This window comes from Ixodes scapularis, unplaced genomic scaffold (genome assembly GCF_016920785.2).
Source record: "Ixodes scapularis isolate PalLabHiFi unplaced genomic scaffold, ASM1692078v2 PGA_scaffold2__306_contigs__length_199485367, whole genome shotgun sequence".
NCBI classification, from domain to species: Eukaryota; Metazoa; Arthropoda; class Arachnida; order Ixodida; family Ixodidae; genus Ixodes; species Ixodes scapularis.
This window is the reverse complement of record NW_024609857.1, coordinates 157,421,465-157,564,345: the sequence shown is the minus strand read 5'-3', so window position 1 is coordinate 157,564,345 and position 142,881 is coordinate 157,421,465. Positions and strand designations below refer to the sequence as shown.

General features: G+C 46.6%; 7 protein-coding genes, 2 long non-coding RNA genes, 1 other non-coding gene and 5 pseudogenes across 11 annotated transcripts; 13 read left to right on the top strand and 2 right to left on the bottom strand.

Moving 5' to 3' along the window:
* Nucleotides 1–21,182: 21,182 nt before the first annotated feature.
* On the top strand, nucleotides 21,183–22,934 carry LOC120844469 (piggyBac transposable element-derived protein 4-like). Its single transcript, XM_040216263.3, has one exon. It carries the CDS (start codon nucleotides 21,183–21,185, stop codon nucleotides 22,503–22,505), a length of 1,323 nt encoding a protein of 440 aa, XP_040072197.1. The 3' UTR covers nucleotides 22,506–22,934.
* A 9,196-nt stretch (nucleotides 22,935–32,130) lies between these two features.
* On the top strand, nucleotides 32,131–35,525 carry LOC121836637 (putative nuclease HARBI1). The gene is made up of 3 exons (XM_042291599.1): nucleotides 32,131–32,160; nucleotides 33,168–33,308; nucleotides 34,785–35,525. Exons 1-3 carry the CDS (start codon nucleotides 32,131–32,133, stop codon nucleotides 35,433–35,435), a joined length of 822 nt encoding a protein of 273 aa, XP_042147533.1. The 3' UTR covers nucleotides 35,436–35,525.
* A 6,920-nt stretch (nucleotides 35,526–42,445) lies between these two features.
* LOC120844468 lies at nucleotides 42,446–43,578 on the top strand. The gene has a single exon (XM_040503075.2). It carries the CDS (start codon nucleotides 42,458–42,460, stop codon nucleotides 43,571–43,573), a length of 1,116 nt encoding a protein of 371 aa, XP_040359009.2. The 5' UTR covers nucleotides 42,446–42,457; the 3' UTR covers nucleotides 43,574–43,578.
* Nucleotides 43,579–43,618: 40 nt separating this feature from the next.
* On the top strand, nucleotides 43,619–44,838 carry LOC120844467 (annotated as a pseudogene).
* Nucleotides 44,839–48,023: 3,185 nt separating this feature from the next.
* LOC121836405 lies at nucleotides 48,024–49,787 on the bottom strand. The gene is made up of 2 exons (XR_006077917.1): nucleotides 49,644–49,787; nucleotides 48,024–48,161 (listed from the first exon to the last, which is right to left on the bottom strand). It is a non-coding gene; the product is annotated as an uncharacterized LOC121836405 (long non-coding RNA).
* Nucleotides 49,788–67,392: 17,605 nt separating this feature from the next.
* Nucleotides 67,393–69,040, top strand: LOC120844481 (tigger transposable element-derived protein 6-like). Its single transcript, XM_040216272.2, has one exon. It carries the CDS (start codon nucleotides 67,485–67,487, stop codon nucleotides 69,018–69,020), a length of 1,536 nt encoding a protein of 511 aa, XP_040072206.2. The 5' UTR covers nucleotides 67,393–67,484; the 3' UTR covers nucleotides 69,021–69,040.
* A 5,600-nt stretch (nucleotides 69,041–74,640) lies between these two features.
* On the top strand, nucleotides 74,641–75,978 carry LOC120839387 (annotated as a pseudogene).
* Nucleotides 75,979–80,292: 4,314 nt separating this feature from the next.
* Nucleotides 80,293–83,528, top strand: LOC120844466 (annotated as a pseudogene).
* LOC120844480 lies at nucleotides 82,319–83,003 on the top strand. The gene has a single exon (XM_040216271.3). It carries the CDS (start codon nucleotides 82,334–82,336, stop codon nucleotides 82,871–82,873), a length of 540 nt encoding a protein of 179 aa, XP_040072205.1. The 5' UTR covers nucleotides 82,319–82,333; the 3' UTR covers nucleotides 82,874–83,003.
* Nucleotides 83,218–84,462, top strand: LOC120847543. The gene has a single exon (XM_042292082.1). The coding sequence runs from the start codon at nucleotides 83,553–83,555 to the stop codon at nucleotides 84,105–84,107; it is 555 nt and encodes a 184-aa protein (XP_042148016.1). The 5' UTR covers nucleotides 83,218–83,552; the 3' UTR covers nucleotides 84,108–84,462.
* Nucleotides 84,463–87,306: 2,844 nt separating this feature from the next.
* Nucleotides 87,307–89,213, top strand: LOC120844477 (annotated as a pseudogene).
* A 749-nt stretch (nucleotides 89,214–89,962) lies between these two features.
* On the top strand, nucleotides 89,963–91,672 carry LOC121836828. Its single transcript, XR_006078017.1, has 3 exons — nucleotides 89,963–90,036; nucleotides 91,244–91,328; nucleotides 91,617–91,672. It is a non-coding gene; the product is annotated as an uncharacterized LOC121836828 (long non-coding RNA).
* A 2,533-nt stretch (nucleotides 91,673–94,205) lies between these two features.
* Nucleotides 94,206–109,087, top strand: LOC120847544. Of its 2 annotated transcripts, XM_042292080.1 has the most exons (4): nucleotides 94,206–95,664; nucleotides 96,153–96,724; nucleotides 105,791–105,864; nucleotides 107,354–109,087. In XM_042292080.1, exons 3-4 carry the CDS (start codon nucleotides 105,802–105,804, stop codon nucleotides 108,314–108,316), a joined length of 1,026 nt encoding a protein of 341 aa, XP_042148014.1. In that variant the 5' UTR covers nucleotides 94,206–95,664; nucleotides 96,153–96,724; nucleotides 105,791–105,801; the 3' UTR covers nucleotides 108,317–109,087. The 2 variants fall into 2 exon arrangements, with proteins under 2 accessions (XP_042148014.1, XP_042148015.1); XM_042292081.1 differs by lacking the exons at nucleotides 105,791–105,864; nucleotides 107,354–109,087 and having other exon boundaries at nucleotides 96,153–96,216; nucleotides 96,306–96,921.
* Nucleotides 109,088–124,847: 15,760 nt separating this feature from the next.
* Nucleotides 124,848–126,383, bottom strand: LOC115320754. The gene has a single exon (XR_005716403.3). It is a non-coding gene; the product is annotated as an uncharacterized LOC115320754 (transcript).
* An 8,479-nt stretch (nucleotides 126,384–134,862) lies between these two features.
* Nucleotides 134,863–136,547, top strand: LOC120844464 (annotated as a pseudogene).
* The last annotated feature ends 6,334 nt before the right edge of the window (nucleotides 136,548–142,881 follow it).

The following is a 142,881-nucleotide window of genomic DNA, read 5'->3' as shown; positions in this document are numbered from 1 at the left end:
TGCATGTACAGTTAGGTTATTGCATATTTCGATATACTATACTGTACCTTCTTTTCACCAAAACGGACAACGCTAAAATTTTAATAAGATAGAAAGTGCTATACAGTTCTTTCTTTTAATTGCTATGCCAGCTCGCATATTAAAACCGGTAAGATGAAAAGTCACAGGTCTCTGCAAAACCGGTCATTCCCAGCGCCAAATTTCGTCTGCGACAGGCGTTGGCAGGGAAACAGTAGTATCGTGATCAACAGCGTGTAGGCGATGCTTCTAGCGGAACACGAGCCCCGGCGACGCCAAATGAGGGAGACCTACTCATCATAGCAGCCATTTGTGACGACCCGTTCCTCACAGTTCAAGAGCTCAAAAACACACTAAACGCTTCGAGAAGCACGATTGAACGGTGCCTACACGAGACAGGACTCTACTGCACAATCGCTGCCCAAAAGCCACGTTTATAAGAGCGACACCGCCAAGCCTGCCTTGTATTCGATCAGACCAGGGATGGGCAAAATACATGCAAATATGTATCGAAATACAAATACAAAATACTTCGTCAAAATCGGACTTGAAAAGTTCTTTCGCTGAGAAAACTCTGTATGCACTGAAGCATGCGGCCCCGCACAACACAGTCGTACGAGTCACGAAGTATTCCGTACCTCCATGTGGTATCATATGCTTTGTGTAAATAAAAAAAAAACACTCAGACACAATGCTGCCGGTGTACAAATGCCTCACGTATAGCCGTCTCTAGACGAACCAAATGATCGGTGGTCGCTCGTCCCTCCCGAAAGCCGCACTGGTTTACATAAAAAAAATTCTCAGTCTCTAAGAAATGGACAAGACGACGATCCACAAGCCGCTCATAAGTGTTCCCTGAGCAACTTGTGAGTGCGATGGGACGATAGCTTGTAGGAATGGAACGGTCTTTCCCTGGTTTCAAAAAAGGGATTATGTGGGCATGTTTCCAGCAACGAGAAAAGGCAGCAGCTTGCCATAGATGATTAAAAAAAGTTAACAGACCGTTCATAGATTCAGGGGACAGTTTCCTCAACATTTCATAATGGAGACTGTATGGCCCTGGTGCAGACTGCTTCTTTGCACCGAGAGCAACCTTGAGTTCGCACATTGTGAATGGTCTATTGTAAAAATATGAACCACCCTCCGACATCGAGATGGGCTGCTTTTCAACAGTCGACTGAAACTTCTTGAATTTTTCGCTAAAATTAGAGGAGCTACTAATAAGCTGAAAATGCTCCGCGAGAACATTTGCATGATCTTGCAGCGATACAGAGGGGGAAGAAAACTGAGGAGGTCGGAAAGGTTGGTAATTTCCTCGAACTTTCCGCAGGCCAGGGGCGGATCCAGAGGATCCCCCAAGGGGGGGCCCCAGCATAAAAAGAAAGGGGGGGGAGGGAGGGGAGGGAACACTTACTGCACACCACATTGTGTGTTCAATCTTTGTCTAAACACGCGTATAAATAGTAGAGAGAGGTCTTTCCTCCTCAGCGACACTTCGTGTCGCTGAGGAGGAAAGACCTTTCTCTACTATTTATACTAATATTCCCAACCTCTCGTTTTTTTTTCTTGTTGGTACGGGGATGTTTTTCGATTATTTGGGTCACGCGAATGTTCCGCGGTGATTTGAGGAATCACATGCCACATTTTCTTCAACATAACCTCAGATAAACCCCGTTTTCTCGTCCAACACCAAAAGTTGTCACCAAAAAACACAGAATCTGCGGAATAATGTAAAGTGAAGTAAAGTAAAAAATTTGTGCCTCGGCTATTATGTGACGAAACACTTGCCAAAAAGCTCTAGACCAGAATGCGTGCTACAGTCGAAATAAGTTAGGATGTTTTTATCAATTTATGTCATCAATACAGTTTTAGCCTGACTTGGTTGTTTTAACATATAATCAGAGCAACGAGCACTAAATAAGTTAAGGGCAATATAAAAATGCGTACCATTTTCGCGGCGCTGCATGTGATGTATCCGATAAGGTCGAAACGGGCAAGCAAGACATGATTGGCTCAGGCACCATACAGAAACAAACTCTCATCACAAATTACGAAAATAAAATTCAATTGCTCGTTGCCATTCAGTGTGGCCATAGGGCGTAGGCTTTATCACCTTCGTCTAGGCCAAACCTTATTTAAATGTCCCTACGCGGAGACCTGAAGAGATTGGAGTGATTATAATGCAATTAATGCAATAATGCAAGAGATTGGAGTGACAGCCAATAACGTTGAGATTGTGCACAATAACGTTAGCTCTTCTCTTTTCGCTTCTATGAATGAATTCCTGGAAATGGCAACCAAAGGTTTTTGAAGTTGGTAATCCGTAGTCTTTACCACTGGGAACTGCTAATGGTAGCTCGAAGGCAGCTCGCCTGGAAAGGGTGCTGGAAAGGGTCCGCCCTTCTCCCGCCACCTACCAGGGTCTCCGAGCTCGAGGTCGGGCGAAATGATCTCCCACTCGCACCAAGCTACCCAAGCAAAACATAAAACAAATAAAACAGCTCATTGCCTCCTCCCTTTCAGGAAGGAGGCAATGAGCTGCCTGGCGGCCTTGTCCTAGCGGCAGAGACCCGGGCACCTCCAAAGATAATCTGATAAGTGGAAGCGGGAATCGACAGGGATGGATTCCAAAGAGTTCCATATGGAGGTTTTAGTGAGAAAGAAAAACGCGCGCTGAACAGAGACACAACCAAAATAAAGCAACAAAAAAATACTGAAATTTGTGACAGAAGGTCGCTACTCTCAAAAGCCCATTGTCAAATGGAAACAGGCTCGTTGCTTTTCTTTTTTTCTACTCCGCGTTGTCACGAGGGTGTAGGTGCGCCGGTGCGCTTTGACGCTCGGGGCCTCAGCTTATTACCTTAATTAACTTGCAAGTCACAGGAAACGACATTTCGAATTGCCGGTACTCGGATACAAACGTTCCGAATCCGTCAAAGTTTCGAGCCAGGTTCTGGTCTGCGCAGTCCGCGTAGCATCGCGGGCCGGGGGGGGGGGGGGGGGGGGAGGGGGAGGGGAGGATGATATCTTTCGGGGGGGGGGCCCGGGCCCCCTGGGCCACCCCCCTGAATCCGCCAGTGCCGCAGGCGATCCCACATTCTTTAGCTGGAACAAAGCTATTTAGAGAAGATATATATTTTTTCCATGATGTCCTCTTCGCCTGTTTCCGTGTCCAACGTGCCTTGGCCCTACATTTTTTTTTAAAATTCAATCAGGTTAAAAGCAGTGGGATAACGGCGAAATATACCCCATGCCTGGTTCCGTTTCCTGCGAGTGACTGTGCAGTCTGTCTATGCTAGATCGCAAACTCAACGATGAAGTTAACTCAATCGGTCGCTGATTGGCTGCCCTTTTGGTCACGTGATGTGACGTTGCGATTGAGTTTTTCCCTACGGATTCCGATGGAGTTCGAGCTATGCTGGTGAAATAATGAAGTTCGCGGTGACGTCAAAATGTCGTCACGATTGAGTTTGGCGATGGAGATAACTTTGTAGTAGTCGGGCAGCAAAAGTTGCCAAAGTCAATGAAGATGGCGACGTTCAAGCTCGCGGACGGGGCGGACCAAAGCGGACTATCGCTACGTTTTTATGTGTTCGCCGTTCAAGGTTCGTCAGGGACGTAATCGGGGAATACTGCCCGACACTCGCTGGTGCTCTGACATTTGCCGTTGAAGCTTTGGCGGCGTCGCGAGGGGCCCCATATGGTGACCGCCGTGCAGCAAATGCTCTCTTTGAGCGTTGCTGGCGGCACATTTTGCTGCGACGAAGACGTCACCGTGTGTCGGTGTGCTGCGAGTCGCATTCTTTGGATGCTACAGAGGCGATAATCGATAACCCGGGGCTGAAGGTGGGTGGGCTTCGCGCGCCAAGTGAAGACGGAAAGACGATGACCAAGAAGTTCAGCGATGCGAATTCAGTGGTGTTGTCGGTAAGTGCTCAATACACATTTTCTCAATGCGCTTGCACGAGAGCTCTCGGTAGAAAACGGGTGCTTCGTTCACCGTGATGAGTGTCGTGTGAGATAGTCGCACGGATTCAAGCTTACTCGTGATTGCATGTGTATCATCCAAATGTCTCGGGCCTCGTGATTGCATGTGTATCATCCAAATGTCTTGGGCCTCAACATCTGGAAATTGTTCTGCTGCAGCACGTTGTGTACGTTTTCATTTTACGATTGCAGGTTCAAACTGGTACAGTATCTTGTTCTTTGCTTGTGTTGTCTGAAACGTTTCTGCTTTCTGCCACACCGGGTAGGGCGCCTCGCAGCTTGACGTTTGACATTATATGTCCCATCTCCCACCTTTGTATGTAAAGGAAAATAAAGAGATTATTAACTCAATTGACACCTCTTTGCTCTGAAGGCATAATTTTGGGTATTGTGCAAGACAAGTGGAATATCTCCACTTTTTTTTTCAACTTTTTTATTATTACATTTTCAGCCTTTTTGGGATGCTATGCAACTACTATCTCCAAGTAGAGGCTGCATTAGCATATAGAATTTCTATCTAGTCTTGATGTGCTTTTGGACAACTGAAAAGGTTATGGAACATTCATGTCAGATACCGCCTCACTGTTGTGTGCAGGTGACAGCGACAAAACCCTGAAGCCATGCTTGCACACCAATTCCTCGCAACCCCAATGGATGCTCTGCTGTTCTGAGGCCAAGCTTAACAAAAAGCATTGCTTAGGATTCTGTCGTAGAGCAGTGAATAGGATGCTGAAAAGCAGGTTCCGGTGGTTGTAAAGGTGCTAGGCACAGCAACATGATTTGACTTTCTGCACAATGCGGGCATGTATAGCTCTATTTTGGGGCCTCTCCCTTGAGCCCCAAGAGTCCGACCACGAGGACGGTGTAAGCTTTGACAGCAGAGGACACGCTGTGCAGTGCTGAAAATCTGAGAGGTGGCCACCTCTGCAAGTATGTGCTGCCTACCAGGGTCTCCCTGCGCAAACTTGAAGCCTGGCAGCTGTTGAGGCTATTACGAGCTTTGTCTCTCGTCACATCTGCGAAATATACTTGTGTGTATCTGCTTGCAATGTTTTGTCATACTTTGTAACTTGCCAAAACAAGTAGACACGGTAAGTCCCTTTGGGCTGCAGGGTGGTCTACCTAAAAGACAGTTCAAGCAGAGTTTTGGTATGGCACCTAAAAATGGAAGTTTGTAATAAGTTGATGTTTCTGAAAAAGCTTTTTAACACAATGTTCTTGGCAGGGTAACCTTGCAAAAATGCAAACCGCATAAGCGAAACATCGAGGCATTAGAATAGAGAATAAAAGAGGGCCTCCTCATGGGTGGCATCTTGTTTCCCATTGACTGCATAAGCATTCTGGCTCTAACAGTATATTGTTCCAAGCATAGAAAAAGAAAAGGTGAAGAATTAACTGTGGTTGCTGGTATCTGGACGATTGAACTTGCACCGCCGTGTCACCGTTAATTGTGAAATTTCTGGTTCCCTGTATATGAAATATACGACATCTGAAGTCGAGATATGAGTCCCGGCACATAAACAATTGCACAGAGATTTCCTGACCCAAAATTTGTATTGGATGTATGACAATTTTGTCGGGTGTGACCAAGGTAGTGCTGCAAACCTTTTTTTCCATGCTATACTGAAATCATGACAGACGCAAAATGGTGCCTAGGGAGCATGTTTTATTGCGCATGGAAATTCTGCACCCCCACGAGGGGCAGCACGAGTATGGTCAGTGAAGACGACTGCTGGCTATCTGCAGCTGCTTGTCCCTCCACAGCCTGCAAACAAAGTACACGAAAAGGGTGAATGTTTATAAAAACAAGCATTTTTAAAGACTATGTTACAGAAATTGCATAGAACAAGAGAATCCCAGGGGTGTGGTGAGCAGTAGTGTATGGCATACCACTGCTTTTATCTTCTTTTAGAACTCTTATGCAGTGCTGGAAATATCAAGAATGCGAGACTCCTGAAAGACATTTTGTTTATGGGGGCACCTTCCTAACCAAGGAACTGCTCAGACCAGCAAGCTCATGCTGTGGGTCTTCCAGTACAACACGCAACCTATGAAGCAAGCAGCCTTGAGCGACGTGCACCTAGCATGATCCAATTACTTTGCAGCAGACAGGCCTGCTCTGTCCATCACATCAAAAATGGAAAGCGAAAAGTTGGAAATCACTCACTTCGAAACACAACACAAGGTCCGAAAATGAAAAGGAGCGAAAACAGAAGAGTCCTGCATTCACTTTCTTTTATGCTATAACTGTCTGTCATAACTGATTCCCAACGACAAGTTAACTATTGTTCTCGTCAATGTTTTTGGTGCTGTGGAAGTCCAGCTCTTCCGCATTGCACTGTGAGCCCAAGCTGCTCTGGGTGTAACTCAATAAAGCAAGGACGGAGAAACTTGGCCTGGAAAAATTCATTAGTGCCATATGACACAGGTTTTCTTTCGACGGTTCTCCAAACAATGCTTGCCAGCCAATTTTAGACCTTGACTGCATTTCTCTACATCTAGGGCACTCGTGCTGTAATGTTGGGTGCCCAGCAGCATGTGCAATGCAACCAGCTGCTCCCGCTGAGTGGGCGAGAGGTCCTAAACAGTGCAGCTGGGGGCAGTTCAGGCCCTCACCATCCAGGGTGGCAGTGTACAACTGCAGCTGAAAAAGATTAGCACAAGTGACCAATGACCGGAGTAGCAAAATTGCGACAGGCAGCGCTATTGTTCCCGAGCGCGCCGATAGCAAGTGCCAGTCATGTTCCATGTCTCAACGTTGGTGGCTGCCAGAAAATTGAGGGATAAGATAGCTTTCGGAATGCAAGCTTTAGGATGGGCTGCTTTGTGCCGGCCACCGCCGTGTGTCGCGATTTTGCTGCTCCGGTCGTTGGTCGCTTCAGCTTATCTTTTTCCGCTGCAGCTCTACCTGATGACTGGTGCACAGCTGACACGACACAGTTTCAGTAGCATGCATACATGGTTTGCAGGTAATGTCATATCAGTATAAAAGACAAGACCTTTGAGTACTTCCAAGGGCACCGTGTTGGTGACCACCACTTGGTACATGTCAGATGTGGTTAATGGCAGAGGCTGCTCATATTGCCATGCACGTCTCCGAGCAAGCTTGCCCGTGGCCGAATGGTTATTGTGCTTAGCTTGCACACAAAGGGCTGAGGTATGATGCCTGGCCGCACATGCACCTTTTTGTTATTTCTGTAAATGTTGCATTCTGGTTTAATTCAAGAATCCCATTGCTTGTTCAAAGTCAGAATGTTCTACGCACCAAACTTTCCATGCCGATTGTTCCAGAAGTCCATGCATATACATGAGGGGTACTGCGTGGCGATACAGAGAGTCTCGCTCTTGCGCTCAATCGTGCTACTCCGCCGACCTTCGATGCCTGTGATGCTACCTCTTTGTATTTTTGTTTTCGGTACAAGTTTGCCAAATTAAACGTTTAGTTTCTGTTCATTCGTCACCTGACCATCTGTCATTCACGAAATTTTGGTGGATGTGCGGGACATTAACAAAAAGGTGCATGCGCGGCCAGAAATCAAACCTTGGCCCTTTGTGTGGGAACCAAGTACGAGAACCATTCGGCCATGGGCGCGCTTGCTCGGAGACGTACGGGGAAATATGTGCTAGTGCAGGCACTTGGGCTAAGCCTAGGCAGAAGTTTAATCCGTCAAGTGATGATGACAAAGTTTGTCCAGTTCAGTACGCAGAAAATATTGCTCTGTGTGGTGGCGAGAACCATCTGCTACTTACTCTCAACTGTGACAGATTGTGATATCTAGCCAGAGGTGGAGGACGTGAATACCCGAGTGCAAAAAATGAAGAGAAGTATACAAAACTGCACGCCGATGATTTTGCCGAGTTCGACAGGCAATGCCCAGCCAGGTGCGTCCTGCTTCCACAGCCCTTTGCAGCAAATACTTTTAGAAGTGGACTTTTTATATAAATAGCAGACACCGGTTTTGGAATTGGTGAGCCAGTTTTGTCTTAGTGTCATTCCCTTGTCAATTTCAGGGCAGTGGGTAGATGTGGTGCTGCTGGGAATGTTCGGTGGAAGCAGGTTGCTGTTGGGAAACAGGACCGGAGGCACCGTCTTTTTCCTGACAGTCTCATTAATTGGATCTGTGTCTTGACCGACACAAAACTCAAGTAACCATGTGTGGATTGTCTCTGCACCATGTGTACACTTAAGTTTTTGCAAGTCTTGCTGAGGTGTCACCTTGCTAGAAACATCACGGTTGGACCTACAGTTGCCTTGAGAGCTACCGACCAGGCACAATATGTTAATGACAGCATCTTCTACATAGTTATGCACAGTGCAGGTCATGTTCACATTTTTGTGCAATTGCTGAGATGGGTACAAAAGCTGTCACTTTGGGCCACTGGAGCCAGCGCAGTTCACCATGATCACAGTGTAGCAAAGCTGCAACCCCACAACATCAATGGCCACCAGCATGAGGCTACCGACGGCACTCATGCATAATACATGTCCTGACACAGGCGCAAACCACGTATTATGGAGATGAATCGAGACTGTTTTTTATACCTACCATTTGGTGGTGGTGGAGCTGCCATCTGTGCAGGGTCCTCACTAGCACCTTTAGCCACAGCAGATGAGTCCTGCATCATCCAATCAAACACAAGTTAACGCACAAATTGGCAGCCTTTCTGGTTCCGCGTTGATGTAATGCCCAATTGCCTACACTTTAGAATTCAGGTATCGGAGTGCCTCATGCACAGATCTAGAGAAATTAACTCGTCAGCTTGAGCGCTACGATCCGAGCTTTCAAAGAAACATCACGAGGCAGCACACTCGTGCAAAGTCAATAAGACCAAAAACAACACAGTGTCTGTTTACTACAAGTAGCAAGTTTTAGGAGACCGTTACCGTGTTCTGCGGTGGCCACGGTACGGCTGGTAAGGCTTTAAGCGCGCTGAAAAGCATGCCTCAAAGTTACAGCGCGAGCTCCCAGTAGCAATTTCGCTGCGCACGGCAACGGTACGCTAAAACCGCCCATTGAGATGCCATGCACTTACTTACCGACACTGCAGCCGAGATGCCGAGTGGCGACGGACGAGGCGCGTCCGCCCTCGAAATCATGCGCCTTCTTCCGTGTCTTAGCGAGGAACCTTTCTCATATGGGCCAAGATTCTGTCCTACTCCTCGAGTTCAGCGAGGACACTTGGTTCACGTCCCCACCAGACTGCCGAGTGGTAATCGCGACGTGAAAAAGCCCGACTTGACAGCAAAAATTCCAGAAGTGAGGCAAATCTTCGTACAGACACACGAGCACTTTTCGTGCGACATCCACCGTCGGCCATGACGATTCATCACGATCGCGATGCAGCTCACGCATTGCAATCATCTAAATTGTTTCACCTACGTAAAAAGACATGATTCATGCGACCTGGACTTGACACCGGTAATTATATTTAGATTGTACTGCATTATACATTTTCAGAAGTTAAAAATGTTGCTTTTACAAGACCCTTCGATGCGGCCTTGCGCATTTCCCTCTAGGGACATATTTTGGGGACAAATCCCGATGAAGTTTCAACTCAATCGCCACTTTCCGTCGACGTCATCAACGCGCCGCGATGAAGTTCCCTGCCAGTTGAGTTCGCCGCCGATTGAGATTAGGCTCCTCCCACCGGCGACGTCATGATGAAGTTTCTTCATCGCTTTTTCCAGCATAGACAGACAGTGTGCAGTCCTCATTCCACCAGGGTTTGCATCTCCGGGGTAGGACACCGGATGTTTGTGGAATAGAAGATGCAGCAGCATTAATTAGACATTCAGTGACAAACACCGTCGCTTCCTCGGGGGACGTACTGCGAAAGAGCGATGGATTCAGTACGGCATTTAAACCAAAAAGAGCCCAGTCAGCCTTCTCTAACTTCCGCTTTGGAAGGCGGGTCGCAAGCGAAGGAAGGGGTATTGATTTTCTAAAATTATGGGGGAAATGATCGCTGCCAAATGGATTGCCTAAAACCTTCCATGAAAAGCACGGAAGTAAAGCTGGTGATGATATGGAAAGGTCTATTGATGTAAAGGTGTTATGAGCAGCACTAAAAGACGTTGGCTCCTTTTTATTCAGAAGAGAGAGCCCGGAGGATAATAAAAGTCGTTCTATAACTCCACCACGGGAATCCTGACGAACACTACCCCACAAAGGGTGGTGGGTGCTAAAATCACCTAATATTAAAAAAAAGGCTTAGGCAGCTGATCTACGAGTCCTTGTAGCTCGTGGAGCTGCAGTGGAACGTTGGGTGGCAGGTAGAGAGAGACGAGGGTGATGAGTCGGTCAAGGAGAAAGCGAACTGCCACTGCCTCGAGTGGTGTTTGTAGAGGAACCTGAGCACACACAACCCCGCCCTGCACTACTACTGCGACACCACCAGAAGGGTTAGGAGAAAAGCGGTCCTTCCTAAAAACCTGGTGACGGCGTAAGACCTGTGTGTGTTTGTCGGTCAGATAGGTTTCCTGTAAACAGAGTGCCACAGGGTGAAGCTCATCGAGAAAAAAATTAACGTCATCAATATTACGAAGAAGGCCGCGGCAGTTCCATTGCATGATCCCCAATTGTTTACTCATAGCAGTGCTAAAATTAAAATAAACTTTAACTTATAAACTGCAAGAATGGGTAAAAACGGGTTACTAAGGTTTAAAATCGATTTTTATGCGCGGAGCGTTTTTCTTTTTCGCGCAATTATCCTGCTTCCCACTAGAGGTAGTGGGAGCAGCGAGGGAGGACTCCGATCCCGAGAGGATAACCTCGTCGTCGGATCTGAGCCCACACTCTTCCATGGGCTCTTCCGCTGGTGTCGTCAGTTGAGCCTTAGTTGACCCTGGGTTTGGAACGTGGTGCCGTTGGCACCGTTCCCATGGGTTTGGACGGGGACTCTGCCGGGACCCGCAGATCGTCTGGAGACGTCTGGGTTCCCAGCGATGCCATTACTGGCCGTGCAGGTCCCCTACGCACGACCTCAGCATATCCGCCTTTTGCCAAGAAAGAAAACCGTTTTTTTTGCTTCATGGTAGGGAATATTTTCTTTTGCCTTTAGAGTAAGGACTTCTTTCTCTTGATTCGACAATGAACAGGAGCGGGAGTATGCCGGGTGCGGACCGTCACAGTTCGCGCATTTTGGATTGTTCACACAAGTGTCATCAACATGCTCTCTGCTGGAGCACTTGGCGCAAGTGTCGGCTCCCCTACAGCTCCGTGACCCATGGCCGAACCGTTGGCACTTAAAGCACCTCTGAGGGTTCGGTACATAGGGCGGTACACGGCACCGTAAGTAGCCAGCATTCAGAGTTTCTGGTAGTGTGGTCGAATCAAAGGTCAGGATGACGTGTTTCGTTTTCCTTTCAACATCGCCTCGGCGGATGGTGATGCGGCGCGCAGCTACCACCCCTTGGCCAGAGAGGCCCTCAACGATCTCTGCCTCAGATGTTTCAAGTAAGTCATCCTCAGAGATGACACCCTGTACGGTGTTTTGCTTGCGATGAGGTGTTACACTGACTTTGTAATCTGCGACGGAGTTCAAAGCTGGGGGAGCTCCATTGTTGTTTTGTATTAGTTTCGACAAGAAGGTCACCCGATGCCATCCTTTTGGCATTAAAATTCATTCCAATAATACATTCAAGCACCTTTGATACGAGAAAGGGGGATAATTTTGCAAGTGGCTTTTATTCCTCTGAGTGAAGTACTAAAAGCTTTGGGAATTTTATAAATTCAATAGACTGTGCAGGATGGTCTTTTGTTTCGGTGCGGACCCTTTTCAGGGCCCGATCCGTGTTTTTTTGCTTGAAACCCATATAGATGGGAAGGGAAGTTCAGTGCCCGGATGCACCGCCCACCACGGAGCCCAACAGGGGGTAGGTAATGCGCCATAGCAAGAAGGGCTTGGCTGACACAATTACACTACCAGTGCTGCCCGGGGTTGCAGGGACAGTACCTGTTTCCACTCAAAGTTGCACCTTGCCGCCTAGGAAGGTGAAAAAGGAAGAGAGTGTAGAAGAAAAGAGAAAGAGGTGGAAGGAAAAGTGAAAGAAGGAAGAAGAGGGTAGAACAGGCGGCTGACTGAATCATCCTGGTCGGACCAAGCCAGGACACCCGTCTACGAGAAGCAGGGGTCGAAGCGGTGTATTGCCTCACCCGGGGGGCCCCGAAGGGTTCAAACATACCCCGGGCTCAGCTCAACCACCAGGGTCCCCTTTTCCCCGGACACGGGTTAAGCCACGCCAGCCAGACGTGGGTGGGCGAACCCACATGGCTCGGGGTTCGTAGTGACGCCACTCACCAAGCACCTACTAAAGTAGGTGCCCCCTGCATGCGGGTATGGTGGCCCACGTGGCTGGGGTCCGTGGTGACGCTACTCACCAAGCAACTAGCACCTAAGGTGCAGGCGCCCCCTGCGGTGCTCGGTGTCCGTGGAGACGCCATTCTCCAAACACCTGCTTTCACAGGTGCCCCCTGCGGGGTGTTGTTCAAAGTGTGGACAAACTATCAAAATGTGAAGAATACTTAATGGTTCAGAACAAAAGTCACAGGTCGGTCCAGTTTCCCTACGCAAGAGATAGCCATGAGAAAGGTGGGTATGTCCTATTCTCAACCGGCACAAAACTCTCATAAAAACACTCTCGGTGTCTGGCACTGCGCCACTCACTCACGATGGGCTTAATTAAATGGAGTTTATTTTGTAGATGGGAATCCCATTCCCTCTGCCAGGCATATTTCATTTGCCTTTTTAGTGGTACTCGGTAATCAGTAGCAGGGATGCTGTCATAGTCAATTGTCCTATCTGCACATGCAGAAGCTGCACGGTCAGCTAGCTCGTTGCCTTCAATGCCAATATGGCTAGGGACCCAGCAGAATTCTGTCTGCATTTTCTTTACCAGCGCTTCTGTCAGTGCATTACAAAGTTGCACAAGCAGAGGGTGCTTCCAATAAGTTGGGTTGAGTGTGTGGCGACGTCGGTGTAGTCGTAGCCACATGCCAAGGCGGTTTCTCAGACGAGAAGAAGCCGACACGAAATGGAAGCGGCAAGCACTATCGGGAATCAGATATCTCTCCCCGGCCTGCCTCCCTTTGAGAAACAAAGAGAGCCGCCGGGACGGAGAGACGCGTTGCGAGGAGGACCGAAAAGGAGGATATCGTCGGGGAAGAGAAAGAAGAAAGGAACCCCGACGAGTCGATCCCAGATGCTGTCCGTCCGGCACAGGTGTGGAGACCACGATCGGTCCTCCAGTTCAAGTTGCAAATAAAATATAGTTAGAGTTTACAAGCACATTCTCCTCGTCCTTTCTCTCCGCTTTGGGACGACCTGAACTCTACAGTGGTGACCCGGACGTGAACTCTACAATGGTGACCCGGACAAAGAATGTGCGACCTTCTATGAAGTGCCTGAAGTGTCGTAAAGACAGGTAAACACCGAGTAGTTCGCGACCGAAGGTGCTGTACCGCCGTTCAGTGGGTGTTAACTTCCGGGAGAAAAAGGAGAGCGGTTGCCACTGTCCGTTGACTTTCTGCTGAAGCACTGCACCGACGGCGTTGTCCGAAGCGTCGGTGACTACGGAAAGTGGGGCGGCTTCCTTGGGGTGCGTAAGCATGGTGCTGGTGGCGAGGAGCTGTCGGGCGCGGTCGAATGCCGATGTAGTGCACTCGTCCCAAGTTACCTCTGCAGTGGAGCTACTCGCGCCCGAGAGCATCCGGTGCAGCGGCTGCAGCTTTTCGGCACAGCCCGGGAGAAATCGGCGATAAAAGTTTATCATGCCAAGGAACTCTCGGAGTTGTTTCTTTGTTGTCGGTTTTGGGAACTCTTGGATGGCCTGGACCTTGCTGTTGAGTGGGCGGATTCCGAAAGAGTTCACCGTGTGTCCCAGGAAGTCGAGTTCCGGCCTGCCAAACACGCACTTGCCCACATTGACGACAATTCCGTACTCGGCGAGGCGAGTAAAGAGGGTTCGGAGGTGTCCGAGGTGTTCGTCGGCAGATTGGCTTGCCACAAGGATGTCGTCAATGTAGGCGTAACAGTATGGGAGGCCCCGCAACACCTGATCTATGAAGCGCTGGAACGTCTGTGCGGCGTTTTTTAGTCCGAACGGCATACGCACGAACTCGAAGAGACCGAAGGGCGTTGTTACTGCCGTCTTCGAAATGTCCGAGGGCTCGACCGGTATTTGGTGGTATGCACGTACCAGGTCGATCTTGGAGAAGATGGTACTGCCGTCGAGCGATGCTGTAAAATCATGAATATGCGGGATCGGGTACCGGTCTCCGGATGTAATCCGGTTGAGGGCTCTGTAGTCTCCACACGGGCGCCAGTCCCCGGGTGTGGACTTGGGGACCATGTGGAGGGGCGAGGACCAGGAGCTCTCCGACTGGCGGACGATTCCCAGCTCCAGCATGTGCTCGAACTGTTGCTTGGCGGCACGTAGCTTGTCCGGTGGCAGTCGGCGTGGACCGCGTGAAACCGGCCTATCTTGATAGCGCCCCATCTGCCACGCCGGCTCCTGTTACACCCCCGCCGGAAAGAACATCGCCCTCATCAGACGCTCTCCCTCCTGCCGACAGCTCGTGCGCTGGCGCTCCGCAGGTAAGGCCAGACAGCCGAACACGTTCCGGCCGCCGCGTCCGCTGGCCAGCACGACTTCGCATCACAGACCATTCGACACCGAACGCTCCCCTCCTCCGTTCACCCCACAAGACGCCCCACGGGCCCTAACGGCACTCAAACACTCGCCCGCTCACTGGGGGGGGGAGTACTGTGGCGACGTTGGTGTAGTCGTAGCCACATGCCAAGGCGGTTTCTCAGACGAGAAGAAGCCGACACGAGATGGAAGCGGCAAGCACTATCGGGAATCAGATATCTCTCCCCGGCCTGCCTCCCTTTGAGAAACAAAGAGAGCCGCGGGGACGGAGAGACGCGTTGCGAGGAGGACCGGAAAGGAGGATATCGTCGGGGAAGAGAAAGAAGAAAGGAACCCCGACGAGTCGATCCCAGATGCTGTCCGTCCGGCACAGGTGTGGGGACCACGATCGGTCCTCCAGTTCAAGTTGCAAATAAAATATAGTTAGAGTTTACAAGCACATTCTCCTCGTCCTTTCTCTCCGCTTTGGGACGACCTGAACTCTACAAGTGCTTCGAGTGAGCTCAAAGAGTCAGCGAAAATAAGATTTTCTAGATCGATGTTTGACAATATGGTCAACTGGAGTTATCAGATCATACAGCTCGTCAGTAAAAATTGAAGCATTTTCGTTTAGCCTTTTTACAGATTTGTAGCCCTCGCCGATAGAAGCGCAGCCAATACAGTCTGGTTTTTTATCCATAGGTATAGACGTGCTTGTAGCCATTGTAGGAGATATAAAGCTCTAGGAATTCTTGCCTGAGAACACTAGGGTCTACTGCATTTTTTCTGTGCTTGGTCAGAGAAAAATTACAACGGGTATGGGCAACTTTCCAGGGTGTAAGGTCTTTGTTGAGTTTCAAGGACAGGGCAAAGAGCATCAAAATTGTATTGTTCTGTGGCAATTCTTACACGTAGCGCAAAGGGAGGGGTTACAGATGGTTTGTGCCGAAATAGGCACTCATAGTTTGTTTTTAATTATTTCAAAAGCAGGATTTTGCGGAAACGAATGGAGCCTTAGAAAGTACTGAACAGCGAGAAAAACTCTACGCCTCTCGAGTGAGCACTCATGCCATTCAGCATACAGGCTAAGTACCGGTGAACCATTCTCTTGAATGAAAGATGACGAAAGTGTTCTTCCCAATTGCACCTGAAAGGTGCTATCCTGCAGAAAATATGCGATGCAGTTAAACATATTCCCGCCTATCTTCATTTTGATAAGGCTTTGGAGGATCCCATACCACCAAGTGGTATCGTAAGCCTTTTCAAGGTCAAAAAATACTGAAAGGCAAAACTGCTTGTTTATAAAGGCCTCTCGGATGGCTGTTTCCAATCGTACGAGGTGGTCGGCAGTTGACCTGGCAGCACGAAAGCCACACTGTAAATTGCTTAAGAAAAGACACTGCCCAGAAAAAATTTTTTTTTTGCAAAAATAGTTTTTGAAAAATGACATCTTTGTACATCCACCAACATCTAGAGAATCCCAAAAAGTTTAATTAATTTGCACTGCATAGTTAATTTTCTGTAAATTATTTTCTGCCCATCAAAGCTAAAGAAAAGGTAGGGTTTGGAGCATTTTGAACCCACTTTTCTCCGTTCCACTTTTTGGTATAAATTCCATTTTAGTCAATCTATCGTTTGATAATGGCAAAACAGGGAAGGCTCGTTCTTCCCTTGTACAGAGAGAAATTTAATAAGAAATGCGGCTACGGAACTTTTTTGTCACTTTACGAATGTCTTTTATAAAAAATGTTGACATTTTGTAGAAGACACAGAAGGCCAAAAAGTTGACCAATTTCGCAGAAGAGAAAATTTATAGAAATAAATGACTTTACAAAAAAACGTTCCATAGCCACACCCTCCGGCATTTTCTGCTTCATATCTACCAAATAAAAATCTGGAATATGGTGATAGTTTTCTCACGATAGATTAACTAAACAATGTAGGCGTGTTGCTGATAAAATCCCAGGCGAAAATTTTCAACTGGGACCAATTGGTCCCAGTTGCAACTGGTTTATGGAACAATTCTCAGTTGAAACTGGTCCCAGTTCGAGTTGGTCCCAGATAGAATTGGTCCTAGTTACAACTGGTCCCAGTTGGAGTTGGTCCCAGTTACCGCTGGTACCAACTCCAGCAACAATGAAACACGGCACAAAATGGAAGGTTGACAAGACTTTATTGTCAAAAACTTGGAAAATGAAACTAAATAATAGGTTTGTTGACGTAGTACACACTCCGGGTTTAGCCACTGGCTTGCGACGATTGAATCGCTTTTTCAGAGGTAGTATTCTTGAGATGAAGGAAGATCGGCCGCTGGCGTGTTAGTGAAGACGTCCTCGACTTCTCTCCCCATCGCGTGAAGAAAGGTGCTCACCCCTGATCCCGCGTTGTGCAGGTGAAGTCCTGATAGGATGCGGTAGCGCTCCCACCTTGCAATCTCTGTCACAACAGTCGAACATTTTCGAGCTAGACCTAGCGCCATTTTCTTCCGCCCGGTCGATGTGCGTCCGGTCTTTCCTGGGTGCCCTCCGATCGCTGAACTGAATCTTTCCGTCCTCGAAGTTCACCGCCGCCACCATGGTGTGTTTACAGTTAGGTCCAAAGAAGCGCAGCTGTAGTTTTGATATTTTCATAACGACGCCAACTTGGGCCACTTGGGCGATAGCGACCCTTCTCTACCGCGTCCGTCCGACTCTGGCGTCCGCATAGGCAGCGCCATCTGGCGACAGCGCGAAAGACTATTCCGCACCCACGTGCCACGGCGGCCGGCTAGCTCTGATTGGCCAAAATATAATTTTATTTATTAAAAGAAAAAAGAAAACAAAATATTGTAGGTGTTTAAATAAATGTTTTAATATATTTTAATAATGCACTAAATGGTCATTTAGGTGAACACATTTTGTCACTAATTATATTTTCCAATTAAAAAATTATTTAGTTAATTAACATGTTTATATAATTTTTATAAATATATAAATTTACCCAGTAATTAAAGATTTCCCTATTTGTATAAATCTAAAAATTTAAGTGTTTTTAGTTTTCTTCATTAGCACCCCGCAGGGGGCACCTGTGAAAGCAGCTGCACGCAGGGGGCTGATGTATGCAGATGATATAGTGCTAATGGCCGACAACAAAGAAGATTTGCAGAAATTAATGGATATCTGTGGTACAGAGGGAGATAAACTAGGTCTTAAATTTAGTCAAGAAAAATCGGTAGTGATGATTTTTAATGATAAAGATGGTGGCGAGCATAGGATACAAGAGGTCATGTTGGAGGTAGTGGATAAGTACAGGTATCTTGGGGTATGGATAAATAATGGTGTTGAGTATCTAACGGAGCATGAAAAACATGTAGCGATGAAAGGTAGCAGGAATGCAGCCGTCATGAAACATAGGGCTCTGTGGAATTACAGTAGGTATGAAGTGGTGAGGGGGATTTGGAAAGGGGTCATGGTTCCCGGCCTGACCTTCGGCAATGTGGTCCTGTGCATGAGACCAGATATTCAAGCAAAGTTAGAAATTAAACAGCGGGCCGTAGGTAGGCTTGCTTTGGGAGCTCATGGAAATACGCCGAATCAGGAGGTACAAGGCGACATGGGATGGACGTCATTCGAGGGCAGGGAAGCTAGCAGCAAGATAGAATTTGAGGAGCGTTTGAGGGAAATGGAGGAAGAGCAGTGGGCTAGGAAAGTTTTCAGTTATTTGTACATGAGGAATGTAGATACCAAATGGAGAAAGCGAACTAGAAAATTATCAAGCAAATATTTGGGCGGCAGTGGGGGCGCCAACCAGGAATTACGGGTTAAGAAAAGGATAAAAGAAACAGAGAAGGGTCTGTGGGAAACGGGTATGCAGACAAAACCAGCACTGGAGACGTACAGAATGTTCAAACAGGAAATTTGCAAAGAAAATATCTACGATAATTCTAGGGGAAGCTCTTTGTTGTTTGAGGCCAGGACAGGAGTATTGCGGACTAAGACGTACCGGGTTAAGTACCAGGAGATGGACACTTTATGTAGTGTGTGTGGGGAGCAGGAGGAAACGGCTGAACACTTAATACTTTTCTGTAAAGGGCTTCACCCAACAGTTAACAGTGACCGGGCGGATTTAATCAAAGCATTGGGTTTTAAAGACAGTGAAGGAAAAATAGACTTTACACGGGTAGAAATAACCAAGCGGAGGTTATCAGACTGGTGGCTAAAATCGAGGCAGGGGTGAGATTTAATCTTGGAATTCAAAACATATAATTAGATTTATAATGTTGGCTAGGTGGTGCAAGCCACCGCCCGATTCACAGGGTTGAGCCAGATCCATCCATCCATCGTTTGGAGAGTGGCGTCTCCACGGACCCCGAGCCCCGCAGGGGGCGCCTGCACCTTAGGTGCTTGGTGAGTAGCATCACCACGGACCCCAGCCACGTGGGCCACTATACCTGCACGCAGGGGGCACCTACTTTAGTAGGTGCTGGTGAGTGGCGTCACTACGAACCCCGAGCCATGTGGGTTCGCCCACCCATGTCTGGCTGTGCGTGGCGTACCCGTGTCCGGGGAAAAGGGGACCCTGGTGGTTGAGCTGAGCCCGGGGTATGTTTGGACCCTTCGGGGCCCCCCGGGTGAGGCAATACACCGCTTCGACCCCTGCTTCTCGTAGACGGGTGTCCTGGCTTGGCCCGACCAGGATGATTCAGTCAGTCGCCTTTTCTACACTCTTCCTTTTTTCACTTCTCCTTCCACCTCTTTCTCTTTTCTTCTGCACTCTCTTCCTTCCTTTTTCACCTTCTTAGGCGGCAAGGGCTAACCTTGAGTGGAAACAGGTCCTGTCCCTGCAACCACACTAGGGTATAGTGCCCGGGCAGCACTGGTACAGTAATTCTGTCAGCCAAGCCTTTCTTGTTATGGCACATTACCTACCCCCTCGTTGGGCTCCGTGGTGGACGGTGGACCCGGGCACTGAAATTCCTTCCCATCTTTATGGGTTCCAAAACTAAACCAACTGATCGGGCCCTGAAAAGGACCAGCACCGAAGTCATTGACATTTCCACTAAGACCCCTGATCTTTTCAAATTTCCTAAGTTTCTTGTTCTGCACTCTGAGGACGAAAAGCCACTGGCTAAACTTTCTCCTTTTTTAGTTTCCAAAGCGCCTGAAGGTGTTATCGGTGCAAACTTTAGCGCCAAAAAGATGGCATCAGGCGACCTCCTTGTGGAGGTAAATACAAAAAAAACAAAGTGACTCACATATAGCCCTGAACGCTGTCTCAGACTACAAGGTCAGTGTGACCCCTCATCGAAAGTTCAACATTGTCCAAGGGGTCATCTCTGAAGATAACTTGCTCGATTTGACAGATACAGAGCTAGTTGAGGGTCTCTCAGGACAGGGAGTGGTTGCAGCACGACGCATCACCATCATCATCACCATCACAGTTGACACAATTCGGTTCACTCTCGCAACTGTCAGCAACATGCTCCTTACTGGAGCACTTCGCGCAAGTGTCACTTCCCCGGCAGCTCCGTGACCCATGGCCGAACCTTTGGCACTTAAAGCACCGCTGGGGATTCGGCACATAGGGGCGAACACGGCACCGAAGGTAGCCTGCCTTTATGGCCTCTGGGAGAGTGGTGGTGTCGAAGGTCAGTATAATGTGTCTCGTTTTACGTTCTACACCCTCACGACGAAGGGTGATGCGACGAGCGGCAACAACTCCTTGGTCTGAAAGGCCTTCAACAAGTTCTTCCTCAGACGAGTCCATTAGGTCGTCCTCCGAGATAACTCCTTGAACTGTATTAAGTCTGCGGTGTGGAGTAACGTTTACTTTGTATTCAGACACAGCAAGCAGGGGCCGAAGTGGTGTATTGCCTCACCCGGGGGGCCCCGAAGGGTCCAAACCTACCCCGGGTTCGGCTCAACCACCAGGATGCCCTTTTCCCTGGACACGGGAAAGCCACACACAGCCATACGTGGGCGGGCGAACCCGCATGGCTCGGGGTCGGTGGAGACGCCACTCTCCAAACACCTGCTTTCACGGGTACCCCCTGCGGGGTCAACAAGCCCTTACAGATAGACTCGAAAACATGGTGCAACGGCGCAGCACTTTAGCGCGGGACCAACTGAGTCACATAGACAACCGGGCCCCCAGTCTGAGTCCCCTATGGGACAGTCCGGTTATTCAAATGAGACAACAGGCAATACCGTTTCGAGAACAAGGGGCCCTTCAAATTCGTATTGCCAATCAGCACCAACAGTGCAAACAAGATCAGATGGTCATCTACACAGACACCAGTTTTAACCCTTTGCGGTCATGTGTCGGGTCACGCCCGATATCGAAGAAACGCGCTTCCAATCCGGTGTCGGGCGTCGCCCAACACGCATTCCCGCGCCCTTTTAAACGTGCTCCTTCGCTCATTTTTGCTGGATGGTGGCGCCATCTCTTGGAACATTTATACACTTCACTTTTGGAAGGGTTTGAGTTTTTTCTAATAGAGGGCAGAACTAATCCTAAACAGTCTAAACAACGGAGGAGCGCGCAAATTTCAACTTCACTGCAACGAGGGATGACCACGTTCCAGCCACGCTCATTTTATGGTAACTCTTCGCGTGATGCAGTGGAAAGTGACGACAATTTCAGTGAAGAGGACAACTATATCCCTCCGTCAGATGATGAAGAGACGTCCTCTGCTGATTTGAGCGAAAGTGGTGATGAAGATGAAACGAGTGCTCAAGACAACCGCGGAGCCGCTCAGCCACAAGCATTGTCCTGGAGTTTGTACACAAACAATCTCCCGGACTTTCCTGTGCTTACCTTCAGTGCGAGTAATCCCGGATCACAAATTGGGCCCTCAAATCTTCAATCTGAACTCCAGTTTTTTCAATTATTTTTCACGGATCAACTGATTGGAGAAATCGTTCACGAAACAAACCGGTATGCGTGCGAGAAGATTTCGTCTGCGGAACCTCTTGCAAAACATTCCATTTGGAAAAGCTGGGAGGACGTCGCTGTCGATGAGTTCAAAGCATTTCTCGCAGTCCTTATGAACATGGTTCTGAATCCCAAGCCAGACATCAAAGAGTACTTCAGCAAAGAAATTCTGGAGATGCCTTTTTTTCGACTGGTGTTCACCCGAACAAGATTTCTGCAAATTTTCTGGATGCTGCACGTTTCTCCTCCTCCGCAAGGTCCATCAGGACAGCCGACACGTGGCAGCAAGGTGAGAAACGTTGTCAGCTACACTGATCCAAAGTGCAGAGAGCATTTCAAGCCCGGTCCGAAGATTTGCGTAGATGAGAGCACCGTGGGCTTCAAGGGGCGAGTCTCCTTCAAGTGTTACAACCCACAAAAGCCGACAAAGTGGGGCCTTCGGGTGTACATACTCGCGGACTGCGCAATTGGGTATGTTTCTGCATTCGAGCCATACTACGGCAGCACTACTACGGAGAGCCTCCCTCGGCCAGACCTTCCTTTCACTTGCCGAATCGTCCTTCACCTTCTCGACAAAGTGCAGTGCGCTTCGCCTGGAAGGGGGTACCACCTGTACACAGATAGGTTTTATACGTCGCCAACACTCGCCGATGAGTTGCTTTCGCAGGACATCAAGCTGACGGGGACTGTGATGACCAACAGAAAAAATATGCCGCAGCATCTGAAGAAAAAGATGAAGAAGGGTGACGTAGTTGCTTACCGACAAGGGAACTCGTTCATGACCCTTGCTTGGCAAGATAAGCGCCAAGTAACTATGCTGAGCTCAGCTCACAACCCCTCGATGAAGGCTGTGACGAGAACTCAAGCTCATGGTCAAACTGTGACGCTCCAGAAGCCCGTCGTCATTTGCGACTATACTGAAAACATGGGGGCAGTGGACCGAGCCGACCATTACTGAGCAAGCTATGCCTTCTCTCGGAAATCTCTCAAGTGGTGGAGGAAACTTTTTCTGGATGCTTGAGGTTTCCATTGTCAACAGCTATCTACTGATGAAAATGCAGATGGACGCAAAGGGACTGAAAGGGCAGAAACACCTGCAGTACCGTCGCAAGCTCATTGAGCAGCTTGTCGGGGACCTCCGAGTGCGGCCTAAGGAAAGAGGTCCGGCATCCCAATCCGGCTGTGAAGAGCGGCTAGATGGAAGGCAGCACTTTATCTACAAGCTGCCAGAACGCAGCAGCAAGGACTGCGCAGTGTGCAGTGACCAAAAAACTAAAGGGGGCAGGAGAGAGACAGTTTTCTTCTGCAACACCTGCAGCAAGCATCCCGGCCTCCACCCTGGAGAATGCTTCGAGAAGTACCATACACTGACGAAGTTCCGCTAGAAAACGCGAGAAAGTAGGAGCTCTGCAAAAATAAATATTTCATGTTACCTTTGTACGCCGAAATAATTTTATGTTTCCGTGGCCCGTGCATTCAAAATAGTTTCTGACCGGAACAACCATTAAGTTGGTCAGAGTATCTGACCGCAAAGGGTTAATGACGGCAAGGGGGGCATGGCCTGGTACTGCCCCACACGACCGGAACTAAATGGCGCCCATAGCTGTCACCTCCTCTATGGGGACGCCCGGCAGGCTGAACTCCTGGCAATATGGGGAGCCCTTTCCTCAATCCCCGGCCCCCTACTGCAACACGACTTCATAAGAATACTCACGAACGCCAAGGAAGCGCTCGAAGATATTGATATTAACACGGATGACGCCACGACACAGGCCATAAGGAAACGAGTGCACGACTTGCAAGAAGTGGGCCTTGACCTACGCATTCAGTGGACACCAGTACACACCCGACTGACAGGAGGGAACGCAGTGGCACATAACACAGCCACGGCAGCTCGAGGGAGTATTGACTCAGTCGCCCCTTACCCTACTCTCAAACCGCCACTTAATCCCTACGCATGGATCAGACTCATCGAGAACGTCATATGGATGGTACCTCTTTTTTTATCAGAGCCAAACGCCGCAGGGAACGTAAACAATTCCTTACAACAATAAAGCGCCGTTTACACATATGCAACCGAGAGAGACCGCAGACCGGTTTTTAAGCCTCTTGAGACGTCTTAGGATCGGATGCGCTGCAGCGGAGCTGGTTCTAAGACGTCGTAAGAGGCTTAAAAACCGGTCTTGTCTTTCTCGGTCGTACTCGGTTGCAAGAGTGTGAACGGGCCCCAACACCTCCGCCCCAAGTCGATCTGCAACTACGACTCTCGCACGCCCAAGAAGTATTCTTAAACAAAGTATTTGCAGACGCAGCCTTCACACCGCGTATCATCAGGAAATGGTACCCCCCAGCCGCGGACACACCAGTTTGCTGCAGTCACTGCGGATCAAAGTGCAGAGCTAATCTCTTGCACCTTATCTGGGACTGCCCCCCGCTTCTCCACCGGCAGGACAGATATTCAGGATATACCAGATGCCAATCATGACACATTATTTGCACACCTCCGAACATACCCCCCTAGCCAAAACACGCTAGTCCAATACCTAGTTGAAAATTCCCATTAGATTCCAACTGGAAATTTTTTTCCAATTGGTGAGACCCATTGGCCAGTGTGCTTCCAATTGGAACCCACTAAAACCAATTGGTTCCAATTGAAACCAGTTAGAATTTCAATTGGATCTAATGGGAATTTTCAGCTGGGCATGGTAGTAAGAGTGGCTTTGCGAGAGAAGTGCGAGGTGACTCCCAGTACTTAACCAGCAGATTCTCATACCGGCAGCAAGATCGAGAAACAGAACGACCACCAAGATGCCTTCTGCACGCCAGAGATTGTCAAGCGTGCACAACTCCTCGCGGATACCTTCTATCCCCCTCCTCAAACCCTGATCCCCACACCACGGCTTTAGCCATGGTGTTAACAAGTTTCATTTCTAGTACAGCCGGCCCTTTTAAGCATCACCCCTTGAGCCCTGATGTTTTGGTCATCTCAATAGCCATCTGCGTATGTCAAGCCAGGAGTTTTGGGTATTGTCTACGAGTACACGTGTTGCCTCCGCAGGTCAAGGCCCTATTCGAAGGCTTTACACCATCCGTAGGACATGGAAAAAGAGGAGAAAGTTTAGCCATCCCCTTCCCATGTGGTCCAATAAATAAATTAATAGGAATTTTCAATTTTTGTATAGAATTCCCCTTCCTGACCAACGTCTTCAAATTAACGAATGCCAGCTCCGATTCAACTGCTTATGTTTTACTCATTGTGTTCGTGTGGGGGCCCGAACAGCAGGGTTTAACCAGTCCCGGTGTCAGAGGGGTCCGACTCTTCATATTCCATGCCGTGGTCCGGTTCGTTTGTAGCAAGAGCCAAGCTCTTTCGGCTGCCCTTTTTTGTTGCTTCATGTCCACTATTAGCAGCAGCACCAAACTGTGTGAGCTCTCCCCTCTGATATGATTCAGGGTTCATTCTACGTCCTTGAGGCTACATCATGTGAGGCAGCGGGAATTAAGAAAACGGAAACTCTGGAATTTTTCAAGTTCCCACATAATGAATCTAAAAAAAAACAAAACGGGCAGACAAACTCCTGTGAGACAGCACGGCATTGACATCACCCAAACGTCACATGCAGTGTAGCACATTGATAAGGATGACTACGGAATTACATTGCTCCACATACATTTATTGCAAAAAAAACCCAGACATTTTCAGTATTTTGCAAGGTAACTTGAGTTAAGGGGTGTCCTGTTTGGACACCCCTTCAGTCAGGGGCCAGCAGCACAGAAACGAAGGGAAGCCACCGGCAGTGCCAGCAGAGCTTGTCTTGGGAGACTCTGGAGGGTCCAGCATGCCCACCGTACTCATCTGATCAAGCTATTAAGCTAGCACTCAGGTGCGACGCACCCATTTGGTTCTCAGTGGCATGATGTCCAACAGAAACAACCACAAAGCACAAATGATGTTAACCTCACGACTTTTATTTAACTTGCACAGTCAAAGGCGAGCAGCACATGAATGAAAGAGGAGCCATCGGCTTCTCTTTCATTCATGGGAAACAAAACGTTTTATTAAATAGTTTGTCTTGTTATGTAAAGTCGGCGCAGTTTCTTTCATCATCGGCTCTTGACGGTCGCTTGGTTTCACCGGCCATAACCTCCATGAACAAAGCAATGTTAGATACTAGCTGCGCTTTGGAACTTATTACTTCACGATGCCAGCGTGCGTCATGCACTGCAGAAGAGGTTGCCTGGCTCACCGCCATATTGAAAAACTTCCATTGTAAAACCATGATTTCAGTAATGTCACGGAAAGTAAAAGAAGCGATTGACTGGCAGAGTGATATATATCCCTTTAGGGGCATTTTCCCCTGCATTCTTAGCCTGTAACTCGTGGTATAGATGCCTGAACACTATGACAAGCAGCCTATGCTGCCAAACAGAATTAATGTGGTTCCAATATGTTGCACCATTTCCCCGTCGATCCAGAACCACAGAGTCCGTGTCTGTTAAATATAACAAACAAGACGTAGTGTCAAAAAGGCTCATCTGCTCACAGTACTCTTGTGCAGCTGGATCTTCCCAGCCAATGCTTAGGCTGGGGCAGCAGCCAAAGTGCAAGTACAATGCAGCTTATGCCTTAAACAAAGCCATTTCATGTCACCTGTACCTCTGGTTTAATCGATACATGTCTCTTCGGGGAATAATTGGCATGCAACACAAGGTGTCGAGAGAGTGCACTGCCCATATTGAAGCATCAAGAATGCACAGTCCGATCATCGCTGGAGCTTCTCTCTCACATTGTTTCTTTAATTAGCATCAGTGCATTAGTGTGAATGGTTGAATGCTTGGATAATTTATAGTGGATGGAAAAGCGAACACATCATCGATGAGCCGCTTGAGCTGATATACTCCAGCTCTCAGTAGCTATTGTTTTATGCTCTCTGAAAAAAGTAAGGTGCAGTGAACGCCACGGTTTCAGTAATATTTTATTATGATAAAGAAATTTAATGTGACCAAATCTTGAGTTTCTGGCAGACACTCTTCTCCAAGTAATAGAAGTCAAAGAGGAACTAGGAGCTATGTAGATCAGTTAAAAAAAAGGTGAAGCTGCTAGAAGACACAGCACACCTTCTTTTGTTGTGAAATGTGTGCACCCTTTGTTTCTGTTTTGTTTTTCTCCTTTTCAGCGTAAGTTGTTTGTTGGTGTTTTATGGCGCAAGGGCAACACGAGGGCCAAATAGCGCCAAGATCCTGTTTAGCTGATTTAATATGTAGTATCCCAAGCAAAAATCAGTCCACTTCCGGCTGGATTATGGAACTGGAAATGAGGAGGTCCAGCTGGATTCCAGCTGGACACAGCTGAAATTCAGCTGGACCGCCTCATTTCCAGTTCCATAATCCAGCTGGAAGTGGACCGATTTTCACCTGGGATGTTAGTGCTTATGGATAAAACTAATGTGCTATGTTTAGCTAATATACAAATGGGTAATAAGGCCTATAGAAAGTAAAGGGCTCCAAAAATTCATGTATACTAGAGAAGTGACTTGAGGCCACTTTTTTGAAGGAACGTGAATAAGTCTTTGAGTGGAATCTGAGGTTCAGGACCTAACATCAAACACGGATGAAATGGAATGTTTAATCTTCTTAGTGGTGCTAAAAGTGGTTTAAGGAAAGGTTCCAGCTTCCTGCAAACAAACAGATGCATTACTGTAAGGTCTGAGTCACATATTTCGCAGGTAGGAGGTTCATTGCCCATTAAGAGGTGTGAGTGTGTTAAGCGTGTATGTCCAATGCGCAGTCGTGTTAACAATACACTGTCATGACGCGAGAGGTGACGATGGTCCTGAAATTTATCTGTAGTAGGGTGAAGGGTATGAAGCTTGTTACCTTCACATTTCTTCCATTGTTGCAACCATTTTGTTGCGACGCTCTTGGACATCTCACGACGAATGTCACTTAAAGGGGCAGTCAAGTGGTTTTTGAGTTCGTGTTTTGATAATGACAGCTGAATTTAGACGCCTTAAGTATCCCTAAAAACCAAAAAGTATAGTCATACGGTGATTACTTTTTTAATAAAAATGTAATTGAAGGCCGCCAAACCTCGGATCCATCCGAAAACGAAACCACTCTCATTGGTCGTCGCACGCTTATCAAAAGGATCTCGGGCCAATGGCGTTGGACGACGTTCCGTCGCGCAGTGATCCCGAGGTAGCCGCATCGGCCGAACCTCTTTGTCATTCGAGCTTCGATCATGGCGGAGTTCTCTACGCTCGAGGACCTGACACCGTTAGAGGTTGAAGTTCTTCGGCGGACAGCCGACCTGGGGATGATTTCTATGACGCCACTCCGACGTGCGATGTGGACGATAGCAGCGCTTCGGAGTCATGTTCGGGTTCCGAGGACGACGAAACGCAGACCTTTTCGGGCGTTCTTCGATTTGCGGTTGGGACAAGTCGTAACCAAACCAACGTTTGACATCGCAGCGTTACCTCTGGTACGTGATGTCAAACGATGTCGCCACGTTGACTTTTGCCTCGGGAGAACGGGGGGAAGGCTGGTTCAGACATGTGCAACGAGCGCGTACCTACGATTGCGTCCGTTGCAACCGGAACGACCGCACTGCGCCGCGCGTACACACACCTGTAACCACTACAACAAGCGCAGCGGGTCGTCAGCACGGCGACCGCTTCTGTACGCCACCATCAGCTGTGTCAGCGGCCCCTCTAAAAAAGGGGACGCACTGCTACTCAATGCCGTAACAGAATATAGACAGACAGTTTTCTAGTCTAAAGCTTTATTATTTTTTCTTGATAGGCTTGCAGGGTACAGCGAATGAAAAAAATAAAATAAAAAGATGCAGCGCCGTCTTGGACGATCACGACTCTAATACACGACATAGCAATAGTACAAATATCGCCACACGCCTTTTCTACGATCATAAAAGACAATGTAATCTTAGCAGCGATATAGCAACGTAGAAATATGATTTCGTGATCAGATAGACGTTGCGAGCGTTCAGGATTGCTAACACTAATCACTTTTCTCCGGTGATGAAAAAGCGTGAAAATTCGTATCCTTTATACGGTACGCGCCAGTAATACCTTGAACTTGAGCACACGCATGAAATGCGCCAAATCAGAAATTCGGGCGATGTTCGAGGACACAAATGCTTAGGAAGCACCACTGTAGTCGAAGTAAACAAACACGACGGCACGGGCGTTTCTGCTGTCTTGAGAGTGCCGCCACGACATCGCCGCACGAGTAGGTGGATGTTCCCTTCTAGTACGTGCTGGGTTATCATAGCGAAACACGACGAAAATTCACACTCAAGGATAGCGCTTTTACGCGGAACGATGAGCTTTCACCAGGCCGTCCATTCCGACGATCAACACCGACGCCACGTTTGCGGATAAAAGGAGCCGGCCGGCCCGCGACCGGCACGACCGGCCTGCAAGGCGCGGAGATACGTGCGCTTCCGCGCATCCCTGGGGAACGGGAAATTCACCCCCCGCGGAGGAAGGCAAATAGAAAACGTAGTCCCTTGTTTGTGAAACGATAATTGCGCTATCGCGTATTTTAAACTAGAAATATTTTACGTCTTGTGAAATTATCTTGCACAACATATTTAAATGAACTGAAAATTGTTTTTTCAGCGAAACTTTAAAAAGACCGCCAAAATTTTCAAACATACGATAATTTCATTGGTCCTCGCAAGTACAGAAAAGAGTCCGCACGTATTTTATTCCTGCGTGATTAATAGGCGTTTCTGCCTTCTAAAACTGAAGATACTCATTCACTGACACTTCCTTAACACCATCGCACCAAAAAGTAGCTTCTCCAAAAACCGCTTGAGTGTCCCTTTAAGGGCAAAGGCTACTGTGTTCTGTCTTCGAACGGCCCTTGTCGGGCAGTTTTGTCGGCAAGCTCATTTCCAGTGATGCCACTATGCCCTGGAACCCAGAGGAACCGAACGTGTCCGCCTATTGACTGGATTTCTCGTAACAGCGTATGAATATCTACAATAAACGGGTGTTTCTTAGGCTTTATAGCACAGATGGACATAAGTGCACTTAAAGAGTCCGAGCATATCAGTGATTTCTTGATCCGGGACTTTCTGATGTGCTTAAGCGAAGCAATAATTGCATATAATTCAGATGTGAAGACAGATGCTATTGGAGACAACTGGAAAGCATTTCTGGTGGTCCCAGAAACAAAGGCCGCTCCAACAGCATCGCCCATTTTAGAACCATCAGTGTAAAATACCCGGTAGCCCTTGAACTCTTTAAGAATTTCTAAAAAACGCTGTTGGTACACCAGAGGCGCAGTACATGGCTTTTGGAACTTAGTTAACCGCAGATCACAGGAAATGCTTGGGTCATACCAAGGGGGGAGTGGTGGACGAAAAGTTGAAACCTTGCTTATTGAAAACCTAGTGTCCGACAAAACTTGCTGCACACGAATTCCAAATGGTTGGGCGACTGATGGGCGTCGAGCAAACAGCTCAGTGAAAGATGGGGCTAGGACATGAGTGTAGGCTGGATTGTCCTTGTACATTGAAATTCTACCTGCATAAAATAGACCTAGCAATTCTCTCCTAAGACATAGGGGCTGTTCATGGGCTGTTATGTATAGGCTCTCCACTGGTGATGTTCGAAAAGCTCCCGTGCACAAACGAATTGCCTGGTGATGAACAGGATCAAGCTGTCGAATTGTGTTTTGTCTAGCCGATCCATAAACAAAGCTACCATAATCCAGTTTTGAACGCACTGTAGCCCGGTAAATATGCAGAAGAGACTCCACGTGTCCTCCCCAGGATGTGTGTGCAAGCACTTTAAGAATATTTAGTTTTTTTAGGCAGTTTTTGCGAAGATAGGCAATATGCTCTCCAAATGTCAGTTTTCGGTCAAAAATGACTCCAAGAAATTTTTGAGAGTCCTTACAAGTAAGTTGTGTACCATTTAGTGACAGTTCGGGATTGGGGTACAGTCCACGTTTCCGCGTGAAATGTACAATGGCACTTTTTTCTGCCGAGAACTGAAATCCGTTTCGAAAACACCACTTGCCCAGTTTGTTTATGCAGAGCTGGAGTTGCCGCTCGGCAACTCGCAGAGATGAAGTCCTGATAGAAATTTTAAGGTCATCGGCATATAAAGAGTGTTCGATGGGGCGAGAAATTTCACGGGAGAGTGAATTTATCTGAACCAAAAATAATGTGACACTTAAAATGCAGCCCTGGGGAACGCCCGTTTCCTGCATAAACTCGTCAGAAAGAACAGCTCCCCGGCGCACCTGAACAGTGCGATCTGTTAAGAAGTTCTTAATGAACACCATCATGTTACCATTAAAACCCATTGACACTAGGTTGCTAAGAATACCATGCCTCCATGTTGTATCATATGCCTTAGCAAGATCGAAGAAAACTGCCACCAGATGTTCACGCCTCACAAAGGCCGAGCGAACCTCCATCTCCAGAGACACAAGATGATCGAGGGTGGAGCGGTTTTTGCGGAAACCACACTGAGCTCGTGATAGTAAGTTTTTTGCCTCTAGGCAAAAAACAAGCCTTGAATTTATCATACGTTCCAGCACCTTGCAGAGGCAGCTGGTGAGAGCTATTGGTCTGTAGTTCTGAGGATTTGTGTGATCTTTGCCTGGCTTTGGAATGGCTATAACGACTGCTTTCCTCCAGGATGTTGGGAACACCCCCGTTTCCCATATTCTGTTATAGAACTTCAGAAGAGCAAGTTTGGAATCGTGGGATAAGTTAGCAATTATTTTATAGTATATGTTGTCTAAGCCAACTGCAGAATTCCGGCAATGCAGGGTCGATAGCTCCAGCTCTCGAAAAGATAAAGGTTTGTTGTAAGGTTTCTCGCTACTGAGTTTTATTGGCAGTGGTTTTCTTTCTACTTGCGTGCAATAAGCTAGAAAAGGTTTTTGGTATGAAGACTTGCTGGATACTACTGAAAAAGTATGTCCCAGCAGATTTGCCTGGTCTATGGGAGAGCACACTTGAACTGTTCCATCTTTGAGAATAGAGAGTCGGGTATCATTATATAAGCCCTCCATCTTCCAGACTTTGTCCCAGATTTCTTTTGTTGATGTGTCCTGGGTAACCTCCGAGGTGTACTTGCACCAGGAGTTTTTCTTCTGGCTTCTGATTATGCGGCGGAGCTCAGCTTTGCTTCTTTTAAGGGCGATCAACCACTCAGAAGTGGGATACCTCTTGAACTTTCCCCAATACTTATTTTTATTTTTCTTGACTTCTGTGCATTCTGGAGACCACCAGGGTTTTGGGTATTTTGGAGACCGTGATGATGTTTTTGGAATTGAAACTGTTGCTGCGTCAATTATGACAGTTGCCAAAGCAGACGTAGCCTCATCGATATTAAGTGCGGTGAAACCATCCTCGGGAATCTGGGCCTGTTCACTGAATTTCGTCCAGTCTGCCTTCTCAATGACCCACCGAGGCACTCTTTTCGTAACACAAGGAGTAGCGCACGAGTGTTGGATGACAATGGGAAAGTGATCACTGTTATATGGATTGTGGTGAACACGCCAGGACAATTTCGTAAAAAGAGAAGCTGAACAAAATGATAAGTCTATGGCAGAGTATTTTACAGGTAAGCTTAGGGTAATATGCGTAGGAGACTTGTTATTTAAAAGATTCAGTGAATTTTTGAGCAAAAAATTCTCCACCACTTTGCCTCTAGAGTCATCCAATTGACTTCCCCATAGTCTATTGTGAGCATTAAAGTCTCCAAGAAGCAGGTAAGCGCTTGGGAGTTCATTTACAAGCTGTTCTAGCTCTGTCAACGTGATCTGTTCATTAGGTGGAAGATAAAGAGAGCATACAGTTACCGTGATACCGATGTAAATACGCGCAGCAACTGCTTCCAAGTTTGAGGTTAAAGGAATCTGCTCTGAAGGACACGATGGCTGCACAATGAGAGCCACTCCGCCACCTCTCACATCCGGAGGACGGTCTTTACGATATACTGCGCATCTGCCAAATCTGAACGAGGCCGACTCGGAAAGGAAGGTTTCGTGAAGACAGGTCACCTCTGGGTCTAGGGCCTGCATCAGATCCTTTAAATCTTCAATGTTTGAGCGTGCTCCTCTGCAGTTCCACTGCACAATATTCACTGGCATTATGCTAGGGCGGTCCTGTTATGCGAGGGCTCTGTTTCTTTTTTGGTTGCTTGTCAACTTCCATAGGGGTAGCCTGATCTGCAGGATCAGTGCAGGATTCAGCCATCCCTCCTTGTACACCAGGGGCTTCATGATGCGAGCAGGATGCACCACGATTACACTCGGATGCATCCAGAGCATTTGATTGAGGTGTACTATGTTGTTTTTCATGTAGTATGGGAAGGTTGAACACAACCTTTTGGGAGCGTCCAAATGAAGGTGACTTGTTAGATTTCACCTTCTCCTGAACCTTGGCGTTGGGAGTGGCCGATGTGCTGGCAGCGCTCCCAGAGTGATGAGAAGAGGAGGATGGGGAGCCCCGAGGTGCCTCCTCTGCACGCCGTCGGGGTTGCGAGAGACCACTGAGATGCACCGACGTGTCGGTTGTTTGCGTCATGGGAGTCTGTAAGGGTGTGTTATCCACCCTTGGTTTTGCAAGGAAAGGGGGGCTAAATGGGGCCACAATATCCTGAGCGGAGTATTGTGTACCCACAGAGGTCTTTGGCGGAGCAGCCCCCCTGGCTGCCGCCTCAGCATACGTGCCTCCTTGCAGGAAGGAGAGACGTTTACGTGCTTCCTGGTAAGTCAAGTTTTCCTTTGTCTTTAGAGTTATTATTTCTTTTTCCAGTTTGAATTTAGGGCACGAACGAGAGTATGCCGGGTGAGGTCCTCGGCAATTCAAGCAGGTGTGTGAGTCACTAGAACAGTTGTCTGTGGGGTGATCGTTGCTTGCACATTTGGCACATGTCGTTTTTCCTCTGCACGTGGTTGACCCATTGCCAAAACGTTGGCAGCGGAAGCAACGTCTAGGATTGGGGATGTAGGGCCTCCCTTTGCAGTTAAGGTAGCCAGCCTTGACTGCGGAGGGGAGACTTGTTGAGTTGAACGTTAAAACTATGTTTAGTGTCCCTTTCCTGGCCATCACGACGAAGAGTGATCCGTCGAACAGCGATGACTCCCTGATCTTTAAGACCTTCAAGGATCTCTTCGTTCGGGCTTCCAAGTAGATCATCCTCGGAGATGACGCCCTGCGTGCTATTGAGAGAGCGGTGAATGGTAACAGAAACGGCATAGTCTTGAATTTCGTTGAGGGCAAGTAATGCAGTACTCTGCTCTGCAGTATGGACCTCAACAAGGAGGTCACCAGAAAAAAGCTTCTTTGCTTTGAAATTTTTTCCAACTACCATCTCCAAAGTCTTTGCGACTAGGAAAGAAGAAAGTTTTGCCAGCGGTTTGTCCTCGTTGTCTGAGTGCATACCCAAAAATTTTGGAAAAGTTTCCGGTGCCGTGGTACGATTTTTAAGTTTGTCCTCGGTGCGGGCCCTTTTCAGAGCCCGATCAGAGTTTTTGTTTAGCTTGGAACCCATAAAGATAGGAAAGGGAGTTCAGTGCCCGGGTGCACCGCCCACCACGGAGCCCAACAAGAGGGTAGGTAATGTGCCATAGCAAGAAGGGCTTGGCTGACACAATTACTCTACCAGTGCTGCCCGGGCACTATACCCTAGTGTGGTTGCAGGGACAGGACCTGTTTCCACCCAAGGTTAGCCCTTGCCGCCAAAGAGGGGTGAAAAGGGAGTAAGAGAAATGAGAGAGAAGAAAAAGAAACAGGAAAGGTAAAAGTGAAAGATCGGAGGGGATAGTAGAAGGAAAGGCGACTAGACTGAATCATCCTGGCCGGGCCTTACCAGGACTCCCGTCTACGAGAAGCGGGGGCCAAAGTGGTGTGTTGCCTCACTCGGGGGGCCCCGAAGGGTCCAAACCTACCCCGGGTTCGGCTCAACCACTAGGATGCCCTTTTCCCCGGACACGGGCTCGCCACGCACAGCGAGACGTGGGTGGGTTTTAGCCACTTTTTACTCAGGGTCTGTGGTGTAGCCAATGTGGCTGGGGTCCGTGGTGACGCTACTCACCAAGCACCTAATGTGCAGGCGCCCCCTGCGGAACTCGGGGTCCGTGGAGACGCCACTCTCCAAACACCTGCTTTCACAGGTGCCCCCTGCGGGGTTCAGCGTAAGTGTTGGTTCATAACAACTAGTGCTCTTATTTTTCCTGGAAGGTTTCTGGAATCCCCGGCGTCATCGGATGCATCGACGGAACATACATCAATTTTCGTTGTCCAGACGAGAAGATCCCCGTAACGTATGTGAACCGGCACGAGGCCCTGTCATTAACCTTGCAAAGGGTATGTGATGACAAGCACCGGTTCATTGATGCTTTTACGGGGGTTTCCAGTCGGATCCATGACGCCAGGGTTTTCGACCTGTCAGACCTCCCCGAAAGGCTTCCCACTCTCTGTAAGAGAGCGAAGATCCACATTCTAGGGGATGCGGCATACCCCAGCAGGGAGTACCTAGTGACACCTTTTAAGGACTACGGCAAGATGACCTGTGAACAGAAAGATTTTAACAGAGACTTCTCTGCCACATGGGTGACAATAGAAAACACCTTTCAGGTACTGAAGCGCCGCTGCATGCAGCTGTCCTACCTTGAGTTTGCGGAGGTTGACACAGCTAGTAAATTTATTATGTCGTGCTGTGTGCTACATAACCTCTGCATTCAGTCAGGAGATCTCGAAATTGAAGGCGTAGAAGCAACAAGTGATCGTCTGCCAGATGACGATGACACAATTGAGGAGACTCGCCCTGTTCTACGCAGCAGAGGAATTGCGAAACGAGAGAGACTTTGTGATTATGTGAATCGGCCTTGATCGTTGCACAAAATAATGTTCTGCATTAAGTATTGTTTTACAGTCATGTCTCATTAAAGGGCAGCTCCGGTCCATACTTTCGATTTTGGGATTATGACTTTTTAGTGCAGTCAGCGTCCCTGAATTGCAAGGTGTGATTTTTTTCTCATTATTGTGCGTAGTTTTAAAAATATTGACGCCTCAAAGTTTTGTTTCGGGCGCGGCCACTGATCTCTACACTAGGGGGCTGGATGGCGCATCGAGCACGCTGGCATGAAGCCACCGGAAGCGAGCAGCCTTGTCCCGGAAGTGAGTAGCGGTCTGCTCTTCGCGCGTGGTTTCTAGGCTGCTGGCGCTTGTAGTTTCCATCCTTTCCAACCTTTTAAAGACGCCAGCATGCCAGCATGCTCTGCGGTAAACTGCACAAGTAGGCCGGAGAAGACCTCAGGCAAGACGTCTCACCTGTAAGTATGTATTTCGTTGATCTCAGTGTTACGCGGCCAAGTGGCACGCAGTTTCAGTTCTAGCTCGGGTTGATCAAAGCAAGAACCGGCGCTGCCACATAGCTCCTTCATGCAGGTTTCCGCGCTGTCAGCCGAAACTGTACCAGCAATGGGTCGTAAACTTAAAAAGGGACAAGTGGAAACCATCTCCCGGCAGCAGACTTTGCAGCGACCACTTCGATGATTCGTGCTTCGACCGAACAGGAGCCAGAACCCGGCTGCGAAGCGGCGCAGTCCCGACGCTCTTCAACTTCCCAGAACACCTCCAAAAGGTAGGACTGCCTTTTTCAGGCGGTAAACGAGCAGTAGCGTGGATACCGTTCTAGTTGTGCCGTGCATGATGTACGCGCGATTGGGAGCAAGTTCAGGTCGTCGCATCTTGCTTGGGCGAGGCAGTTCGTATTGACGTTTGTCTTGCAAAACCACGTGCGTTTTAACTTTTCCCAACGCACAGGTGAAATTCTGTTCCTCAGCAAACAACTTCAAGGCTATAATTGATGACACACTGCTAATGTGCCTGCAGATGCCTTGTGGCTAAGTGCGCATAACAGCAGGACCAGCAGGCAGCGCATGTAGGAACTGAAAAGCGAACAGGCATTTTTGGGAAAAGGAACAACAGAAATTTTGATCAAGCAATAAGTTAAATTCACTGACCCAGTGGAAGTGACATAGCAGCAATAGTTCCGCCTTGATTGATGTAATGTATAATCACAAACTTTTCCGGTAATGTCTCAGCAAGTTCTCGAAGATGATAATGTCCAATATTGCTGGCTTATTAAAAGGCATATAAATATCTGGGACTATAGATGCCACTTGTAGCATGTGCTAATAGCTAATGATTAAATATTATCTATATGCTAATATTTTTGCAATGTCTTGCATTTATGGTGAGGATTAATTTGTCTAACAGAACATGTTTATTACATGCTTATTTCAGAAAACTGCGACAAGGAAGCCATCAAAGCTGAGAACTCCGAACCTGGATGCGACACTACTTGACGGGGAAGCCAGCGGCTCGCCGAGTACACCAAAAAAGGCCTCAAATGATGTAAGCTTACTTTTGAGCAAACTGCCTCAATGCAGAGACACCGTAAGTAGTAGACAAGAAAGGCTTTCATGCTCTATAGTTTTCTTTTGCTGCAAAGAGAGATTAAGCATCAAGGAGGAGTGGGGGAAGCAGCATTTAGATACCAAATCCTTTTGCTAACACTTTAAGTGGTTGCAATGCACAGTCCAGTTATGTATTACACTTGCATAATATTAATCTATCAAATGCATTGTTTTTAGGTTGCCGAGCACAACTATGCTGTCAAGGACACTCCAAAAACCCTGAAAAGGAAGCTTGATACCTGTGCAACTGCTGCAACCAATGCCAAGAAAAAGCTCAAGCTCAGTCAGCAATGAGAACGTCGACTGAAGAGGAGAGTAGAAACATTTAGTGAAATTATCGAAGACCTAAGAAAGAAACAGCTAATTTCAGAAGATGCTAGTGCAATGCTTGAGAGATGTTTCTCAGGAGTCTCCCTAGCAGTGATGCAGCGTTTGCTCAAACAAACTCCGGTCGGAAGTGACAAGCTGGCTAAGCTAAACCGAGAGAAATACTCGCCTGCACTACGTATGTTTGCGCTCACGCTGCAGTTTTATTCAACTAAAGCGTACAACTATGTAAGAGAGACTTTTGAATGTGCCTTGCCACATCCATCAACGTTGACCAAGTGGTACAGTTCTCTAAATGGAGAACCTGGTTTTACAGGTGAAGCTATGGATGCCATCCGGGCAAAAGCCAACGAAGTGAAGCAGAAAAACAAGGAGCTTCTTTGCAACCTTGTCGTTGACGAGATGGCGATCAGAAAACACATAGAATGGGATGGAAAAAAGTGCAGGGGCTATGTTGACATTGGTAACGAGCTTGATGATGACAGCAATGATGTCGCTACTGAAGCCCTCGTTTTTATTCTTGTATCACTGGATGCACACTGGAAGATCCCCTGCGGATATTTTCTGATCAATGGACTTTCAGGAAAGGAACGCACAAACATAGTCAAACTGTGTCTGACAAAATTGCATGATGTAGGAGCATGTGTAACATCGCTGACATGTGACGGACTCCGTTGTAACTTTACAATGCTCAAGAATTTGGGGGCTTCACTTGAAGACAGATCGATTATGGTGACATCATTCCCTCACCCTGTCACAGACGGGAGGGTATACTGTTTTCTGGATGCATGTCACATGATAAAGCTGGTGCGGAATGCTCTCTCTTCACTGAAGTGGCTCAGAGATTCAACCGGCTCATTGGTAGAATGGAACTACATCCGACAACTGTATGAGCTCCAGGAGAAAGAAGGCCTGCATGCTGCAACAAAGCTCCGTGCTGCACACATTGACTGGCAGAAGCAAAAAATGAAGGTTAATCTTGCTGCCCAGACCTTGAGCTCTAGTGTTGCAGATGCCATAGAGTTCTGCCGGGAAGATCTGAAACTCCCACAATTCAAGGGATCGGAAGCAACTGTGAAATTCATCCGGCTCTTTGATCGACTCTTTGATTGCTTAAACTCGCGTAACCCCCTCGCTAAGGGATTCAAGGCTCCTCTCCGACCTGGCAGCAGAGGCACTTGGATTTCTTTTCTTGAGAAAGCCAAGGATTACATAAGAGCACTCACTGATGGTGCAGAAAGACCTATCTTCGACACACCAAGGCAAACTGCTTTTCTTGGTTTCCTGATCACCATTGAAAGCACAATCGGCCTTGCATCCTCCCTCCTTTTTGGTGAAACCCCACCACTGCGCTACCTCCTGACCTACAAGCTTTCGCAGGACCACATTGAGCTTTTCTTTGGTGCCGTTCGTTCCAAGGGAGGCTGGAACAATAACCCTACGGTGCGTCAGTTCATAGCAGCGTACAAGCGACTGGTTGTCCACAATGAGGTAAAAGGTGGCGTGGGAAACTGTGCTTTACTAGATAAAACACGGATTTTGTATGTGAGCAGTCAGTTCTGCGCTCCTGATGAACTGGACATGACTACAGCAAAGCAAAATGATACAGAAGACCTTGTGCAAAGCGTAGACCTCCCTGACGAGAGTGAAATGGAAGGTGAACTTGAAAATCTTCCTCTGCTGTCACCCTACTTGGGAGATGTTGTAGGCTACATCGCAGGGTTTGTATGCCGAATGGTTGAAAAAAAGATACCTTGCTCAGCGTGTCGCTCAGCATCTAAGGCTGAGGCGTGCTCGTCAGCACTTCTGAACAGAAAAAATTCTGGTGGCCCGACCAAGCCATCGCCTTCCACAACATACATCTGTCAGCTGGCGGAACGGGTAGTTCGACAGCAGGAGAAGGTGGATGGTGGCAGTTTTCCCAAGAAAGGGATGACTGCCGACACTCTGACAGCCAGAGTTATGAGGGAGCTTTCGGGGCAATTAAACATGCTCTATCCAGAGCTACATGAGCACATGCTCCAATCCGCAGTCGATTCAAATCATTTTGTTCGCCTCGTGAAATGTGTCATTGGATGCTACATAAAGATAAGGATGCACCATGCTGCAAAAAGAGCAACTATGAAGATCGCTGGTCCGAACATGCGTAAGCGCTTGACCAAACTGATTCTTTTTAACCACCAGTAAAAACCAAGCTGTCTGAAACTTGCTGACAAGCGTGTCAGTTTTGCACAAAATAAACAGTTTTTTTTTTTTTAAACCAGAGTTTTATTTCCTTTTACATTTAGTATGCCCCCAGGGCCAGCAACCAGGTAATGGCCTTTGATGGGGCTCTTATATGGTGTCATTTCTAGTAATAGTTTTATGGCCAGAGAATGCTAAACCTAAATCTACATTTATTTTTACAGTACTAAGGAAATCAGTTAAAATGATTGAGAAAGCTATTATACTTTATAATAATTGCAGGCTGCAGCATATGCTGCTCCCCACGCGAGGTTGCAGACTGGTTCCCTGTCTCTAAAAGCAGTTAAAGCTACTGGATACCGCGCAGACCACTTTACTGACAAAGTTGTTTTCTACGTTACGGGTGCGTGCAGCGACTTACGCCCGCGACTTGCCCGGACATTCCTACGAGTAGCTGGCACGCGGCGTACGAAGCCCAGGTATCTCGGTTGCATATCTACGCAACTGTCAGGTCCGAGCTAGCCCTTAGAGCCTTTAGGTATAGGCCCTGCTCATGAATGTAATCGTGCATGGCATTTCCTTCTAGCACATCTAAGAACATCACTTCATGGTGACTATACTTCGCGCGCGCACATTCAGTTACTGACATTACAGTTACTGACGTTACGGGTTAGCCGTAAACCCGATATAGAAGGGCGGAACCCGTATAGTCTGATGTTACAAGCTGAGGAGCGGTCAATTCTTCTCTACTCTCCGGAGGCCAAAAAAGGCTGCGCAACACTGCCCCATTACGCTACCGTATACCGTACCCTCTGTCGACAGCCAAAAAAACAGCGGTGACAATTGTTTAAAATCATGGTAGCGCTTTTAGACTAGGACGAAGAAGAGACAAGACACACACGAGCACTCGTGTGTGTCTTGTCTCTTATTCGTCTTCGTCTAAAAGCGCTACCATGATTTTGACATCCCAATACCAACTAGCCCAGCGTTCAGCTTTGACAATTGTTTCTTTGCAATTATTCAAACTTTCCTTTATTAGATTTAGATGTTTTACATTCAAGTGTCTTATTCTAACAGTACGATGCTAAAAATCACAATTAGACCTCAAGAAATCGCGGGCAAAAACAGCGACTTCATATGTTCAGAAGCTCAGAGAAGTGTAGCAGACGCTCGACTTCCGGGACAAGCACCAGAACTTCCGGTGGCTTCATGCGCGCCCGGCTCGAAGAGCGGCTAAGCGCCATTAGGCCCCCTATAATAGAGATCAGTGGGCGCGGCCAACAAAACCGAAACTAGCCGCTATGTGAACATGACGTCAGGATCGTTCTCAATCAACGAGTACGCAGGCCGAGCGGCACCTACCTCTGTTGCGCTAGCCGTCTAAAGATAGGTGATAAGCTAATTTTGTTTTAATTCTGTATACCTGGTAGTTATCCAGCATATCTAGCAACAGTTGGTGCGTATACCCAAAAGCTAGCGAATGGAACACCCGTGAACTCGTTCGGTGCCGTACTCGGCGGCTTATAGCCGTGCGCACAGTCTTTCATACTCGTCGCTAGGCCTAAATTGTCATCAGGATGGAGCGGCGTTGCTCTACGCCGCGCTGCCAGTTACGTACAGTATTGGGGGCCCTCTCGCTTTCGCGCTGCGGGTCAGCCAGAGACACGAAGCTTTGAAGCTCTGCGGCTTGGGCCGCGGTGCACGAACACGTGTGCTGGGCTGTATACGTCTGTTTCATTTTTTTTATTCTCGGGTGCGTAAATGCCGAAGTCCAAAGTCCACTCGTCATACAGCGTTCACCTATACCTTCTCCAATTTCCGGTCCGTTGGAAACTTGTGAAAAAGCACCACCGGGTTGCGCAGCGGGTTGTTTCAGCAGCCCACAGCGCTACAAGTGTTACTCGGCATCTTTCAAAGAACAGCTGGGCAGTCTTGGGCACACCGAGTTGGTCGCTAAAACGAACCTTGGAGTCCTCACAAGCCAATAAATAAAAGGCTATACCAAAGCGACACGGGCTAAAGATAAAAGCAACGGCTAAACACGCCAATCACAAGCCGAAGTAGCGGTGGTAGCTGCTCAAAGAAGCGCACTCCGCGCAACGCCCGGGAAGAAATGAGAACGATACTGACGTCACGGACCAATGTTGCTTTAGCGATCGGCAACCCGCCGGCCGCCCACTAAGGAGCAGCGGCTTGTGGCGGGTCGCATTTTTATTATCGGCATTAGTTGAGTATGCGGCGTCCCCAGGACATAATATTCTGGCTGGAGTCGTATTGTGTGTCACTACAGCGATACGAGTAATTTATTTCATTTTGAGTTTTAGCCGGAATTGCCCTTTAATACGGACCCCATTAATATGAACACCCCACAATATGGATGAAATTTTTAGGGACCGTTAATACAGGGTTAGGGTGTCTAGCAACCGGGTAATGTCAGGGATATTTTATGCACCGGGAAAAATCATGGAATTGTCAGGGAATCTGGCCTAAATCGAGCCAAGTCAGGGAAAATTACAGATTGACATTTAAAAAGGGGAGGTCACGAACCTGCACACCAGGCGGCGCTAGCTTTCGCCCGATACCAAGGGTGGACTCACTACTATTCATCCATCCAAGGTGATGGTCTATGTTGTTGATCTGGCTGATCATGCTGTCCGTGCTTTAGTTTTGCGGGCACGTGACACGTCTTTTTTTCCTGGCTCATGCTTTCTTTACGCCCGTTTTTGTTGCTTTGTGCCGTGTTTACGGAACTGGAGCTTCTCGATGTCTGCGATCAGAGTGCTCGTTGAACCCGGGCAACCGAGCCGTTTGAACCCAAGCCTAGCGCTTTCGCAGCGCTAGAGGCCTAGCGTTTCGTTGGGGGAAATATCGACGTCCGACTGTGCGTCCGTGGTCGCTCCAAAAACTTCGTGAGTGAGGATGTCCACGACAAAGAAGTGCTCATATAATCCAGACTGGACGAACCCAAATGTTTCTGGACATATAAGTTGGATCCAACCCGTGAAAGGTGATCCTCACAGCACGCAATGTACAGTCTGCCGGAAGAGCTTTTCTCTGAGCAACATGGGGAAGACGGCGGTTTCGAGCCACGCTTCGAGCAAGAAGCACCTTGGTGCTATGAAGTTGCTTCCAAACTCAACCCAAGCATGTCTCCCGTCGTTCTTCACAAGACCAGCGAACGTTTCGGCCGCTACTACTAGCGGCGCCGCGTGTGCTTCCGTGAAACAAGCAGCTACCGCGCCACCTCCGAACGTTTCGGCCGCTACTACTAGCGGCGCCGCGTGTGCTTCCGTGAAACAAGCAGCTACCGCGCCACCTCCGAACGTTTCGGCCGCTACTACTAGCGACGCCGCGTGTGCTTCCGTGAAACAAGCAGCTACCGCACCACCTCCGAACGTGTCGGTGGGTGGTTTTCTTTTTAAGACGAATGTGACAAAGGCAGAGATCATTTGGTGCATGAACTCGATAATGATTCATGGATCATTTCGCTCTACAGCGGCATCTGCCGCGCTTTTCCCATTGATGTTCCCGGGGTGTGAAGTTGCTTCAAAAATGCAGCTAGGGAAAGACAAGGTGGGGTACACCATTTGCCACGGAATTGCTCCCTACTTTCCAAGGCAGCTGCTCTCAAGCCTCAGCAGTGTGCCGTATGCGGTTGTTGCGCTTGACGAGTGCTTGAACAAGGTCGCCCAAAAGCAACAGATGGACGTACTAGTCAGGTACTGGGATGGCTGTGTGAAAACTCGGTACCAAACTTCGTGTTTCCTGGGGCACTCATGTGCAGAAGACCTGGCTTCTGCTCTCCGCAGCGCTACTCAAGAAATGAGCCAAACAAAGATTTTGCAAGTTTCGAATGATGGGTTCAATGTCAATTTGAAGTTGCTTAGGTCTCTGAAAGAAGAACTAAGATCATCAGATGACAGTCACCAGATCCTAGATATTGGAAGTTGCGGGCTTCATGTTATAAATGGTGCTTACAAAGCAGGTCACACCGCAACTCGCTGGGACTTGGTAACTTTCCTTCGCAGCTGTTAAAACCTTTTCAAGTCTGTACCTGCTCGTCGTGCCGATTATACGCTCATGACAGGAAGCAAACCATTCCCAATGAAATTCTGCTCAGTGCGATGGCTGGAAAACAGTAAGGTGATTTCTAGGGCACTGGTGGTCCTTCCTAACTTAGCTAAGTTTGTGGAAGGCTCAACAAAAGCAAAGAAGCGGCCAACATGCTCCAGCTATGACATAGTTGAAAAAGCAGTGGGTGACGAGCTGCTGTCAGCAAAACTAGCCTTCGTATTGTCGATTGCTGGGGAAATGGAGCCATTTCTGGCGGAATTCCAACCAATAAGCCAATGACTCCTTTCCTGTCAACTGCACTGGATGGTATCCTGAGGTCCCTTTTGGCAAGGATTGTCAAGAAGGAAGTCCTTGACGCTGCTGACGCACCCTCCAAGTTATTAAAAGTTGACTTTGAAAGGACCGACAACTTTGTAGCTGCAGCTGCTTTTGATGCTGGGTTCGCTACCAAGATTGAGCTGCGCAAAAAACCCAAAGTAGCGCAGCTGACCATGCTTACCTTCAAGAGGGACTGTATGTCATTTGTGAAGGCATGTTCACAGAAGATCATTGAGAGGTCACCACTGAAGTATAAACTGACAAGAGGGGCAAGCTGCCTGGATCCTGTAATTGCATTGTCACCTGACGTCGGCCCGAAACGGCTAACCCTTGCCCTTGACGCGCTTTCGGAGAATGGGTGGGTGTCTGGTCTAGAGGCAGAGCGTGCCCATCGCTCCTACATCCATGTGTGCAAACTAGGCCCTGCGCAGGCAAGGCTAAGGGACTTTGACCACAAGGAGCAAAGGCTCGATACCCTGTGGATTGGGCTGTGTCAAGGTCACGAAGAGCTGCTGTCTCTAGTGAAAATTATCCTTTGCTTGTCGCACGGTAATGCTACAGTTGAGAGAGGCTTCAGCATCAACAAAGAATGCCTTGTGGAAAATCTGAAAGAGGAATCTCTGATAGCACAGAGAGTAGGATATGACGCTGTATCTGAAGCTGGCGGGGTTGCCAATGTAGACATTACAGACCGGATGGTGCAGATGGTTCGCGGTGCCTACAGCGTCTTTAAAGAGGAGCTGCAAAGACGGAAAAAGGAGGAGTGCGAAACTTCAGATGCTCAAAAGGAAAAGAAGAGAGTAGCAACCCTTATCATGGAGCTGCAAGAAAAGAAGCGAAAGTTGCTTCATGATTCCCAGCTTGAGGCTACCCTCGTCCAAGAAAAAATAGACTCCCTTAAGGAATAAACGTCTATTTGGCCTTATTTCAGTTCATGAAGCAACAATATATTGTTTTGATTTGTAAATTGTCTCTGTGTTATTGGTCAGGGAACATAGGTCGAAAGGGTCAGGGAAATCCTGGAAAAGGCAGGGAATTTTGAAAGAGAAAATTGCTAGACACCCTGTAATATAGAAACCTGCAGTCCGGACTATATACAAGCTTTTTTTTTTCCTTACCATAAATGTAAATCTTCACACTGAAAAAAAAAAAAAAAAAATTCAATTAGTGAACCATAGAGGCCAGAGCGTGTACCGGGAATTCACTATTGTCCCTTGTCTGTCTCGAGATAAGACCTGCACACCTAAAGTGTAGTAGGGTTTTTCGGGCTTTCAAGTCAAAAGGTAATTAGGTATGTGCAATTCAAAAGTAGCAGACACGCTTCACTTTCTGGGCATGAAAGTAAGATTCAGTTTAAGTATAAGTACAAGCCCGCATTTCCTCATTTCATGGCTAAATAACCCCCCATTTCCTGTTCGCTACGATTCTTATTTGTGATCTTGTTTTATTTCCTTGACCTTTTATTATGGACGATTTTTCCTGGGAATGCAGGCATCCATGTTAACAAGACATGACTGTATGAGCCTATAACATTTGCTTAAGTAAAAACTGGAAGCAACTGGAAGAGCATTTTTGTAATCCAGAAGCCCGAAGCAGAAATGCCAAAGTTGACCTATTTTTGTTCTCTCGGTTATGTTAATTGTGTGTATTTGACTGGCGGCATCCTTTTGGTTCTGTTGGTCCATTTCAGGTGTGCCTTTCATTTCTTTTGAATAGATATTTTGCACCAGTAACAAATGTTCTTATTTTAGTTGTAGCTAGCCAGGTACATTGGCTGTCATTGACTTGAATGCCTGTTACCCTTCCTATTGTCATGTGCATTGTAGCTACCCCAATATATTGGCTTCTTGTGTCTTGAATTCCTGTTTTAGTGACTATTCTCGTGTTGTAATCCTTTTGCAAGTAGTAAACAACTATTATTGGAAACACGTGGTTTGCCTATTGCCTTCTATTTTATAGAAACAAGCTACAATATTGAAGGAGGAGTCATGGGATGGACAATACAACTGAGAGAGAGAGAGAGGTCTTGCAAAAGAAGAAAAACCATCGTTGGAGTTACAGCCATGGGCTGAACGGTCATCGCTGGATTGGGGGGAGGGGAAGGGGATAACAGCTGATAGAAGAGAAAATTGTGAAAAGAGAGGAGGGTTGTTTCGCCAAAGCCGACAAGCGGGGCGCGAAGAGCCACAGGACGCGGCTGGCAGAAAAGCGGGCGGAGCCGAAGAAGAAAGGAGATCCTTTAGAAATGTCCAAGTGTCTTGTCCAGAAGTCCCTAGCACATCTTCACAGTATCCAGGGTAAACAAATCAGGGTCGGCACGCGGCGTCAGAATTTCCAAGCACTGTCACCAGTCACACCAGCGCCAAGCATTTCAGTATTCCGAGCCAAAGTGCAATGGGTCGGCAACTCGATATCTCTCTGCTGCATACACAACACAGCGTTGCGAAAGGATTGGGGAGAACATTAATAGATTCCGTTCCCTCAACAGAGGCGGTCGAGCCTATTGTATGCATAAGGGACATTCCGCAGAGTGCTACGGAATGACATTCTTTGCTTGTGTTTGGCTGAGCTAACCACACAACTTAGCGCATGGTTTACCAAATGCAAAGGAAGAAATTACTAGTGGGGCATTTTCTGAAAATGCCTAGCCCTTGGCATGCCTTGGGTTTACTAGCTTCCGAATCTATCATTCGAAAACTTTTCATGATTGAGCGAGGTTAATCCCCGCCCATTAAAAGGGAAATTCCGAATCTGTTATTCAAAACCCTGACTGAGCAAGGTTATTCCTTGCCCACTAGGAAGGAATATGATTTCTGGTATCCATCCGTGCACCGTGGAGAGCTGGCAATCATGCACGGGATCCGAAGGTTCTACGGCTATCGCGCCGCGCGAAGCCAGAGAAGCGCAAGCTAGGATGAACAGCGCGCGGGCGAAAGGGGCACGGCGCCAGAGCGGGCCAGCGCACGGGGAGACAGCTTTGCCAAAGCAAAAGTGGGTCAGGGGCCCCGCGCGGGGGGCAGACCCGACGAGAATAAAGAAAAGAAAAAGAAAACGCCAGAGAGGAGCTATTAGTCAGAACGGGCGCTAAGAGCCAACCCCGCAAGAAGGAAAATAAGAAAAGGAAGAAAAGATAAAAATAAAAGCTAAAAAGAGACGGAAAACGCGAGAGAGAAGCTGTCAATCAGGTCGGGCGCGGAGAGTGAACCTTACAAGAAGGCAAGCAAGAAAAAGAAAAGATAAACAATAAAGTCTAAAAAAGTTGAAGTGGGTAGGGCTCGCAAGGAGTGGGCCGACGCGCGCGATCTCAGCAGAAGGAAGTTAAGTAAACAACAGCAAAAGAGAGTCTGTGCCTACAGAGGAGAGAAAAAAAAAAAACCAGTCGGGAGTGGAGCGCGAGGGAAAACCGACGCGAATAAAGAAAAGAGAAAGAAAACGCGAGAGAGAAGCTGTCAATCAGATTGGGTGCAAGGAGGGGACATCACGTGACCGGAGAGAAGGACGCGATGCCCTGCAGGCAGTGCCTGCATAGCGATCGCGTCCCCCTCCATCACGTGACCAGAGGGGGGGGTCGGAGGAGAAACAGTGGCTCCCAGTTAAAAATACCCATTGGGTTCAATTGGTCTTTCCAATTGGTACCAGCTGGCGTAACCATCTGTGTTTTCGGACTCCCAACTGGAAAAATACCAATTGGTATTTGTCCAATTGGAAATAAACCCATTGGAATTTTACCAACTGGAACCATTACCAGTTGGTACTATTCCAGTTGGAACCGTAACCATCTGTGTTTTCGGACTCCCAACTGGAGAAATACCCATTGGCATTTTTTTCAATTGGAACGGTAACCAATTGGTTGTATTCCAATTGGAACCATAACCATCTGTTTTCTGACTCCCAGTTATAAAAATACCAATTAGTATTTTCCCTATTGGAAGTGTAACAAGTTGTGTTTTGGGACTTTCAAACTCGAAACTACAAAAAGGGCCCACTTGCTTGTTTTTTAGCTACCATTCATTGGCACAAATCTTGAAGCAAGAACAAGCAATTAGCTTAGCTTAACTGGACATTATATGCACAGGATGCACAACAGTGAAGAGTATATGTCAAATGAAAGCTTTATTTTGACTAGCAGGACACCTAAATATTACAGATTGAACGTTGAGACCGATGTTCAGCGGAACTTGGATGCAGTTGATGACAGGATAGCCATCTCATTCATGCTCAGCTCTGCCTCCTGCATGTCGAACATGTGTAGCAGTTAAGTTGCATATCTAAGAAGCATTGTGAAAGAATGTAGCAAAGTCTAGACCTACAACAAATGGGTAAACACTTGGCTCACATGAGGTCAAAGTTGTATGATGCTCGACATGTCATTAAAGGGGCAGTACAACAAACCTTGTACTTTTAGTAAATACAGCTTTTGATTATGCTTTGACATTCACAACCTATAAAACAGATAGATTTTCTATCCACGCATGGCAGTTTCAGAAGAAAAAAAAACTACCAGCGTTTACCTCCTAAACTCGCAGACAGAGCAAGTGACCACATGATCTGAAACTGATTACATGCCACCTATGTTTATCATATCCACACCCTGTAGTTGGCAAAGCACAGGGCACACAATGAATTCCACAGATTGCTACGGTTCGGCTACTCCTGTCGTCGCAGTAACTGAGCACCAGCCACTACTTGAGTGCGTGTCGAGGTATTGTCTTAAGCTCAAATAGAATGCTCACGCTGTGCTCATGTCCACTGTAAGAGCCACACTTGAATATTGTCACCGTGGGTATCACAAAGCTTTATGGCAAACTCCTGAAAATTGATGTTGTTGACTATGACGACAACACTATCCCCGCAACCAAAGGAGAGAATGAAAAGAGGTATTCGCTTTTACTCTTTAAGTTATGCGGCAAAAAAGAAGCTCCCTGGTCAGTGGCATTGCGTGCGAGTATTTCGGGTCCCGCTGGTGCCAGTAAGCTTGTGTAGAGTGAGAAACATTCGACATAATATTGTTACACGGCTCCTTCAAGTACAGCGTTCCCCCCAAATGTAGCGTCAGCGGTTTGAAACCAAATGCCAAAGTTTCAGAACTAATTTATCTCAATTAAAAGTTATAACTGATTTTCAAAAAATATTACGAAAACGGGGCCCATTTTTGGTAACTGGTACCATTCAGCTCCATGTATTCGAGAGCTGTTAGCCACCATTTTCTCACTAAAAGTGACACCTGTACTTCATTTTCCCACTGAAATTGACACCTACTCCATTTTCCACTGAAAACTGAAACCTGTAATTCATTAGCAATGCACTCAAGATTATTAGCTAGTAACTGCTCACACCACAATTACAACTTCTGAAAGCATGACACTTAATGTGTTCACTCTGTCTAATACAAAAAGTAAATTAAGACATAATCTCAAAAGCAAATTATGGATATTTAGGTAAACTGTGGCAAGTCAGTGCTTTCAGGAGGAATCCATAGTTTCTTTTTTAGAAGCGCCTAAAACACTTTTTTTTTCACTGACATTTCATTACACTGGGTAACAAAGACTTTCAAGTGGACAGCTCAAAAGAGTGTTTTGTAGAGCTTCATTCATTCAGCCTCCTACCCTGCACTGACCATATAGCTAGGAGTGTCTCAGGATATTTATTAATCAGAAATCGTCTATTTGCAATGCAGCAAGCATCAAGAAAAGAAACAAAGAAGTTTCCTTACCTTGCACCCTTAAACTTTGTTATCCATCCTTCGCGCTCCAACGAGGCGGCAGGCCAAATAAAGTAATTATAACCACACTACTCAGCACTCGTAGCAATAAAACATGACTTGTTGAATCTCTACTGTAACCATGCAACAGATGTTGTGCGTGCCATGTGCGCATAGAGATCACACGCGGACGCCATCTTTGTTTGCCCAGTGTGCACAGATGATTCCAACGATTCCCGCTGATTTTAGGGGAAAAAAAAAGTTTACACTCGATATTTAAGAAATCGATTACAACACAATACAAAACAAAGAAAAAAATCCCTCCGCTTTCAATTTGCATGTACAAATTGTCCTCATTTTGAGATTTAAAAAAGTATGGGCAGGTGATCCGATCAGACCCGATAGCAATACCCGATATAATTCATGCGCAAAGGAGGTGGAGAGTATCGGGTATCGTTGTCGGAGGCATCGAAATGATCAACTAATGGTGAATTCCGCTCGCAGATCTCGAGCGCTCCAAAAGCGCTCCATTTGGAGCGCGCATATTCCGCTCGCAGATCTGGCTCAAGTTGGTCATCTTCCGCTCGTAGATCTCTGGCAGCGCCCGCTCCACGGAGCGCCCCAAACTCCGCCGAACTTGCACTGCGGGGTTTCACAGATCTCTCCGGAAGTTGACAGAGCGGCCCACGTGATTTCCGTCTAAATCGGCGGTGCGCATGCGCGGCGAGGTTGGAGAGATCGGCGGGCCGGTCGGGTCAACGTTATTAGACCGACGTCGTGCGTGGTTGTTTACTCTGGATTGTGACGGCTCGAACGCTTCTACTTCGCGTAGATCAGGGATAAAAAGCCGGGAATGTGGAGCGTGGCAAATCGTAAGCGCTGACGTCTGTGAATGCGAGAGGAAGAACGAGAAGAACGAGAAAAAGAACGACAGAAAAGCCGGAGGAAGATGCAAGGTTAGGCCTATTCATTCTGCAGCCAGTGATTGTTTACTTTTTTGCACTGCATTCCGTCGGCGTTTTCTCGTGAAATAAAACAAAAAGTGGTTAGGCAATGACCGCGCAAGTGATGGTTTGTTACCTCTGAGTTTATTAAAGTCGTACTACAAATCTGAACTCCACCGCAGGCAATCGCTGTCCGTGCCCCGCCGCTTCGAGGCGGCCGAAAGGTATGTGACGGTGCCGAACGCGGACTTCTTCGTTATTTGTGACATGGGCGCCGTGGTACGTACAATTTCGCCCGGCCTGTGTCGCGTGTTACTTCTGCAGCTAAGCAGTGACAGTCGTCACTGGTCGTTGGAAAGATCAGCCGGCTGAGGCGTTGGGGGGACTGGTCAAGTTCGAGCAGCGGCCATTTTCTACGGCGGGGGGAGAAGGGGTGTGGGGAGAGGTCGCTCCAAAAATGCAAGTTTATCTTCCCCTCGTCGATTCGGAGCGGGTCCCACGGAGCGGAATTTTGCCTCCCTCGCGGATTTTGGAAGGCGCTCCAGATCTACGAGTGGAATTCACCATAAAACTCTTCAATAGAGATTTTAGAAGATTGTTTCAATGCCTTCGATACAAAAAAAAAAAAAAAAAAAAAAAATATATATATATATATATATATATATATATATTTTTTTTTTTTTTTTTTTAAAAAAAAGGCCATTTTTACATTCACCAACATCTGGAGAATATCCCCAGAAAGTTTAATTTGTTTTGACTGCATAGCTATTTTGTTAAAAATTATTTTGGGTCCACCAATGCTAAAGAAAAGCTAGAGGTTCAAGCACTTTGAACACATTTTTCTCCAGTCCACTTCTTGGCATAAATTTCACTTTCGGAAAGCTACTGTTTTGCAATGGCACAAAAAGAAAGGCTCACTCATTGTTTTTGCTAACTGGAATTTAATGGGCAACGCAACGGTGACAGTTTTTTTTTTTACAAATACAAAAATTTATTTGATTTGTTAATGTGATGTTAATATAAAATAAATTACTTTTAAAAAAAATTGTTTTCTCAGTTGCACTGAAAAAAAAAATGTTGCGTACTACATTAGTTTAATTCCCAGTTATAGTTTTCCTAACAATGCCAGTGCGTTCCTGATAAATACGACTAATCTTTTGTACAATTTATGTATACACAGATAAAAATTTTCAAGGCTGACCCTTTTGAATAGTGTCCTCCCTTAATTGGAATGTCTGATGATTGGTTTAAATCCCAATAAGACTATTTACCATTTAGAAGTTGTTTATTTCAATTAATATTGGAATAATTAAATACTCAATGAAATGGCCAATTGGTGCATCACATACCAATTGGGCACTGCCATTCCAATTGGGATCACGAAAGAGATGCTAAAGGGAAACATTCTATTTGGGATAACCAATTAGAAAAATGTAACCTAATTGGTATTACTAAATACCAATTGGAAACAACTATCCCAACTGGGATGACCAGTTGGAAAAGTGCATCCCAGTTGGAATGGCCAGCGCTAGTTGGTGGATTAGGTTCCAATTGGAAATCTCAATTCCAATTGGAGTCACCAATTGGAAAAATGTAACCCAATTGGTATCACTGGATACCAATTGGAAACAACTATCCCAACTGGGATGACCAGTTGGAAAAATGCATCCCAATTGGAATGGCCAGTTGGTGGATTAGGTACCAATTGGAAATCTCAATTCCAATTGGAGTCACCAATTGGTAATGCCAAAACCAATTGGATTCTGTGATTCCAACTGAGATTTCTCAGATTCCAATTGGTACCAACTGACTTTCCAATTGGAACCCATGGGTATTTTTAACTGGGCTGTGTTCTAAATCTTACCCAAATGGATCCGAGTTACTCCGGCGGATCGTATCACGTGACAGCACAGATTGAAAAACGCTGGACGCGGGTAGATTTTAGAACGCCAAGGGTACAAAACCCTTACCCTGAGTAAGATCGAGTAAATTTTGGAACACGACCTGTGTTTCCCCGAAGGAGGGAAAGGAGGAGAGTTTTCGGCGGGCGGGCAGCAGCGCCAGGCCAGGCCTTTCTGGTTTCGCCTAGTTGTGCTGCACTCCTGGGTCCACCACAGCTTGCATCGTTTTGGGAGGTTTGTGGATGTCTTGATATAGAGTGATGTGCTGCATTTATGATTTGCTCGGTAACATATAAAGTACCCTCCTCTGGTGTCGTACTCTCAAGCATTAATGGGTCAAGTGTGGCCTCCAGTTGAAACAGTCCCCAGTCAGCCTTATCAAATTTCCATCGAGAAATTCACTTTAAAATAGTGGGCAATGGAATATGACTTTCTAAAACGATGGGAAAGTGATCACAGCCAAGAGGATTATCTAAAACCTTCCATGAAAAAAGTGAAAGCCGTTTACAACTCCCTGTAACACCGAATTAGAGCGCAGCTCTTGAGGAGGAAGAGGGAAGGGTACTGGGGGGTGAAGTGACCTGGGGGGGGGTCACGTGACCTTGGGGAGTCACGTGACCATGCCGATGATGTCATCAGTGACGTCACTGATGACGTCATCAGTGAAGATGCGGACTCCGATGACGTCATCAGCGATGATGACGATGACGATGCGGATGTCGGTGACGTCATCAGTGACGTCACTGATGACGTCATCTGTGATGATGACGATGACGATGCGGATGCCCCCCCGAAGTCACGTGAAACCCCCAGGTCACGTGACCCCCGCCGAGGTCACGTGACCTCCCCGATGACGTCATAGTCACTGATGACGTCACCGGCATCCGCATCGTCATCATCACTGATGACGTCATCAGTGACGTCACTGATGACCTCATCGGCATCCGCATCGTCATCGTCATCATCACTGATGACGTCATCAGTGACGTCACTGATGAACTCACCGGCATCCGCATCTTCATCGTCATCATCACTGATGACGTCATCAGTGAAGATGACGATGACGATGCGGATGCCGGTGACGTCATCGATGACGTCATCGGGGAGGTCACGTGACCTCGGCGTGGGTCACGTGACCCTGGGGGTGGTCACGTGACCTGGGGGTGTCACGTGACCGGGGGGGTCACGTGACTTCAGGGGGGGTCACGTGACTTTGGGTGTCACGTGACCTTGGGGGCCACGTGACCTTGGGATGACCTTGGTTACGCTGACGCCGACGCCGCTCAAGCCGGGAACGGGCCCCTAAGAGCTGCGCTCTAAAACAAGGGAATAATGTAGCTGATGATATAGACAAGTCTATACATGTGAAAGTGTTATGGCTCGCACTATAAAATCTTGGTTGTTTACTGTTTAAAAGGCATAGTGATGATGAAAGTAAAAAACGTTCTATGATTTTTCCACGATTGTCCAACCGAGCACTTCCTCATAAGGGGTTGTGTGCATTAAAATCCCCTAAAATTAAAAAGGGCTTCGGCAGCTGGTTCAGCAGGTCCTGCAAATCGTAAAAGTCAATCGGAACATCTGGTGGAAGGTAAAGGGAGACAAGAGTTATGAGACGATCTGCAAGAATACGCACTGGGACAGCCTCCAGGGGTGAGCGAAGAGGAGCTGCCATGCATGCAATATCGCCTCGTACCACAACAGCAACTCCACCCGAAAAATGAGATGATGTACGGTCTTTTCGAAAAACATGGTGACGACGAAACATGTTCATATGAGTGCTATTGAGATGAGTCTCTTGCAGAGCAACTGCTAGAGCTCGCAGCTCATCAAGTAAAAAGTGCACATCGTCAATGTTGTGAAGCAGTCCTCGGCAGTTCCATTGCATGAAACTGTACTATTTATGGTGGAAATGTTAAAAGGAGTTCCTGCCTAGACGTCCTCAGGCGGCTTGGGCGGGGTTACCCGTGGTATCGGTTTCTTCTGGGATGACTCCTTTAGTTTTGAGTCATCAGGAGGAGCCAAACGGACGGGAGGAGACTCACTCACATCCATCCGCTCCTCTTCAGGTGAGACAGTGGAGGCAGCATGGGGGGCCTGCTGCTCCTTAGATGTAGACGGTTCCTCGGGAGGCTTGGGGCGAGGGGCCCAGGAGGGCGGTGGGGCGGTCGGTTCCTGCGCGCGCTGCGTGCGTCGCTCACTTTCCTTTTTTTTCTGGAGTTCGGCGGCGACTCGTCTGGCCTCTTTCCAGCTGCAGCCGGTGTTGCGGACCGTCTCGGCCTCGCGCTTGTGCTGCTGGTACACGCTGCATCCCTTGTCGAATGCAGCGTGTCTGCACTTGCAGTTAGGGCAAATGGGGGTGAGTTGTGTCGCGCACTTACCCGCAGGTGCCTGCCCCTGCATGTTGGGCAGGCAGTGGGCAGCGTGCACGCGGACTGGACGTGGCCGAAGCGTCCGCATCCCCAGCACTGCGTTGGCTGGACGTGTCAAGCCTCCACGACGAATTCAATGTCGTAGATGAGGACCGTGGCCGGCAGGGGTCCGCCGAAGAAGAGTTCGGCATACCGTCCTCCGCTGAAGCGTCGCACGTGGTCCGCTGGTACCTCGCTTTCGAGGCCCCGGGTCAGCTTTTCTGTGGAATCATTAGGGCAGAGTCCGCGGATTACTCCGATACTTACCGCTCTGGCCGGCGCGAGGGTGGTGTGGAGAGGGAGGCTCGCCAGCTTGTCAGTGCGTAGAAGGCGGTGGGTCATTGCCGCGCTCGTTGTCTCGACCGCCATCACGTTTCGCCTTAGATTGAAACGTGTGGCGGCCGCCTTGCCTCCCGTGACTTGTCGAAGGCCCTGCGCAAAGGATACTCTGTTCTCCAGCGTTAGTCTGCCTGCTCCCGTTGGGCGGAGCAGGACTGTGGATCCCTTTGCGGGGAGTTCTTCTAGGGAGGGAATGGGGGTTTCTGGTTGAATAGGGAGTATTGGGAACTGCATAAGCAATCCTTCCGTTTCTTTAGACAACATAAGCTGGTCCTATATCAGAAACAGAGTTTTTGTCTCCATGACGGGTGAGATCCAGCCAAAAGAATAAGTAAAATTGATCTTTTTTTTTTTTTTTTTTTGAAGGCATTGGAAGGAGACAGAAATAAAGGGAAGGGGTGGGTAGGTTTTTGGGAATGTCGGGGATAAGTAAGTACAAAACGAGCGTGTTGGTAACAGTAATTAAACATGAGGAAGTACATAGAAGGGGGGACGGACGGATAGCGGGACAAACAAGGCTTTGAGATTACTTATGGCTTACTGGGTGGGCTTCCACATGTGTTTTCGAGGTTTGTGTTTACGTCGGCAACTGTAAAGGGGGGGGAGGGACGGGTGTACGATTCGACGGTGGGGGTCAAGGAAGCGTTGTGAGGAAGTGGGGGATTAGCAGTGGTGGCAGTGGCGGGTGGTAAGTCAACTGCGTGGACGTTCTCATGGACGCTGTGGCGCCTAGCGCATGTGCATGTATGCGTGTGCGAGGAGGGCTGCTGACGTGGACTGGACGGGAGGAAGCGGCTTGACTTTCGGGACTGTGGATGTCGGTTGGGGCACCGGGCGGGCTAGCGTTTTTAAACGAGTGTCTGACAAATAAACCTTCAGCTGTGTTTGAGACGTTGTGTTGTGTTCGTCGCCTTCGGTGTTCCTAAGTCTCGGGTTTTATTACCATGGTTCAGTTCAATCTAAGTCCAATGCACACAGCTCGTACTATTGGAAATTTGCATGTAAGCAAGCGCCGCTGTTGCGACTGATGCATTGTGCAATTGTGACGAAAGTTGATTACTGCACTAGTTTTTAGGCTTGTGAAGAGAGCAGTTAAAAGACCAGAATGCACACACTTGCCCGGTTTGCGAATAATGACAGCCACTTTCACACTGTACCCTGTTCTGACAGTCATAATTTTAAGCCTGAAAACGAAAGGGACTTCAACAGCAGAAAACTTTACACATGCTTCTGGCTGGACGAGGCGGAACCAAGCAGCACAGAAAGCTATCCAATCCAAATTCTCCTGCTGGCAGGTATGTATATTTTTATTCTACTCTAGTGTCTCAGTATTATGTATAGAGTAGTGTCACGTTTCATACACCCCGACACCGACAACATTGCGATCTTAGCATCTGTTAAGTTATTTTACATCATCTCTGAGAACTGATTGTGTCTGCGCGCATGCCTCAGTGTGCCTAAACGTGTGTGCACGAACCACGTGCGTGAATGGGCCTGAATGCATGTGCGTGTGTGAACATGCTAACGGCGTTGGAAGAAAAGTGCTTGAACATGGTTTGTGTGTAGCCTTCTGTACTTTCCGTGCCCGCGCAATCACTCTGCCGGGCCCGTCTGGTCACCTTGCACCTGCTCCATACTTCTTGCCTCGGCTGTCCGCGAGGGGTGCTCGCATCATAGAATCGAGTCAGTGCCAGTGTTGCCAGATGATCCCACCAAAAAACCGCCAAACGATTGGGAGGTATAGCCCAAATATAGCCAAAGCCCTAAAAGAAATATAGCCAAACTAGCCAAGACTAAAAACAATAATTTTTAAGCCTTTTACTGACGATTCTTCAAACGTAAAAAAAACACGTTACATTCTATTTTTCAGCCCTCAGATGCGCCACATTTTGTGTACATTATGTCACTTGTGAATTCTTCAAAAAAAAGCTTTGGAAGGATGAAAATCTGAACTACACTGACGTTTCCTTTGCTGATTTTCAGAAGCACAAAACACACAGACAACTTTATTGTGAAGCCCGGGATTGAGATATGATCATAGAGTAAAAGAAACAGAACACTCGGAGTTTCATACCAGGACCCCAATATCTAAGGTCCTTCCAGTATCATACCCGTCTCTCTTTGTGTAGAAAATGAGTGTCCCACATTCCGGGTCACGCTATTTCTTATAGTGTTGTCCTTTCTTGGGGTGGGCAACGACTAGAAGGTAGTAAAACGTTTAGAGGTGAATCTGCGGACTTCTCAATTTTACAAACTTGCATCCCTGAGGATTCTCACACTGGGCACCAAATCATTGTTTGGAGAGTTCAATCTACGTCTGGGTAGAATACGCGCTACAGGGCCTGTGGTAATAATAGTGCAATCTGTTTGGTTTGCTCCACTGCGCTGTGGAGAGACCGCTTGAACTTTGCAAGCATTGCTTCTCTGTGGATATTGTCAAAATCCTAAAGTTTGAAGCCCTTATTCTTCCTCTCTCTCTTTTCCCGACTAGCCAAAAGAGAAACAATTTCCTTTCGAAACCGATATTAGAAGTTAGAAAATTAACTAGTTGAACGTCAAAGTTCGACGTCAAATCTGAAATTTAACAAAAGTTCGCCGGATCCTTAGAAATAGCCCAAAAATAGTTCATAGCCAAGCACGAAATTTAGACGCCAACTAGAAAACACTGGAGCCCAATCTGGCTATATATAACACAATCTGGCAACTTGGTACAGTCAGCGGTGGTATTCTGTGGCGGCGGCGCATCTCCAGAAAACTTTTGTTCAAGTGCACTTTCGCCAATATTCGCCACAGCCCTTATTTACAATAAAAACAGTATGTAGTATTTTCAGCAAGTATATGTATTTGTTGCTTCATTTTGTAGCATGAACAGATGATGATGATGATTGGGGTTTAATGGCGCAAGAGCGACTTTGGCTATATTGCGCCAGAAAAAATTACCTAAGACGGCTATACTAGGAAAGAGATTATTAAAGTTTTCATGGTAAAAGTTACAGCTGATGTATATATCCGGTCTTTTTAAGATAGTCAAAAACACGGTTAAAGGGCACTAAAGGATGATCACCAAGCAAAAACATAGGATGAAATGGAAGGTGATCTCTAAAAAGTTCAGCAAAACTTTGTCGGCGATGTTTGTGATGAAATTTACAATGCCATAAAATGTGCAAAACTGTCAGTACTTCTCCACAATGAGCACAGAGCTTTTCGTCTTCGCCACAACGAAGATGTAGATGAGTCAGACGTGAATGGCCAATCCTCAGGCGACATAATAGAACCTTCAGTCGACGTTCCTTATGGAATGAGCTCTCCCACAGAGCGAAGATGGGCTTAATGACATGAAGTTTATTGTTACACTCCGCGTCCCACTCGGACTGCCATGCCTTCAAAAGTGATTTCTTCCAAAGGGGCCTAAGGTCCTGATAAGGTAACCCAAGAGATGTTGCCGAGTCCTTTGCACCTGCAGCCAGTTTATCTGCTTGCTCATTCCCTGGAATTCCGACATGACTGGGCACCCAGCAGAATATTATGGTGTGTCCGAGTTTGAGAGCCCGGTTTATTTTGAACAGATATATGTAGTACAAGAAGGTTCTTTGTGGGAAGTCTAGAAGAGACAGCCTGTATCACGCTTTGTGAATCAACAAAAAGGATAGCCTTTAATATTTTGTTACTCATGATATGTTCAATGGCTAGAGAGACACCATAAAGCTCTGCAGAGAAAATGCTTGCCATACCATCCATTCGCAAAGCTTTCTCAAAGGAACCAGAATATACGGCACAACCAGCAAAAAATGAAGATTTCGACCCATCAGTATAGAATTCAGTATAATCTCTATATGTCTCCTGCAACGACTGAAACTCCTGCTGCAGGGCTTGAGGGGAAATAGCCCGTTTATCATACTTTGTGAGCGACCAGTCGCAGAAAATCGGCAATTCGTCTCACGGAGAAACTTTTTCTTTGTGCTTTAGTATGACAGCATCATTCAGTGGAAACTGGAGGGAGGCACAAAGGCTTTGAATGCGGAAGTTAATAGGACGCACGATACGTGGCTTGTTTTCAAAAAGTTGAGAGAATCGACAGGTACGGATGGTAGTGTAAGATGGATGTTGCGGGTCAGAATAGACCCTGCAAGCATAAGAAAGGCTAAGGTACTGTCTACGCTTCTCAAGAGACATCTGAAAGGTTTCTGCATACAAACTCAACACAGGTGATGTGCGAAAAGCACCTGTAGCCAGTCGGAGCCCCAGGTGATGAACCGGATCCAGCATCTTTAGTGTAGATGGACGTGCAGATCCATACACAATTACACCATAGTCGAGGTGAGACCGAACTAAGGAATTGTAGAGTCGCAGGAGGCACCGCCTGTCGGACCCCCACGAGTTGTGGGACAACACCTTGAGAATGTTTGATGATTTTAAGCATTTGCGCTTCAATTCCTTCAAATGAGGTACAAAAGTGAGCTTCTTGTCAAGAATTATGCCCAGAAATTTGTGTTCCTGGCGAACAGGTATGTCAATGTGGTTTAAATGCAAAGAAGGATCAAGGGAATATCCCCGGCGGAGCGAAAAGGGAACGCAGACAGTTCTTTCGGGAGAAAAAGTGAAACCGTTTTCATCTGCCCATTTGCTCATCCTATTGACTGTAAGTTGTAGTTGTCGTTCACAGCTGGAGAGGTTGCAAGAAGAAACGGAGATCTGCACATCATCCACATACAATGAGTAAAACACAGACGGTGGTATCACACTTGCAAGACTGTTAATTTTTACAGCAAACAGAGTAACACTTAAAACTCCTCCCTGAGGAACTCCATTTTCTTGGGGGAACACATCGGACAGTGTAGAACCCAAGCGAACCTGAAAAGTCCGGTCGCTTAAAAAATTCTGTATACACTGGAGCATGCGGCCTCGTACCCCATACTTGTGCAGATCCCGAAGAATTCCATACCTCCATGAGGTATCATAGTCCTTTTGCAGATCGAAGAATACCGAGACACAATGCTGCCGATGTACAAATGCCTCACGGATAAAAGTCTCCAAACGAACCAAATGGTCTGTGGTTGATCGTCCCTCCCGAAATCCACACTGATTAATGTCCAAAATATTTTCTTCCTCCAGAAAATAGACTACCGTAATATCCCGAGTCATCGCCCATCCCCGAGCCATCGCCCACCCCATTTTTTGGGCCAATATCGATTTCCGGAAAAACACCGAGTCATCGCCCACCCTTCAAATACCCCACGCGGACTCTGGGATCCGCGAACACTCATCCTACCCGAATGACGCGGCCGCGGACCTTACAGTTGGAGGACGTCCGTGACAAAGTAAAACGAAGGAGGGAAAGACACTTTTTTTTGTTTACGCATTTCCTCCGTGAGCGACCCCAAAGTGGTCGTGTATCCGTGCGAAAAGAAAACGATGGAGATAACAAAATAAGAGTTTGTTAACGTAACCGCGGAGTGTTAGGTCAAAGTCTGTCTCCGCCGAAGTAAGGTCACCGCGAACCCGCTCCTTCTTCCCGCCCGTCGCGACCGCTGTTGTGCAATATTTTAGGCAAAGCCAAAGCGTAAATAAAGCTTTGCTGGAACGTCCTATACAGACGTTTACAGAGTGTCCCAACCGTGCATTGATAGCCCGCCGTGCACGGACGCACGTATGTACGCACCAAACAAGAAAGTTGCGCAAGAGCTTGCAATTGACAAGACGCCCGACTTGGCCCGACGCCAAACTATTTGCCAACGCGACCACCGGCGTTCCCGCTTTCCCAGCATTGCTCTTGGTCGCTTCTTTGGTTCGCTCGCTCGCTCGTTGCGCCTGGTCGGTTTTTCTATTTTCTTGTAGACTTTTCTTTTTTTTTTTTTACTAACTGGGAGAACATAATGGTGACATTCTTTCACGGAACAAACATTCGTGCTATATGCAGATCGGCGGTGTTTCTAGCGTGTATGCAAGCAACGGACTTCGCTATAGTAAAATATTCTTTCGTGAGCATTTTTTTCTATAAAACAATGAAACTAAATCGAGTTTTGAGTTTGATGTATCTCTTGTGCATCAGCGCTAGATACGCAGAGAAAAATAGGCGGTTTTTTCCGCTTTTTTTCAAGTGTTTGTGCTCACCCACCGAGACATGGCCCACCCCACTTTTTTAACGAATTTCAGGCGGTTGGGGGGTGGGCGATGACTCGGGATATTACGGTAGACGCCGGTTGATGAGCCTTTCATAAGTCTTCCCAAGACAACTAGTGAGCGCAATGGGACGGTAACTCGCTAGAAGAGAGGGGTCTTTACCAGGCTTCAGAAGAGGAATAATGTGGGCGCTTTTCCAGCATCGAGGGAAAGCAGCTACTTTCCATAGATGATTAAAAACATAAGCAAATGACTTAATGATGCTGGGGACAAGTGCCTCAGCATTTCGTAATGAATCCTGTCTGGACCTGGTGCAGACTGCTTTTTTACACCCAGCGCCACTTCCAGTTCGCACATACTGAACGGTCTATTGTAAGCTGCCCGGTCATATCCTGACATCGAGATTAATTGCTTTTCAGCAGTAGACTGAAACTTCTTAAACTTTACACTAAAGTTGGAAGAACTAGATATATGTTGGAAGTGCATACCAAGAACATTTGCCTGATCTTTGAGAGATACGGCAGGCAAGGGAAAAAGAGGGATTCGGAAAGGTTGATAGTCGCCTCGGACTTTTCGCAGGCGGTCCCACACTTCCTTCGCTGGAACAAGGCTATTTATAGAAGAGGCATATTTGGTCCATGAGACCCTTTTAGCCTGTTTTCGTGTCCGATTCGCCTTTGCCCTACTTTACTTGAATGCAATTAGGTTTTGATTGGTAGGGTACCGACGAAAAACTCCCCAGGCTTTATTCTGGTCCTTGCGAGTGGTTGTGCACTCCTTAGTCCACCAAGGTTTGCACCTCTTAGGAAGATGTCCAGATGTTTGAGGAATAGAATTTGAAGCCGTAACCAATTATACATTCAGTGACAAAAACTGTCGCATTGTCGGGGCTTATAGTACGAAGCAAAGATGGATCAATCACAGCCTCTAATTCAAAAATAGACCAGTCGGCATTCTCCAACTTCCACCTCAGAAGGCGAGTCGGAATCGATGGTATCGGTTTAACGCTTTCTAAAACAATTGGAAAATGATCGCTGCCAAAAGGATTGTTTAAAACTTGCCATGAAAAACATGGAAGTAACGATGGTGACGATAAGGACAAATCAATAGCTGTAAAAGTGTTATGGGCGGCACTAAAAAATGTTGCTTCTTTTTGGTTCAAAAGACATAACCCGGATGATAATAAAAGTCGCTCAATGACTCCACCACGAGAGTCCTGTCGAGGACTACCCCACAGGGGGTGGTGGGAATTAAAATCGCCAAGAATTAAAAAAGGCTCGGGCAGCTGGCCGACGAGTCCCTGAAGTTCTTGCAAATGCAGCAGAGTGTTGGGTGGCAAGTAGAGCGATACAAGGGTAATGAGGCGGTCAAGAAGAATTCGAACTGCAACTGCCTCAAGTGGAGTCTGTAGAGGGACTGGAGCACAGGCAACTCCACTCTGCACTACCACTGCTACACCACCCGAAGGGTTTGATGAAATGCGGTCCTTTCAAAAAACCTGATGATGATGTAGCACTTTTGTGTGGGTGTCACTCAGACAAGTCTCCTGTAGGCACAAGGCCACAGGACGGAGCTCATCAAGAAAAAAATGTATGTCATCAATGTTACGAAAAAGGCCGCGACAATTCCACTGCATAATGCTAAAATGGTGGACCATTGTAACGTTTATAATAAAAAATAAAATTAAAAATAACTGTCAAGAGTAAGCAAATTTTTTACGACTTAAAATCTATCTTTACACGCGGAGCATTTTTCTTTTTGGAGGTTTCATTCGGCCTGCACGTGGTGCCACCGGAGGCCGGAAGTAGAGATTCGGAGCTCGAGTGGGGTCTGTCCTCGTCAGACCTTGACCCACTCTCGTCCATTGGCTCAGCTGGAGCCAAAAGGGGCTCCTCCTTGGAGGCCTGTAACCTCGACGGCTCCCCCGGTTTCCGAGATCCACCAGGGGCAGAGGGACCAAGTCCCCGACCTCGTGGTGGCTGGAACGGAGAAGCAGGGGGTGCAGAACCCTGTGCAGGGAACACAGACCCCTGTGCTCGGGTGGATCCTGACGGACCGGCATCCACCCTGTCATCTCGAGGTAGAGCAGTGTTTACTGCTCCAGAGGTTCCTTTCTTCTGCGACGGGGTGGTCTCCGTCTGCTCGGATAATAAATCCGAACCTTTCGCACGGCTGGGGAGGGCACCTGCCCGGGCAGCTGAGATAGCGCGCCCTGGGAGTTGCACCTTTAGTTTGGGACCAGAGGACTTAAGTGGTTGAGCAAGGTCCCCATAAGACACTTGCATTCCCACAGACGCCATAGGTGGTGCAGGTCCCCGGCGCACCACCTCAGCAAAAGAGCCTCTCTGAAAAGCCAAGAGGCGACGTTTCGCTTCGGGATAAGAGATGTTTTCCTTCACCTTCAGCGTCAGAATTTCCTTTTCTCTTTTGAAATGTTCACATGACCTAGAATACGCAGGGTGCTTGCCTTTACAATTTACACATTTCATGTCTTCATGACAGTCGTCAGCGTTGTGCTCGGAGCTACCACACCTGGCACATGTCTCACGGCCACGGCATGACCGCGAGCCGTGCCCAAAGCGCTGACAACGGAAACAACGGACAGGGTTAGGTATGTAAGGCCGGACCCTACAATTCAAGTACCCCGCTTTCACGGAAGAAGGCAGGCTGTTGAGCTCAAAGGTAAAGCCTAAAGCCACAAGAAAAGGGGAGAGTTTCGACATCGGTTTCGTCTCAACTTCGGAATGTATAATGAAAAACTTAGTGACGTAGTCAGTGTTGTTCTTGTCCAAAGGTGGTAGATATGCATTGGTGCGGACCCTTTTGGGGGCCCGATCAGAAGGTTTAAGCTTGGAACCCATATGAAGGGGGAGGGTTTTCGGAAACTGTGGTGCACCGCCCACCACCGAGCCCAACAAGGGAATAGGTAACGCTCCATAACAAGAAGGGCTTGGCTGAAGACGTTACTCTATTAGTGCTGCCCAGTCTCTATAACCAAGTGTGGTTCAAGACAAGAGAATCTATTGCCACCCAAGGTTAGCCCTTGCCGCCAAAGGAGTTGAAAAGGAAAGAAGAGAAATGAGAAGAGTGAAAAGAAGGAGAAGACAAAGGTGAAAGAAGGGAGGGGATAGTAGGAGTGGCGACTAGACTGAATCATCCTGGCCGGGCCTTACCAGGACTCCCGTCTATGAGAAGCAGGGGCCGAAGTGGTGTATTGCCTCACCCGGGGGGCCCCGAAGGGTCCAAACCTACCTCGGGCTCGGCTCAACCACCAGGATGCCCTTTTCCCCAGACACGGGAAAGCCACGCACAGCCAGACGTGGGCGGGCGAACCCGCATGGCTCGGGGTCCGTGGAGACGCCAATCTCCAAACACCTGCTTTCACAGGTGCCCCCTGCGGGGAGCATGAACAGATGATGCGCGGCAATAATTGAGGCAGTGCATGTAAAACAACAACGTCCATTGTACCAAGTGTTTACATCGCAGTTTTGATGAGCGTCAATTATTTTTCGCGCTTCTTTCTTGCGAGACATTTCCACGTACCTATCAGCACATTTCGCTAAGAAATCAAGGAAGTTAATTTACGGTTTCTCTCCTCTCTGTCTGTGCGGCGGCATATGAAGACGAGTCGCTGTGGTTCACCCGCTCGACTTTGCCGGGATGACCCGTGTGAAGTGCGATGGCTTACTGTTACGCATTTGGCCGTAAGTCCTCAAGCAAAAAAAAAAGGAAGCAAGGCTTTCGTTCCACCAGGTTCTGAGCGACGAAGAGTTGCGGCAAAAGTGGATAAAATTAATTTCACGAGACAATTGGAGCCCAAATGCCACCTCCTGCTACTCAATGCACGTTTTGCGAAAGATCTGCTACCACCTCTCGGCGAAAATTGGAAGCTTCCTAGAAAGCTGGGCCGCTGGGTTCGACGCTCTTCCAGATGATCACAGGCAGACCCGGCAGGGGTGTTTCTCACGTTATGGCACGCTGGTATTCTTCCCTCTGTTCGGTTTATTTCGTTCCGCCGCTATCTAAACGGTAGCGATGACTGAAGACGAGAACGTCCCGTTCTCATTTCCTCCGGACGCTTGGGTCGAGAGGCCTCCGTCGTGCGTGAACTTCTCACAAGACGAAGTGTGGCGGTACCTGCAAGGCCAAGTCTGACACCCTGCTTCAGGCCCATCGCGGTTGGGCTTTCAAAAAGGAAGGCTACAAACGCAACGTTCGATGGAACTTCTCGGACGATTCTCGGACATGCCCCATCCGATGCATGCCCCTGCCTTCCATGAAGAAGGCGCTGTATACTGTCTCCACGTGGTTTACCAGAGACACCGGCACCGTCACAGGCGGCATTTGCAGATGTTTTGCTGGATGAGTAATACCCCTTTACGTTTCTGAGTAATCATTTATGTCTATGTAGTCCCGCACCATGTGAGAGAGCACGAACGCTTCGGTTGAGTGCTCCAGTGCCCGCATCAAACGTGTGCCACAGCTTTTTATTGTGTGATCGATACTACAACTATTTCCATATTAGCTACTCGTTTTTGCAGACATCTACACACAGCTTGTAGAAGTCCCTTTGCTTTCACTTGTCGTGCACGCTGTTGATAGTGCCCCGATAGCATAGCAACCTATCTAGTCATTAGAGGTTCATTTTGTATTTTGTCGTTTTCTAGGAAAAGCGGGTGCTGCCAGCACGTCGTAGCACTACTTCTCTATGCAGAAGAGAGCCCGACAACCTCTTGCACCGATGTTCCCTGTTCTTGGATTGTTCCAGCTCAAGGTGTGTATGAAATATTGTTGATTACGGGCCTTATGGCGCAAAGCTACTATGGCCATATTGCGCCAAGCTAGTTTAGTTCAAACATACCCAGAACTTATAGATAACTTATCCAAAAAAGGTTTATGTGACAAGGTTAAAAGCCCTAAAATTAAAATTACAACTCCAGTAGGAAGCCAATTTTTCTTAAATAATTTATGACACAATCAAACGGTACCATATGAGTCTCCCCAATTAGCAGCGCCGGGTGAAAAAGAATCTGGTGTGAAAAAAACTTGGGGAAATGTGTACGTTGTTCTTGCTCAAACCCTGAGCACAGCCACAAAATGTGCAAAATTGTTAGACGCTCGCCACAGTCATCACACAGGGGTGGGGCTAACGACCTGAGCAGATGTCTGTGGGTAAGGTAGCAGTGTCCAATTCTAAGACGACACAAAAGAACTTCATGGCGGCGGGTTTTGTGGGATGCACTCTCCCACGTACCAAGAGCTGGCTTAATCCTGTGAAGTTTGTTTTTGCATTCCAGACTCCACTCAGAATGCCATAGTTGGAAAATTAATGATTTTGCTAAGGGCTTTATGTCTTGAAATGGAATCTGTGAGGAAGTTGGCAGTAGGTGCTTAGAGCTAGTGGCCAATTCGTCCGCTCTTTCATTACCTAGGATCCCCATATGGCTAGGCAAACAGCAAAATTTTGTCTCGGCCAAGCCGCAGACAACATTGTACCTGAGATCGGACAAGTTGTGCCAGTCTATTTTTACTTCCCTTCACTGAGCAAAGTGTGGTGAGCACACTTTGAGAATCCATGAATAAAATAGATTTCATCGTCTTGCTGGTGAGAATACACTCCAAGGCCATCAACACCGCATAGAGCTCTGCCGTGTAAATACAGTTGAACCTCGATTTTACGAAACCCGATCTTACGAATTCCGCGATCTAACGAAGAAATTTTGATTCTCTGTAAGGTGCCCATAGGGCTCAATGCTTTTCTGAACTCGAAATAACGAAATAATGTTCCGATTTAACGAAGCTTTTTTGAAAATAAATGCAAGTAAAACGAGGTAATTTCACGGATATTTCGAAATGAAAGACTCAGAAGATTGTCATTATGGTGCATCAGTAACATTGAGGAACCCGAAGTCTGTATTTTACGGAACTCCACGCAAAAACAAAAACGAATTGTGCATCACGAGCTTTGAGTAAACTATAGCAGATGGCGCTGGCGGAGGTATTTCACGTCGCGTGCAATAGATGGCGCCGCCGACGTTCGCCGTCGTTTTGGCCGTTGATCCGTGTTTCTTTGTTCCTGGGTGCTTCGTGTTGTCACGACTTTGGATTCCTCTACCAACACGTCCGCGTCGCCGTCAAATGGAGCCGCCAAAGAAGAAAAGAAAAGTTCTCTCTCTAGAAGAAAAAGCGAAGGCAATAAGCGCTGTTGCCAGTGGACGTAAAAAATGCGACGTTGCTGCAGAGCACGGCATCCCAGCGAGCACGTTGTCAACGATCTTGAAGGGGAAGGACGCTATCCTTCGAGCGGCTTCGTCAGGGAAGGCGACGAAAAAGAAAAACCTGAAGACTACGCCGTACGAAAAGTTGGAAGAGGCACTTTACACGTGGTTTATGGACATGCGAGCCAAGAACGTTCCAATATCCGGGGAAGTGCTACAACGGAAAGCGCTCTGTTTTGCATGTCTGCTGGGCTTTGATGACTTCAAAGCAAGTTCTGGCTGGCTGACGCGTTTTAAAGGGCGTTACGCGGTTGTAGGCAAGGTTATATGCGGCGAGGAAAATAGCGTCAACAGGCTTGAGGCCGGCGACTGGCTGTCTGAGAATGTACCGGACATCCTAACAAGCTATGCCCCCAGGGACATATACAACGCCGACGAAAGCGGTCTCTTCTATCAAATGCTACCGAAAAGAACGCTTGCCCAAAAAGGTGCGTCCTGTCACGGCGGCAAGCAAAGCAAGCAGAGGGTGACGATGCTGCTGTACGTCAATATGGATGGGACCGACAAGCGAAAAGTACTGATCATCGGAAAGAGTGTGAACCCGCGCTGCTTTAAAGGATGCAGAGAGCTTGACATGCAGTACGAGGCAAACGGCAAAGCCTGGATGACGCGCGTGATTTTCGGCAAGTGGTTGAAGGAATTCGATGTCGACATGTGCAGCCAAAAAAGGAAAGTGTGCCTTTTGCTAGACAATTGCACGGCGCACTACGTCCCGCAGCTCGAGTTGACAAACGTGGAGCTCCGCTACTTCCCTCCGAACGCCACTTCAGTCATTCAGCCACTCGACCAAGGCATTATAAACAGCGTGAAGTCTGCGTACAAGTGTCGGGTTATCGACAAGCTGCTGCTGAACCTGGAGCATAATCGAGCCACGAAGATCGACATCTACACGGCTATCGCTCTGGTAGCGGCGTCATGGAAGGCGACAAGGACGTCGGTAATAGTGAACTGCTTCAGGCACGCCGGTTTCAAAACGTCCGACCCCGAGGATCTGTCCAGCCTTGAACTCCCGAACCAAGAGGCCACGCCCAGTTCCTGGGAAGCGCTTCGCCAACTGGGCCACGTGTCTGAAGACTCCAGCTTCGGAGATTACTTAAGAGACGACGCCGATGCCGACATTCAGACAACGGAGGTCCTGGACGACAGTGAGATACTGCGGCTCGTCGCTACTGGACAGAAAGATGACGCCGAAGCAGATGACGCAGAAGCAGTCGAGGATCCCGTGCCAACACCAAGCCAGGTAATGGATGCAGTTGACCTCCTGAGGCGGTTCGCGGGTGCGCACGAGGGAACTGCAGCTGCCTTCAACGCGCTCACCGCTTACGAGAAGTGCGTGCTTCCGCTTTTGACGAAGCGCTCGCAGTCGAAGATCACCAGCTTCTTTCTTCAGCAATAAATGTGTTCTTTTCCTGAGAATTGAAAGCTTTAATACGGTGCCGCGGAAGCAGCTTGGATGCCGCTGCATTGAAGTCGTAATTATCGAATCTAATGGCCAAAAAATGCATTTCCCGATTTTACGAATTCCGCGATGTAACGAAGTAATTTGCGGCTCCAGTCAACTTCGTTAAATCGAGGTTTAACTGTAGTTGCACATTCCTTGAGACGCTGAACCTTACTGAATCCTTCAGAGTAAACTGCTGACCCTACAAAATGCAATGATTTGGCACCATCGGTATAAAATTGGGAGTAGTAGTTACCATACTTCTGCACCTCAAGGAATTCTTGCTGAATCACCACTGGGGGATGTTACGTTTGTTAAATCTAGTAAAATACCAATCACAAAAGACGGGCAACATCCTCCACGGAGCTTCATTTTCCCCCTTCTGCAAAAGGTCGGTCTTGTCAAGGGTGAGGTCAAGAGAGGTACAAATCCCCTCAAGGCGAAGGCTTAAAGGCGGTACAACCCTGGGCTTATGTTCCAAAAGACAAGCAAACCGAGAATGTTGCAAAGCACCATTAGGTGGGTGATTTAGATAGAATTCTGGAAGCACAAGTCACCGCAAGATAACGTCGTCTGTGCATAAGTGACATCTGATTGGATTCAGCGTACAAGCTAGGAATGGGCGATGTGCGGAAGGCACCTGTAGGCGAGCCTTAGACCAAGATGATGCACAGGATCCAACATTTTAAGTGCACAAGGCCTTGCTGAGTCAAACTATAGCACCATAGTCCAGACGTGACCGGATAAGGGAGTTGTATAAGCGTAGCAGACATATTCTATCGGACCCCCATGACTTGTGTGCTAAGACTTTAAGAATATTGACTGATTTAAGGCACTTCTTTTTCAGGCCCTTCAGGTGGGAAATGAAGTTTAGCTTTTATCAAACGTTATACCCAAAAATTTATGCTCCGTTTTGACACTAATAGGAACCCTGTTTAACGTCAGTTTTGGATCTAGAAACAACCCCCAACGCAGAGAAAATGGCACACAGATAGTCTTCTCGGGCAAAAACTTAAACCCATTTTCGTCAGCCCACTTACTAATTTTGTTGATGGTAAGCTGCAGTTGCCGCTAACAGCTAGACAAACTACAAGAAGAAACCGAAATGTGAATATCATCTACATAGAGGGAGTATGAAATGGAAGGTGGAATTACCCTTGACGAATTAATCTTTACGGCAAACAAGGTGACACTCAACACACCTCCCTGTGGAACACCGTTTTCCTGGATATACTGTTTGGATAGTGTGGTGCCAAGTTGAACTTGAAAAGAGAAACCTGTAAAAAAACTGCTTATAAAACGCAACATGCGACCACGCACACCACAACAATACAAGTTACGGAGGATACCACACCGCCATGTCGTATCATATGCTTTCCCCAGGTCGAAGAAAACAAAAACACAATGTTGCCTATTTACGAAAGCTTCACGTATTGTTGTTTCCAGACGGACTATGTGGTCCAAAGCAGAACGCCCTTCTCGAAAGCCACACTGATTATCAGCAAGAAAGTGGTTAAGCTCCAAAATATATGTCAACCGCCTATTAATGAGGCGTTTCAATGTTTTGCCAAGGCAACTCGTCAAAGCAATTGGACGGTAACTGCGTGGGTCCCAAGGGTCCTTCCCAGCTTTCAGCAAAGGAATTACATGTGCCTGTTTCCAGATTTGTGGAAAGTAAGCTGCATCCCACAGGTAGTTGAAAAAAAGTAGTAGTGGTTCAGTGATTCTCGAGACAATTGACGGAGCATTTCATAGTGGATTCCATCAGTACCCGGAGCCGACCTCTTCTTCGCGCCAAGAGCCACCTCTAGTTCTTGCATTGTGAAAGTAGTGTTGTATGGCTCAGAGCTACAACTGGACATGGGTATACGGTGACCCTCTGCACTTGCTTTAAAGCGTTTAAATTTCGTCCAATAATTTCGGGAGCTGGAAACATTCTCAAAGTGCTCTCCAAGCACATTCGCAACATCTTTCAGGGAATTTGCAGGGCACCTAAATAGTGGAATAACAAAACAATGGTAATCCCCCTTGATTTTTTTTGTACCTATCCCACACTTCCTTCTCCGAGACAAACTTTATGGAATAAATGTACTTGGTCCAGGTCTTCCGCTTAGCTTTTCTCCTAGTCCATCGGGCCTTTGCTTTTAGTCTTTCAAATTCTATCCTATTTGAAGAAGTAGTGTATCTCCGAAAAATATCCCATGCCCTATGCCGCTTTTTCCTTGTAGTGGCACAGCCTTCATTCCACCAAGGCCTACACCTCTTGGGTAAATTTCCAGAGGTGTGAGGAATGGCGCCTAGGGCAGCACTTATGATTTGCTCGGTAACATACATTGTCGCGTCTTTGGGCGACGAATTTGCTAGAACTGACGGGTCAAGCACTGCATCAAGCTTAAAGAGCGCCCAGTCGGCTTTGTCCAGTTTCCACCTAGGGGTTCGTTTTAAAAAAGTCGGCTTTCAATTACAACCGGGAAATGGTCGCTCCCGAAAGGGTTGTTTAAAACCTTCCAAGAAAAACAGGGAAGTAATGATGGTGATGAAATGGAGAGGTTGATGGATCTGAAGCAATTATGAGTGGAACTATAAAATGTTGGTTCTTTCTTATTTAAAAGACATACGTCTGAGGACAGTAAAAATCTTTCTACAACAGCGCCACGAGTCAAGGCGCTTACTGCCCCACATGGGACTGTGAGCATTAAAATCGCCAAAAACTGAAAAAGGCGTTGGGAGTTGCTGAACCAATCCTTGAAGTTCATGAAGATGCAGTTGACGATGAGGTGGTAAATACAAAGACACAACCGTAACGAGACGATCAGCAAGAACACGTACCGCAACTGCTTCTAGTGATGTACGCAGAGGAACTTCCACACACGCTATGCCACTCCGTACAATGGCAACACCACCAGAAGAGTGGTCTGAAGCCCAATCCTTTCTAAAAATGCGGTGACGATTAAAACATTTGTATGGGTGTTGTTAAGATATGTCTCCTGCAAGCACACAGCAATGGGCTATAGCTCATCCAGAAAGAAATGAATGTCATCAATATTTTGCAAGAGACTTCTACAGTTTCATTTTATAAAACTATACGTGTTCATGTTAAAAATGGTTTAAAGTAACAGCAAAACAAAGAAAGAAACCTGCCCTAGGTGTCCTGGGGTGGTTTGGGTGGGGTTACTCGCAGATTGAGCTTTTTCTGGGATGACTTTTTAAACCTGGCATCATCAGGTGGGACTGAACAAGCGGGAGCAGATTCAAGTTCCATCCACTCCTCAGGCTGAATGGCTGAGGGAGCAGCTGGTACGGGCACCTCATTAGATGTCGAGGCCTCTCCTAAAACCTTAAAACGAAAAACACCCTCCTTCCTCCAGGGAGGAGTCCGAGTAACCAAGGCAGGCACATCGTTCGATGGCCCGTCCTTAGGAATGGAGGAGCCACCATTGCCTTCTCCCTAAAGCTGGTGTTGCTGCCTCTCCTCTTGTCTCCCCTCCATTCGCACAGACACATCTCTTGCCTCTGCGCCATCTGGAGGCCTCTGTGGTTTCTTTGGTTCCAACGACAAACAGAGTCGTGGAGCAAATCTTTGTGAGGCAGGGGGAGGTGGTGGAATTACCAGGTCATTAGGACAGACCTGGGTTCCTACCGAAGACTTTGATGGCACACTCCCTGCATGTGCCACTGTAAGGCCCCTTCTGCAGGAAGGAGAATCGCTTCCTGCCTTCGGGGAACGAGATGTTCTCTTTCACTTTGAGTGTTATAATTTCTTTTTCTTGTTTCCATTTTCTGCAAGAACGGGAATAAGCAGGGTGAGGTTCGCTGCAGTTGATGCAACAAAGTGGATTTCAGATATTCTCTGCAGGGTGATCATTTTTGCCACACTTGGCAGATGTTGTCTTTCCACGGCAGCTCTGGGCGCTATGGCCATATCTCTGGCAATGAAAGCAACGCCGAGGGTTTGGCACATACAGCCATACTCTACAGTTCAGATACCCTGCTTCCACTGATTCCGGAAGCGCCCTTAGCTCAAAAGTCAGAATGACATGATTTGTCTTCATCTCTTGACCGTCCCGTAAAAGAAATTCACTTTGCAGCAATGACTCCTTGGTCACGAAGGCCATCGAGAATTTTATCTTCGGGGGATTCTAGCAGGTCATCTTCTGATATTATGCCTTTTATAGTGTTCAAAGTGCAGTGGGGTGATACAGTAACCCTGTAGTCACAAACCATGTTGAGTGCCAGCAGGTCTGAGATTCGCTGAGAGGTTACAACTTCAACGAGGAGATCTCCAGATGGCATTTTTTTTTGCTTTAAAATTCTTTCCGATTACATATTCAAGAGTCTTAGAGACCAGGAAAAAGGATAACTTGGATAAAGGTTTTTCCGTTTCGGAATGTATGACGAGAAATCGGGGAAACTTCTCCACGGGTGCAGTGCTTCTCTAACGTGTGCTTCAGTCCGGACCCTTTTCAGGGCCCGATCAGGTTCAGGTTTTTGGTTTAGTTTGGAACCCATAAGAAATGGGAAGGCGTTCGGCATCTGTAGCTCACCACCCACCACGGAGTCCAACATGGGGATAGGTAATGCGCCATAGCAATAAGGGTTTTGCTGACGACATTACGCTATCAGTGCTGCCAAGACACTATAACCTAGTGTGGGTCCAGACAAGGGGTCTATCGCCACCGAAGGTTAGCCCTTGCCGCCAAAGATGGTGAATATGAATGAAAGAAGAGTAGAGAAAGGAAAAAGATAATAGGGGATAGTAGAAGATATGGCGACTGACTGAATCATCCTGGTCGGGCCGAGCCAGGACACCCGTCTGCAGGAAGCGGGGGCCGAAGTGGTGTATTGCCTCACCCGGGGGGCCCCAAACGGTCCAAACCTACCCCGGGCTCGACTTAACCACCAGGATGCCCTTTTGCCCTGATACAGGAAAGCCACGCACAGCCAGGCGTGGGCGGGCGAGCCCGCATGGCTCGGTGTCCGTGGAGACGCCACTCTCCAAACACCTGCTTTCACAGGTGCCCCCTGCGGAAGTGTGTATGAAATAAATGCTTCCATAAAATGTGTTGCACTTGCACATTACGTGTTTTTGAGTACTACATCATGTACCATACAAAAAGCAGAAGATTGTTGATCTCACTGTCTCGTTCAAGATATGCCTTTCTAAGTCATTACTTTTTAAATCAACTCTGATCATTTTTCAGTTAATAAATAGCCTCTCTGGTTCCGATATACGGTCTCTAGTGGCATCAGAAGCACATCCGATCAAACATTGCATAAGCCTGCAACCTCTCAAATTCAGGTGTTATTTTGTATTCAATAACATATGAAGCCACAAAGAGCTGCATCGACAAAGTGTTTGTCAACACATCTTTGAAACCACATGATACACCCGCCGGCAATATGAAGGTGAACACCTTACCTGGTTTCTTGCCTGTTTTACGGCTCTCTAAAGCTATATTAACTCAACGTCTTAAATGCTATGCGGTCAAGGGTCTAAACTTTGCGTTCTAGCCCTCTTCTGGAACAGAGCTTGTTCCAAAACTTGCAGGAGCGTCAAAAACAGGAGGGCTGTTCACCTTCGTATCGCTCACGGGTGTACATGAATAATAAAAATGAGGGAAACATAGAATTATTAATATGTAACACCTCCCCCCTCCTCCCAATCTCCTATTTCTCTTCCGTTGCAGCCAAGCCCGGAGCTCCTGCACTGCTTGCAGGTATTACCTTCTGCAAGTTCCTCATCAACAAGCCGACTTATTAGAAGAAAAGGTGTTCATAAGACCCTCGCAAAAGAGTGCATGACCCGTCGCCTGAGGACATCACAAAGTTGTATGGGAGGCTGGCCGACATAAGACCCAATCTTCTTTGCCTGAGGTACGGTAACGTCATGCCAGTGAAACAAGCAAGGCACACAAGAGCGACCCCTTAAATCGACAACGAACAGGATCTGTGGAGCCAGGAGGCCCAGAAGGTTGTACAGCACCAGATGCAAACACTGCCACAACTGGCTGCCGAGGAGAGGGCTGACATTGTAACCTCAACAATTGGTTAAGCCTGCAACTAAAGGAGGCACATTGAGCGACTTGGGAGGATCACGGCATCGCAGTTTTTGGCTATGATTAAGAGCAGAGAGCCCGACTATCTTGTGAAACGGATCATGTATCCTAGCAAAGAAGCAAAGAGTGAGGCAGTGCATTATGGAAGGATAAAGAAGCCCGTTGCTGTTGCCACCTACGCCGCGCTCATGAACTGCAAGGACGACCCAGTACAGGTGTACGAACGAGACTGGGCTACACGAACATCCGCACTACAACTTCCTGGGATTGTCGTTAAGAACGGCGAAGAAGGACTTCTTGAGGTGAAGTGTCCCATCTCGAAGAATCTCGAAGATTGGGTTAACACCCGAGGAGGCCTGTGGTGAGGAGAGGTTCTGCTGCACGCTGATCGACGGAACCGTGCAACTGAAGCGTGAGCATGCGTTCTACTACCAGGTGCAGGCACAAATTTTGGTGACCGGGCACAGGCGGTGTGACTTTGTTTTCTGGACAACACACCAATGACGCCAACTCGACGCAGATTGAGACAGTCACCCTAGACGAGAAGTTTGTCGATAAGGAGCTGCTACCTGGTTGGCTGTATTTTTCCAAGCATGCTCCGTTCCCCGAGATTATCACTAAGCGCATCCAGCAACACAAGGACCTGGCCAGGGGAAAATATGTCTCCTTCAAGAAGTTTCACAAGGGAGTCCACAGGGCAGAGGACGGTCCTGGCTTGAGGAAAACATTCAGGAAACTGAAGTAAAGTGGAGACTCCGGATGACCAAAATGCAAAACGGCTCTTGTGTGTGTCAGAACCTGCCGTGCCTTGACGCATACGCAACAAAAAAAAACGAGTCTCAAAGCTAGCGCTCACATTTTATTGAAATCAACAGCCCCTAATGTGCTGGCAAACAACTGTTTATTTCAACTGTGTATAAAACAAAAAATCGCACATGCCTGCTCAAGGCCATTGTGTCAAAGTCAAATTTAGGAAACTTCCAACTCTGGCCATCAGTAACCTATTCCAACAAACCCACACATGTCCAGATAACTTCAGGCTTACATATAATCAACAATCATGTGTTAATGAGAAATATATTTGTAACAATGAGAGGAGAGACCTATAATAGTGAGCAAAATTTCCGAGAGGATAAAGCTGTTTGAGGTATGCCATGCGAGTCAGCCACTTCTCCAGAGCACACAAATGCAAAGCGGTGAAGCTTTATGTGTGAGCAGAGCAGTGGTAGGAAGCTTGATGTGGCCAGACTGCCCGTTTACATTTAATCAGTTTGTTTTTATCCTCAGATGTTTATTTTTCTTTAATACAAGGGTCGGCCTATATTCAGAAATTATGTATGTTCCAGTAAATATGATAGCTAAAATCAGGAAAGTGCCACAAACAATGGGTCTAACTTGGTTGGACAGTAGTGACGAAGTTATAATGTAAGCAGCCAATTGATTGCCTCGCATAATTAAAAAAGATAAATACATCATACCGGTTCGGCCTGGTGCACAGTTGTGAAAAGCTCAAAGCATGGTAGTCGTAGATTAGATTAATGTTTAGAGAGTGATCGCACTGGCTTTGCTATGGCGACACTGGTCCACACTGTAGAGGAGCAAAGCAAGGATGCTATAAACCCCAAAACATCACTCATACAGCAATATCTCGAAGCGATGGCCGTGTTTTTGCACAAAAAGGGTGGGGTTGAGCGAAGAATGCAACGTGGCCATACTCCGGGAACGGTCGAGAATCAGAGAAAACGGCCGTCCTTCTCTGCTCCTCGGTTCGGTCCACCTCCTTGAGGGGACAAAGGGGAGAGGGAATGAGAATTTGAACGTGACAGGCCTCATCTGCCTCAATCAATCGCTTTCTTCTTCCTCAAAAATACGGCCATCCGTTCGAAATACCGCGGTACGAGTGATGTTGTGGGGGGTTTGTAGTGTCCCGCCTGTGGCACCTGGCTTGTTTTATGATATCCAAAATTTTGTTCAGCGAAAGAACAAATCACTTGCACGACTTCTTTAGCATGCACGCTGAATGATGCATGTTGAAGGGATTTCAACATGCATCATTCAGCGTGCATGCTAAAGAAGTCGTGCAAGTGATTTGTTCTTTCGCAGAACTTTTCATTGCTTTACAGCATTTACACAGTGAAGTTTACTTGACTGTGACACTACTCATCCATAGTTAGTGGCTCCCAGAAATTGCATAAGAAACCTGAAAGACCTGGTTAGCAATATCAATCATTATGATGGGGAACGGACAATCCAAAATGTGAAACTGTTTCACCCTTCCAATTACACGCTCAACAATTACTTTGGAACTAGCTACCCAGCAGCTTTCTGAAAGAAGGAATGTGCACCTGCACCCCTGGTGGCATGTTATTAAGCTTGAAACCCTTATCCACCACAATGGCGTCATCTGGCTCCAATAGCCCCAACAATCCACTCTCCTCTACAATCAGCCTGTCTGAAATTGACCCTCCCCACAACTTAAAACATATGAAATGTAGCCATCAGCAGTACAGCCAATGACCACCTTATAGCTATTAAAGTGCTAGTAAGGTGAGAAACACAGCCACAACATATGCAAAACAGTGAGCCTGTCACCACAGGTGGATCTTCTCCCGAAAGAAGATACCTACGAGTTATAAATGAGTGTCTGATTCTCAGGCGGCACAACGTTTCGTGGAGTCGGCTCTTGCATGAAGAGCTGTCCCAAACAGGGCAGACCGACGAGACGACGGAGCACCTGGTGCTGCAGTGTGAGCACCTTGCACCGGTCCCTAGTATGACGATGCTACCACAGCACCGGGGTCGCGGATCGGTGAAGAGCAAGAGGAAGAACAAAAGGACATTTAATTGGCGGTAGAGGTGATGAAAAGGCGGCTGGAGGTCTGGTGAAGAGACACATCGGCGGAGAGAGTGCAGCCGACCAACAGAACACCAACCAGAAGCACAAGTGGCAGGAGGTGCGACTGACTATGCTAGATCCAGTATCCATTACTGGTGATCACCCGATGCAAAAGGGAAAGCCGCAGACTCCAGTCCAATCGGTATGGCCTGTTCCGTGTAGTCGGCCGGTTTTTGCGCGGTTTGGCAGCCTCACATATTTTTTTTCTGTTGTTTTAATCACTTTACGTGTTGTCTGAAGCCACTTACTCGACAAACGAGTCGCTCTAGTGTATTTAGGCAGCGCGATTGGGAACAAGATGCCGTCGTCGAAAGAGCGCAGTGTGCCGCTTTGTGGAGTCCATTTCGACGAGGTCGTTGGCCGCATAAAAGCCAGATATGTAAAGAAGTTGGAACTTTGTGACAGTAAAGATCCGTAACAGCTGTATGTCGGTGCCGACACGACGACCGACGCTGGTGTTTTCCCCAACATGACACAAAGAGACATTGTGAACTACCTGGTGTTCTCCGTCAGCTACGCGACTCTTTAGGAGATGAAGGCGTTCAAGCCCCTTGAACCCCAATTACTTCACCAGTGGTTGGATGAAAGGTCCCTCGGCACGTGGAATAAGCGGCGGCAGGACCCTTTTACTCTGCGAGGTACGTACGCGACACACGCTACCGTTGTTTTCTTACCTTGGCTCCATCAACGTACGCTTGTTCGACGCCCAAAACTTACCGCTATGTACAAGTGCAAGGAAGAGACGTTTGAGGCCTGCAGCAAACAGCAGTGAGCGCTGAATTGAAAAATGAAGTTCCAGTGAGTACATCTGAATTAATTGAAAGAGAAAGAAATCGAGGGGAAGAGATTTCAGCTGGTATGAGGAATGAAATCAATCTAATTTTTCTTTTTTGAAAATGCTTATCTAAAACATTATCCCTCCATTTGTTGGCCCTGCTTAACCCTATGCATAATTGTGTTCTTAATCTGCATTATGTGCTTCCGTCATTTCAAGTCAACCACTCCAAAAGGCTAAGGGAGACTCCAGCCAAGGTCTGGATACTAGTGCACGAGGATGGCAGCATCATTACTGCCCACTGCACTTGTTTGGCTGGAGCCGGAGAAGCCTGCATGCATGTTGGTGCCACACACTTCGCTCTCGAGACAACTGTGAGAGTCAAAGACTCGTCAACCTGCACTTAGAAAGAAAACAGGTGGCTGCCTGCCTACACGTCAACCGTGGAGTACAAGAGGTTCAGAGAGATCAACTTCTCGGGTAGGAGCAAGAAGAAACGGCTTCAAGGTTGCAGTGAGGAAGAGGTTGTTGTGAGCATGAGACTCCCCATCCCGGAACCATCTGAGGATAAATTTAGAAGGCTCTATGACATATGTTCTGCTGCTGAACGAAAACCAGCAGTGATGATGATGGCCGAGGGACGAAACAATGCGTTTCCCGCTCCACAAGCAGGGGAGCCAAGCACACTTCGAGGAATCTTTACTCAAGGAGCCCTCTCCGAAACCCTGGACAAGCTGATTGAAATTTGGGAGGATGCATTTTTCGCCTCGTTTTCTGTTAGTGCTGCAATGGTTAAGTTCGCTGAAGCAACAACAGGAGCCCACTTCAAGTGCCCCAAATCGTACACCTACCGGGTGGGGAGAATCACTGCGTCCACAATGAAGTCGGCGAGCTTCACTAGCATAAAAAAACCGTCCCTCAGCGTGCTGAAGTGCATTTGTTACCCCAAAGCCAGCAAGTTTTCAATGCCTGCAACAAGATGGGGAGTGGACCATGAAGAGGAGGCAGTTCACAGCTACGTGTGCAAGGTCAAAAGTGCCCATGCTAATTGCACGTACCACACGGCTGGGCTGTACCTAAGTACACAGTATCCTCACATTGCAGCCAGCCCAGAAGATGAACTCGGAAGACTCTATGACATATATGTTTATCCAGCTGCGTTCTACCGTAAAATACTGCGGAAGCGCCCATTACCGGACAAGCGCCCACTATTAAGATTACCAGAACTTCGAAATAGTGCAAAGTACATGTTAAGCACCCACCCTCTCGGAAACGCTGACGGCACACGCGGCGACCACCAGCGGGGCGGGGATGTCCACTTTCTTGCAGTGGAAAGGAGGAAACTAGTGGACACGAGGAAGTGAACTTTATTATCTAGGTCACCCAGGCACTGTGTGAGGTTTAAACAACACTGGAGATGTTGAACTGATAGCAATGTCAGGACCAATAGGAGCGCATTTAACGCAGATGGACCCCAAAGACAAACCCACTTAGCAGCGGAGCTTTTGTTAGAAAAAGCTTGGATAAACGCTTCCGATTTCGACTCACTGCCGCTGGACCCTCACTCCTCGTGCGGCAAGCAAGTGGATATTTACCATGCATTCGTACACGATATCCAGGAAGGTTGAAGTCATCAACTGGCATCGGGCAAGAACGTGAGTCGCACCTATCGACACTTCAAAATCGATCGTAAACGCATCCGCGAGTGAAACGCGAAGTATGACACGCTGAAGCATAAGGATTACGGCAAACAGAAGATGAAGCAGAAGCTGACTGACGGTGGTCCAGACTTTAGTGAAGAGTTAGACGACGCGCTCTTTGAGTACCTGCAGACTGAGCGAGATGCCGGCTATGCCGCAAGTAACCGGCTTCTAGCAAAAGAAGCGCTCCGCATTGCTGTAAACCTCAACCTCGGAAACTTCCAAGGCGCATAGGCAATATATCAAGCATTGGAAAAAGCGGTTTGGGGCAACTATGCGCATGTCGACCAACGATAGTCACAAAGCCCCTGCCGACTGTGCGAAGCCGTCAATGTGTTTCGCACCAGGATTACAAGCTTGCGAACGTGCCACGCCTACACACCTTACAACATTGCCAACATGGATCAAACGATGGTGTGCATGGATAACCCAGCGACGCATACCAACAATGTGGCAAGAGAAAGCAGTATTCAGATTGCTAACACAGGCTGCGCCCGTCGCGGTTTCATGGTGGCCCTGGCAGCACGAGCATCGGGTTCGAAACTTCCAGCATTTGTCGTCCTAAAGGAATCTACCGGGAGGATTCCTCCACGGGCATACATGGGCCTTCGGATACCAGGTATGAATGTTTAGCTATCATAGTTTGGGGTACTGTTTCGTTGTGGTCGTGGGTGACGCATGACGCTTGCGAGTGCTTCCCGTAAAATACCGCGTAATCGCCCCCCCTCGTGTAAGCGCCCCCTCCCTTTTTCCGCACATTTCGCATTTCCGTAAACTATCAAGTAAGCGCCCCCCCCCCCCCTCCCCCCTTTTTCCGCTGCCGGTGGCCCCGAAAAAAATTTCGTTCTGGAAGTTTTGTTTTTATGTGTAGCCAGGGATCCAATCCAATCCAAAAGTAAACGTGAACCACGTGAACCTTTTGTTCGCCATTTTGTTGTTTGACGGCGCAGGAACCAGTCGCGTTACTGTGTGCGCTATGCACTCGTACACTGTGCAAAAGAAGATAGAGGTCGTCCAGTGGCACAGGCTGAATGGCAAGAACGTGCATCGGACATCGCGTCAGTTCAAGCTTGATCGCAAGAGAATCTGTGAATGGGACAAGAAGTATGAGGTGCTTCTTCAACAGAACTTCGGAAAGTCGAAGTTACAACGCAAGTTGGGAAACGGAGCCCCCGTTTTCAGCGAGGAAGTGGACGACGCGCTTTTTGAATTTCTTGAGTGCGAAAGAAGTGCTGGACGCGCCGTCAGCAACAGGCTCCTTTCTGAAGAAGCTGTGAGGCTAGCAAATAACCTACAGCTGAACAATTTTGTGGCCTCCAGTATGTATTTAAAAAGGTGGAAGGCGCGGTTCGGTGTTTCAATGCGGCAAGTAACTAATGAGAGCCAAAAAGTGCCCGAAGACTGCGCGGAGGAGACACAAGAATTCCGTGCTGCAATCGGCTCTCTGCGAAGTCGCCACAACCTGACTCTATTCAACATAGCGAATATGGATCAAACAATGGTCCGAATGGACACTCCGCGAACCGGACCAACAACCTCGTGGGAGAAAGTACTGTCCGGATTACAAACACCGGCTGTGCCAGGCGGGGTTTCACGGTTGCCTTAGCAGCCTGCGGCTCTGGTCACAAGCTCCCAGCGTTTATCATCTTGAAGGTGCCGAGCGGAAAAATTCCAGCGAGGGCCTTCATGAGCCTTCGTGTACCAGGTGAGAACATTTCGCTTGCTATTTTGCCACCGAGAGAAATAGTATAATGCATTATGAGCTCGCGTTAAATACAATGTCTTTTTTTTTTGTTTCATCTTTAGCGAATTGCCGCGTGACCGCTTCTAAAAATGGCTGGATGACTTCGGAGTTCAAGGAGTGGCTGACCAAGGTATGGGGCTCCAACACTGACGACGTATGGCGGCTCCTGGTGTTGGACCAGGCGCCAATACACAAGACCCAAGCGGCAAAAGATGCAATTCAGGAATGCGACACTGACATCGTGTACGTGCCAGCCGGTTGCACCAGCCTTCTTCAACCTGCCGACATCTTTTGGAACAAGCCGTTTAAGGCCAATCTTCGGAGAACCAGGGAGGCCTTTATGCGGAAGGGAGAGAAAACGCCGAAGGGAAACCTGCGGAAACCATCACGGCAGGATGTGCTGGACTTTGTGGCTGAGGCGTGGGCTGCCGTCCCAGAGGAAACTGTAGAGCGTTCGTTCAAGGGCAGCGGCATTACGAACGCGCTAGACGGGTCCGAGGACGGTGAGCTGCACGATCGGCTCGCTGACACCGGCGCCGTGGTCCCGGAAGACCGCGACGAGCTGAGGGATGAGTGTGTGGACCTGGTTTTTGGGTCAGATTCTGAGGAATCCTTCGATGGTCTCGACAGCGAATAAAAGGATAAAGTTCGCAAGGAAACTGTCTACGGAAATCATTTTTGCTAAGACTGCAGTCTAGATTGCATACTTTTAGTGGCCGCCATTTTCTTTATCCGCCATCTTGAATATTGGTGCGGAACTGAGGAAGGGCCCCCCCCCATATTTTGGTTGAATTATCTCTTGAGTTGGGGGGGGGCGCTTTCTCGGTATTTTACGGTAGATAGCCTAGATCGAAGAGAGGGAGCAACTCAAACGATGGAGAGCGATTGCAATTTAATGACGGACGTCTCCTGCGCAGATTGGCTGCAAGTTCGCATGCGTCGCGTTGTCGTGTGGCGATGAGAAAAGCGGGCAGAGATCCACACTTCCAACATCTCGCAGCTCCTATTGCAGACGCGCCCCGTAAACGATCCGACTCCGATCGAGCAGTTGGAAGCACTACAATCTAGGCACACTGAGTGCCTCACTGGTGCAGCGACTCTAGCGACTCGAGCTATCAAATATTAGAATCTGCCCACCCTTGAGTCGTGAAGACGATATGACTCGCGTTCGTTCGGCAGCAGTTTCCAGAGCTCACTCATGACGTAACCGTAACGCTCATGACGCAGTGAATCGCTAACTGCAAGATTCATTTTTATGTTAATCTATTTTTGTTTCTGCAGCGAATGTTCACTTAACATCATCAAAAAACGGGTGGATGACGACCAAGAAGTGTCTCGAGTGGCTTAGCCGTGTCTGGGGTCCCGACACCGACAATACTCACCGTTTGCTGGTGATTGATAAAGCGCCGATCCACAAGACCAAGGCCATTGTGGACGCAGCTGAAGCGGCTGACAAAGACATTGCATATATTCCAGGAGGGTGCAGAGGAATTCTTCAACCCTCAGATGTCTACTGGAACAAGTCCTTCAAGGGCTCCTTCTGCTCATCAAGGGCGGAGTTTATGAGGAAGGTTGAGAAAACGGCAAAAGGCAACCTCAAGAAGCCTTCAAGGCAGGACGTTTTGAACTTTGTGTCGGCAGCTTGGGCTGCAGTACCTGAAGAGGTTATCACCCGTTCATTTAAGGGGTGCAGCATCAGCGGCGCGCTTGATGGCAGCGAGGACAGACACCTGCACGACCGCCTTGCGGGCATTAGCGAGCCCGCGATCGCAATCCCCTCGAGTCGCGACAGCGTCAACGACGAAGGCGTCAACCTGCTCTTTTGCAGTGACTTGGAAGATTCATTCTCTGGATTCAGCGAGGACGAGTAAGTGTCAAGTCAGTGGCCATTTATAGTTAGAAAATAAACAAGTCAGCATGGTTTCTATGGTTCCGTTTGCATGCATACCACCGCACGGCTCTTCGCGAGCCGCCATCTTGGTTTTTAGCGCCTGGGGGCTATGTTGCACGTTTTGTACTTCGACGACGACTAGAGAGAAGGAAGTGACATAGGTGTGAATGAACGTATCTTAGCAACACCACGCATCGCGGAAACTCACCTTCTGACGCCGTGACGACATCGCAGTAATTAACTACGACACACTTCCGATGCACGGCCGTGAAGACACGAAGCCAAACGAGCGAACCAAGCCGACTCTTGTACTTGCATTGAGCCGACAGTAGCCAAGGGAGTGCGACGCTCACCGTCACATATAATGTATTTTACAGAGCGTCGTAAATAAAAAAAACTTTGAATGCTGATGAAATTAGAATGTTTTTCTTTAGTTGGACTGAAAAGAAAAGTGAAACCGAAGTTGTGTGATGTAAAAGCTGCCAGCAACAATTGCGGAATGGGGACGCGCGCGTTTTTCGAAAACTGATAGCAGACAATTTACCGCCTCAATCATGTCTGTCATGCCTGATCAGGCAAGCGAGAGAGAGCCCTGCGAGCCAGTCAATTCATTACAAAAGGAAGAAATGGACAATCTCATGTTCCAACATCGCGATCTGGCTCGTGGGGCCTCTGACCTCTCGCCTAACCTGACCAGAGATGACAAGGCAAGGTTATGGGCCAAATTGACCTGCCGCATGAACCACCTCGGGCCGCCGCGCAGCACCGAGCGGTGGAAGGTTTGGCTGAACCGCGTGTGCAAAGCCTGCAAGCGGTGCGCAGTCGTCGATGCTGAGAGGTAAGCTAGGCCAGTAGATAAATACTCCGGACAGAGTTAGATATATATTTTGTATTCACAACCGCAAAACGGGGGGAGGCTCCTCCCGGGCGCGACTCTCATCGACCAACTCCCGCATCCCGTGCATTGTCGGGTTGGACTCTGCCCTGGGCGCCCCCGGGTTTCGTGTACCCTACTTTCCAGAGGAGGAGGTATGTAGTTGACAGGGAAAAGCACAACAATCTACATGTATTGCTTATTTCTGCAGAGTTCCAGGAGGTGGGGCAAGTGTACGAAGTGAACGCTTAAATCTGTATTTAAAATTAATGGAAGCATTGCATTAAAATTTCAATGAACTTACGTGAAAGAGAAGTGAAGAAAGCAGGATTGGCACTTAGTTACCTACGTGGGTTCAGCTTTCTGAACATTTGTTGATAGTTTTATTGGTGGGTTACAATAGTCATTGTTCAAAGTGATAAATATAAGCAACAAATGGTTAATTTATTTATCGGTCCCTTTCAAAATACCGCCAACTCTAGGGTGTACAGAGGGCAAATTGACTTGTCCCTGTACAGGCTAACCCTGAAAGGACTGCACGTGTGATAACTACCTATTAAAAACTACGGGACGTGTATGTAAATAGTTCCTGGGCTCAGGGCCATATCCAGGAGAGGAGGAGGAGTCTGAGCTTCAAAATTCATCCTGGACTGCCAAATATTTTTCCTGGGTTCGGCCCCGACTTTGCTTAGACCTAGAAGCATTGATGAGAGCTGTAGTAAGGTGGTTAGTTTACATAAAAGGTGATTGAAATGACATGTAAATGGGAGTGGTACATCCTAGCGTCAGCCACAGCACTACCAGCTACATTCAGCTGCTGCAATGAACCATCTACTTATCTGTTTTTCCCGATAGTATGCAACATATACCACTCTTACAGGGTAATACGCACACGACAGGGAGCAGCTAGTTGCCTGGCGCTCAAAAGAGGTTTACCACAAGTCATTCATTTGCAGTATTGTTTTTACAGCAAACTACAAAAGTTACTACAGGGGCAAACCTGTGTAGAATCTAAAGCTGCAGCATAGCTCCATCTCATTCCATAAAAACACATAAGAGATTGCACATCTTACAGTGCATTATGTTTTCCTGCAGAAATGCCACAGCCTCGAGCACGGCAAGCCACGGTTCGACCAAGGCTGCCTCGTCTAGTCCCTCGAGTCTCTCGACAGGAGCGGCGGGACGAGGCGACCTTTTTGGCCGTGGCTAACCAACAGCGCCTGCTCGACGCCAACGTAGGCCGCGACTCAAAGGACGAAAGATTCCAGGGACAGGTAATATGTTGACAAATCCCTGAAGCACAGTAACATGATTAAACACAGGCTTATTTCACACATAAGCTATCAATAGTTGGTGTCAGCAAAGTCTTTGTAACCTGTATGAGATGTTGGAAGTCAAGAAATCTGCAAATCATGTTTCAGATCACGCTCGGGATGAGCAGCTCCTGGAGCGGTTGGACCAGCTGGCGCAGAACGTGGGGCAGCAGACGCAGAGCATGGACCGGATCGTACAGAATATCAAGGAGGGTGTCCTCTCCATGCAGGAAAATGCTGCCTTCAGGCGAGAGGTGATCCTCCTGCTATCCAGCAATGCTCTGCGTCAGCCTCAGCCCCAGGCCCAGCCCCAGCTCCAGGCCGAGCACCTGGCCCAACAACCTCCAGAGGATGACAACTGAGTGTGAACTACTTCCCCTTTTTTTTTATAACATCCAAGGGGATTTTTTTTATTTTGTATACAGTGCAGTCCACTTATAACGATATTGAGAAAACCGCAAAATCCAATCGTTATAGCCGATTATCGTTATATCTGGATCAAATCAAATCTAAAAAAATAGCGATCAAATCTAAAAAATTTGATCGCTATAAGCGATATATCGTTATATCTGGTATCGTTATAAGTGGATTACACTGTATATTAATTTAATGATAATGCTTCAAGTGGCTGCAATAAAATCTTTCACGACCTGTCGACCTATGTTCTCTGGCGAATGTTGTTATCTGTATATATTGTTCTATATGACAGTGCCTGAAGTGGCCGCAGCAACGCCTTTCGTGAACTGTCAACTTATATTCCCTGGAGATTGTTGTTATTTGTATACACGTTTGTAAGTGGCTCTCCGGCTTAACCTCGGACTGCGCGAGCCTTGTTGAAGCAAACTCACTCTCCAACCAGCTGTTCTCTGCTTCTCCTGCAATGTTGCCAGGTGAAGTGACGTCTCCCTCTAGTCGTGCACGGCCGATTCGCCATTGCGGGGACATTACACTCACCTGGCAACATTGTAAATCTCACGCGGTTCTTGAAAGCATTGTTGGTGTTGTTGGGTCATGGTGTTTTCACATATTTTGCATCTTGAGTTCATTTGGTTTGTGTCTCCGCTTTCCGAGTTCGCGCATGGATAGAAATAAGCGTTTTCGATCCTCTGGTAAGCATTGTGCGGTGTTACACTGTACAAACAACAGCCGCAAGCGAAACCACGAGCGAACATCAACTGCTAACGGGGAAGAACTCAAGTTTCACCGCTTTCCTGTCGATAAAGATGGAAAAGAAAGTGGCTCTCCGCGGTGAATCGGGCGAACTTCACGCCAACAGTGAACTCACGAGTAAGTTAAGCGTTTTTGTTGCTTTGGCGACATCTGACACGTTCCCAACTGCACAGGTGTGTTCGGCACATTTCGTAGGCGGCAGGAAGACAGACGAAAATAGCGTCCCGCAGTTAGACCTGGGGTATGCGAGAAAGGTAAATATTAGCATAATCGCGATAGAAAAGCTAATGGCTTGTGGGTCTGACAGGTGGTCTTTGGGAGGCGCCGTTTGGCGCGTGATGTCAGTGACCAGGTGCCGACTACCAAGGTGGGTATATTTACAAAGAAACACGCATATTTCCTCGATTTTCTGTGACAACCTTAATCAAACTCACTCTGGCGGTCTCTGTTACAGAAGAAAAAGTTGCCCTCCAAAGCCACTACCTCTGCTTCTGTGAGTTGACTTTGCAGAAACAAAAAGTTATGTTCTGCAATGGCATTGTAGTTGTACACTGAATAAGATCATATTTGTTCCAGAATTCGAGTTTGGCACTCGTGGGGCACAATTATTCTTTAGCACAACAACCTTCTCCTCCTGAGCACACAGTAAGTTCTAATAAAGGTGTTTAGACAGGGAGTTCTGACTTGGTCATGAAAATGCACCTGCTGTTTTGAGCACTATCAGATTTACTCGGTCTTGAAAAGGTCTGAATTTATTACAGACTACAGACTCCTTGAGTTAGGCGTTGCGTCGTTGCAACCTGTGTCCAAGCATGTGGTAAGTTTGTTGAGAATAAAGAGTGTTATGACAAGCTCTGCGACTTGATTTGATGTTTCAAGCAGTATTTCATTGACTCGGTCTTCAATTTGTTTCAGACCACACATTCCATGCAGTTCACTGATGACACCGAGTTGGGCGCCGAGCCGTGGCAGACTGTGTCCGAGCATGTGGTAAGTTTGTAGAGAATGGAGTGTGCTGGTGACAAGCCATGTGACTTAGTCTGCAAATTCTACCACTGTGACATTGTCTCAGTATTTTAATATCTTTCAGATTACGGACTGTGTGCAGTCTACTGGTGACACTGAGTTGGAGGCATGGCATAGTGTATCCGAACACATGGTAAGTTTGTTTAAAATGGGCACGTTAAGTCCGCTCTCCTCTACTCCTGCTCCGAATATCATTCTTCGAGTGCAGCAACTAAACGGAGCTTCGTGTACAGAACTGTGATGCACCGGAACTAGCGACAGGCAGCACAATCACTTTCGTATGTAAATTTATGATACTAGCATGGAATGTCATGACCGCTGGTGTCGAGGATTGCAATAGACCTTTTGCGAAATCCCCCAAGCACCCCGGCCCGCGTACGAGGAATTGTGGGAGAGACTGCCTCTCGCCTGGCCGCTCTGCCTTGAGATCGCATTGCCTTGTCGCTTGCCTCCTCTTAATCCAATCTTTTTCGATTTCATTACCTATTTTTATCTATTCCAGTGTATTTTTTATTTCTTCTAAGTGTATCTATTCTCTTCTGCGCACAATGTTTCTTGTATAGGTATAGTATTTGTACCTTTATTTTGTCTTTTTCGACGGGAGTGCCAACAAACAACACGCCACTTCGTGCCTCGTTCCCCGGGTGAGTACTACTGTTGCTACCGATTCCTACCACATTGTTAGCTGTTAATTTTGGTTCATTTGACCCGCGTGCAGTCGAGAGGAGCCGTTTAAAAACATTCACGCACACGTCATTGGGATAGGCAGAGCTCTGAATCAACAATCGCGACGCGAGAGCCGAGTACGCTGCAATTTGGCCGCCCGCGCTCGCTCTGTTGACTCACACTTGAGGGCGCATAATGTATTTAAAGGATTGAAGATCAACCACAGTATTGTCTAGCCGTGTCATCAAATTTGGATACAAAAATTCATAGTAGGCGCTAGGGGGTCGAGAAATGTCACTTTGATAAATGGCATCAAACCGAAACTAAACAGGAAAAAGCGTCCGTAAAGTTATCGCTTCGCCCTTCCGGGGATGCGATTCGTTATCATCGCGGCTGACTCCATTTGCTTAGGCGAGTCGGCCGCGATAATGACGAATCACATGCCCAGAAGGGCGGAGCGATAACTTTACCGGCGCTCTTTCCTGTTTAGTTTCGGTTTGATGCCATTTACCAAAGTGACATTGCTCGACCCCGTAGCGCCTACTAGGAATTTGTTTATCCAAATTTGACGACACAGCTAGACCATACTGTGGTCGATCTTCAATCCTCTAAATACATTATGTACCCTCAAGTGAAAAATTAAAAAGTTAAGTTAAAACAATTTAGTTAATTAGCTAACTAAATGTCTAATTTCACCTTTTTTCTAGAGGCTGCCATGGCCCCTAACACTTCCCCAGGGCTCAAACGACTATCTCACATTCTCTTTTTTTTTGAAAATTTGGTGCAGCTAAGAAAAACACCCTGTATACATTTTCCCCCAGTGTGTACTGCAGCTTGCAATATGAAGATACAAGCACAGGGTAAGCAGCAATAAACATGACCGGGAATCAAAGCCTTAAACTGGGGATCCATAGGCTGGCCCTTTGCCTTGGAGCCACCGAGGCAGCTAACTTGGCATTCTTACATTCTAGCATTAAGAAAGCAAGTGCTTCTTTCAGCAGCATTATTCTGCTGGCGTGAAGCCATTGTCAGACTTCTGTTATCGCACGATTGCATTCCTAGAACAGAAACAAGTGCTGTGGAGCCAATATTTATGTGGCTGGGACCTGTCTCTTATAATTCTTGAGGTGCACACAAGAAAAACAGTTAATGACTGTTTATTATTACCAACGCCTCCACAATAATGCTCATAAGTTATTAATTTCAAGAATATGTAACATGCAAATGAGATTAAGAAAAAAGATGTCCAATGATATACAAGTGCTAAAAATGCACAAAAAGAAATGAATATAAACTTTGCACAATAATGAGTGACTATAGGCACACAAAAACTCAAACATAAAAGCACACAATCAGAGAACATTACCACATAATCTAAAACTCGAAGAACACACACAAAAGCAATGAACATCAGCACTAGTGCCACAATAGACCCTTTCCATAATTTAGTGCCATCTGATGACTCAAATGGAACTTTAACTTTTACCATACTAATGGCGGGAATGAACCTGTGGTCTGAAGTATTTTATCGGGCACCGCCAATTTCGCAAGTCAACGGTAAACAGCAATGTGCGCTTCACTGTACAGTTCCTCTTCAAACTCTTTCAGTGACGATGGCGAAAAAGATGCAAGCAGTCAGAATGAAGCGCCAACCCACATAGATGCCTTGATAAAGTTCTATACATTAAGGGACTTTAAAGCTGAGAATGTGCTACTAAAAACCGATTTACTGACCCTGAATGCTTATGCAACACTTGCATCCAATTCCTGCTTCAGGTAGCGCTAACGTCTAGAATGTATAGGCCTAAAATCATCTGCTTAGGAGCATCTTCAACTTCTTCCTTTTTCAGTAAACAAAATACTGCCATTAGTATAGTACATATGCCACTTCTCAGATGATGAAGGGTCTATGGCTGGCAATTTCTTTTATGATGAAATATTGCAAGAGAAAGCTCGTGCAAAGAAGCAAGTACAATTATTACCTTAGATGAATAATAGAAAACAAAGATGATGCAAGCAAGAAGGGGAAAAAAATTACACATTAAACATTAATTGATGGAATTGCAGTTCAGCAAGCAGCCAGCTGCCACAAGCACCACTGGCAGTTGCCTCCAACTGCAGGCCATGGCTTCGACGAGTCACCTGCTCATGAGTAAGAGAAAATCCGGATTGCCTCAATAGGCAACACAATATGCACTCTCTACAAAGTATTGGTTAGAACTGCTGCATCTAGCATGCTGGTGTGCACACATACTTTACGCCTTCAGTAACATATTTTGAGTTTTTAAATATTCATATTAAAATATTAACTAATATTTAATTGGAATATTTTATTAAATGTCACCAAACTACTGTTGCCCCCATGCTGTAAGTTGACTTAAAAATCTAAAAGCAATTCTGTATCAGTAGTGCTCTAATAATATTGCTCTTGCATCTGTAGCTCCTCCCTGGATATGATGCCTCCATCACCACCTGAAGACCAAGCAGCTGATGGGGTAGGTATTATTTTTGTCTTCTGCAAGTTAACAAGGCTGAAAAAAATATGTTTGAGAGAAGCACCTCCCTGCATAAAAGAAAATGACTGGTTTTTTCTACAGACTGCAGATGTCGCAGAAGCGGTGCAAAAGGTATGCATTGTCACGTTCATGTGTTTTCTGTCTTTAATACAATTCATACATAGCATTTTTATGCAAGAAAGCGAAATGCAAGTTTTATTATGAAAATGCATTAAAGAAGTGCATTAAATCAATCAAAAGTTTCGCGCCTTCAGTTACGTGTTACAAAAGTAAATATTCCTGCTGCAGGGATGCGGGAGACAAGAGCCAACAAGACTTGACGGAGGCCTGTCTCGGACACATGAGAGCACTAAGAGCGCTCCGAACAGAAGCTAAGGAAGGCAATATTTTTCATTTTTGTATGCGAACAGACTGCCGGCTTAGGGTGTTACCCAAAGTGAAAGCACAGGCCACCATGCACAAGCTTGAAAACATGATATATGATGTCAAGAAGAAATGTAGTGATTTGGGAAGGACCAACTCAGTTTGCAGTTGAAGTTAGAAAACTTAGAAGTTTTCAACTTTCTTTGAGGAGTGTAAAAACATTTTCTGAAGTAGAGTTTGATCGAGAAAAGTAAACCCGGCTTTTCTGCCCGCATAATAACCCAAAGCTAGGAGGAAATTTATGCTCGACTATCACTGCACTGAGCGACAAACGGAACTGGTTGCTTGTCCGGAGCTCCCATGGCTTGCAGCCAGCCCGATGGCGTCATTGATGGACTTGACTCTTTTAGAGATGAAGTGTCCGAACGTACCGAACTGTAAAGAACTACTAAAATCCAGAACGTATGACATAAAAAAGAATGGTGATAGGGCTTTCGAGCTGCAACCAAAGGGACGAAGTAAGTTCTATTATCAAGTTCAATTCGCAATGGACTGCACTGGCAAGACCGCCTGCCACCTCTATAAGTGGTCAAAGGGCAGGAAATTTATGCTCGACTATCACTGCACTGTGCGACAAACGGGCCTGGTTGCTTGTCCAGAGCTCCCATGGCTTGCAGCCAGCCCCGAAGGCATCATTGATGGACTTGACTCTTTTAGAGATGAAGTGTCCGAACGTACCGAACTGTAAAGAACTACTAAAATCCAGAATGTATGATATAAAAAAGAATGGTGATAGGGCTTTCGAGCTGCAACCAAAGGGACGAAATAAGTTCTACCATCAAGTTCAATTCGCAATGGACTGCACTGGCAAGACCGTCTGCCACCTTTATAAGTGGTCAAAGGGCAGGAAATTTATGCTCGACTATCACTGCACTGTGCGACAAACGGGCCTGGTTGCTTGTCCAGAGCTCCCATGGCTTGCAGCCAGCCCCGATGGCATCATTGATGGACTTGACTCTTTTAGAGATGAAGTGTCCGAACGTACCAAACTGTAAAGAACTACTAAAATCCAGAATGTATGACATAAAAAAGAATGGTGATAGGGCTTTCGAGCTGCAACCAAAGGGACAAAATAAGTTCTACCATCAAGTTCAATTCGCAATGGACTGCACTGGCAAGACAGTCTGCCACCTCTATAAGTGGTCAAAAGGAAGGAAATTTATGCTCAACTATCACTGCACTGTGCGACAATCGGGTTTGGTTGCTTGTCCGGAGATCCCATGGCTTGCAGCCAGCCCCGATGGCACCATTGATGGACTTGACTCTTTTAGAGATGAAGTGTCCGAAGGTACCGAACTGTAAAAACTACTAAAATCCAGAATGTATGACATAAAAAAGAATGGTGATAGGGCTTTCGAGCTGCAACCTAAGGGACGAAATAAGTTCTACCATCAAGTTCAATTCGCAATGGACTGCACTGGCAAGACCGTCTGCCACCTCTATAAGTGGTCAAAGGGCAGGAAATTTATGCTCGACTATCACTGCACTGTGCGACAAACGGGCCTGGTTGCTTGTCCGGAGCTCCCATGGCTTGCAGCCAGCCCCGATGGCATCATTGATGGACTTGCGTACCGAACTGTAAAGAACTACTAAAATCCAGAATGTATGACATAAAAAAGAATGGTGATAGGGCTTTCAAGCTGCAACCAAAGGGACGAAATAAGTTCTACCATCAACTTCAATTCGCAATGGACTGCACTGGCAAGACTGTCTGCCACCTCTATAAGTGGTCAAAGGGCAGGAAATTTATGCTCGACTATCACTGCACTGTGCGACAAATGGGCCTGGTTGCTTGTCCGGAGCTCCCATGGCTTGCAGCCAGCCCCGATGGCATCATCGATGGATTTGACTCTTTTAGAGATGAAGTGTCCGAACGTACCGAACTGTAAAGAACTACTAAAATCCAGAATGTATGACATAAAAAAGAATGGTGATAGGGCTTTCGAGCTGTTACCAAAGGGACGAAATAAGTTCTACCATCAAGTTCAATTCGCAATAAACTGCACTGGCAAGACCATCTGCCAACTCTATAAGTGGTCAAAGGGCCATGGCGAGGTTGTAGCTGTCCCCTACAACAAGGATTTCATGAAGTTCCATCTAAAAAGGGCGAAGAACTTCTACTTCAAGAGCCTGTTGCTGGCATCTGTGGATGACGTAAACTCGAGAAAGATAAAGCTCTCAAATGAATACAATGCACATCCGTAATGGACAGAGGTGGAGAGGCAGTGAAGTATTCTTCATTTTTTACACAATGTGTGATGCTTCAAAGTTTTGGTGGTAACAAGTTTGATTGATCAAAACGGTGTTTTCAGCACTTGGTAAACAGTAATAAAAGACCATTATATAAAGTAGTCAAAAAATTTGCATTGCAACCATGATTTATACTCTGAAAACTTAGCAAATTAGGAGTGTTGTGTATGGTGGCAAGTCTCTATTTGCTATCGGTAGTCAATATTACTATTTAATCCCCACAAGAAGAGTTTTATGCTTATACAAGAGGTAGGAAGCGATTCATGAAAATGTATGTTCTTCTACAGCAACGAAAGCAACCTTTGCATTCCAAGAAAACATCTAATGAGGAGTGGTTTGAAGTTGAACTGCTGATACATAGACAGTGATCCAACTACAGCCTGCATATGGGAAAAGATACATAGTTTTGCATGAAGTAAATGTGAACAATGGAGCAACCAGCCATCCATTTGAGCAGGGGCTTCGCTTTACACCAGCCCGTAGAAGTTTCCGAGCTTCACGTCATCCACTTTAACATTGCAGCACTCTGAGGCAATGGCAACAAAAAGGATAGTTTACAGAAATAAATTTTTGCATTATCATTACAGTAATGATTTATATAAAGGTGAACAGGCAATTGCCGACGGCTCTCACACTGGCAGTGCCATGGAGTGGAGACCAAAACTGCTTGCTTGCCTTGTGAACGAACCGCGACAAGGCGTAGAATGAGAACAGTAAGCTGACATGGCCACTTCTCCGGGATGCTGCCAGTACACAATGGTTGGCAATCACCCTTTTAACTTCATATACATAGGTTGCACATGACGTCATGTCCGTATTCGAGAGATTAGAGGGGAGGGGGCGGACGAAAGAGGCCCGCGGGGCCTTCAGGGTCGCGCACCGTTTTGGCGGCCACCTCTCTATCGGGCGGGCGTGCGTCATGTACGAGTTTTCAGTTTGACAGGAGTGCAGGTGCTCAGGCTGCTGTTCTTTTCTTGCTGCAGGGCTTGAAAATTATGAAATCGTGAAGATGGCAGTCATACTAAGTGAATACGGTGCAAGTTTGCCGAGGTCATGCTAAGCGGTGGTATGGACCCGCTTCCGTTTGATGCCGACGATACAGTGATAGAGCACGACCTGTACCCGAAAGTGCAAGACATTGATATTAGGGACTATATTGTTGACAAGACAAGCTTTATAACCAGGGATCAGTTTGAAGCTCAGAAAGGACTGGAGGCACATAGCTATCTGGCCAGTGGGTGGATACAGCTTCCACAACTGAAAGCTTTGCCTAACGACGACGTTGTAGTCATTGGAAAGGTAAGCAAGAGGTGTCTGTTGTCTAATGATGCAGTATAGTTTAATAAAACCAGTGATATGACGAATTACTTGGTCTGGGGGGGGGATATACCTTCATGAACACATCGCAACACTAATAACGTGAACACAAGCGAGCATTTCCGCATTTTAGACGGAAAGAGTACTAGCGGGCATATTTTACCGCCTTCATTATTGCGCCAAGAGAGCACTTTCGAAAAAAAAAGGAAACTTCATGAGAGCCTTTCGGTTCTAAGACCAATATCAAAATACGGCGATCGCCCGTTTGCACTGACACCGTCGCGGTCTGTACAAAGCGCAGGTATTCTCTCCAGTGAATCACTGCCACCATGCCTACAAGTTTCATTTCCACTCTTGCAAAAATACCAGCCATTGAGTGTTGTGAATAAACATGCGATTGAAGAATTTTATGCAAAAGTGGTTGAGTGAAAATGCTTTGCTACAATTTCTATTTTTGCGATTCCATTTAGGTCAACCATTTGCAAAGTGCAAGAGAAGCTTGTTTGCAGCCCTGGTTGCTGTCGAAACCAGATGGTGAGGTGGTTCTGGCCCACTGCGACTGCATGGGGGGCTTGGCGAGGCATGTTCTCACATTGGAGCCGTGTTGTTTTATTTGGAGGTAGTCGTGAAGCACAGAGTTGAGCAAGTTGGCACCGGCGAAGAAAACGCAGAGCTTCCAGCCTACTGCAGCAACCTGGCCTGTGTGCCCATTACCAAAGTGGACTTCTCTGCAACTGCAAAAAAGCGATGCATCGACGAAGCTGAGCCGTCAAACTTACAAGCGCTGCGGTACCCGAAACCAGCACCTACAAGACCAAGCGATCTACAGTGGGCCCAGGTTCTTGCAGATGTGGACGCAGCAGATACAAACCCAGCGTTTCTTTCACTTCTTGACGACTATGCTGAAAGCTACAAACCCACAGCTTCCAAGCACAAGTCAACACTACTGTGCAATATTTACAAAAATGGTCTGCTGCCATCATCGGCTGACGTCCTGAAAGAGTGCGAGAATGTGGCCAGTGGAATCAGTATCGAGCCCGAGGTATGTATGTAGATCATGTCTATTAATGAAAGGGAAAATGATGTGGGAAAGCTGGTATAAGTTTACAATGGTGTATTCCAAACAAAACACCAAGGGGAGCAATGGTAATCACGTCAGTTTCGGCTTGGTGTCGTCACCGACGACATCGACAGAAGCGCCACCAGCACCACTGCATACAAGAGCATCAACCGACTGAAAATTCGTCAGTGGGCATGGCCAACGCCTACTAGAACTCCAAGGCCTGCGCGCTTGCTTTTTTCCATGCTCTGACGTCACCGCACCTTGCCCGACGATTTCGCGACGTTAGTTTGCCGCCTGCCCAGCAGATGCCGCTAGCGGCGCCGTCGCTAACTTTGCTCGCTCGGCCGGTCGCGCAGCGGCGTCAACGGTCACAACTGTCATCTTCAAGCATTCTTTTGTTCGGTGCACGTTCGGTCGCTGTTTACGTGAAACCATGTGCACTGTGGTTCCGATGTGAGCGAGCAGTTGTGACCTTGTCGGTTCGGTGCGCGTTCGGTCGCTGTTTACGTGAAACCATGTGCACTGTGGTTCCGATGTGAGCGAGCAGTTCTGACCTTGTCGGTTTGGTGCGCGTTCGGTTGCTGTTTACGTGAAACCATGTGCACTGTGGTTCCGATGTGAGCGAGCACTTGTGACCTTGTCGGTTCTGTGCACTGGCTGGTTTACGAAACAAGATGGGCCGTTGCTGTGTTCCCAACTGTCGCGGGAATTACGATACCGGGCCGAAGGTTCGTGTCTTCTCGTTTCCGAAAGACGACGACAGAAGAATAAAGTGGGAACGTGCGGTACGTCGCCACGACATTGAGATCGCCACCTTGCGTGATCCCAAGGTAAGATTGTTAAGGGGAGACACCCCCTGGGAGGGTCAACTTTTGAACCCTTGGCTTAAAATTAATTAAATTTATAGGGAAGGCTGGTGGTCATGCTAGTGGGTGCATAACAAAATTTCAGGTCTGTCGGTTAAGTCGGAAGGAAATTAGGGCAGCTTCTATCAGCAACACCCCTACATTGTTTAGTTAATCTATCGTTGGAAAACTATCACAATATTCAAGATCTTTATGTGCTAGATATGTAGCAGAATGCCTAGGAGGTGCGCCTATGGAAAGTTTTTTGTAAAAAGTCACTGATTTCTATCAATTTTCTCTTCTGCAAAATTGGTCAACTTTTTGGTCTTCTGTGTCTCCGACAAAATGTCAACATTTTTTATAAAAGACATCCGTAAAGTGACAAACAAACTCCATAGGCGCATTCCTTGTTAAATTTCAGTCTGGAAAAGTGAAGAACGAGCCTTCCTTGTATTGCCATTATCAAACGATTGACTAAAATGAAATTATACCAAAAAGTGGAATGGAGAAAAATGTGTTCAAAGTGCTCCAAACCCTATCTTTTCTTTAGCTTTGGTGGACAGAAAATAATTTATAAAAAATTAACTATGCAGTGTAAACTAGTGAAAATTTCTGGGAATACTCTCTGGATGGAGATGGATGTAAATATATAATTTTTCAAAATCAATGTTTTTTGCAGAATTTTTTTTTTCTGGGTAGTGTCCCCCCTTAAGAGAATTCAAGCTTTTAGTAGCAACAAGGGGAGAAAAGGGGGGGGGGGGGGGGATTTAGTCGTGGGTCGGTTTTAACACGCCTGTCATGCCGCTTTGGAAACAACAGCGGAGAGGAATTTTTGTTTCTCACTTGCGCGAGGCAGTGCATCGTCGGTCGTGACCTTCGCTTCGACCGTCGATAGTCCCTAAAACTGTTTTGGCGTTTGTTTTTTTATTCAAAAAGTTCATAAGCTGCACAACAGTTGGTTTTATTTTATAGCATGCCGCTTTCGTGCGCTTCAACGTTATCGCGTGGTAGCACTGCAAAATATTTATTTTCAGCATGTGGTGCTAACCGGCATCGCAGACCCTCTTTTGGTGCTATGATTGCCTTTAAGGAAAATGTGTGACTCAATAGCGTCATTGTTTCTTTAAGTCATCGGACCTTTTCACGCCAGCGTCTGTCTTGTTCGGCGTGAAATCGCCGTAACTACTTGCTACATGGTCTTGAGCATGCCGGTCGCCAGTCAGGCAGCCTCCTAGATAATAAAGGCTAAAAAAAGATTGGTTTTAAGGAGTTCGACTGCACTCTCTTCAAAACCACTGCGGAATAAAGCAGATTGCTCAAGACTTTCTCGCATGCATTAGAGAACATACACTCAATGCATTTCAGCTGTCAGCCCCTCCTTTAAACAGCGCTCCCTCCTTCCGTTATTTGCAGGTCTGTGAGCTACATTTCAAGAAAGAGTACCTGAGGACTACCACTTCGTATACTGACTCGGATGGAAGAACTATAGAAGCTCCCATGAGCCTTACACGGTTGACACCAGATGCAGTGCCCACAATATTTCCCAATAGCCCTGCTTACTTGCCTGACTGTGGGCCAGTTCGAGAAAAGCCGGAAGCCAAGAGGAAGCGTGTTGAGGCAACGCGGCTACAAGAAGCCATCCAGCTCTCACTATCAGCACACAAGGAAGAGGAGCAAAAGAACAGAGTGTCGTCCTACGACCAGTTCCTTTCACGGCTTCCAGATCTTCACGTCGCAGACTTCTGGCTGATACAGAAAGCCAAATCGGCGGTTCTGTTTGTGCACATAGATGACAGCATGGGACACCCGGAAGTTGAACACTCCGTCGTTGTTACGGACACCATGAAAGTGACTGCCTCTTGGCGACGAGTGACGTTGTGCTTTGATGAAGTCAGCATTCCCGAGACATTGGACGACATGCGACAACTTCAATGTGTTCTAGACAGAGTGCAAGAGTTCAAAGCCCCAGACGTGTGCGAAAAAAACGAAAAACTGAAAGCTTGTGTCGAGTTACTTTTTTCGCTTCTGGACGACCTCGCAAGCAACAAACTTTTGCCGCAAGAAAAAACGGAAGCGCTCGCATTCCTGATGGAGCAACTGCACCTGCTGCTTAAAGGAACAGCTTTCAGGTATTCTACGGAACTTCTCGTATTCTCAAGCTTATTTTACACTATCTCGCCTCATGCATACAAATTTGTTCGTAGCAGTGGGAAACTAACATTGCCTCACAGGTCCACAGTGATGAAGCTTTGCAGCAAATACAATGCAACCCCAGCAAATGAGCAGAATGATGAAGGATTCCTGCGTTACATAAAGAAGAGGGCAGGCCTCCTAAAGCCACACGAAAAAGTAGTAACATTAATGATGGATGAAATCCACATTCAAGAGTATTTTGAGTACAAAGGAGGCTCTCTGGCCGGAACCGCATCAAACACTTCCGAAGCTGCGAAAACTGCGCATGTCTTCATGACCCAGTCCTTACTTTCAGCGCACAAGGATGTGGTCCACATTTTGCCAGTCTCTAGGATTGATGCGAGCCGGTTGCATGAAGTAGTACAAAAGGTTATTCTAGGACTTGAGGAAACGGGGCTCACTGTGATTGCGGTGATCACAGACAATAATGCAATAAACAGAAAGGTGATGTCCTTGTTTTCAAAAAAGAAGCTAGATATAGTGTACCCACATCCAGCAGATGCCTCACGACCATTGTTCTACATTGTAGACACTGTACACCTGTTGAAGTGTATCAGGAACAACTGGATCAATCAAAAACATCTGGACACCTGCATTTTCTATCCAGAGTTCTCAAGCACTAAGTCGCAGGTGGAGATAAAAGGAGCCTCATTTAAGGCGCTCCGTGATCTACATGCTTCTGAGCAACAAGATTTGTCAAAATTTGGCTATGGGCTGACGTACAAAGCGTTACATCCATCGAACATTGAACGCCAGAATGTAAAACTTGCCCTGAAGGTGATGAGTCCATTCGTTGCGGAAGCCCTTAGAACACGTGGAAGGCAACTTGGTTTGCCATATGATTCAGAAACCGCAGACTTAATTGATGTGGTACATCGGTGGTGGAGCATTGTCAATGTGCAAACTCCTTGCAAAGGCAGGCGCCTTCGGGACCCCAATCAAGAACCAGTCAGAGCTTTGACAGACATGCAGTTGGAGTTCCTCAATGATTTTGTGAACTGGCTTGACATATGGGGCACTGTCAAAATGGATACTGGGGCATTAACAACAGACACACACACGGCGCTCCGACTGACATCGTACTCACTTGTTGAAGTCACGAGATACTGCCTCGAGGAGCTAAACTTTGAGTATGTTTTACTAGGCGAATTCCAGACGGAGAGTCTAGAGGACAGGTTTGGCTGCTATCGTCGCCTGTCTGGGACAAATTACCACATCTCGGTCCAGCAGATATTTGAGTCCGAGACAAAACTGAGGCTTCAGGACTCGCTGGTTTTCCCAGATATGCAAGAATTGTGCAAGCCATCCGGTGTGACTCGCGATGCAGACAAACTGATGAAAGACTACAACATCAAAATAACAGAAGATGACTTAAAAGAAAAAGAACCGAGTTTGCCAGCTATAGCATACATAGCAGGCTTTTGTGCGCATGCAGCGCTCAAGGAAATTCCCTGTGAGGCATGTGCGCTGAACCTCGTAACGGAAGAAAGGGAACTGCAACTGGACAGGAACGTCCTCATCGAAAACCTCACGAGAGGTGGCCTCAAGTTTCCTCAGTCGGTTGTCATCAACGCTGTTTTGCACACGCAGCTTGTGCTAGAAAAGCTCACATTAAAAGAAAATGCCACACGCTTTCATGCTGAAGGCAACCAAAGAGAGGTGCTTCTAAGTTTGTCAAGGCACCTGCTTTTGGACAACGAAGACCTAGACATTTGCAACAATGGGCAGCACCATGACACAGTGCTTAGCAACATCCTGCGGGCAGCCGCCCACACATTACTTAAGAACTATGTGCAAATGAAGACTGACCAGTTGAGGTCTAGAAAAGCTGCAGTGCATCTGAAGAAATTGCAAACTCTGAAATGATTCAGTGCACTCGGACAAAAATAAAGACGTGCGTTACGAAATGTATGTTGTATCACCTTTAAATCTTAATGCCACAGAAACTTGCCCCTGCCGGATGGCTAGGATGAGAGAAAGTACATTAAAGGTAAGTTACGAGACACCGTGTCTCCAGGCTTCAATTACCATTAAAAACTCTTTTTTTGCTCTGCAAACTAGTCAAGGCTTCTAAACTATTTATTTTATTTATTTATTTATTCTCTGCAGCGCCAGAGCATTACAGCAGAGGAGTGGGTTACATGATTCACATATATCATTATAAATTGGAAAGTCACATAACAGCACACATCAGCAATTTCCAACAACATCAATAAACATGATTCACACCAGCACACAATAGCAATATTACGAAAAAACCAATGATGTACTTAACACAGAAACTTACATTGCATTATTAAGGCTAATAAAAGAGTAACTGTTAGCTGATACAATATCAGACGGCAGTTCATTCCATTCCGATATAGTTCTCGGAAAAAAAGAAAACATCATATAGTTAGTTCGACATTTTATTTCGCGTATTTTTTTTACGTGGTCCCTCCTACTCAATATATAGTGGGGCATTTTTAGATAATTAGACTTGTCTATTCCAGTTAAATCATTGTTGATAGCGTAAATAAGTTTAAGTCTATTTTTCTTACGTCTTTTTTCTAAAGGCTCGATACCCATACAAACTTTCATTTGTGTCACACTCTCTGCTCGAGAATACTTATTCAGAATAAACCTCACAGCGCGATTTTGAATGCCTTCTATCTTATCTATGAGATATTTTTGGTGATAAACCAAAACTAAACGAAAAACATGAAAAAAAAATTGACGCAAACTACATAATTCCTTTTTTTTTAACGCGTTTTAGCCGACGGCAGCAGCCACGTTCCAAAACACTCGGTCAAAGTGTGTGACGTCACGGATGAGACGCGCAGGCCTTGAAGTTCTAGTAGGCATTGGCATGGCAGCATTGCACGAACCATGTCGTGTAATCACCTTCCATTTATCGTGCAGGTTAGTAAGAAACACCTTTTCGGATTCAAAAGCGACATTCTATTTCTTGTTGTGCTGCCATGCCCCGGCACGTGTGTGCAACTTCTTGTCGAGTGCGTCTATTCTGTGCGCTCCGTCTTATTATTGCTGTCTGGAGACAAACTAAATCCAAGCCCAATGTCGGATGTACAAGCGAAACAGTTCGCCGATATGTTTACACTCCTGAAGGATCTTTCTGCGCACTCAGTAAAAATAGAAGGGCAGTCGGGACTAATAAAAATGGTTAACGAAATTAAAGCTAACCAAGTGGAACTGGAAAACAAAATTGAGCACATTGGCAAAAGGATTGACCTTGTTGAGACAAGAATGTCTGGTATCAGCAACGAACTTGCACAGGCACATAGAGAGATACAATCTGTACAGGAAGACAATATTGCTTGCACAGTCGCATGAACGACTTCGAAGACAGGTCAAGGCATTCAAACCCGATTTTTCATGGTGTAGCTAATTCACGGACGGTGACATGGGCTCAAACACAAGGGAAAATTCTTGAGATAATCTGTCGCTCAGTCGAATCAGAGATAGCCCCCAAGTTCATCGAACGGGCACACAGATTGGGAACCTTTCCGCAGGAAAATTGTAGACCGATCATAGCAAAATTTGCATTGTACAGACTCAAAGATAAGATTTTGAACTCCCGCGTAGCACTTAAGATCGGAGGGACAACAGTGAACGAGGATTTTCGCCCCACGATGCGGCAAGCGAGAGGGTAGCTTTATGAATTTGGCGTCTCACAAAACGTAACCTTCAAGTTGCGATACAACAAACTGTTTATTGGCCAAGCATGTTATACTTACGATCCATTGACTGACAGCGTTCGTCAGGTGGTCCAGCGTATCAGCAGTGCACCCGTGACTGCGACAACAGCTAATAGAACTATACACGTAAATCCTTCAACAACTGCGTCATAGCATGTAGCGAGGAGTAGTGGTCACATGCAACTTTCGGCTTTCAAAAGTGTCCATTCTTTTTACAAATATCAGGAGTATTATCAATAAAGGGGATGACTTGCGGTCTATCACTGATTCATCAGGCGCTAACATTGTTGTTTTAACTGAAACTTGGCTGACGAGTAAGATTCGTGATGGTGAAATTATGCCCAGTTATAAAAAGTTCAACATTTATCGGCAAGACAGAGAGGGTAAAACTGGCAGCGGTGTTTTGATTGCTATCGCGGATCCCATTTCTTCTTTCCTTGTAAACATAGTGACTGAGCTAGAAATAATATGGGTATGTATCTGTTCAAACCATTGCGAATATGTCTTGGGTGTTTGCTACCGGCCTCCTTCAAAGAATGCGTCTTTTGTATCTCAACTTCACGATGTCGTCAACGCAATCACTGTTCGTTTTCCTAACATTCCAATTATTATGTTGGGAGACTTCAATTACCCAGACATAATTTGGTCAAGCGATGGCCCTCGCCAGAGTACATCTTCTACGGAATCAAATGACTTTCTAGATTTTTTTGCGGATTTCAGTTTTTCGCAAATTGTTACGCAGCCCACTCCAATTTCGAATTCTTCTGCAACGCTGTTGGATGTTGTGTTGACCACGTCACGCAAGTTAATATTGCCCAACTCTTACTTGTCTGGTCTGAGCGATCATTCTTTGCTGCACTTTTTTTAAAATCTACCGGAGTCTCTTTTACGAGTCGAGGTTAAGCGTGCTTTTGATTATGCTTGTGCAGATTTCCCGGTCATTAATACGGAAATCTGTGTTTTCTTGAGTGGATATCTACGAGAGTTTTCTGGGCGTTCTATTGAGACTAACTTGGCGTTATTTAAATATAAGGTTTCTTCACTTTCAAGTAAATACATCCCTGTATGAACTATACGAAATTGTCCTGGGTCCCCTTGGTTTAATGGGACTCTCAGAAAACTCTCAAACAAAAAGAAAAGACTGTTCCGGGCCGCAATACTTTCTGTGCATTCCATTGCTGAACATCGCTGGGCAGCGTATCTTTCAGCCGCTGCTATATACAAGACACCTATTAAAGAGGCTAAACTTCGTTTCTTCAACAGTACCTTGCCCTCCATGTTGCGCAGCAATCCTCAGCAATTTTGGAATACTGTAAACCCTTCGAAGAAAATCGTCCTAGAGCTAAGAAACATTGACGGTGAAAAGATAGAAACATGCGAATGTGCAGCTTTACTAAACAAAATGTTCACGGAGTCCTTTTCTAGTGTAGACGACTCCAATTATCCAGATTTAAGCCGGCCGGGTATTGGTACCATCGACCCCACTGATGTTGAATGTACCGGAATTCGCAACTTTCACAAACTATAGGGGGTGCCACTGAGAAATCCAAAAAGGCAGTCAACTAGATGATCGATGGCCACGACGGGGTGCTGTAGGACGTGTTTGCTGCTGTTTCGGAGCTTGTTCTAAATAGTGGCATGGCTGAAGCTTTGGTTTTAACTTTAGAGACATTGCTGAAGCACAGGTGAAGGCGACTGTCGCATACAGTGCATCGTTGAAGGCGAAGCGGTGTTGAACGCCGGTCACCTTATGTGTTGTGGCATCAACACGCACTCCACGTCTTCGCTCACAATACAAGCGTTCTGCGTACAGACGAGCAGCCCGAAACAAAAGCAACACGAGCTGCGATGCACGGTCTTTTAAGACGGCAAGGTAGAGGCAAGTCGTACATTTATGTAGATTCGTTATCGTAGTACCCACGCTGGAAACTTGTGCGCGTTACTAGAATAACCTAAATGAGGCACGAGAATGAACAGTGTCGCCAGTCTTATCAGTCTTGTGTGATATGCTCTAATACGCTGTATGTGCGACATTCATAGAGATGTAGGCGCGTATATCGGCATGATGCGGTGTTCATACGAACATGCTCGCACGTCCCTACGACGCCGTACAACTACCTTGTTGGGAGCTTTGCAGACGTCGATCGCACATATTTTTGTTGCTGTTACATATATCCTGTTTAGAATTTGAGCTACAATGGCAACAAATAGTCATCGTGAAAGCGTTCTCACGAGCTAGACACGAATATGCCCTACCAAATTATATTTTTGATTGACTTAATCTGGTTCTTTTTGGGGAGGGATTTCAGGCACTCTGCTCATGCAAGGCAGGCGCATCTCAACGGTGCAAACATGCAGTTGCTCTGATGCTGTTTGTAAACCGGTGAGACCATTGTGTTAAGTTTCTTTCCTATGTTTTGCGAACACCATCTCTGCTGCTATGTGCACATTTCAGAGATATCATTGTGATATTTAGAACTGAGGCAAAAAGCAAACAAAAATATGGATTACTTCACTTCGTATTTGAGAGGTACTGGCTACGACTTTGTTTTGTTTTTTGTGTTTGGCATCAAATCTTTCAGGGCACCAAGCAGTTATGCTGTTATGGGAAACATGGGTATCCTGTAGAAGGGTCAACAGGTAGGTATTTATCGCTTCAGTAGTGTGGTAAGTCATGGGCATCCAGTGTGCCACCTGTTTGATTCAATGAACACAGCAGTCACTGACACACGTCTGCGAAAGCAATGGCTGGCAAAGGTGTACATGTCTGCCTATTGCAATTCTTTCTTGGGATTTTTAAGACTCACTGTACGAGGGTAATTCTTAGCATAAACGTGGTGCCTGAAATATGTCCAACTGGTGTGTCTGCCATATCCTCACTGTTGGTTACTCGATTTCTGCCCGACAAGCCACTACTGGGGCATTTAGTTACCAGCAGCAATCCCTGTGGTCTCGCACCAGCACAGGTGGATGTAGGACAAGCTTGTTCTGTCGTTAGTGACCTTACATCCTGACAGTCGACACAAACAACGCAAGCAATATTGTATTTCTTTGCCAGCTGCAGTCCCGGCAATGTCACGCCAGCACACTTGGATGCAGGACAAGCATGTTCTGTCGTTGGTCACCTTGCATCCCGACAGTCGACGCAAACAACAGAAGCAATATTGGGCTGTTGTGACAACGGCGACCTTTTTGCCGACAATCCTGGAACCAACTGCCAAAACTACAATGGTTGACTAAATGTCCGACTGGCTCCAGTGACGTATTATGTTGCAACTACCGAACAAGTTGAAATGCATGGACACTATAGGACACTGAGAATTCTGAGACGCGTCCCAGGCACTGTAATATGCACAAAAAGGGACAGAGAAAACATATTTAGTTCTTTATTTATTTTATTCATCTGGACTACGCATCATCTGCCAGACTCTGGGATTCTGCTTGTATCCGGAGCCAAGAGCGGCACAAAAAGTACAAGTGAAGCTGCAGATTATGACAGGATTTACTCATCTGGTCCGTTTAGCCTGTGGTCGACTGGAAGTTGAAAAGAGACGGCAGACCACACAATATTTATCTGCCTGGCTTCGATATGAAGCATTCATTGTCTTGCCTAAATTCTGATGTAAAGAACGGCATGAAACATGCATGAACAAATCAAAGTAAATATGCACAATACTGACATACATGCACACGAAAGCCTAAAAATAAAATAGAAGATTTACCAATCAAACAGATTTCAACGAAGCGGTGTGTGTGCACAACTTAATTTTTCTTGTGCATGTTTTTCATGTGTTGTCAAAATGTATGTGGCCCAACTACATGCCTTGCTGCACTCATCTTAATTCTCATGCTCACACTGACTTTGTTTTTAGTGTTGGGACATCGAGCAACCCTCTCCAACGGACCTGAAGCAAGCCTGGGGTCATTTACGGACAACGCAGGTGTACGAGCCGAAGATGTTGCAAGAACTCTGTCACGTTCACGCCATGCCGGAGGTACAAGTGGACGATAAGGTGCTGGAGGACATACGTAGCGATCTCCTTTCGTGTGCCACCGAATCTGCTCTTGCCCTTCACCTGAAAGGCAGGAAAATAAGTGAGGTCAGCAACCATGGCAAAAGTCCAGAAGGCAGCTCCGGAGCTGTAAGTGCTGCCGACACCAATTTCTTCCTCGGCATAAGTCGCAGCACCTGTGTAAAACAGTATGAACAAGTTAGTTTTCACACCGTTGCTTTTCTCAATGTCGGGCATTTCAGAATCAACAAGTTCATGTGGGAAAATCTGTCACCTCAAGAGCAGCAGTTTTACAAAATACATGTTGCCGTGACAGCTGATGAGGCAGCAGCCATTTGCCATGACACACTCTTACAAAAGGGCGGTCGTAGGCAACGTGAGCGCAAGCTGCGCATTACTGCTAGCAGTTGTCATGCCTACTTCACCTTTCTCCCTACGGAACACCGGTCGTGGGCAGGAAAGGTCCAGCTGATGTACTGCGAAAGCTTCCCAGGAAATAAGGCGACCCGGCATGGGAAACGGTGCGAAGGACCTGCCTTGGAAAAATACACAGAAATGACGGGAAGCAGTGTCCGAAGGTTCAGACTCGTTGTAAATCCACCTGTACCCTGGCTGGGGTGCAGCTCTGATGGTGTTGCAGAGGTAAATGATGTGCCGTCGATCCTGGTTGAGGTTAAAAGCCCCGAGGCGGGAAAAAACACTTCAGCAAGGGAGCTGATCGCTGCGAAGATGGATGAGTACATAATCAAAGAGGGTGAGAATAACCACCTGCGAAAAAAACATTCACATTACTCTCAGTGCCAGCTGGAATGTTTTTGCTAGACCTCAAGATGGATCACCTTAGGATGTACTGTGAGAAGGGCTCCCTAATCCTCCCTGTGAGCCGAGATAGTGCACACATTGACGAGCTCGTTAGGAAGCTTAAATTTGTATACTTTGAACATATTATATGCAAGCTAGCGCAGTAAGTCTTGCTGTGCAGACCCACTTGGAGCAGATATGACCGAGACTGCAACTGGTGGGGGCCAAGTGCACATAATAGACGGTATCATTCCTAGAATTGAACGAGTCCATACCAACTGAGCACATTTGCACCCTTCAGGCTGATATGGTATTGCCTAAAGCCCGAACACCGCCCCCAGTCGTAGTCCTGGCCAAGTGCTTTGAGCTTTTTCATTGGCGACACTATTTTCTTTATAGTGCGTGACGCATGTTCAAGACCCTCAGGCTAGCAGTTATACTGCGCTGGCAAAATTCCTCATCTACAGCGCAGAGACAATCGCCCCTCTTGACGGTAGACTAACATCACACTGTGCAAGCATTCAGTCAACTAATTTACTTTTTCACCAGTTTTCCGTACTGTCAGTTACTGCACTTGTCTCAATCCAATGAAGTCACAACAGCGATTTGCCACAAGGTTTTGTTTTAGGTCCTCTTTTGTTCCTAATCTTCATTAATGACCTCCCAGCACATATCTCATCAATTATTGGTCTCTTCACCAACGATTGTGTCATCTACTCTGAAATAACTAATGATTCTGATGTTCAATCACTACAGACGGACCTTAACAATATTTCGCGCTGGTGTGCTAAATGGAGAATGAAACTCAATATTAATAAGTGCAAATCTACAAGTCCCTTGTCAAAATAACACCTGTCCGTCTTACCACATCGACAATGTTTTACTGGAACCCGTAAATCATAGAAATATCTTGGCGTATACATAAATAACAACCTTTCTTGGAACACTCACATTAAATATGTAACTAATACAGCTAACCGCATGCTAGGCTTTTTTAAAAGAAATTTCTCTTTGGCTCCCCTCCTTAAAACTGCTTCTCTATAAATCTTTGCACCGCAATAAACTAGGATACGCTGCTGCCATTTAGGATCCGGCCAAATCACTTGCATTATCGCTTGAAGCCGTTCAAAACCGTTCCGCTCGATTCATTTTACACAACTATCATCGCACATCTAGCGTGACTGAAATGAAAAACACTTTTGGCCTCCCTATCCTCTCTCTCCGCAGAAAAGTATCCAGACTGTGCTTGTTTCATAAAGTTTATCATTATAACCCGGCATTACGACAACTTTTGATAACTGAAACCTCTTATGTTTCTTCGCGTATCGATCATCAAAATAAAGTAGCTATCTCTCCCTGTCACACATCAAGTTTTCACAAGTCTTTCATGCCAATAACATCTTTGGATTGGAATCGCCTTCCCGCTCACATCGTTGACATAGTTGGAAGTGCCGAGTTTAAAGATGCCGTTTGTAACTATGTTCTCTGCTCCGAGTAACAAGTTTGTTTGATGTTTCTTTCTTTTTTCACCTGCCTAATTTACTATGTGTTGTATTTTAGATGTTCTGTCCACACCCCACTATAATGCCTTCGGGCCCTGAGGGAGTAAATAAATAAATAATAAATAAAAGTATACTGGTAGAGAAAACTTGAACAGGAAGCTTCTCATAATCTTCAGCGCGGCGTGCCAATGTCTAGTGAAATCTTATAAATCTTGTGCGCAGCAAAAGCAGAGAACAGGACACAACAAGGTGCATTGTTGTGTCCTGTTCTCTGCTTTTGTCCTCGTCCTTGCTGCGCACAAGGTTGTATAAGATGTCAAACCAACTTGCCCAAAAAACCACTCGTCTAGTGAAACGTTGGCACACCACTCTGAGGATTAAGAGAAGCTCCCTGTTCGAATACAATGGTGTATTTGGATATAATCCGAGACTGTTTTCATTTTGCTTGTACTTTGTCTAAGGTTAATTCACGTCATTCAGTTTGTGTTGTCAATCCCTTCTGTTTGCTTTTAATCGTTTTTTTTTTAAAATAACATTTGTTTATATTGCAGGTATTGAAACTGATTGAGGAAGAAACAAGGTCACAGACTTCATGCTTAAAACCGGTTTATTTTTCATGCTGGCAGGGTGATGGTCTCTAACACCAAGGCTGTTTGTGCGACATCACTGGCAAAACAATCGCAGAGCCTTGTACAACGGATGTGCTATCCGGAGAATCAGATTCACAAAGTCCACAGCCTGGGGAATTGAGAAGAAACAGGGTGCGCAGAAAATGTGTGTAGATGCACTATCTAGTCGAAATGTGAACTTTCAGTACAGAGTATCTGGACTTAACACAAGTTCTTCCCATCCATTCCTTGGGGCATCACCAGACAGTATTGTCAGCTGCGAGTGTTGTGGAGTAGGTGTGCTTGAGGTGAAGTACCCATACAGTGATCAGGACTACACCATTGCCGGATACACTTACTTGAAGAAAAGTAGCCTCATTCTCCCAGGCAAAGGGTGCATGCAGCTCAAGAGAAACTATGCACATTACTATCAATTACAAATGCAATGTTTGTTTGCAATCTGAAATACTGCGACTACATTGTGTGGACCGGAAATGTACATCGCGAGAATTTCCTCTGATGCAAAGTTTACGGATGCTATGATTTCAAAGTGTCAGCGCAGCACAGGCAGTAGCACACACTTCTTCGAGTGTGTGCTTCTTCTGCCTGTGCTGCACTACAAGGCATTTTCAAAGCCTCTTGAAGAGAATAGCGAAACCAGAACTGTGTATTGCGATTGTAACAGGCCAGAACAAGGCAAAATGGTACTGTGCGATAACCCTCAATGCAAAGCGCAAGTAATTTCATGAGAAATGCATTGGACTGAAAAGAGCTTCACGAAAACAGTGGCTTTGCAAGCACTGTAAATGAGAAAGGACTGTGTATTCTCTACGTAAAAATACGTAGAGAATACACAGTAAAGGGGGGGGGGGGCAGTAAACAGACGCGAAGAACCAAAAAAACAAACAAAAGAACAAATGCGCACCACCACCGCCGCCGCCGTGGTGCGCAAGCGTGGAAGTGTTCTTCCTTCCACCTAACACCACGGCAGGCTTGCAGCCCATAGACGCCGGCGTGATCGCCAACTTCAACAGAAGTTGGCGATCACGCCAACTTCTGTTGAATATGGACAACGCCTTCAATAGGAGGCGTTGTCCATATTCAACAGAAGCCTGGACAGGCTTCTGTTGAATGTGGAAAACGCTGCACAGGGAGGCCGGGAACCAGACATGAAAATAACACTACTGATGGCCGTGCAATTTATTTTCGGAGCGTGGTGTGGAGTACGTGCCTCCACGGTGCAAAACTGCTTCAGGGAGGCGGGCTTCGTTCGACGGTGTCACACGAGCGAAGCAGGCGAGGAGGAAGAGATGCCAGTAGAGGCCTGCGAAGCGCCCGACGATGAAGGGGTGCCGGAGTTGTGGTCGGCGCTTAACGAAGATGCATCGGGTCTGGACGACTCCCTTCATGCAGACGATATTGTGGAAACGTCCGAGTGCCTCAGTGATGAGGCGATCGTCGCGCGTGTACGTTCCGCGGACAGCGGTGACAGCGACGACTCTGACGATGCGGTTGAGGAGCCTACCCAGGTACTGTCATCACAGGAGGCCCAGCGGATGATACAGTCCCTCCGGGACATTGTTTTCGCAAAGAACCTCCCGCTAAGCTACGTGGAGCACCTAGATGCTCTAGAGAGATGCGTGCCAGCTTTGCGTGAAGCAATCAAAGCTGACAGACTATGGCTTTTCTGCAAACAAGTAGTTGCACTTGCACTACCTTACTTGCCTGCAAATAAAATTCTTTGATCTCTTTTGTCTTTTTTTTCTCAACCCGCTTATAACAATTATTGGTTACAACGATGGTATTTTCTTGGCATTTCGATATTGTTATAAGTGGACTAGACTGTGCTTGATTAAAGGCCCCTTCAGGTTGCACAGCCCTACACATAGAAAAACTATATAATTTGCAAGCTGGAGATTGCTGGTGCCAAGTAGCAAGCCACAGTAGGAGGTGGCCACCAAGGACGCAAAGATCAAGCGTCAGCAAGCCACCGACTACGATCGCCGCCATCAGGCTGGAAGACAGTACCTGCATCTGGGTTTGTTCAGGACAGGTAAAGGCTACTACTGTCCTCAGTCCAGTGCAACGTCCCAGGTCGTATGTGGTGAAAACTGATGAGAGAGCAATCTGGCAGTGCGATCGGAGAAACTTGCGAGCCTTTCAGGACAGGCAATGAAGACGTAACCGCAAGAGAAGAGGCCCAAGGACTGGGTTCTTCTCAAGAGCCGGCGGCACCTGCAGTGCAGGAACGGGCTTCACCTCGACAACCCCCTGCACCTGCAGCTCAAGGATCGGCTCAACCTCAACAGCCACCTTCGCCTACAAGTCATAACTTCCAGCGCAATGAACATGACTCCGGTACCACTCCTGTGCAAAGAACCAGGCGTGGCAGAGGGGTGGTGTGTCCCCGGAGGTTGAACCTTTAGTGCGATGCAGTGTGGTGTTTGGGTGCAGTACATTCTGTGGGGGGGGGGGGGAGACGTGGAGGGCACAACTCTCGTGTGTGATATGGCCGCAGGCAACCCTGTGCGGTCGCCAGGCCGCTTGGTATATTGTTGTTTTTTAGGAAAATAAATCCCTCTGGTTCTGGGCCCAATGGTCTCTACAATAATTAGTACTAATATAAACTAAGTCCGAATGTTAGTTTAATCCACTCCAATCCAATCTTTACTTACCCACGCCAGCTGGCCAGTGCTCTGGACCAAACCCACTAGACATTAGGGCTATCTCGACCATTGTGTCGATCATTGGTGTCAATATGTACTATGCGTGCAAGATTTATGTTGAAGGCACGAAAGGCAATAGTTAGCGTGAACCTAATAAAGAAGTTCAAACCGGCGAGTGTTGACAATTTTGAACCCGACGTGCTGAAAAGCGTCTACTGGAAGGCTAAACAAAAGGTTGGGTGCAAACGAGCTGGTGATGGTTAAACATTTGAGCATTAGAATCAACATGATGGTTAACCATTTAAGCATTGGAATCAACATCGATGAAAGAATGTCTTTTTTGGTTGATTCGTCTTTCAGGACTGCCCGTAGAAATTTTAGGAAAGTTTCTTCCGTGAAAAATTGGAATCGACATCGGTGGTTAAACATTTAAGCATTGGAATAAACATAGATGAAAAGTATGTCTTCCCTGGTTTATTCGTCTTTCAGGACTGACTGAAGGGATAATTGAAAGTCACTTCCGTGAAAAAAGAGTTAAAAGAAAAAGACATCATGCTTCTCGAAACCAACAAATGTGGAAAATTTGCTGTATTACCAATGAATGAGTTCCAAAAACAATCAGACTTAGCCATAGAGGAGTTGTTTAGGCAGTTTGATGGAAACCTTAGACAGATGAAGTGGCAAATTGTTAGTATAATAAAGAAGAGTGAATTTCCGTTCTTGGTTTCCAAAATGAATGTAACTTCAAGAGACACTTTTGGAATCAAGTTTTTCTTTAAGGACCATCAGGTGGACCTTTCTCTTCCAATTGTGGTAAATAAGAAAGGCAGTTGGCAAAAACTGGTGTCGTCCTTTCGTCAGAAGGCCCCGAGTGTTTTGGATGTCGGAAGTCCGTAAACCATTCGTTGCTCAGATGACTTGATGGCAGAATAACAGCCTTTTCATGAAAAGCATCGCACTCTATTCTCAATGGATATCAAACTTAGATTACTCGTTAGACCCTAAGACATTACTTGAACGCGTAGGTCAGTTTCTTCAAAACAATTTTGTTAGATTCCAGTCAGGGATTGGGGTTACTGACTTCCTCAGGATTCTTGAACTATATTTACAACCAACTGTGGTTCAACACAATGATCAAGGTTTAATTCAGAAATGTGGAATACGCATCAGCTTGGCAGTTCCTCCAATTATGTAAGAGTGTGTTTAAGTTATCTAGAACTAAAGCTGCATGATATCATCCGGAACCGTTCTCCAAGCGACATTCTTGTAAGGCGATACGTTGACAACCTTTTGATCTGCAGTACCGATTCCAAGATAGCGGCATCACTTTCACAGAATACGCATCAGCTTTCAAGTTTAAGATCTGCAGCTGAAACATCCGTCCAGTTTCTGCAGGGGATACGGCAAGCCAACTGCAAAACCTCTCCTACCTTTTCGCAGTTGTCACTCAAAACATGTGAGGGCTGGCATTGTTCACAATCTAGTCGATAGTGCTCTGAAAACATCATGTTCCCACTTTAATGGGTCTGCTCTCAAGCGCCTGTTTGACCGTTTTAAAGCCGCTGTTTGGTTGTTTGGTTTGTTACGTCCTTCATTTTCTAGTGTTACTGCATTCACTTTCTTTTTGGGATTTTTAGGGGCACTGTTGTGAAAAATGTTGAAAAAAAAATTGTCTTGTTTTTATTGTATAAAGGAGGTCACTGCTTCTCAGTTCTATTGTAAAGGTTGCTTAGTTGTACTGCTTTTAAAGCGGGATTCCCCATTTCTCTCTTTTTCTCGTTTCTTGTGTTTAGTGTAGGATTTGATGCCCATATAAGCCCTTTTGTTGTCGAATGAATCTCAGCTGTGTTTGACACTGTGTCTGTCCTTCCCTCCTTGTCCCAGTCTTGGGGTTTTTAGTCAAATGTTTACTGGAAGGCTACTGGAACGTGCGCCGGAGAAGGCTACTAGAAAGCCAAGATCCACATGCTTTGTGGTAAGAAGTTGTTTTCTGTGCATCATGGACTCGACCATCAATGTTGGCAAGCTCCTAATTTTTTGCGAATTTCACGCGTCCAAAAACTAGCGAAATTTAAGGACATGTGGAAAGCGGAAATTACGGCCTTCAAAAGAGGCCGCATTCCGGCGTCTAGAATTCGCAAAATTTAGTGGACACGACTATGTCCTTGTGCCCGATTTGCAAAGAACTGGGCAGCGAAAGCAAAAGGTTTTACATTGTTGAACTACAGGGTAGTCCAGATGGCAGCCACGACACTTAAAATAAATCGGAACAAATCGGCCTTGTAAGCTACGACAAATTTACCACATAAGTTTGTCTAGGTGGTGCATTTAATTTGTAAAAATATTAAAGGTTACAGTGCAGGCTAGCTGGTGAATGGTCAGACTTCCTCCCATTCCTGAGCCATGCAAGTGTGGCTTGCATGGCCCAGTCAGTTGACAAGCTTCGTTTCAGAGCCGCATTGCGGCACAGTAATCGCGCATAAACATTAGCGCAAACATGACACCCTGCGCTTTCAAAGCAAAGCTTCCACCGTGAAGCATCCATACCTGAGCGAGCTCTTCAATTCGCTATCTGGGCCTGCAATAGACCCCTTTCGAAATTTCGGCAACCCTGAAAATCTTTAAGCGGCAAGGCAGAAACATCTAGCAACACTGGGCGACCGCTGCCATTGTGAAGTGTTTGGCCAGTTCGGCAAGTTCGGCCACTTCGCTTCGGCTGTGATTCGTCTGGTTAGCGGCGGTGCGGAGCGCGTCTACCGATCTCTGTTCCTTCGAACAATGGCTTGTGCGGGCGTCTTCCCCATCACCGGCTGGGTGAACGACCTTTCGAAACTGCCACCGATCAGCGACAGCGAAGTGGAGAAGTTCTACAGAAGCCGTTCGGCCACGGACCGCTCCATGGAGAGAAGTTACAACTTCGTCGTCGAGGCGTATGTGGTGCCCGCTTCAATAAGGGCGAACTACTCGCGAAAAAGGCAAGTGATTCATTTTTCTACGGTTTGAATCGCATATCGTGTGCCAACTCGTTCACACCGGCAATAGATCGCATCGCAATGAAATTAGATGTTAACGGCGTGCGCCATGAGAGAGTCCAACACCTTCGTTGGCGAGTCGCTTCGGGAAAAAAACTCTCTCCGAACGTCGCTGGTCCGCATCGCAGAAAGTCGGGTCAGGTAGCGACTGCTCAAATTGCGTCGTTTTTTTTTTGTTTTTTTTCCCGCGATGGTCGCTTTAGCGATAAAAGTTATCGCGCGACTACATCGCATCGCCGGTGTGAAGGCGCCTGAAGCTTCCAGTCGAGAAGTTAGCCGCGGAGGCACAAATGATCTTTTACCCGTAGTTCTGAACGGTGCCTCGCCCGTTCGAATTTTTGGAAAATATCGTAAAGCGCGAACACACCAAAATAGAAACCGTCTGAACTGGTATGACTGCACAACTGAAGAAGTTGTTGCTGTATCGCAAATATAATGTCCTAAATTCCAACCGTGGTAGCTTTGGTGTTTTCCTAAAAAAGAAAAAAAAATAGGCCACTTGGATCAGTAATGTTATTGTAAATGTATGAAATATATGTTTGCACGTTGAAACTATTTCCTTAGGCTGTTTGCATGGCAAGGGGAATTCGCAGCTGGTTGTGTATGGTAACTGATCCTTATTTTGTCTGAAAATGTGTATGTCCACTTCACAACTGCAGCTGCTTTCAAGTCTCTGAAATGTGTAAACACTCTGTACGATTTCTTTTATTCCAATCAGCGGAGGACGTTTCTACCTGAAGGGCTCCTGTTTCCGCAGCAAAAAAAAGACTCAGCCTCCTTACACGGTGATGGCAACAACAGACGTGCAAGGCCAACTCTTGGATGGAAACTGTGACTGCCCTGCTGGAGGTGTGGCGTGCAACCACCTGATGGCGCTGCTTCGGACCGTAGCACTTTTGCAGGCCAAAGGCTTCAGCGAGGCACCTGCAGAGCTGTCCTGCACGGACCTGCCGCAACAGTGGAGAGTACCTCGAGGGCCTCACATCCGCGGTACTTCAATCCAGTTAGTTGACTGGAGATGTGTGAGGGAGGGCGGCCAGGACACCCCACTTATGTCCCGCCTCTATGAGAGCAGGGTGGCTCCCCGAAGCCAGGAGCAGCAAGAAGCTGCTACGAGGAAGTTTGCGGAAACACTCCTCAGCCTTGGCAGCTGTACTGACTTTGCAGCAGCTTTGCTTCAAGTGCAAGACAAGACCTCGAGGGACACAAAGTTTGGCCCTGCACTGGCTGTTGCACCGCTGGCGTACCAGCAGCCTGTCTTCCCCCATGGACTCAAGGTCATCACCAATATCCCCCAGTGCACAAGCCACCCCTACCAAGCCCCACAAGAATGCCAGTTCTTCCGTGGAAGGGAACCATGGGAGATTCCCATTCCGTTCCTGGGAAATGAGATTTCGGAGGTAATGATACAGATCGTTATTGTAAATGCCACTATATAGTGAACAATTGTATGACATCACATTGAAGTGCTGTTGTAAGGTCTGCCACTGCTGTGTGTGCACGGAAAACTATGGAGACGCATTTCTGCTTGTCGCATCATATTCTCACTGATAATATTGTTCTTATGTTACAGGGGGGGGGGGGGGGGGCAGCTGGGGGCTATGTGTTTGTTTTGATGTTGTTGCACTTGAGTATGCGCACGAATAGTTCTTGAAATGGCGTTATTGAGACCACCCTATGTTCGTAATGGGTGGGATATGCTCGCACACAATGCCAACAAACTGATCTTGAAGCTCGGTGGCATGCCAGAGCTGATGTGAATTGAAATAAAGACTGCAGCTTTACTCACGTTGACTATACAGTTGTCGGTAAGTCCACAATTGAGCAGACCAGGACCAAAAAGCACCTTTATGGAATGAATAACTTTGGTCCCTCATGCAAAGGTGCATGTAAATTGTTGCAAAAGGTGCAGTTCCCTCCTCCGGCACCGAGGGGTATTCTGGGAGTCACTGTCACAAACCGTTTAAAGCAGCCAACAGTGGTTGTTGTGAGGCAACGTAACCAAGCGAGCGGCCTTTTGGGATTTTTGCATCTATATAGGACCAGTCATAAATTTATCTGGTTCTAAACAGTTTGCACTACAAAATGCTCTGGTTCATTATTTCAGCATTGTTTTTTTATTTGTATATTCTAGAGCCTGCAGCTAACAGCACAGCAGGCGAGAGACCTCGAGAGGAATACGAGGCAGCAGTCACGGAGTCCCACGTGGTGTAAAGAGCGCAAGCTGCGGTTGACAGCATCCCACTTTGGCACAGCCTTCCGAAGGGCAGTGTGGACTGACAAGGGTCTGGATGCCCTCGTCACCCCAAAAGACATATCAAAAGTTCCTGCTGTCAGGTGAGGTGTTAACAAAAACCACAAATGTTAAAGAGATGGGGAACCACAATTTTGATTTCAGAAAACAATGCAGGAGCTGTAGGCGGGACGCTACAATCCCTACAACATTGCTCGTAAGGCGACATCTCGAATCGACGGCCATATTTTTGGGGAAAAAAGGTCGAGATTGAACGAGGCTGTAGAGGCGCGTGACGTCAAGATATCTCGTTTCCTCCTCCCTTGGTTTCGCCCCCTCAAGGCGGCGAGGCGGAGAAGACACAAGGCCATTCCCTTCTCCTCGGGGAGACAAGACGTAAACATAAGTGTCAAATGCGCCTCCTTTTTTTTTTTTAGAAAAATATGGTCATTCGTTTGATATATCGTTGTATGAGTGATGTTTTGATGTTTTTAGCATCCCCTTGTACGCTTTTGCTGCCGTGCCTTGTGGAATCCAGATTTCGGTTCAGCATCCTTTTAAGGTGTTTCTATGTTTGCTAAGGCACATCTGTCTCATTCCTTCATCAATTTGTGTTCAGGCAGACTACTTTCATGTATATACGGCTGGTTGCTTTCCAGTGTTTTAGAGCACTCTGAAAAGCCGCTGTGCATTTAGCTGGTCGATGCTGGGCGCTCCAAGTATGTTCGGCTGGTTCTTTTAGAGCGCTACCGAAGCTCCGACTCTCGTATTCCTCCAACTTGTAGCGATTTGAGGCGCTCTGACTTTGAAGTGGGAGCGTGCAGGATGCAGACATGCTGCCAACCGGTCACGTCACTCCAGCCATTCCGCCAGTCCATTGTTCGGTTGAAAGAGAATGGCTGACAGACTTGTCGCGCCTAAATGCCTCACCGATCCCAGCGTTGTGTTGTGCTCCCCATATGGCGTTTAATGCTGATGGGGCATTGCATCATTGCTGCTGTCGACCTAGCAGACAGCAGTGATAGCAGCAGCTCGGACGACAACGACGACGGTTGTGTTTACGAAGCCAACGGGGAAACAGTTTGCACAATTGTTCAAAGTGCCATGCACAGTGCCCAAAATGAAGGCTCATGTTTTCGCAGTAATGAGGATCTACTCTGACAGAGAGGTAAGAACCAAAGTACGAGGAAGTTTTGAGGCTGTAACGCTGCTTTGTTTGATAGTTTCGCAGAAACTTCCGTTTGGCACGGCTTGCTTTTCGCCACTCGGAAAACTTCACGAGCGTTCGACTGGCGCACTGTCTGTCTCGCTCAGATTCAGGTGCGCTCCGGTGTCTCATAGATCAGATTTAGATGACGGGAGCACTGGAAAGCGACCAGTGAGTATACCATTGAGACACAGGGCTTGTACATGACAGTGAAGCCCCTTCTGAAGCTAGATCCAAAGAAAGATATGTGCTACAGTAAAGCTTGAAAGGTTTTTAGTGCAGAGCCGAGGTTTGATGAGCCAGAGGAATCACCCTATAGGGCGATTTCACGAAACACAGTTTTACTTCCGGTGCGCAATGATTGAACATGTTGGTGTTGCACTCTGCTGCCGTGTTGCTTTCCCCGGCGTAGGCACCACTGTATGTCTTCTGACATCTGATCGCTTATTGGCATTGTTTGTGGTTATGGTAAGTCTCAGAAGCACAGCGAGTGGTTCCGTCGACGACGAATTTTGGTGTAAGTTTTGTCCCTACGCATTCTTATGAACGGATGCTGTGAGGTTGATTTTCCTTTCTCGTTTAAGTTGTTTGGTGTTTTGATTGTCTGCACTCCAACGGCAGTCGGCAACAACAAAAAATATCAGCTGGTACCCGATTTTCAAACGTACGGGTCTTTATTCGGAGTTATACTCTGCTTCATGCTTAGCGTGCAACGCTGTCAAAGCTACTGGCATGAGCGTGGGGCTTGATCTTGTTGATCATTTGCACTCGTTCTCGCGCAAACAAAACCATAAATGAAGCCACGCGCTCGCGCCAGTAGCTTTGACAGTGTTGCACGCTAAATATGAAAGAGTGTAGGACATGCTGACGTGTTAGCAGACGGGTGTCATTGACCGAAACGGCCTTAGGAGACACGTCGAGGGTTACTTCAAAAGGAACAAAAACAGAGTAAGCGATGTGTTACGGAAAGGAAATAAGTCCCCGATTGTGCGCCTTTCCGGCAAGATTTTGAACCAGAAGTATGTCGCACGAAACCACCCTATTGGCAGGACAGCATTTGCTTTTAAATACATACCAAACTGAATATTAGGTCAAGGTCCAAAGCAGCAAGCATAGTGTATAGATATGCAATACATCATTCTATATCAAGAGGAAATATCTTGCGAACTGCCTTAAGGGGGGACACTGGCTAGAGGTTGAACTTTTTAACTACTCAAGTGATCGGAATGAAATTTGCAGGGGAGATTTAGCTTCAGATGTAGGTGTACTGTGGAAACTTTCAGCTCTCTAGGGAAAATTTACATACCTGCATAAGATGATGTGTCACTCTTCATTAAGAAATCTATGATATGCAAATGAAGGTATTAAGCACTATTTTGACTGCTTGAATATAAAGTGGGGAATATGGGACCTCGGGCTATCTAGTTTTAATAACTTAAATGTAAATATTTCAGGAAGAGTTATAACCTCAAAATATGAGATGCATATCTGTCCTATGTCAATTTTTGAAAAGTTAGTTTTTTATCACTGAGGGCTTCAACTTAAAAAAAAATAAAGTAGATAGCCCGATTCCCCAGTAAATTTCAGTTCAGAAACATGTTGATTGTGGTATCAGAATACTTTCACCTTCAAACAAAAGATTCCTTCGTATGAAATTTGCAACAAAAAGTGGAACTGAGAAAAATGCATTTAAACATAGAACTCCTTTACTTTGTTACTGCTTCACAATGTGTTGAAAATATTTTATATCAATGTAAATATTTGGCGTATGGTTATCAAATTTGGTGTAACGGTGTATAATTAGTTTCTAAAACTGAGAACATCAAAATCGAAAAATGAATTTTTTCACGAAAATATAAAAATTTAGGCCCATGTCCCCCCTTAAACCTATAAATGTTATGGGCCAGACTTGGCGAGAATAGTTTCACCGTAGCGATTTTACTCGGCGAGAAAGTAAGACTATTTCCTTAGATGATGTACAATATAGGAGAGGTAAAAAAGGGGCTTGTGAACAAGAGGCGGAGGACTGTGCGTGGGAACAACTTAAAGGCAAATAGGGCAGTGACTAGGCAGTGACTCAACTAACCGTAATAAAAAAGTGTTATTTTGTTCCCTTAAAACAAATGAGCATCATTTGAAAATAAATATACTTGTACTCCATTCACACCTAAGCTGACAGGGCTGCGGGGGCTACATACTCGGAGGATAAATTTCTTCGTCTTTTATTGCTTGACTCTGTGCGCTCGTATAGGCAGGGACCCTGATTGTGTGGCGCAAAGCCGACACTTACTGGTCTGCCATACACATAGCTTCTATCGTTCTGTCAACTTAGCAGTGAACAGAGTATGGCTGCTGTTTATAGATCTTGTGCATCCATATAAGCAAACTTAGAGCTGTTTTCATCATACCCTGAATTTCTACTGTCAATGCCTCTGAAAGTGCACATAATTGTTTTTGATAATAAAAAAATTGTGCAACCCAATGCAGAATCTGGTGTGGGTACCAGTCAGGTGGCACTCAACATATTTTTATATACAATATTTACAAGAAAACCAAAACAGTAGAAAACATTGTCCGATCTAGCCGCCGGTCCGCTCGGTCGCCGAATCGCAAAGCTAGTGTCTCGTGGTCTTCTTCCGTGCGCCTCGGCTTCTTTTCTTTCGCTCCAGTGGTACAGCTGGCACGGCTGCTACACTGCTATGACTTGAACAACGTGTTTGAGCTATTTTGGCCTTTGAGCTTTCCCCCCAAAATGCATTGTCAAATCTCTTCAGTGTGAGGCGACACTAGTGGTGCCTTTGGGTTGTTGCAAGCCTGCTTCAGGTTGCATTGTTTGTGGTGTGATTCATGGTGTTCCCTGTTTCGGAGGCCTCTTGATACCTCGCACCTTGTTCAAGCTGAACACTGATGGTAAAGCAGGCTCGTGAAGCAGCCTGTGCCCGCTAGTGTGCACTGGGCTGAAGAAATGGGAACATGGTATGCAGACACAGCATCGTCATTTATATCTGGGTGGTAATATAACCCATATCTAATTTTTCAGGCACGGCATCATCAACGAGCCGGTCGCTGCAAGGTTTTACGAAGATATCCTAAAAGGATTGGGGCACCAAGTTACAGTCAGTGGCTGTGGACTTTTTGTTGACCCGGAAGCTCCATGGCTTGGAGCGTCACCGGACAGGATTGTGTATGATCCTGCCGAAGACCCTCATGGCATCGTGAGATAAAGTGCCCTTCGTCTCTCTGGCTGAAGACTGTGGACGAGCTCGAGCACTTGGACTTCTGCTCCAAAGTGGACCAGGACCAGTCAAAGCTAAAGGACGGCCACCCCCATCACTTCCAAGTTCTTGGACAAATGGCTGTTTCCGGGCTACAGTGGGGGGATTTCATTGTCTACGCAAAGCACTTCATACTCATCGAGAGAATAAGGTTCAATGCGGGCGAATGGGCGAGCGTGAGTGCAAAGCTCGAAGACTTTTACTTCAACGTGCTGCTGCCTCACCTGGAGTGCAGCAGGTAGTTGTCTAACATCAAGATAGGGCCTTCCGTGTTCCGAATAAAGGATTGATTAAACAAATAACACCAACTTGACAAAACAATACTAACAATTTAATCAGCTGTTTCGTCCCAATTCAGGAGACATCGTCAGTGTGTGCCAGGGAACACAAATAAAAAGTACAGCAACTAGTGCGCTATTTAAGGACGTCCACATACAGTTCGTAGAGGGAACTGTGGTTAGTATTGCACCGCGGTCCCCCCCCCCCTTCTCCCACACTTAAAAGGCGTACCCGTTGCTGCACCTCCATGATCACCCTCCCCGAAGTGTATGCAGGCATCCTTAAATAGCGAACTGGTTGCTGTACTTTTTATTTGTGTTTCCTGGCGCACACTGACGATGTCTTCCAAATTGGGACGAAACAGCCGATTAAATTGTTAGTATTGTTTTCTCAAGTCGGTGTTATGCGTTGAATCATCACGAGTCTTGGCTTTTGGAACATTTTTGCATAAACGATTTTGACCCATTGCATGTGCCACTTTAGCTGTCTCAGTAAACACACTAGGCGAGGGTACTATTCTCTTTTCACAATAGCTTTGCAAACTGTAAAAGCTACTGCCCCCTTACTAATTAAATGTTCTGTGCTAAGGGCTTTAATGACTGCCAACAACAAATAGATGGTAAGTGTTTAGAAGTCTTTTATTCACAAGGTGGAAGTGCACTGACAAGCAATATTAGCAGGGCTTGGCAAACATGCAGACACGGTGCACTCGATTCGTTAAGTGTGACAATCGCCGACATTTCTGTCTACTCAATCTTTATTTCGCCCTCTCTCCTAACTGGGACAGTACACAAATCTGCAGTGAGGCACACGGATCCTTTCAGTGTGAATTCACTTCAGTTAAAGGGATACTTCAACATATTTTTAAATATTCCCGTTGTGTTCAAAGATAGGTTGAATATGATCCACAATATCCGTAAAAGAAAATCGCACGTTTGTATTTTGAGCTTGGTGGTTGTATTTTTCGTTATAGACAGCCCACTCTGGCAAGCGCTCGGAGAAGGCCCAGCGGAGACCACGTGACATCCAACGCAATCGTGACGTAGTTCGTCTTGGGACGAGCAAAGCTATGGCGAGGCTGACGTCGAGAGAATGGCCTAGTCGTTCCAGCAACCGAAGCGGCTGCTTTGTATGAATTTTGAGTGACGGGTTAATCTTCTATAATCTTGTAGAGGGACAATAGCGACTTCTGCGACACACAAAAGGCATTCTCGGGAAGAGAGGAGTATCTCGTTCCCCTCTTCTTTCGTCGTGGCCGGAGGCGAGACAAGCTCCGTCACTAGCTGTCAAGGTTCCTATACTCCGCGACAACTTTTCTTGGCAATGCAGTGGAAGGTACGTCACGCGTCCCCTCTCCCATTTCTAGTGTATGCAGGCTCTCCTCCTCCCCCATTTCCGGGGAGAGGAGGAGAGCCTGCGTACACTCAAAATGAGAGAGGAGACGCGGGACGTACCTTCCACTGCATTGCCAAGAAAAGTTGTCGCGGAGTATAGACGAGCATTACAAACGAGGCGTCAGCGAAATCCACCAGGTGCTCTTTGCTAATCGTTTAATTTGTTTTAAAATTCCTTTTCGAGACATTTTTAGCAAGGCATTGGTATGTTCGATGTGATACTGCTCCTTTGAACACATATATAGACCAAAAAATGAGCGCCGAATTTTTGTTGTAGTATCCCTTTAAACAATAAATTACCTTTGAACAATCGAAGCTATCAGCTTTGCAATGAGCATTACAAGTTACCTTGCAGTTTACTCACTGTCTCTGATGAGTGGGGACTGCATGTTAGTGAGGACTGTGCATACAGTCCATATTTGGTTGGCAAGGGGTGCCAACGAGATGGGAATAGGGCAGTCGAAAATGTGGAAGGACTTAATTCTCTGGATTCGGCGTTCAACGTAAATCCGGAGGGCAGCGATGTCCTGTGTTTCTACGACTTCCTCGGTGGAGAACTTGCCTCGATTCAAAAATGGAGGAATGTTGAGTGCTACGCCAAGTTTTTGGAGGAGGTCGGCAATCTTAAAGCCCTTGTCGGCCATGACAGAATCGCCCTTATCAAAGGGCATCTCAAGAAGGCCACTCTGGATGACAGTCTCTTTGTCAGAAACGGAACCCATAAAAAGCTCGGACACAAATGTCACCAGGCCGTTGGGTGAAATGCCCACCAGGCCCTTAAACGTGTTCGTAGATTTGTAGTACGAGTACGTCCCCAACTAAGTCACAAACGAGCTTGTCACCTCACACCTAATCTCTGTGGCATCTAAGATGACTCGAGTTGTCGGATACTTTTCCCTGAAAGCTGGTGGCATAGTGCCGTCGATTGTCTCTCGTGGTAGCCAGAGAGCCAGGTTCGTGAGATGGAGATACAAAAAGCTCATCCACGCGCTGAACAGTTTCGACACAGTACTTACTGAAATGTCGAACAAATGTCCCAGGTGTTTATGGAACATGCCACCTTTCAACTTAACCAGAACAAGAAACAGCCGATTCTTTGCCGATAGCTTACGTGGCCCCCCAGCCTTTTCTGAAGCATGCAAGCTAACTCCGGATCGCATAATAATATTTTTACCATTCTCTCCAGCGTCAATGAGCTCGAGGAAAGCAATGAAGGTACCATAATTGGGTAGTCCGGTGTAAAACTGAATGTCCTCGTCGCTCTCTTGGAATTTTTCAACGCTGAAAGGCACATTTTTCTCCTCTAGCACCTTGCAGTTTGCTAGAGCTCTTTGGAGCTCGGCTTTCAGTCGGTACACTTCGACCTTGGTTTCTTTCAGTTCATTTCGCAGCAATTCGATTTCACTGTGCAGCTTCCTCTCTGCTACCCTCCTTAATTCGAGCTCGGGCTCCAAACTGCACATGCAGACTGGCGGTTCCATGGGCACTGGGCTCGCTCCAGGATCTTCATCTGGCAGCTCGGGGGCAGTGGTGGTGTCTTCTGATTGTTGCAGGTCTGCTTCGGGTTGTAGCAAGTCTGCTTCGGGTTGCATTGCTTGTGGTACAGTTGACGTTCTCTGTTTTGGAGGCTTCCTGACAACTTGTGGCTTCTTAAAGCTGAACAATGACGGCACAGCATGCTCATAAAGCAGCCTGTGCCCGTTAGCCACATTCCGCACAAAGTCACTTTCTACGAAGTGCCTCGAGCACACTTTGGTTGCCTTCGACACCTTGAATGATGTGCCTTCGTCACGCTTGATAGCAATTATCCACTTCCGGTAGACTTCCTCCAATTTGGGGAATCTATGGAAGGACACCTGCAAATTAAAAAGGTAGCGTATCAAAAATACCATTCTCAGAAATTACAAATTAGCAACGCAATTTGTTATAGATTAATAAATGTGGGTTATGTATGATTACAAATTATCACGAGCATTTGTTATATTTTATGCCTGCTGGTATAAATTCTAACAAAAGCTCGACATCTCCAAATGTTAAGCGGTACGGCCCTGCCGCCTTGCTGAGGCGAGCTAAACGTTTAAAATGGAATGCTCCGGCGATCCCTCGGGGGCCTTTGGTTCCACTACGCCTTCTGCTGCGGTGTACACATGATCTAGCTCTACGCTCCTATCCCGGGTGTCAACTTTCGAGTTGCAAGTAAACGGAAGGAGCCTACCGATACGGGGCCCACCGACGGATCAACTCGCCGTACGATTTAAAGCGATGGTTGCCACGGAGGGTGCCGCGGGCCCATTTACAACTTTTAAGCCCGGATTATCGTGTGCGACATTCATGCCCACGGGCGATAAGATTGTTTTCTATCAGGCCTGCAAAAGCTGAGGAGAAAGTAGTTGAACTGACGCTCGTCAAAGTCAGGCTCAGCAACGCGAACATAAACCGCATCAAGGATCGCGCGCGCGGACTTGGTTTTTCAGAACACTTTTTAGAACTCTTCTGATACGTACCTTCTTTGCGCTTTCATCAACGTATCCATTCTGCGTACAGAGAGGCACGCAGCAGTGCGTTGGCATCTTGACGCAGCACGCGTCTCAGACCGGGAATCGTCGTCCACAAAGCACCGATCAGACTACGCCAGCGGGACCACTTCACAATGGCGCCGGACCTGGTTGCATTTGCATGCGATAGAGGGCGCTTTGCTTCGAAAGGGGTCTATGGCACTGGTTTTTATTAACGTTCTTTCCTTCTTTCGTTCTCTCTCTTTACTCTGAACTCACTTAAAAGGAAGATAAAGTGGTTCTGTATCTGAGAAAAGAAACACACAAATCATCTATCAACATTTAACCTCCAAAATATTGAATATCAAAATTATCTTTTTAATCTGGTATCTCTAGAAAATCGCTTTCAAAATAGCGTTGAAGCCTTTTTTCCAAGGAGCGTGACGTCATATCCAGAGTTCTCAGAATCCCCACTCTCGCACCCCTTTTGCACCCATCAAAGCTATGGACACACACTCTTTAAAGGGACACTGACACCCCCCAAAATTTATTTTTTATATTTTGCCAGCCGATTCATTATGGTGTCAGAAGACTACTATCTAATCAATATTTTGCTACAGCGTCACATATATTTTTAATAAAGTCAAAAGACGCAACAGCTCGAAACCAAAACTGAAACTGGACTGGGGAGGAAGAAGACATATAGACGAGGAGAGAGGTGGTGGAAGTCACGTGGCTGTGATACTTTTTCCTTCCCAAAAAACGCATTTGCAGCTTTTTAGAAGCCACAAAAAAAATAGGTATTGTATTTTATTATTTTTTTTTTTAATATTGTGTGTGCTTTTGATGACCTACGGCTTTGATTAAATTTGGTGGTCGTGTCTAAACCTTAGAAAACGGTCAATGACCGTTTTCTAAGGTTCCATGACCGCAAAGAGGAGAGTGAGCGCGACTCAAACCAGCCAGCTCTCGATCTGCTGTTTTCGGGCGGAAAGAGACCAAATTTCGAGCCACGAATTCTGTTCTGGGTAGTGGGGCTCTCATGTGTCGCATCAAACTAAAAACCTCGGCGAGCATAAATACCCTGTCAGTGTCCATTTAATATTCAAAAAGGTCAGAAAAAAAACGACACAACTGGTCTCACGTGCAGGAGAATAAACCTGGCAAGCTTGAAATTGCAAGTGCTGCCAGATCAGCACCTCTTAAAAAAAAAAAAGCGCTTGCATGGATCAATGAGTTTTTGTTGGGACTGTTATTTTTTAACTGAGGTAAGCTTTGATAAGAAGTTAAAAAATATTAAAAAATTATCTCACCTGAAGGAAAAAAAAAAAAGAAAGGCTTTTCAGGGTGTCTAGCAAATTATTATCTTAAAATTCCCTGACTTTTCCAGGTTTTCCCTGACAATTTCCGGTGAAATTCTGTGACCACTGTAGAGGCAGTTGAATATATAAGAATATTATAACACAAGGCATTGAGCACTGAGAAGACCATTTTGCACGGGGTTAATTCAACTTGCATTCTCTGAAATATTAAAGTTCTTCCAGTCTGGATTATACGAGCACTTTCTTGCCGCCGACATCGTCAGTGAAGGGCAACTTCCGGAAACACGATACAAAGAAATGCAACGTTCAACCACACACATCAATAACCGAATGGCAGCATAGCCACATGGCCAGCATGACCGCCAGATGCACACTTTCGGATACTTTCGGCTTAAGGCTTGAATTGGATTGGGGTCTGAGACTTTTACATTTGTTGCTAAATCTAGTAGCTAACTGGATCTAGCCTAGTGTTGTGCCCTCAATCCAAACCAGTCCAAAACTTGGACTGAATTCGTCGGCTGTTCTTTTTGCATTGGGTAGCACACACTACATCAGGTGAACAGAGCCCACGCTCCGTTCTAAGCATAATTTATTGCCTATTTTTCTGCCCCCAAGTCCTCAAGTCTTTGCTCAGGGGCACTTGATGGCGTTTCCGGCTCATTTTTTCTGACTGGGCTCGCGTTTTGACAATATCCTTGACAGTTCCCTGATTTTTCCCGGTAATTAAAATTTCCCCGACAATTCAGTTTTCCCGGTCGCTAGACACCCTGCTTTTTTTCATGGACAAACATCCATCTCGGCTTGTTTTTAGTAAAACCATCAAATAGCATTGTGGCATTCACTGTGACTGAAAATTTCATGGGATACAAAGGAAATGCAATTGGACAGGACGAGTGTGTTGGTAACGAGAATCAAACTTGAGGAGGAGAAGTGAAAGACCTGGCAATCACACACTCACAAAAAGTTGTCTGTCTGCCCTTGTTTTTTTTCCTAAAGGTGAAATTCAATTGACTGACATTTTGACCCCTTCGTCTACGTCAGGGGTCTCCAACCTTTTGGTTAACAATCTGTCGCAGTCTCGAAGACCAGAAAATAAATACTAATTACAATCGAAGAAAATCTAGGTAAATAAATCTAATAGATACAGTGGAGATTTGGGCCCGTTGGTTGATTACAAACAAAACAAGCACCGAAAAAACACGGACGCAGACGAAGGGAAAGAGGACGAGACGCACTCTCAACTGAAGTTTTTTGAAAATTTATGCATTATATAGCCACAAAAACCATGTTAACCCTATCTGCTCAGCCCACGTTTGAAAAATTCAAACTTTTTTTTAGATGAAGATAGGGACGTGTCACTTATACATTTCTTCTCCCTGATTCCAATTTCAAATGCCTCATGTAATTCTCGCGACACATTATCTTTGTATCTAGCAAAAACCTTAGTGTCACTGAAGGCCGCGGTGATATAGCGCCTATTACAATGGATTGCAAGATGCCCCAAAGGCGTCGTTCTTGAAAGGGCAGCGTGCTCACGGGTGCGATCATTAACGCACCTGCCCGTCTGGCCCACGCATGTCATGCCACTAGTCATGGGAATTTCGTAGATGACGCCAGTGGCACATTCCACATACTTATTTTGGTGTTTAGCAGTGCACGGGTCTGAAGACGGCTGTGGGGAATTTATCTGGCGACAAAGTCGCACCATCTTATTGGGCACTGAAAACACTACCGGAACATTGTAGCACTGGGCTGCTTTTTTTTAGATTGTGCGTGAAATTGTGCATACATGGAATGACAACAGGCCTTGAAGTCGGTCTATCGCTGCTTAATTTCTGATTACCTTCAATCCTTTTTTATTAAGTTTTCTGCCACTTCAAAAAAAGATCTCAGCGGAAAACCAGCCTTCTGCAGGCACTCTATCTGCCCCTCAAAGCTGTGCCTTGTACACCGTGCAAACATGGCTTTCTGAGGGAAGCCCCCAGGCACGAACTGGCTATGCACCTGTTCACAATCAAATCGGAATCAAAAGGAAGGATGCCCTTCTTTTGCTCGAAGCACATACTTCAAACAAACATGGTCCCCCAAAAATGATCGCTCGAGGTCCAAGAATTGCAGTTTGCTTTCTTTGGTAATTCATGCGTAAATCTCAACCCGGAGCACCACAATTTAAACACTTCTAGGCAGCTTTGAGGGGCAGATAGAGCGCCTGCAGAAGCTGGTTTTCCACTGAGATCTTTGGTTGAAGTGGCAGAAAGCTTGATAAAAAAGATTAAAGGTAATCACAAATCCAACAGCGATAGACGGACTTTGAGGCCTGTTGTAATTTTATATATGCACAATGTCACGCACAATCTTAAAAAGGCAGCTCAGTGTTACAATGTTCCGGTAGTTTTTTCAGTGCCCAATAAGATGGCACGACACTGTCGCCAGATAAATTCCCCACAGCCGTCTTCAGATCCGTGCACTACTAAACACTGAAAAAAGTATGTGGAATGTGAAACTGGCGTCTACAAAATCCCCATGACGTGTGGGATGACATACGTGGGTCAGACGGGCAGGTGCGTTAATGATCGCACTAGCGAGCACGCTGCCTCTACAAGAACGACGCCTTCGGGGCATCTTGCAATTCATTGTAATAGATCCTCATGCACTCTGGCCTTCAATGACACTAAGATTTTGGCTAGAAACAAAGATAAAGTGTCGCAAGAATTACATGAGGCATTTGTAATTAGAACCAGGGAGAAGAAATGTATAAGTGACACGTCCCTATCCTTATCTACAAATGAGTTCGAATTTTTGAAATGCGGGATGAGCAGATAAGGTTAAAAGGGTTTTTGTAACTATATAACGTGAATTTTCAATAAACTTCAGTTGAGAGTGTGCCTCGTCCCGTTTCCCTTCGTCTGTGTCCCTGTGTTTTTTCGGCGCTTTTTATGTTTTTAATGGATACATATTTAAACACAGAAATTAATGTTAGAGTAAGTATTAAAAAACCCTAAGTTTGATGGGTATGTATACATAAAATTACCATTTAATATTTAGCTAATTATGACACAACACAAGGGTTGTGACCATGGAAACTGACCAGGCATAAACCAAAGCGCATGGGAACTTTAGCAAATCGACGCAGTGCAAGAGACTAATGAGAATGATAAAACTAATGCTGAGAATATGCAATAGTAATGAAAGGGGACACTAAGTGCAATGTCTATGAGAATCGAATGGAATTTTAACATAGTTACACAGACACAAAGTGGGGGCTAAGGACTGTAACGCTAGTGATGACAATGTTAAATAATCATATGGTGAGAGGACCCTTGTTACGATGCAGTTCCTTTCATACTTTCTGGCATCTTAGTTTGTGCATTAAGAGTGTGTCGTGCCGTAAATTCTTTACTCTCACTTTGCTCACCGCTAGCAGCGGGTCTGCTGGAAGCGGGCCGCAAGCCGGGCTTTAGTTGAAAGACCAGCTGTGGGCCGTATCTGGCTTGCGGGCCGGGGCTTGGAGACTTCTGGTTTATGTCGTAAGGTGTTTGCACCCAAACTATAGGGAAAAAGTGCACAAAAATTCATCACAATTAATCTCTTAGGAAACAGATTTATCCAGTTCCTCCCTCCAAAGGGCCATCATAGCAGAAGATTTATCTGGTATATGCTAATTATTCTATTCACAGATCTATTTCTAGGTTTCTCCTTGGCCATGGGTGTCTTGGTGCAAAAGGACGAGCTGTCCTACGTCATGGGAGCCCGGGGAGATTCCATGTTCGTTGAAGAGGCCACAAAGCTGGTCTTCGGCAGGAAGAACCTGAATGGACGGAGTGTGACTGGGGGGCCATGCTGGTGCTTCAAGGGAGCTTTGGCCAACAGGGCCCTGACTCCAGCCAAGTTAGCAGCAGTCAGCAGTAAGTGCCTACTTCTCACAGATGTCTCATACTTGGCGAGACATTCGACACTGGTGACTTTCAAAGTTGCAATATGATAAAACAAAATTAATAGGATAAAATAATCCAAGGATTTCAGAGGTTTCAATATTATAGACTGTTAAAGGGTCATGGTTAGACTAGCTCGAGCTTCAGGAACACGAAGCACCGAGCGCAAAACTGAAATGAAGAAACTCTATCTTCCTCTTTGTTTTTAATATATGAAGAAAAATAGAGTGACCTTGTCACGGTCATCTAGGTCGCTTGGTGGTTTATGATGTATTCACACTATGGAAGTTTCCTGTCTGGTGAGGACTCGTCGTGTTTTACAGGAACATGCTCCGCGCCGCAAATGTCTGCTAATCCCTACAAGTTTTGGGGGAGGTGCACAATATCAGTCCCTCGCTTGTGGGACCTTCTGCTGGCTCCCCAGGGTAACTGGGGCCCTCATCTTCTTTAGAAAAACATTGAACTGCGAGGCACTTATTTTTTTTCTTTTGTAACGAATGGCTGCCACCAGCAAAGTTACGAAAGTCAGTCTGTATGTTCACTAGAACTGCTGCAACTGAACTATCTGTGGCTCTGTCCTTTGAGTACTGCCCATATTTTCTGGAGTGCCTTCTCATCGTGGGTGTTTCTCCTTTCTAGTCTACAACATGCTCAGTTTTCTTACCAGGGAAGTATATCATATGAATGGACCTAGGGTCATGACACGGATATTAAATTAGTCAGATGATTCGTGATGTGCAATCTTCGTCGGCAATTTACATAGATGCACAGAAAGAACAATTGCGGCTCGAAGTATTTCTTCTGCACAAAAACCGCCGGCTGAGAATCATGTTCAGTGTTGCTTTTACTTGTTTCCAAGGTGACATTGTTGGGCATAAAATATGTTCAAGGTTCTAGGCAATCGGAGGCACATCTTCAAAATTTAAAATAGATATTTGGATTCACAGAACATACTTTTATCTTAGTTAACAGGCAGGCGAGCTGGTTAAGGATAGACGTGGCAACCCTGGACTGTGAAACAAAAAGGGATGGCTAGACATGAAGCTCCGGAGCTATGTGTCTTTCTGTTTTTTTTTTTGCCCGCTCCAGGGTTTATAATTTTTATAACCCCTGAAATGCAAGGAACACACTGTTGGAAGCAAACTTTAAGTGCATAGTTGTACACTAGGTATATTTGATTTACCTGAACCAGCTGATCTAGTTCACACAGTGCAAGAACTGACACATTCGATTCAACTGGAAGTTACATAATCATTGAACTAACCTGTTTGATTTATCCCAGTGCTGCACGCGTTCCAGCGTCACTCTACAAAATCTTGCGCTCGCCCAAAGTTAGTTCAGCGTTCATGCAGTAACAGACGGCAACCCTTCGGTCTTTCAAAAGTTGATTACAGTGTTGTTTGTACTGCTCCGGCTTAACTTCGCAAAGCCACAGGACTTGCACACTGCTGTTGCACTCCTCCGAACTCGGTTTGAACTGGTTCAAAACTTTCTGCTCGAATCGTATGTACCTATTGTTTTAAGCAGACTGCATAATCACAAGAAGTCGCTCTTGCAGACTACAGTCTCACAAGATATTAACAAAGCATAAATTGTAGTGGAAATTGCTTTGCTTATAATTGCAGGAAGTAAAATATTTTATTTTTCATAAAACTGTAGACATGCATGACAGCGATGGATGACTTATTACTGTATTCTTTTCCCCTGCAGACGCCTTCAACGAATATATTTGGAAGCATCATCGCGAGGCATCTCCAGGAAAGAGGACAGCTTGGGTCAACTATTATGTGTGGGAGGTGCTGCAGGATATTAACAAGAAGCTTTACTTTTAAGCTTGTTTAGAGATTAAGCTTCTTGTTGATGTTCTCACGATGCCAATTTGGCTTGACTAAAGACACATAACCTGAAATGACCTGGCTCATGCTCATTCTTTGCATGACAAATGCATGTGAATTGTTGAACTTGCATAAATTTATATGTCCGTATGCAAACGTTTCAGACCATGTTAATTCCTATTACTGTGCCCAAACGGGTAAACCCATAAAGGTATAGGTTTCTCTATCTGAACAGGTGTACCTGTATAAATATTGGTTCCTATATCTAACCACCGAATTCACAAACCTCACTCCAATTGAGGTGCGCCTCCACTTCCTGAAGGAAGGAGCGAGGGCCGGCGCTAGCCAATTGCGATGAGAGATAAGCAGCCTAGGCTGCCTATCCGTCGTCGCATTTGGCCCAGTGCCGTCCCTCGCTCCTTCCTCGAGGAAGTGGAGGGGCACCTAAAGTGGAGTGAGGTTTGTGAATTCGACGGTAAATGGGTCAATCTGTAAGGTATGGATTCCCATATCTAAACGGGTTAACCTGTACAAGTACAGGTTCCTGTATCCGAATGGGTCAACCCATACAGATAAGGGTTCCTATTGGGCGCGTTCAGTAGTGCCTCCCTTGCCTCCGAATGGAGTGACTCGAGTCAGAGCTCTCAGAGTGCCTACTGAATGGCTCAATAAGGCCATTAGGGCTCTGCTCGCGCCATGGCACGGGCAAGTTTTGCAATAATGCTGTCGTATTTCCACTTCCAACAGTAATTCGCGCGCGCACTGCAAAAATAGCGCACGCTACATCATGGCAGCAGACATCATGGCATCAGACGGAAACAGCCCGCTTGTTGATATTTTACTTGACAACGACTTCAACGAGTTTTTGTATCAGCAAAGAAGAGCTAAGCGAAGAGTGAAACAGGTGCTTGGCGCCCTCAAGCAAGTAATCCCTGAAGGTATGTCTGCATGCATAGTGCAACAAGATACATTCTTATAACATACGCTTCCGCAGATTCCCCCGAGCCTTCAGGCTTTGGTAGGATTCAGAGAATAGAAGGATTTGTTGTCCGAAGTTGTTCCATGCTATACGGACATGCAGTTCAAGGAACACTTCAGGATGTACACATCAATGTTCGAGTAATGTTCCGAATGCATGCAGTTATTTCTGTAGTCGGAATTCCTTTTGAGGCTTCAGGAAAAAAAATAATTGCAAGGAAGGCCAATAAATTTTGGTTCAAGTATTAAAATTGAAAAATAATATTTTCTTTTGCAGGAAGACAGCCAGTAGGAAGGGGAACATGTGCCAGCCTCTGAATGAATAAAGTCAAAGCGGTAAGTAAAAGTTGATTTTCACAAGATGAAAAAAAAAAAAAGAAAAATTGATTACGTGAAGAAATACAAATAAATACCCCGTCAGGACGTAAACATGTCAAACTGCTGGCAACTTTAAATTTTTGCTAATTATTGGGCCTGTAAAAATATCCAAAAACCTGGATATTTTCTTTTAGCTATAAGAGGTAGCCAAATAGCATATCGCCTAGCACTTTCATACAGTGTGTTATGGTCTCTTTTTCATTTATTAAAAGTTTCGTTCCACACATTCCAGGTGTTGGTTCAGTTGACTGACTCCAACCTGACTAAAACCATTGCAGCTAAGATACCTACTGCCTCCAACGTCCCAATGACGCTATGGCTCCTGGGAAACCAGGAATCCCACCACGGTGTCACGGACCGGTTTGGAGTGCGTAAAAGCACCCTTCAGTTCATAGTTCCAGAGGTAGTGTCAGTGTGGGCACGACGTGCATCGCCCATGATGCAGTGGCCGATGCAGGATGCCCTGGTGGCCGGGCACTTTGAACGTAAGTGGAAATTTCCAGGTGTTGTGGGTGCAGTCGACGGCTGTCGTGCCCATTACAGCTCCCAAAGATGAGCAGGCAGCATACTACAATAGAAAAGAGTTTCATTCCGTCGTCCTGCAGGGCTACTGCGATAGCAGCCTGGTGTTCACCCATGTGCACGTTGGTCCCCAGGTCGCCTACATGACGTACGGATCTTTGCGAATTCTGGCTTGGACGACATCATTAGTTCCCTTTCCGAAAAGTATCACATCCTTGGAGACTCAGAATATCACCCCCAAGTCAACCTCATGCATCCTTACCAAGACAACGGCCATCTTATGGAAAGACAAAGCCGATTTAATGTGGCCTTAAGTGCCACATGGTCAATGGTGGAGCGAGCTTTCGCCTAGCTAAAGGGAAAATTTCGACGACTGAAGTACCTCAACATGGACAACCTTCATATGATCCACATGTTTGTGATAGCTGTATGTGTTGTTAACAACATCATCCTCGCATCTGCGGAGCCCTTTGTTGTTCCCAGAGAAGAACTGGATGAACCATGCCTAGTGCGCAGAGCCCCGATGTGTTGAGAGCCTCTACAGCTGCAAAAGCCAAGTGCAATGGAATTGCTAGTCTGCTGCACCCTGCTTGAAGCAAGAAATGTTTGTATAATACAGGTCACAGTATGAGCTCGAGTTTTCATGTCCTTAGCAAGTTCAAATGAAGAAAATGAGCGAATCTGGAGGAAGTTGACCAAAAAAGGTGTCTACTTAATGAACAGGTTTTATGAGCTTTAACATTTTTCTAGAAATTTTCTTTTGCTGTAAAGCTTTTATGCCTGAAATATGGTGGTATTCAAAATGTGCAACATCAATGCTCTTCAACAAGCCCGACTGTATCTGTCACAGGTTCAGAAAATTAACAATAAAACATCCAAATGATCCCCATGCAAACAAAATTTATAATTTTGTTAGGACCGCTGACCGGACGATAGGTCCACGCCCTGGTGGACGGACTCACTGTGAGGGGCGAGGAACGAGACAAAGACGTTGCGTTAAAATAAAGAAGGATTTACTTGAATCCTGTTCAAGACTCAACGCATACACCAAACGCAAACGAAATCATAATCACATGCTAACTCTGCCCTTCTCGCGCGCGGCGCTTTTACACATAATGAAATTCAAGAAAGAAAAAAAAATCACACCGCTTTTCTTATCGCGCAGGCGCTACTCACAAAACAAAAAAAAAACAAAAACGGCAGAGCAGCGGTTTAAAGGCCTTGTCCACACTGGACAGTACACAAGAACAAACAAACAAAAAAGTATAACACAATAATGACTAAATTGGTATACAATTCTACTAAAGTAAGTGAGTGAACCTGGGTCCGGAGAGTGGTGTGGGTGATGCGGGCCCGTTGCGGCGCTGGTCGAAACGGGAAAGTCTGTGCGTGCTTGGATGCTCCGTGAGATGCTCCTCAGCACCACACTCACCCACGAGAACACACACTTGGGGGGCCTGCAGAGCCGCTCCAAGCTCTTCCCGCGTTCCCCCTTCCGCCGCACCCGTTGTCGCTCCCAACTTTCGCGTCGCGTCCACCCACCGGTCCAGTCTTCGCACACACTGCCTTGACTCGGCTCGGAATCAATCCGAGGTCCTCCCTTTCCCTAATTCCAGCGGCAGACACCACTCTCCCTTGCCCAAAAAATAATTGTTTCTCTGCAGTGGCAACAACAAAAATACATATAAAAAAAAACACATGTCACACTGGCAAGCCCCGCAGTGAGCCTACCCCAGCGAGCCATTAAGCGCACCCCCACTCAGACATCGGGAAGCTATTCCCAACATTCCGGGAAGCGAGTCGGCCCATCGGATCGCCTCCAACTAACAACCCCGCGAGAAACGTCTTCGGGACGAGGGGGGCCAAGGGGCCACAAAACAAAAAGCGGGCGAGGCCCGAACTCTCCCACTCAACCGACGAGGGGGCCAGGGGCCATAAAACAAAAAGTGGACGGGGCCCGAACCCTGCCGCTCAACGCGCCGGGGCAAGGGGGCGTCCGACGACCGGATGCGCTCCCTCGCAAAAACTTAAAAAAAAAAAAAAGATTAAAAAAAATAGTCGAATTCTGTGACAGTATCACCAGACAGTGACGGTGGTGGCGTACCCATGAACGAGGACGAGCAACCTGTTGTGATGGACAAAGACCTTCCTTTTGTTCCAACTGATGGAATCAACTGTCCTGCAGGTGTTGTCAAAGAAAGACCTAGTGATGTACTAGGAATAGAGACAAGGTCTGAAGTAACTCCAAATCCTAAGCCGAGCTCTTACTTCTCGAGTATTGAACATGGGGGATCTTATCTGACAAACAAAGAAGTTGCGCTTCTTCATGCCAGGATTAAGGAACTGGAAAGCGATGTAGAAAGGCAGAAACAATGAAATGAGCTCCTGGATTTTGAGTTAAAGAAACAATAGAATAATAAAGAGCTTGTTAAGAAGTGTCAAGAAATTTGCAACCGGACAGTAAGTTTAGACAACATTAGAAAAGGCAAGCACTGAAAATTATTACACGATTCCCGAAACTTTACGAGGTCCAACACAACGCGCCTGCATGTTTTCGAGAATTTCCTGATACGCGCATATTGCTGGACACAACTGAGGTCAGAATTCAAAAGCCATCCAGTCTAGAAACACAGAAGATTTTTATGCTGAAGGACGTACTGAAAATTATTACACGATTCCCGAAATTTCTTGAGGTCTAACACTACATGCCTGCATGTTTTCGAGAATTTCCTGATATGCGCATATTGCTGGACACAACTGAGGTCAGGATCCAAAAGCCTTCCAGTCTGGAAGCACAAAGGAAAACATTCTCTGGCTATGAGGAAAACATTCTCTGGGGTGGGGAACGTGTCTGGGTGATGTGTGCTTTGGGTTTTTTTTGTTGGTGTCCTTGGGTGGCTTTGTTACTAAGTGGAATAGTTAGAAGTGTTCAAACTTTGTTTTTTGCTTGGTGTGTACTTCTGCTTGGTCGCAATGCTGGCGCGAATTGATTGTATTTCGGCAAAATGTGGCAAGAGGTATTTAGGTGTACTTAGGCATAAATGATGCAGCAATCACATCACTGTGAATGAAAACTCTGGTTTTTCAACAGCCCTCAATATTACTAAGAGGTTGCGGCAGAGGAGTTGGACATTGAGCAGCAGAGCCATCCACCTGAGCCACAGGGACATGCACCCGCAAAAGAGGCTCAAGGAAATGTCTCCAGTGGACCACCAAACCAAAGAAGTAGGTCTTACATCTTTAAAGATTGGTTACCCAAATAGTTGTTTATTCTGCTGAAAACAGAGCTGAGCACCATAACAGTACCCCCGTGGACAATATGAGCTGAAACAATCAATCCAGCCTTTTTCTACATCTGTGGCCCCACAAACTCTAGTAGCCATCAATTTCCAACGAAGTAGAGAGTATGGGGCATTAACTTTACTACGTTGAACAACAGCTGTTGAAAGAACTTACGGGCACGCCAGCACTGTCTGTCCACAATAATACCTTAATGAAAAAACTTTCATGCATTCAGTTGAGGCCATAGATTGGTGTCACAGTACATTCAACATACTGCACCTTGTAGCACAAGGAGTGAATGCTAACAGTGCAGATCGAACCCAAGTATCCTGGGCTCAATCCCTACCTTTGGTGGTTTCAATATGATCCAGCATTGTACTGGCCTGCAGTCATGTATTCACCTCTACATGTGCTGCAATGCCTCGAGATTGGTAGTCAGTGCACTGGCTAAATTTCTCCTCTACAGCATTCAATCAGTGGGTGGTCAGATGGTCATATGCAAAGAGGCATAAAATATAACGATTTGAAATGAGGAGCTACTCAATCATACGGCTCATAATGCATCTTCCTTGTGCATCTCCATTTGTGAAACCAGCACCTTGCAACTTGGATCAAGCTTAAATGGACTACATACATAACCTTTGTCCTGGTGATAAGCATCATCCTTGACTTCGAATGTGACAAAGAATGGGATGCAAAACAGTTTTTAAACAGTGAAACAAAAGTGCATGCATGGTGAGGCAGCCACTGACCCGGATGGTCTGATACGTGTACGATGGCAGAAGGATGCTATAGTCAGTTACAGGTTAAGAAGGTAGCGGCAAATGCCCCTCAAAGGGAATCAGATATCCCTCCGCCACCCCCGCATCCAATAGCGTCCCACCGTTTCCGTGACGTCGCGGCCAACGCGCGAGGTGGGTCTTGCCTTTCTGTACATATTTGCTTTATCTTTCGACTTTGACTTAGCATTGTGGAAGGCACGAGAGGGAGATTAGAGTTCTCCCCCACCGACGGAAACAAATACGACTTTCGGGGATTAGCTTCCCCCCCCGATGGATACAAAGGCTGCTTTCAGGGGCTCGGTTCACTCTCCGACGAATACAAAGGTCGCTTTCTTAAAAAGTGGGATCGGAGACAAGTGGGAATCTATTGAAGCGGACCAAAAAGCGTTTCCAATGAACTCTTCTTTCGACTGCGGAGAGATTTGAAACGGGCGCATCACACTTGTGGGAGGAGCTTCTCCTACCTTCTTGACTTGTAACCTACTATAGAATGGAATTATGTTGTTTATTGTTTTTTTTTTTTTCTAATCTTGTGGGAAATAGGAAGGGGGACAGGGAGGGAGAATGCTGACCAAGGAAGCTGCAATTCGAACCACAAAGAGCAGCAGTTTGGCACCCCTGGTATAGGTGGAATTTACCATTAGCTGTGTGAATTCCACCTATACCAATATGTGAAGCCTGAAGATACTCTTCAGGCTTCACATATTCTCACCCAGTCTCGGGCATTTTAAAAAGTGGTCTAGTTCCATTTACTTTCACTTCGCCATAAAGAGTGTGTGCTTTTTATTCCCCAAGTGCTTTTCAAAATAGTAAATGCAAATCAAACCAAATGTTTTTTTTCTGGGGGGGAGGGGGACATGGAAGTGTTAAGAATTTACAAGAACATTTTTCTTTATTCTAGAAAGCAATACTGTAACTGAATGAAATAGTGACCACGAAATGCTATCATTTTATTATCACAAATACCAACTAAAAAAAAAAATAACTACAACCGCAGGACATCGGGATAGCAAGCTCTACCGCTCCGACGTGCTTCCGCGAGCTTGCTCTTATTTATGTTTGATACGGCTGCTATACCTTTGCTTAATTGTGTCCATGCTCCCTTTTACGTCTTTTCTTACTTCGCTGTGTTCTATATATAGATATCTGCACATTTATATAGCCATACATAAACAGGGTGTCTAGCAAATTATTATTTTGAGACCCCCTGACTTTTCTAGGTTTTCCCTGACAATTTCAGATGAAATTCCCCGACCACTGTAGAGGCGGTAAAATATATAAGGCCATCACAACACAAGGCATTGAGCATTGAGCACTGTGAGGATAATTTTGCTCCGGCTTAATCCAACTTGCATATTCCGAAATATTCGGGTTTGTTCAGACCGGATTAAACAAGCACTTTTTTGCCGCCGACATCGTCAGTGAAGAGGCCGCTTTCTGGAAGCACAAGGAAAACACGACGCTCAAGCACACACGTCAATAACCGAATGGCAGCATGGCCGCCAGATGCACACTTTCAATTACTTTCGGCTTGGATTCGATTAAAGTCTGCGGCTTTCCCATTTGTTACTAAATCTAATAGCTCTAACTGGATCTAGCCTAGCGTCGCGCCCTCTATCCAATCCAAGGCTTGGACTGGATTTGTTGGCTGTTCCCTGTGCATTGGGTAGCGCACTCTACATCGGGTGAGCAGAGCCCATGCTTCGCCCCAAGCATAATTTATTGCCTATTTTTCTGTCCTCAAGTGTTTGCTCAGGGCACTCAATGGCATTTCTGGCTTATTTTCCCTGACTGGGCTTGCTTTTTGACAATAACCCTGATTTTTCCCGGTAATTAAAATTTCCCCGACAATTCCCGGTTTTCCCAGTCGCTAGACACCCTGACAAATCTCGTCGTGGGGTAGTGCCGTGATCAGCGGCCCCATTCCTACGTGCAGTGCACTACTCAATGTGTGGAACTTGCAGGGTTGGCTGAATTACCTCGTTGGCGCGCCTGCACTTGGGAGAGGAGACATCCGTTCCGATTTCGACAGGTGTTCAGACATCTCAAACCTTCAGCTCACGCGAGGATGAAATTTCCAAGAAGAAAAGCACATGAGAAATGTGCAGTGACGCCCCAACGACGCAGAGACCTGCTTCTTCCGGAGCACATGCGTGCCTCCAATGAAAACTGGCCACTAAAACAAGTGGTGATGATGGAGCGAATACCACACCAGGTTCTGCATGCGTGCTGCAGCTGCACAGCTGGGTATGTTGTTTTCACCGTTGGCTTCCTTTGCCATGCTTGTGTTGCAAGAAAAACACTGAGGCTTTGCGCGCCTCTGCGTTCTTTTGCGAGTATATCATGTTCCCGATTGGTGATGTAACTTAAGCTACGCTAACCGAAATCATCTGTTCGCACGTGAGATCATGAAATGTCAAAGTTACCAGAATGCGGACGCTCTCCGATGTCACATTGCATTACATGAGCCCCTGCTGAAAGCCGATCGTGTCCAAAAAAGACGCTCTGTACCTTGTTCTGTCATATTTACGTTACTTCCCCGCCGCGATAAGCTCAAGCCTGTAGTGTTTGCTCATCGTGCTGAACATTTGCTGCTACCACAGAGAAGCACAAGCTATGCAAGCATAAAAAGAAGCAACAGAGGTGGGCTCTGTCCGCGCACATATGTGGTAGTTTTTTCAAATCCCGCAGATGTGCACACTCTCTCTTCTTTGACACCTTCCCTTCCGCCCTCCCCCCCCCCCCCCTTTCTGCAAAGAGCCACAAGCCCAAAAGTAGATCTCATCACTCCAATGTGCTGCTTATCCTTAGCAGAAAGATCTGGCATGTGTGCTGTGCCAGAAGGAAACAGATACCATCACGCT

Bases quoted from the DNA above. Each gene is read 5' to 3' on its own strand.
- LOC120844469 (XM_040216263.3), top strand. From the start codon at position 21,183: ATGACCACGTTCCAGCCACGCTCATTTTATGGTAACTCTTCGCGTGAT.
- LOC121836637 (XM_042291599.1), top strand. From the start codon at position 32,131: ATGATAAGTCTATGGCAGAGTATTTTACAG. The intron at 32,161-33,167 runs GTAAGCTTAGGG...TGGTTTTGCAAG, and splicing joins TATGGCAGAGTATTTTACAG to GAAAGGGGGGCTAAATGGGG. The intron at 33,309-34,784 runs GTAAGTCAAGTT...TTTTCCTGGAAG, and splicing joins AGACGTTTACGTGCTTCCTG to GTTTCTGGAATCCCCGGCGT.
- LOC120844468 (XM_040503075.2), top strand. From the start codon at position 42,458: ATGTCCACGACAAAGAAGTGCTCATATAATCCAGACTGGACGAACCCA.
- LOC120844481 (XM_040216272.2), top strand. From the start codon at position 67,485: ATGGAGCCGCCAAAGAAGAAAAGAAAAGTTCTCTCTCTAGAAGAAAAA.
- LOC120844480 (XM_040216271.3), top strand. From the start codon at position 82,334: ATGACTTCGGAGTTCAAGGAGTGGCTGACCAAGGTATGGGGCTCCAAC.
- LOC120847543 (XM_042292082.1), top strand. From the start codon at position 83,553: ATGACGACCAAGAAGTGTCTCGAGTGGCTTAGCCGTGTCTGGGGTCCC.
- LOC120847544 (XM_042292080.1), top strand. From the start codon at position 105,802: ATGCAAGGCAGGCGCATCTCAACGGTGCAAACATGCAGTTGCTCTGAT. The intron at 105,865-107,353 runs GTGAGACCATTG...CTTTGTTTTTAG, and splicing joins CTGATGCTGTTTGTAAACCG to TGTTGGGACATCGAGCAACC.